Raw genomic sequence first — 121,896 nt, forward strand, 5'->3', positions numbered from 1 at the left:
TTTTAGCTCATATTTTTATTTGCCTATGTTAATTATAAAGGGGTCTCACTGTGATATTTCCACAGATTCACATAATGTTTTGGGATCAGATTCTCCCCTCAATGGTACGTCCTTATCTCCCAGCTCTTCCGCCTTTACAAGCAGCAGTATCCAGTGGGTTTTATTATGCTAGATTGAACATTATTGTAAGGGAGCCTTGATAAAAAAAACCAGAACCCAGCACAACACCCAGAGCTGCTCAGTGAGCTGCTTTGGAGAGGACCCCAGGCGTTGGTATCTAAAAAATCTGATTTAAAGTGAGTACAAGGGTCAGAATCTCTTATCTAGTCCAACTATTGTATTTCCCAGGTAGGTAAACTGGGACTCAAGAACAGAAAGGATGCACCCAAAGTGATGCCAAGTCTATGTCATGTTCAGATACATCCAGCCATTTGTTGTACTCCTGAGTCAGGCTGTATTACCTCCCGCTAACCACTCCCCTGTCCCCCATCAGTATCTCTGACATTCCATCATTTGCATTTGATCTTCATCCCAGTTTCCACAAGTGTATGCAACCCTATATGCTCACTGCTTGTTTTATTTTTTTTTGGGTCCGGTCGTGGGGCCTGAACTCTGGGCCTGGGCGCTGTCCCTTAGCTCTTCAGTTCAAGGCTAGCGCTCTACCATTTGAGCCACAGCACCACTTCCGGCTTTTTTCTTTTTGCTTATGTGGTGCTGAGAAATTGAACCCAGGGCCTCATGCATGCAAGGCAAGCACTCTACCACTGAGCCACCTTCCCAGCCCTCACTGCTTGTTTTAAACAAGGTGGTTCTTTTGAACATAAGACTACTTAAGATGCATCATTGGCAACAAAATCTGTGAAATGGATCTTAAAATGGACAACCTCTTAAAATGCAGCAAATCTTATAGTATGCCTCTCCCCCCAGGTTTGGTTGCATGTCACATTCTTGGCACAGGGCTGAGGTACAGAGAGCACTGGAAGCCTTGGGAAGGTCTAAGGCAGGAGTATAGACCTTTGCCAGGAGAGGCTCACCTAAGATACTGAAGGGGCTGCAGGGCATTGTGGGTACTAGGAAAGAGCTGACCTCACAGAGTGTCAGTCCTCTATAAAATCAATGGAGAGGACTGGTTAGAATGAAGAAGGAAGGGGCATGGTGAGGATGATTTATCTTACCTCTTCTGGACAGGCCACATGTCCACCATCACTGACAGCCTATTAAAAGACCTATCCATCACCTGGAGCCTGCTGATGCAAACACACTGTAATTGATCTGGAAGGAGAGAAAATAACATATAGGACACTCATAAAGTACCATCATAGACACAGCCTAGATTAGATGCCATGTTGGTTGTTTTTTTTTGCCTCTGGGTTCATAAAGATTCAGCATTTTAAATTCATTGCCCTACTTACCAAAATTTATTTTCTTTTTTTGAGTAAACTCATTAATCTTGCTATCTTGTTTAATGTGTTCTCAAATGACATGCAATCTTCTGAAAGGGGCGAAGTAATTTATTCACGGGTCTCTGCTTCAGTTCAGCTCAAGATGAGTTAGTTCTCTGAGTTCTGACCAACCAATTCTTCATAATTAGGATTTTCATGGAAAGCTGTCCCAGATTTCAAATGTGAAAGGAAAAGGATAAAAAGAAACTGAAGAACCACCATCCTAAAACGAAACAAAAAGTCTTGCTCTTTCTCTTAAATTCTATACCTGTCCAAAGGACTAAGTAATTCCACTCGTAGGAGTGGGATTGACTTATCCTAGATAATTCAAGTACACAATAAGGTACAAACCACAATATTCAATGTACTGAGTTTTATTATAATTCATCAATAAGAGAATGGATAGATACCTTTGATAAAGTTATAGGATAGAATGCTATACAGTGATGAAAATGAGTGAGACAGAACTGTGTGTATCTCAAGAGAAAAGAGTTCCTGGGATACATACAGAACCATCCTAGCCTAGTTTTCAAAGACAAAACATTAAGGCATACTGTCTATGTACATACGCATACATAATAAAAGGGTCAAAATCTGGACATGAATGTACCCAGTAATTTCAGGGTTGTAGATGGCCAGAAGTACTTGGGAAGAAAAACAGAAGATAATTATTACTATTTTAATATTGCAATTATTTAAAAAATAAAGATCTGAAGCAACTATGAAAACTGTTTATGAAATCAAAATGATGGCTCATAGATATTTATTAAAAACACATGGCAAAAGAAGTTCTCATACTTTTTCTTCCTTTCTTGGATTTACTTTAAAAGTGACAGAAGTACAATACAAATAAAAAGCAACTGACCATCTTCTACCTCTCCATCCCACGCACCACCCACAAGCTACCAAGGTTAACCATGTGACATGTTCCTTCTGTGGCTTTCTGTATAAAAACTTTTTAAATTGTTTCTGCAATTTTCTTTCAAACCAGTTTTAGTTGTTGCAATGACAAATCATTCAGTTTTATTGCTGCCAAATCAATCCACGGCCATTTTAGGAAAGCACATAAAGTTCAAATGAGCAAAAAAGCACGGTAAATTTAAAAAAACATGTAAATGGGTATGCATCTTTAATTCACTTTGAACAAACTTTATCCATGTTGAAATCCTGAAGCACAGACTTAGGACACACTTCACTTGGTGCGATTGCACATGCTCACATGCGTGCATGCATGGGGTGTGCTCACACACACACACACACACACACACACACACACACACACACACACACACACACACACAGAGCTATCTTCCTTTACAACAGTCCTGTGCTAAAGGGGGGATCTTGATGATCTTGAGGGAGTCAATAATTGCATGGGTAAATCACCAGCAGCAGCTTGGGATTCAAAGTGGAAACCCACCCTTGTCCCCCAAGGATCAGCAGGGAGCCAGGTTAGAGACAGAATGTTCCAGTCCTTTCTGCCAGCCCCTCCCCACCCCTCCACCCTCCTGTCCCTGTCCTTTCCTTCACCACCTCACTTGCTCCATTTCTTCCCTTCCTCCAACTGGCAAGAGAAAGAAGTGTCCTTGTCACTCACTTCTTGGGTAACTGGAGCTCTTCAGCTGTTTGGGTCCCTGTTTGGAAGGACATCCCAGCGTTGCCCTCAGCTTCCAGGACACCCAGAGAGCCTCATCATTCAAAGCAGGAGGCTGACTTAGACCACCTCATGAGAAATTTGCAAGAGCTCTTAAGATACATGATCTTAGGTGCTGCAAAACTGAAATAAAAGCTTTCCAGACTCAACCCAGTCCTTTCCTAAGTTATCAGTTCAAAATAATAAGTTCCCTCTCTATTTTGGGTAGGGGTGGCCATGTACCCCTGAAAGGTATGCAGGGAAAAAGCTACAAGGAAAGACTCAAAGGCCAGGTCATCTCTCTGAGAAGATGAAGGCATAGATACAGATCAGCAGCCTGAAGGAACAAGGGAATCATCTGGATGTTTTGGCCAAGAGCATCACTAACCTCCACCAGTAAAGATTCTGAGGGTGGGACTTGCCTGGGTGAGTGGGTGGCTCTTTTCTCTCTCTTGCCTCTGTTGTTTTTTTCTCTTCTGTTTCTACTCCATCTTAAACCCACTTCCAAAACCATGGTAGTTGGACATAGAATGGCATCAGCAGCTTTGTCCAAAGCAGGGTGGACATACCCTCCAGGGGACAAAGGCTGCTGGAAAATGTCAACCACAGTTACAGAATATACATTACCAGGAGTGAGCCCTAACATAAAGCAAGGAGGTGGGCTTGACAGAATGTGTCAGCATCGGGCAGCTCTGACCAACAAACCACTGCCAGTAAAGCTGGATATAGGAGTCTCTGTACTTTCCACTTGGCTCATTTACTTTACTCAGCTTACACAGTAAATTGAAAACTACTCTCAAAAAATAAAGTGCATTAAAACATTTTAAGTGTCAACAAACACTTCCAGAAGGCAAGAAGCACACACCATGTTCGCTCGTGCAACACAGCTAATAGATAAAGATGACTGGGAGAAAGACTTTGCAGACAGTCCTGAGGGTCTAATATCGGCAGGCACTTAGAAATTGTGTGGGGCAAGGAGCCTTGGACAGCGGCAGCTGCAGTCCCTCACTGGGTGCCAAGATCTCTTGGCATTATCATTTTACACAGGGAGACCCAAGAATGCCCTTATAATCCCAGGCTTGGGCTCCCCTTCCCCCTGGATCCTCATGCGGTAAGAAATCTGAGGAGAAATGAGCCTGCCAGACATGTCCTCCTGACACTTCGGATCTGGCTGAGAATTGAGGCTGAAGCTTAATTCCCATCAGGGCTCTTCTGAGAACCAAGCAATGAAATCAACTTGACCTCAACTGATCTAGCTGACCCTAGGTGTCTCTACGGACCCTGAGTTACAAAGCATGATTAACAATCACAGCGTTTTCACCAGATATTATTATTCAGGATGCATTGTTAATAAACTCACTTCCTGGGTGCCACAATACTGAGTCCTCCACACATTCTCCTGTTCCTTTTGTTCTTCCCTAGGAAGTAGTTGTTGTTGTCTTACCTGTTGTACAGCTAGCAAGTCTGAACTTTAGAGAGTAAACAATCTGCTGATACCACAAAGGCGTTAAGCTCTGAGGCTTAGAAAAGCACTTCAGTGTAGCTTGCACCAAAGCCCACGTTCTCCTAAATCCTATTCCTCTCATCTCAGGTGGTGGCTGGGTGTTCAGCTGAGTGGATGGGCATTTCAGATTTTAGGAGGGGTCACCTCTGTTTCTTAGCGTCCCAAACTGGACTAACAGAAGGTCTTTTTTTTTTTCTCCTACCTCTGTGTATCTCTCCAGAGTCTTCTGCTCTGCCTTGCCATTTATTTGGTGGACACTCTGGGTGACTGAAGTTACTCTAGGTAGCAAATGTGGCTCACCTGGTTCCACCTGCTAGTAATGCTCCTCCTTCATTCTCTGTTTAAGAACTAATTTTGCTGAGCGCTGTGACTCCCACTATAATCCCACTTACTGTGGAGGCAGAGATCCGGAGGATGGGCAGTTGGGGTAAAGACTAAGCAAAAAATTATCAACACTCAACCAATACAGCTTTGTAATCACAACCTCTCATTCCAACAATGTGGTAGTCTTAACTAGGAAAATCCAGGCTGGCCCGGACAAAAATGCAGGATTCTATTGTGGGGGAGGGACATACAAAGCGGCAAAGAAATCATCTGATAAATATGTTAGAAACAATTGCATGAAAAAAAATTTGAATAGTTATCTTGGGGTACATTTCCCTAACATCAACTTATTTGACCTTTTCTGCTTGACTCAGACATACACTGGTTATTGCAAATAAGGGAAACCATGGGACCTATGTTTCTTTGGGCCTGGCTTACTTCACTTAATATAATTTTTTCCTAATAAATGGGGCAGTGTCATTCTTTCTAATGGAGGCAATATCTCACATTTTCTTGATCCATTCATCTACTGAGGGGCATCTGGGTTGGTTCCATATCTTAGCTATGGTAAATAATGCTGCAATAAATATAGTTGTGCTGGTAGCTTTAGTGTGGTCTTGTTTGTGATCATTTGGGTAAATGCTCAAAAGTGGGATTGCTGGGTCATAAGGGAGCTCTATTCTGAAAAATAACTAAAGCAAAAGGGGCTGGCTCAAGTGGTAGAATACCTGCCTAGCAATTAGAGACCCTGAGTTCAAACGCTAGCATTGCCATAATAAAAAAATAAATAAAAGTAATGGATCGCATTTGTCCTCACATCAGGGAAGCTGTTCCTAGCCTTGGAAGAATTGCTTCTCCTCTCTAACCATGGTGGGAGATCCCCACACTCCTACATCTTTACTGCTTATTAGTTTTGTTCCTACATCTCTTTCCTAGTGAAGGCAGAAGTTGGACACTTTTTACCTTGTACTCATCTGCACAGCAAGCCTTAGCAACACTGTGCTAAGTGCATTCTGGGTACACAAAATATCTTTGTTTATTTTGTGAGTGGATAGAGCGAGTTTAAGTGGGAAAGTGTATTTAAGACTTTGGAGCTGGAAGGGATGGAAAGGGAAACAAAGGAGGAGGCAACAATGCTTGATAAGAAATGTACTCATTACCTTGCCCATGTAATCGTAACCCCTCTGTACAGTATTTTCACAATAAAAATAAATAAATAAATTTAAAAAAAGAGTTTAAGATTTAGTTTGAATTTTCAGACTCTATGGCTCACAATTATTGGGTAGGAGTGACATTATCTAAATCACAGTAGAATTAAAGGCCAAATCTAAGAACCAGTGTCATTCCATTGGATGAAGGCCTTAGCTTTCAATGATAACTTCCAAAGAGCCAGTTTTATTTTCACAAAAAGTGGCCCAAAAAGAAAAGTATGTTCATATGACGTTGTAATGGGAAGGTTCTTTATTTTTAAATTAAAAGAATCAAGGGTTCAAACATTCCATATCTCTTGATTCTCAGGGTCAAACATTCATTCTGAGACCACTTGAAAAAGGGGAGAAATTTGCTTCTTCTGGATATAGGTAAAAAGTAAACTAGAAATATGTTTTATTCTAACTGGCAAGCAATAGTCTTACTGGGTGTGCTGACATGCTGCTAAGAGGGTCTTTCTTTTCAGTTCATTTCAATCCAGCTCTTCATCATGCACAATAAGCACAGGGTGTGTTTATACCAGGATACATGAGTTGCCTGACCTAGAAGCCATCTGGTCTGTGGGATCTGGACATTATAGGCAGGACAATGCTTAGAGTGTATGAAGCATATGTTTGAGGGAATTCAGCCTCCAAACAGGTCCCCAACTCCACTGACAAAAGATAATTAAATGACTCGGTGTAGACCTAAGACCTATGGTCTAAGTTCAAACTTGACTCAGGTATTGCTCTATTAATAACTGGAACGTGGTATAAAGAGGCTCATTCTGTCCACTTTTGTCCTTTTCAATTGCATTGGCTAACATAGAATGCACAGTATGAAACTCGAATCACAACACCAGGTCATTAAGAAACCTGTTGTTTCAAGTTGATTGTTTAAATCAAGGTTATGCTGAAACAAAAATACACTAAAGTTTACACATGAATTTAGGTTGGCTTATGAGTCACATGACAGGTAGTTAGCACCTAGACATTGTCTGCATGGACATTCAGGTCTCCACTGTCACCACAGTGGCAATAGGAGTAGGGTTTGGAAATAAGTGAGGCTTGAGAGAATTCTTTATATGAACGTGATTCCTATAACATCTATTTCATTATATTAATCAGTGGGTGGTCACTGGAAGAAGAGCATCACATAGGTTTGTCTCTGGGTCTCAGTTTCTCTTTTTGAACAAAGTGGTCCCTATCTCCTTCATTTTTATAATAATATATAAGCTTTTTTTTTTTTGGTCAGTCATGGGGCCTGAACTCTGGGCCTGGGCACTGTCCCTCAGCTCTTCAGCTCAAGGCTAGTGCTCTACCATTTGAGCCACAGCACCACTTCCAGCTTTTTTTCTGCTAATGTGGTGCTGAGGAATAGAACCCAGGGCCTCATGAATGGTAGGCAAGCACTCTACCACTGAGCCACCTTCCCAGCCCAAGATGCAAAGTTTTATGCTTCTTTTATTTCCATTAAAACCAAGGTAGGATTATAGGTGTTTTTTGTTTGTTTGTTTGTTTCTTTTTGGTTGATAGTGGGGCTTGAACTCAGGGCCTGGGCACTGTCCCTGAGCTCTTTTTGCTCAAGGCTAGCTTTCTACCACTTTGAGCTATAGCACTACTTCCAATTTTTGAGTGGTTAATTGAAAATATGAGTCTCATGGGGACTTTTCTGCCCAGGGTGGCTTTGAGCCATGATCCTCAGATCTTAGTCTCTTTAGTAGCTGGGATGACAAGCGTGAACCACTGGCAACCTGATTTTCTTATTTTTGTAGAGGAAGAAAAGTTTCATGGAAGTTCATTATTTCAATAAATCTTCTGATTATATTAGTGTGTGTGTGTGTGTGTGTGTGTGTGTGTGTGTGTGTGTGTGTGTGTGTGTGTGAGCGCGCGCGCAGTATCAAGGATTGAACTCAAGGCCTCAGGCTGTTAACCTTTCTTGTTCATGGCTGGTACTTTGCCACCTGAACCATGATTCCAGTCTAGCATGTTGTTATCTAGTTGGAGACAGAACCTCAAAGACTAGTCTGCCCAGTCTGCCTTTAAATTTCAGTCTTACAGGTCTAAGCATCTTGAGTAGCAGGGATAACAGATGTGGCCACTGGAGCTAGGCTAGTTACACCTGATCATTTAAAAAGGTAATCTAAGCCAGTGCTGATGGCTCATGCCTGTAATCCTACCTATTCAGGAGGCTGAGATATAAAGGTTGTGGTTCAAAGCCAGCCTGAAAAGTAAAGTCCATGGAACTCTTATCTCCAATTAACTACCTTAAAAAAAGCTGGAAATGGAGCTGTGGCTCAAGTAGTGAAGTTCTAGCCTTGAGCAAAAAAGCTCAGGGACAGTGCCCAAATCCTGAGTTCAAGCTACAGGACTGGCACAGAAAGAAAGTACAGGAAGGGGTAGAGGGAGGGGCTTAGTGGAAGAAAACTTGCCTAATATATGTCATGCCCTAGGTTCTATCCCCAGCACAGCCAAGAAAGACATCAAAAGATGATTTCACTTCGGGTATCTAGCTATGAATGGAGATTTTCCTGCATATGCTGAAGACAGCATCTAACGGGGATTGCTTTGAATGACTGCAGGCAGACAGGCTTGTCCATGAGAGAATGTGAGAGAAAAGCTGGACAGGAACTCTGGAATTAGTACAACAATAAACCTAGTAGTAAGGAAAGTAACACCGTGTCCTGTTATCATGCAGAAAAACTTTATCCACATTCTGGAAGCTTAAGAGAGGTTCCAGCTCTGGAAATGCTCCTGGGGGGAGGGCAGCAGCTGCTCACATGGCAGTTCCCACTGTCTGTTGGGTAAACACTTAATGTACAGTGCTTCTGGCTTCCTATCTGCCCAGCCACACTCTGGAATTGTCTGAATTCCCCGAGCAGCTTCCAAAGGTTCCACAGATTTCCTCTGTGAGATTATTCATCGGTATACATTGCTCCAGAAAGGAAGTACCCTGCTCTTTCTCTCTTGAACAAATGGTGCTACTAAGGCACAGAGACAGAGACTTGAGAGGAATTCTGTTCTTTGCAGCTTGGTTGCAAAAGGCCAGACCTGTCAGACCAGAGATAAAGCCACTGGGCACTCAGTTAAAAACCCACTTACTTATTCATCAATATTGGTGCTAACACTGTGGATATCACAGGAAGGAAGACAGGCCTGGAATCTGTGATGTTTATATTCTAGCCATCAGTGGCCTTACTATGTTTTGTAGGAAACAGGTAGACATCTTAGAAACCTATAATCACCCATGTGCCATGCAGCCTAACTCACATAGGGCCTTTGGTCTTGCTGTTCCTTCAGAATAGAAGGCTCTTTCCACGGCTGTTAGAATGAATGGTACCTCCTTCTATTTTACAGATTTCAACTCAAAGTCTTTCTCTTCAAAGTGACCTTCACCAAGAACATCTTTTCTAATGCTTTCTCTCCTCTTAGTCACTTCACACATCACCTTGAGTCATTTCCTTTGCTTTTTGGAACTCTTGTGTTTAGTGGCCCACTTGTCATTCTTTTTTTTTTTTAATTTAATTTAATTTTATTTGTGAACATACTGTACAGAGGAGTTACAATTACATGGGCAGGATAATGCGTACATTTCTTACCAAGCATTGCAGCCTCCTCCTTTGTTTACCCTTCACATCCCTTCCCAGCCTCCCCCCCTCCCCCCCAATCCCAATCCTTCTCCTTCCCCCCCTTCCCTCCCCCACACCGACGTTGTAAAGCTCGTTTTGGACATGACAACTTGTACTTCTCATTGTTGCAACAGGTCCGCCTGTATCCTTAAACAACTGGTTTTTCCCCATCTCCTCCACAAGTTATACTGACATCAAATATAGTGAAAGCAGGGGTTATACTGTGGTGGAGGGACATACAAAGCAACAAAGAGATAATCTTATAAATGCATTAGAAACACATGCATGAAAGAAAAAAACATTAAAATACACATCTAAGGGTTCATTTTCCTGATATCACATTATCTGACCTTTTCCGCTTGACTCATACATATACTAGATATTACAAATAAGGGAAACCATGGGACCTATGTTTCTTTGGGCCTGGCTTACTTCACTTAATATAATTTTTTCCATAACAGGATGGAATAGGAGAAACCCTAGGTCTCCTTGGCTCAGGCCGAAATTTTCTGAATAGAGACCCGGAAGCACAACAAATCAAAGAAAGGTTGGACAAATGGGATTGCATAAAGTTGCAGAGCTTCTGCAGGGCAAATGACATAGCTAGCAAGATCAATAGAAAGCCCACGGATTGGGAGAAGATCTTTACTAGCCATACAACGGACAAGGGTCTCATATCTAAAATATACTTGGAACTCAAAAAATTAAACCCCCCAACAAGAAATCCTCAAAGAAACAACTGCCCAATAAATAAGTGGGCGAAAGACTTAAAGAGAAACTTCTCTGAAGAAGAAAGAAGGATGGCCAATAGACACATGAAGAAATGTTCAACATCCCTAGCCATAAAAGAAATGCAAATCAAAACAACATTGAGATATCACCTCACTCCAGTTAGAACGGCAAAAATCAAGAACTCTAACAACAACAGATGCTGGAGGGGATGTGGACAGAAAGGAACCTTACTTCATTGTTGGTGGGAATGTAAACTTGTTCAACCACTTTGGAAAGCAGTATGGAGGTTCCTCAAAAGACTTCACATAGAACTCCCCTATGACCCAGCAATCCCACTTTTGGGCATTTACCCAAATGTTTACAAACAAGACCACACTAAAGCTACCAGCACAACTATGTTTATTGCAGCATTATTTACCATAGCTAAGATATGGAACCAACCCAGATGCCCCTCAGTAGATGAATGGATCAAGAAAATGTGGTATATATACACAATGGAATTCTATGCCTCCATCAGAAAGAATGACATTGCCACTTGTCATTCTTGTATACTTGAATATAAACTCCATGGGGAGGGGGAAATCTTATTTTCATTCCCAGAATTGTGAGTGTCTGACACATTCAAAATGCTTCATAAGTATTTGTGGTAGGCAGGTACAGTCCAACCTTCTATAGAGAAGATCTTATAAGTGGAAGGGATAAGATTCTGCAAGTACTGAAAGGCAGCAGGTAGGGGCTGCGGTGTAGTTCAGTGGGAGCATGCTTGCCTAGAATAGGTGATGTTCCAGGTTACAATCCCTAGCACTACAAAAGATACGCTGGGGTTGGGAAGGTGGCTCAGTGGTAGAGTGCTTGCCTTGTATGCATGAGGCCCTGGGTTTGATTCCTCAGCACTTACAAGCAGAAAAAGCTGGAAGTGGTGCTGTGGCTCAAGTGGTAGAGCACTAGCCTTGAGCTGAAAAGCTGAGGGACAGTTCCCAGGCCCAGAGATCAGGCCCCATGACCGACAAAAAAGAAAAAAAGAAAAAAAAATGCTGAGTTAAAGGAAACTGATGCCAATGGTGGATATGCTCAATGAATGCTTGTTGAAAAATCTGCATTTGGATCTGAGCCATAATAAATTAAAGATGAACATGGCTGGGGAAGGTCAGAAGGGGATTTCAGAATGGAAAGGACAGCAGTATGGCTATGAGTGCAAATCCATAGGGGTTGGCATGAAGCAAGAAGCTACAAGGACCTGCTTGGGGTGAGGTTTCAATAGCCGCTGCAGAAATTAATTCTCTGAGGCACAAGACTTAAGAAGCAGTGACAACCCTATGGAACAAAATCCATCATGTTTTCAAAGGAATGCTGATCTACCATTTTGGATGACACGCTGTCATATTTAGGCCTCTCCTTTTCTTCCTAGGAATGTAGGTGCATCCATGGGAAGCTAGAGAAAGAACAAGTACATTTGATTGCAGCTAGCTTGCCCTAGGCTTTCTCGAACCTGCTCTGGGATGAATAAGGGGAACAGGAATGAGAAATGAGGTGTACAGTGCTCCCCGGGGGGACTCGAGTACGCAAGGTATTCAAGTGGGGGCAGGCACAGCACAGTGAAGCAGACTCAGTACATGTGTACAGTTGTTTCAGGCTAGCACAAGGAACTTCGCTTTTTATAAAGACCAACTTTGCCAGTTAAAACCGATTGAAGAAGTCTCAGAAAAGGCAGGTATACACCTGCATTCGGCAATAATTTTGGAATGGTAGAGGGAAGATGGACAGAAATTTAGGAGCAGAAGGATAACTCTTTGTGTGCCCCTTTCTTCTTTAAGAGGACATAATAAAAAAGCTAAGAACTCTGTGTGACTAGCCGAGTGGCTAACACCCAAAGGCCCCGTATGCCTGTGAAGGGAGAATGACGCTGCAGAACTTTATAAAAGGATCTGATGATGTCCAAACGCAAATGTGAAACACTTGAGGTTTCTTTGACACAGATCAGCTTCTGTTTGCAGCTCCACACACCATATGCTCTATTCACTCACTCCTCAAGGATTGCCTGCTCCCTTCCAAGTATTAAGATGTCAGCGAAAATCTACCTTCTGGGGAAATTTAATCTGTGGGAGAAGAGCTGCTGATGCCCATAAAAATAGCTGTCAGACATTATGACTCCTCCAGGACACGGAGGACCAGGAAAGGGTCATGGAGGCTGAGGGAAGAAAAGCAAAACTGTTTATAATCTATCAAGATGGTGCAGCTCAGATACTCTCAACCCAAGGCTGAGAAGCCAATGAGTGGGCTTCAGGGCTTCTAGAAGCTCTCTTAAATTGAACATACACGAACCCCCCCCCCACACACAACTTATGTCTTTGGAAAATTTGTGTGTGGGGGGGGGAAGGTTTTTCATCAGATTCTCAGATGTCCATGATCCACAAAAGATTAATAATCATTGCTTTGGCATTTGACTTGCAAGGAAAATTGCTATTAAAACTTTCCACTCTCGAAAATTGTTTTTTCACTCCCTAAGAAATAGTTAAATGCATCATTTTAAGAGAACATTTTAAATTATGGATAAGACTGAATACTTTTTGTCCATACCTCTATTCCAAATTCAGTTCCTTCATTTTGTTCTCATCAAGGGAAATAATCCTTACATCTTTGTATTTTTTGGTTGGTCATGGGGCTTGAACTCAGGGCCTGGGTACTTTTGCTCAATGCTAGTATTCCACCACTTTGAGCCACAGCTCCACTTCTGCTTTTTGAGTGGTTAATTGGAGGTAAGAGTCTCATGGGGACTTTTCTGCTTGGGTTGGCTTTGAACTGAGATCCTCAGATCTTAGCCTCCTGAGTAGCTAGGATTACTGGTGTGAACCAGTGCCTGGTTCCTTTACATGCATTTTAATAGTTATGTTCGTGTACACCATTTATAGAGTACTGGGTTATGTGTTATTAAACCTATAAGGTGCTGTGTGAGAGATTTAGATCTATCAACCTATGTATGTATGTATGTATGTATGTGTGTGTGTGTATGTATGTATATATGTATGTATGTATGTATCTATCTATCTATGTGTTTGCAACTTACTTTTTCAACCATAATGTGAGGGGTGGTAGTTGTACATGAGTATATATTGAGCTTCCTCATCCTTTTCAACTGATAAGCAATATTCTACAGAAAGGCTGTACCCAGTGTGCTTAGCCATTCTTCTATGGATGATCAAATGGTTGTTGCTGATTTTCCATAGTGCAATGAACATCTCTATATATTCTTTTTATGCTCTAGCACACAGTAAAAAGTTTTTCTAGCACAGAGGGATTGTTTTGTTATTGGATATGCATTTAAATTTTTTTTAAATCCAACTATCAAACTTCCTTCTAAAGTCATTATCTTTCTACCAGTAGGTAATCATGGGTTTCCCATTTCCTCCTATCACACTGGATATTATCAACCTTTATAACAATATGAAAGATAAAAGGTATACTACCATATGATTTTCATTTCTTTTTCCCTAATGGTAAGACTGAACATCTTTCCATGTGTTCATTGATCATTTGTATTTCTTTTCTTTTTATGTTGGTTGTGAGGCTTGAACTCAGCACCTCGGTGCTGTCCCTGAGCCTCTTTCTGCTCAAGGCTAATGCTCTACCACTTGAGCCACAGAACCACTTCCAATTTTTGAGTGATTAATTGGAGATAAGGGTCTCACAAGGACTTTTCTGCTGGCCTTGCACCTCGATCCTCAGATCTCAGCCTCTTGAGTAGCTAGGATTACAGGCATGAGCATGAACCACCAGCGCCCAGCTTATCATCTGTATTTCCTAGCAAAGTGACTGTTCTAACATTGGTTCTCATTCCTGACACATGTCATAATCATCCAGGGGGTTTAAGACATGGTTAATGATCCCACCCTCATACTTCAGAACAAGTGAATCTGCATTTCTGGGAACCAGACTTGAAAACTACCAAACCTGAGAAACCACCTGGTCCACTTGATTGTCAGAGGTTCTCAGTCCTGGTTGAAAATCAGCATCATAATAATTCTGGTAGCTGAGTCCCACCCTAGATGAACTATGTCAGGAACATTTCCTATCCCTACTTTTCAAGCTTTCCTGGAGAGTCTAACCTTCAGCCATGCTTGAGAATCATGGTACCAGATGCTTCGAGGGGTAAAGTCCTTCATTTGATTTCCTTCTCTCTTCAACATATTAGAGTTATACAGTGCTTTGCATGGGATCATCTGAAAACACTCCTGATCTGTGTTTTACCCAGAGGTACAATCCTGTGGGTGTACAGCAAAGCAACCCTAAAAGAAATGGAAAGAAAATGAAATCAGATTTGTTCAAAATGCTTACTTAGGTATCCTACTTGGGAACAATCTAACATGGCCAGCCTTCAGGCTTGGGTTTCTATCCACATCCTATGGGATCAGTGATGACAATGAGGATGGATAGGTGCCTTCTGACTGGACTTTAATCATGAGACTAAAGTGTTCCCTGATTAAATTACATATTTTCATTTTGTTATTTTCTTTTGTTTTTAAGTTTAAGATTAATTTTTAATCAATCCAATTGTGTGGCTCAGAAACACATAAACAGCAGCCAGGCACCAGTAGTTCATGTCAAGAATCCACTAGTGTATGTCTGAGTCAAGCAGAAAAGGTCAGATAAGTTGATGTTAGGGGAATGAACCCCAAGATAAGTATTCAAATGTTTTTTTGTTTTTTTCTTTCATGCAATTGTTTCTATCATATTTATAAGATGATTTCTATGTTGCTTTGTATGTTCCTCCCCCACAGTATAACCCATACTTCCACTGTATTTGATGTTGGTATAATTTGTGGAGAGGAAGGGAAAAAAACAAATCATTTAACTAGGGATACAGGTGGGCCCATTGCAACAATGAGATGTACAAGTCGTTATGTCGAAAAATGAACTTAACAACTTTGGTGGGGGTAGGGGGAGGATCGGGTGGGGGGAGAGGAGGAGTATGGGAAGGGATGAGAAAGGGAAACAGCAAGGAGGCAACAATGCTTGATAAGAAATGTACTCATTACCTTGCCTATGTAATTGTAACTCTTTTGTATGGTATTCTCACAATAAAAAAAAGAATCCTAGCTATTCATCAGGCTGAGATCTGAGGATCTTGGTTCAAAGGCCACCTGGCAGAAAAGTCCCCTGAGACTCTTTATAATTAACTATGGATAATGCTGGCTGGAGATGTGGCTCAAGTGGTAGAACAACAGCCATGTACAAGCCAGCTGAGTGACATGACAGCCATGAGTTCAATCCCCAAAGCAAGTAAATATATAAAAGGCATTGTTGTAAAAAGTCCTGTTCCTAAGCTACCCAATCTTGTTCTTTGAAGCAACTGGTGTTACCAGCTTTTTATTATTCTTCAAGGGGGCTCTCCCACATAAATACAGCCAATTACCTTTTTCTACAGCATAAAGTAGTTATACAAGTTGGAGGGGCATTCATTGTGACATTTAATATGGTCAAGATTTGTTACTTGCTGTATATAGTTAGGCTCTCTAAAGTCACTATGAGTGCTAATTCATAAATACTGAACAATTGTTCCTCAGGGAAATGAGGGTTTTGTTTCTAAGGGATTCTGGTTACAACATTTTTATTAATTAAGCAGTATAAAGCTTACTTTATGTGTGTTTATTTAAATACATCTAACTTCATATATATTACAGACTCAATAATACTGAACACATGGCTAACAGCACTGTTAGCAAGGTTAGGGGCAGTGAGGGGGATGGTGTCTCCTTCCTCTTCAAGAGGGATGGACTGGGGGGCAGAGGCCAAGCTGTCAGACTGAACAACACTTGCCTAACACATATACTTTCTCCATAAGGCATAGCCTTCTTACACTGGAACACTAGGCAACCCTTAGCAATAGTGTGGAACCATCTGAAGCAGCAAAAATCATCAGCAAAAAAATCCACAAAAATGGAAAAAGAAAAGGGAAGAAAGAAAGAGAAAGCAGCATTAATGAGAAGCAAAAAGGCTGAGGAAGACCAGTTGTCACCTGGTCCTAGCTCAGCTGAGCTTGGTAGAGCTCAGCAACTCAAATTTATCTCCACGCTATGCATGAGGATGACCACAGATACATCTGATTTTGATAGTTGGGCTATAAATACATTGTAACCACTGGATGAACCTGTAAATATGGAATCCATAAATGATGAGGTTAGATGTACTGACCATCAGAGGTTAAAATCCACCTCCACACTCCGCTTTATGAAATGATGGGGACTGGGACTGGCAAAGATGGTCATAAACAAAAGCAGAAGAAGATAAGGCAGAACACAGATGTGGTAGGCAGGACCTTAAGTAGAATTAATAAACTTAGGAGACTGGAGGTGGACCAAAGGGATGGGAAAGATGGTATTAAGGCTCCAAATAACACTTAAAGTTAGACATTATCAGTCTCTGAAAAAGGGGTTGAAGCTGGACCAGTAAGAAGATAGCAGAAGAAATTGTTGGAATTAATCCTATATGCTAAAATTCATTTTAAATGTAAATATATTTAAATTTAAACAAAATGTTTTAAGGAGTTTTAAGCTGTGTGCCAGTGGCTCTTGCCTGTAATCCTAACTACTCAGAAGGCTGAGATCTGAGGATCACAGTTCAAAGCCAGCCTAGGCAAGAAAGTACATGAGACTTTTGTTGTTGTTGTTGTTGTTGTTTTGGGTCCGGTCATGGGGCCTGAACTCTGGGCCTGGGCACTGTCCCTCACCTCTTCAGCTCAAGGATAGTGCTCTACCACTTGAGCCACAGCTCCACTTCTGGCTTTTTTCTTTTTGCTTATGTGGTGCTGAGGAATCGAACCCAGGACCTCATGCATGCAAGGCAAGCACTCTACCACTGAGCCACCTTCCCAGCCCCTACATGAGACTTTTATCTCCAATGAACCACCGAAAAGCCAGAAGTAGAGCTTTGGCTCAAGTAGTATAGTGCTAGTCTTCAGCAAAAATGTCCATGACACTTTTCTCCAATTAACTCCCTGAAAGCTGCCTCAAGTGGTAGAGCACTAGCCTTGAGCAAAAATCTCAGGGACAGTGCCCAGGCCCTGAGTTCAAGTCCCAGGACTGGCATTAAAAAAAGGAGTTTCAAGAGTCCCACTCCAGGGACTGTTGCTATTATTAGTCATTTTCACAGCTCCTTAGAAGACAGTATATTTAACTGGAAGCACAATCTCAGAGACTGGAAGGTTTTAGAGCTCTGAGTGGGTTCCATTTTAATTAGTCACTGTCTTCCTCCCAAAGCCTCATCCCTACCTAGGACAGAGGCTTTACTGAAGCTCAGCTGGTAAGAAGGACTTTGCTGTCTGCCTCTGTTTCCCTATAAGTCAGTGAGGATCTAGGGCTGTGGTCAAGCAGAAGTCACCATTTTGCTTTGGAGAAACGGTTGCTCTGTGTATCTAGACAGTGCTCTGGCCTGGTTTGTGGCTCTTTGTACTGAAATCCCCCAAGTGCAAAGGTGGTAGCAGCTCCCATGATCTGCTGTGAGAAATTGCTATATGAAAGTGTTAGAATCGAGTATTCATGGCCACTGAGGTATCAGACAGCAAGCTCACGTGCTGAGAGACACTATCCTCAAAATCAGTGCTCTGGATGATTTCCAGACTGTTCAGAGGCCCTGAATACAGGACGTGTGGCTATGATCTCAGTAAAGCTGCCAAGGAATAGACATAAATGTTTTTTAAATTGGCATGAGATAGTAATTCTCAACTTGGAGCAGAGTCTCTTCTCCAGCGGACATTTCACAGTGCATGAAGATTGTCTTGCTTGTCACCTCTCAGGGAAGGAGGGTGCCCCTGAAGAGAAAGGCCAGGGGCATGTTATGAACCATCTTCAAAGGCACAGGTCCACCTTCACAACAAGGGAGCACCATGTCAATAGTATCCTGGATGAGAAGCATGGAGGACAGAGATCAAAATGACATTGTTTACTCTGCTATGGCACTTAAAATATATTGGAATGTATTTCAGTTGTTACATCTAGACACTTCTAACAGGTCACTATCCTTGGGACTCATGATTTACAGGGCTGGGTTTGACGTGAATGGCAATCAAAACTTGATCCCTTGGAATTAATTTGGAGGATTCATACTTTGTTCGCACCATGGCATTTCATTTATCAGGCTTGTACCGCTGACTCAATATAGTTTCTTATTTTGTAACTGTGTCTCGAAAGCTGTCATTATCAAGGACACTGAATGAAGTTGACATGAACCCTTTTAATATCGTCTATAATTCAATAGGCTATTGTCCTCATCTCCCACAGTCCTACTGGTGAGAGATAAGACTAGTCTGCATAACAGGTGTTTACTTCAGAAGGTCTGCAAGTGTCTAAGAAGAGGGTAAAGCTATAGAGAGTAATGACTTAGCGTAAGAGCTGCATTGATTATGTGCATGTTGGAAACAGGCCGAGTGTTGACACATGCCTGTTATCCAAGCAATCAGGAGGCTAAGACAGGAGGATCTTCAGTTCAAGGCCAGTAATGTCTCAAGAATATTTTTTTTAAAGACAGTGTTATGAGATAAAAATCATTCTAGAAAATTCTATTCTTATTTTCTTATGAGGTTCTAGAATTTTGCCAATCATTTTCTCTACCAACTGTGAGTTGAAGATCTCAGACTAGGAAGCATGCTTTACTGGCATGTGGATCTCCAGGGATCTTGTTAAGTGCAGATTTGGATTCAGCAGTCTGAAGAAGGACCAGAGTTTCTGCGCTTCCCACAAACACCTCATCGTTGTCAGTGTTGTTGGCCTGTGAGCCATCCTGAGTATCAGCAGGTTATAGAGGTTTCTAAATAGCTCATTAGGAAAATTTGTCATGATTTGGATGTCCTAGGATTCTATCATGGTATTCCTTCACTTCTCTTAAGAGATAGAAACCTTTGGATCTTTTCCTCATTTTTATTAGCCCAAAATGTAAGATAATGGGTATAGACAATGATCACTAGGTATCTGCTTTGACTTGAAAGAGGATCTTGTTCAAAATGAATGTCTAAGGCCTGCTTTTGAAAGATATAATAGCATTTTATTGCCAAACAATGAAAAGCCCACTAAAACAGAAATCTGTAGAACCAGGCAGCAGTCCTGCTGCTGGGTTTCTGTGGAGAGACAGGTAGCCTCCACAAGTCCCAGTGAGAAGTGTCTGAGGCTCCTTGATTTCTGAAAGACATGATTATAATATGGGAAAACTGGGGAAGGATGTTGGGGAGAGCCTCCCAAGGGGCTCTGAAGAAATATACCTTTGCTAGGAATTTCTTAGGCTACCAGGAAGGAACAGATATTTGTTTTATTGTTAGTCTTGAAGGCATACTGATATCTTATTTATGCTCATTTGTACTACTATATCTCATTATGACGTGCTTTAAAAATCAAATGGAGACATTATTAAAAAATTGGGGAAGAGACATTCTGATTTGATATTAATATTTTCTTTAAGCAATAAATAGGCCCAGTGGCAATTTTCTGTAGAACAAGAATATTCCTACTTGTCAAACACATACTTGATGGCCCATACACCCAAAGGGGATTTTTGAATCCCTTATAAAAATAAGGTAATTTAGAAAATGATAATAATATAGATGAGTACAAATCACAATGTAAGAGTGATTTAGAATGGAGGTTTTCATTGTAAAATCCCAGATAGCTTTTCCTTAGTGGTTCTAGCTTCTTGCTGTTGAAAGTCCCAGGGTTGCCAGGAATGACATAGATGTAGTTTTGGAGAGCCTTTCTAACCATGTGGCATATGCGGATACCGTAGAATAGCAATGGATTTTTCAAGCACATGTTGAAGGGCACACTTCAACACAAGTTCATATAGGCGAAGACAAGCCAAACAGGTTGGATCCAGTCTCATCACCACAACAAACCATAGCTGTAACAAATATTACGAATAGTAGAAAAAGTAAAGGAGCACTTAGCTTATAAATGCAACCGCCACCGCCCCCCCCCCCAAGTTGGAAGTGCTGATCCTTGGATTTTTACATGGTGACTCTCTTCTTCCTGAATTCTTGTCATCTTGTTGTATGGGATTCCAGCTTCTTTGCATAGAGACAAGTCTTCAGATGGATCTGGTAGCCCTAGGTCTCATGTCTCCAGTACTGAGCATTAAGCAAATACCACAGTTCAACTAATGCTAAGAAATTTCGACCATCTCCCTGTTCCCACAAAATAGTCTATTTGTTAGAGGAAGCCATGGGTGTTGATATAGTGAAAACTCTTTCTAGGGACTGAAGGGACGGGGAGTACTGGAGAAGATGAGGTTGAAATGCTGGTAGGATCAGACCTCCACTACTTACACTGAGAGTTAGAATGGTCATTGCAACTCTAGTGGAGAACTCCTCAATTGCTTGCTGCAGATGGGTTTTGCTCAGGGAGGAGTAGAAAAGAACCAATCAAATAGATAGTATTGAAAACTACCCACTTACTACCATATACTGAATGTGTTATTAAAGCTGAGTGGCTGGCAGTGGGTGACACAGGTAAGAGTTGATAACAGCAACTCTAACAAGCTGGATAGAAACTAAGAGAATTATGAACCACTGGAGAGTGATTTTTCTCCTCCATCACTATCAGATTAAAAACATACTCACATCTTTCTCTGAGTTTCACGTCAAGAAGGAATTGATTTACTCAACTTAGTTGAAAACATGTCACCACAAAAGCCTCCACATGGAAGTTTAAAACAGCTTTCTGAAATCACCAAAAAACTAGAAGCAGCCAAGAGGCCCCTCAATAATTGAATAGATAAATTGTGCTGTACATATAATGGAATATAGAAGATCAATAAAAATGAATGAACTTCCAAACCATGAAAAGACATTGGGGAAGGTGAAATGTATATTGTGAGAGAAACTGGTTTGAAAAACTACATACTATATGGTTCTAATTACATGGAACTCTTTAAAGGATGAAAAATAGAGAAGAACTGAATTAAAAAAAAGTGTTTGGAGTAGTTCAAGGATAGAGGGTGGGTAGACCTGTGAAAAGAGGGTACTTTTTAGGTTATTGAAACTATATTGTATAATTACACTAAAGGTAAGTAATAGCAACATTATGCATTTGTCAAATCCCATATAACTTAAAGAACAAAGACAACTTTAATGAATACAGCTTTATTTATTTATTTATTGTGAGAATACCGTACAGAGGAGTTACAATTACATGGGCAAGATAATGAGTACATTTCTTATCAAGCATTGTTGCCTCCTCTTTGTTTCCCCTTCCCATCCCTTCCCATACTCCCCCCTCCCACTACCCGATCCTCCCCCCTCCCCCCACCAAAGATGCAAAGTTCATTTTTCGACATAATGACTTGTACATCTCATTGTTGCAATGGGTCCACCTGTATCTCTAGTTAAACAATTTGTTTTTCCCCTTCCCCTCCACAAATTATACCAACATCAAACACAGTGAAAGCAGGGGTTATGCAGTGGGGGAGAGATATACCAAGTTTAAAGAATCATAGGCTGGTATGCACACATATAGTCTTTGCTTTGTTGGCTGAAAAGTACTAAAAGAAATGAACACCAGGCTGAGAATGTGGCTTAGTGGTAGAGTGCTTGCCTAGCATGCATGAAGCCCTGGGTAAAATTCCTCAGTACCACATACACAGAAAAAGCTGGAAGTGGTGCTGTGGCCTTGACCACAGAGAGGTTCAGGCACAGTGCCCATGCCCTGAGTTCAAGCACCGGTACTGGCAAAAAAAGAAAAATGAAAACCAGCAACAATGAACATACTAGTATCAATATTATTTTCAAAAATCATTAACCAATAGAGGCAACCAGGGCTCCTTGGAGAAATAAATAGCTAATCAAGGACTGAAGAGGGAATAAACTAAGATGAACCTGAAGCACTCTGTTATATCAGGAGTAATGAAGCATGCACAAAGGTGTCAGTGACCTTTGATGATAATGAGAGGAGGTCGGATGGGCACCGAGATCACTGAAAGAACTCCAGTGGTCAAAGCAGGCATAATCTGAGCAACGAAACCAGCATGGTGATATTGGGTTACAACATGACCCTAAACTAACTATCCCTGATTCTGTCATATGAATAAACAATTGACTAAATGATGGAGAATTCCAAATAATTTAAGCAGATAATGTGACCTCAGGGACAGAAGCACGATTCTCTGCTCCTTCCAGTAGACTTTCTGCTAAAAAGTATAGCATGGAAAGAGAGAAAGAAAAGTCATGTTAGAGTGGACAATCTGACAGACACTAACTTAGCCAGGTGATTCAAATCAACATTCACCATCACAAATCAGAGCTGGAAGTGAAGCTCAGTGGGTAGGGGCTTGCCTACCATGTGTGAAGCCTTAGGTTCGACCCCAGAAAACAAACAAACAAACAAAAATGAAACGAAAACTAGACACAAATTATATGGATGGCACATAGCATGATGAAAATAGCACTCAACTTCCAAAATCTTTACCCCAAAGCCCAAAGCATTGCATATACGAAAACAGTCAACAGAGAGGCTTCTTGCAGAATGCTAAACCAGTGTTCCTCAAAAAAGGCTAAAGTGCCGAGCTCTGGTGGTTCATTCTGTACTCTTAGCTATGCAAGAGGCTGAGATATGAAGATTGTAGTTTGAAACCAGCTCTGGCAGAAAAAGCCACGAAACTTTTATGTCCAAGTAGCCAGCAAAAGGCTGGCAGTGGTAGTGTGGCTCAAGTGGCAGAGAACGATCCTTAAGTGAAAGAAAGAAAGGGAGAAAAAGAAAGAAGGAAAGAAAGAAGGAAAGAAGGAAAGAAAGAAAGAAAGAAAGAAAGAAAGAAAGAAAGAAAGAAAGAAAGAAAGAAAGAAAGAAAGAAAGAAAGAAAGAAAGAAAGAAAAAAGAAAGAAAGAAAGAAAGGAAGGAACGAAGGAAGGAAGGAAGGAAGGGAGAAAAGGAGAGAGGGAGGGAGGAGAGGGAGAGAGAGAAAGAGAAGAGAAAGACAGACAAAAAGAAAGAGAGGGGGGAGGGAGGAAAATGGAAGGGAAGGAGAAAAAAGGGAGTGAGGGAGGGAGAAAAAAGCCAGACAAGCAAAAAGCACAAGACCCTGAGTCCTGAGTTCATGTCCCAGTACCAACACACACACACACACACACACACACACACACACACACACACACACACACACACACACACACACACACACACACACACACAGAGCTAAAATTGTGGGAGCAACATGTCTGAGAAATTGCACAGCCAAGAGGAGCCCATAGACATATAATGAATGAGCACAATACAACATCTTGGAGGAAATCCTGGAACAGCAAATGAATATTAGACAAAAAACTAAGGAAAGAGAATACAGAACACACTACAGACTTCATTAATAATAATGAACCAATGTCCATTTCTAATTGTAGGTGATGAGCCACACGGCTGTAAGACGTTAATAAAAGAGAAAACTGAATACAGGGTACGTGGGAACTCTGTATTTCTTGCATCTCAATTGTTCTGAAAAGTCTAAAACTTTCAAACAATATAATTTATCAAAAATAAAATATATTTTTGGACATGACAACTTGTTCACAAATAAAATTAAATTAAATTAAAAAAAAATAAAATATACTAAATTGCAAAGCCTTTAAAAAGTCATAGACTAAGCCAGTCACTGATGGCTCATGTCTGTAATCCTAGCTACTCAGCAGGCTGAGATCTAAGGATCACGGTTCAAATCCAGCCTGGTCAGGAAAGTCCGAGAGATTCTTATCTCCAAATTAATCACAGAAAAAAGATCCAGAAATGGTGCTCAAGTGGTAGAGAATTAGCCTTGAGCAAAATGGAGCTCAGGGACAGGGCTCAGAGTTCAAACCCCAAGACCAGAAAAAAAAAAAAAGACATTAGAATTTGTGGGAAGACAATCGCATTTCCAGTATATTTCTTCCTATTCTCCCTTAGTCTGTCAAGAGGGCCGAGAGGAAAGCAGGATCCTACAAAGAGTGAGCAGTGGCAGGGCTAATCTCCTTCAACCCTGTGCCCTAATGACAGGTTACAGAGCATCAATGCAATGATCCCAACAACTATCTGTCAGAAGCTGCACTCCTGTGAGTTTCTAAGTGAGGCTGATCCACAGTCATAGGAGTTTCACAGCTGCCAGGACTTGGCTGATCCACAGTCATGACGGTGTTGAGGGAGTGTTCTCGGAAATTCAGTACCTAGCATCTCAGCAAGTTTGATGATGATGTCAACTTTCCACATTTTCAGCAGTTCCTTTGAAACAAATCCTCAAATGCTCCCAGGAACATGCAAAGGAAAATGAGCAACCGTTTTATTTTCTGTCTCTTTAACCAACAGGTGTGGTTATATTTATCAGGCCTTATCATTTCTCCAAAAAGGACTTGGGAAGGAGTGCAAGGCTATAAATTTTAAAAGCTTGTAATAAAGCATCTCTCCTAGGTGCTTTATTTAAACAATTAGAATGGAAAATTAAAAATAAACATAAGCACAAGTATACTTGTGAAGGGTAATGACATAGTGTTTCCAGCCTATAGAAACATAGGTAATAATTAGTGAATGATGGAACTTTTAAATCTCTTACATTACTAATTCATGAAAAGGACATTTAAAAATGGTTATTTTTTAAACCGAGTATCTATTTACACACCCTCCTGGTGATCATGATCATTATGATTATTGCACACACATATTCTTTGGAATGATTTCATCTCATTTAAGGAGTGAACTTTGCTGAGCTCAAGAGTTTATGTGAAAACTAACAAGGAATCCAAGAGAATGTTTTCCAGTGATACAGCTGGCAATTTCTCTCATATTCACTTTTCAAGTCTGCCTTGCAGTCATGAGGACTGTTTGTGGAATTCTTTAACAGAGAATAGTGTTGGCAGGGGGTTACTTCACAGCCCTTCCTTTACCTCCTTCTCTACAGTCCTAGGGGATGACATCAAGATTGGGGATGAAGCTTTCTTACTACTAACCAGATAGTTTATCTACAGGTACACTTTGACCAGGTATCATCAAGTATTCATAACTCCTTGCACCTACAACTGGTACAGACCCAGGATCGAACTCTGAAATGTCTTGAGACACAAGGTACATCTCTTTGGAAATGTATAATGGGTGTTTAAAAAAACATTTGCAATGGGACCAGGTAATGTGAGGGGGTAGTGGGGTTGGGAGAGATGGGAGAGAAGGACAGAAGGGGTGATACTGATCAAAGTGCACTGTACTCATAAACCGACATGTTGAATTAAAACCTCTTTGTACAACCACTTAATGATAATAAAGATAGAAAACTTAATGACGGCCAGATACCAAAATAAATGCAAGCATTTTCAAAACACTTCTGTCTAAAAGTGAGTTGGTAGCACCTACCTGTATGCTGCCAGGTTCTGTGTTAAATGCCAGAGGTTGGGGGAGACAAAAATATATGCGCCCACTCAGCTAAGAACACTTGTAGTTGAACATATATAGATCTATCTCATATTTTAAAACAGTGATTAGGATTTCTTTGAGTAGATGTCCCATTGATGATCTGTGGTATTTTTAAATTATATTAGTACACCTGTGCAAAGAGTTGCAACTTGGCAAGGCCACTAGATAAAATTTCTAGAAGCAGAGCAGCCCAAATGCTTTGTGCATTTTAACAGATGGTAGATATTTCCAACTTGTCCTCTTAAAGATGCGGTTTCCTTTATGCCTCTACCAAAATGATCTGAGAGCCCCCACTCTGCCACAGGCCTTTTTAAAAGGCCTAGGCCTGGGCGCCAATAGGTTAGAGTGATACTAGGCCAGAATGATCTAGTCCAACCCCCTCAGCAAATGAAAATCCTATTTCTGGGGGAGCAGCCACTCTGTTTACTTCAAGGTCGCTATGTGACAAATGTGTCCCCAGCTCAAATTTACAAGTTCCAGATGAAGGTAGTTTATCTTTCAGCACAGGCCATCTTTCACCAGGCAGATCTTGAGCCTCCAGTAGCAATATCCTTCTTAGCACTTTGTGCTCAGGACATGCCTGAGTAAGGAGAAGGGACACTTTAGAGCCCCACAAGAAAGGACATTTCACTTTCATGATCTGAAGATACCTTTCATTTCTTATATGGAAGCATTTCTCCTCCACAGGACCTATTTCATTCTTATAGGAAAGTAACAGTAGGACCACTTCAGCTGGAAGATCTTAAGACCTTGGCTAACACCCTTATAATTTGATAAACTGATTAATAAAACAATCTTTACAGGTGACATGTTTATTACTATTGAGATTGTTGTCTCATCTAATAATTGCTAGTTGATAGAAACATACAGAGATGGATATTCTCATGTAACCCCTCAGGAACACTTGACAAAGGAACATACCTCTTTAAATGATCAAACAAACAAACTCACTTTGGTCTGATGCAGGGCCACCCCCTCAGATCTCAGCCTGAGACCTAAGTGGATGAGCAAAGTCCCTTCATTTTTCTTTGCAGAGTAATTGTTTATTCACAATGCAGGAAATCATGCTCTTGCTTTTTCCGAGGCTCTGTACACTGACAGATGATGCTCTGTATCCAGTTACCTTCCTAGACCTGCTCATTTCCCCTGGGAGCAATTTGATGGTCAGAATTCTACAGGCAGATAGCTGGTTGGTGACTGGAAAATCATTTCTCTGTTCCCTCCCCACTTTCTGTGTGTCCTGCTGCCCTTGGCCTTCATGCTCCTTCCATCCTCCCTACAAACAGCCTCCTAAGGCCTCGTCTCCCTATTCCTGGGATCGCCTCCCAGCTCGGCCCCTGTCTGCTTTCTTCCTGCGTGTGTCTTCTTCCCTTTCCACTCTCCAAGTCTTACTGGCCACCACCAGTGTCCTCCCTCCTAAAATATGCCCCTTCCTCCCTGCCCACTGGCCTCCTCCCTCTCTCTTCTCCAGCCTGCGCTCTTAACTCCTCCCTGCATGATTTACTTGGCCTCCAATCACCAGCCACCCTCAAACTTTTCCACTCACAGAAGCACATTTGAGCTTTTTTTGACTTCCACACAGGAGGAATCTGCAAGTCTGAACGTCCAGATCTCTGTGTTTCTCCTTCACAGACTGCTGATATAATCCATCTACTGTTTTGGACACAGACTTTTTTCTTCTATGCTGTATTTTTGACAGGAGTGGCAGAGGGTAAAAGACCATGTATTACATTTCAATTACCCTAGAGAAAAATTTAGATGAAGGCAAAGTGATCAATCTGGGTCTGGGGTATACTCAGTGATAGGCCACTGGCCTAGCAGGCACAAGGCCCTGGGTCCTACCACTAAAACTCTAAGGGAAAAAAGGCAATAAATATAAAGTGCTTAATATAAGCCACATATGGAAGAGGGGAAATGCTGGATATAAACCATTTTTTAATAGAAACATACCAGTTTGAGAACCAAAGAACAAAATCCTCCCTTTATTCAAGGTCTTATTTTATATGGAAATTTCTTTCTTATCAGAAGTAAGCTTAAGCTATCATTGGCGCAGGAAGAGGTATATCGTGAAAAGTAGGAATTGTGATCTCAAAGACCATTGTTTACTCACAAGTGATGCAACCACTTGGAAAATAGGTGGTTTCCTAAAAAGCAAAGTAAGAAAATACATACCAGGACCACCCCCAAGATCTAGCATCTCTCATGTCTGAATTTCTTTTGTTTATGTTTTAGCCAGCATTGGGATTTGAATTCAGGGCCTTGTGCCCCCTGTAAGGGCTTTACCATTTGAGTCACACGCCTAGCTCTTTGTGCTTTAGTTTGTTTTTCAGCCCAGGGCTGGTCTTAAGAGAGTAATCCTTCTCTCCCTTGCCTCCTATGTAGCTGGGATCACAAACATAAACTACCATGCCCAGCATGGTGTTAGCAGTTTTGTCAACTTCTTTGTTTGGCTGGCCTTGAATAGGGATTGTCCCATCTCTACCTTCCTTCCTTCTCAAAATCTTGAAGAGATATTTGTACTCCCAGGTGCATTGCAGCATTATTCACAATAGCCAAGATACAGGGAAAAAAACCCCTAATGTCCATTGTTGAATAACTTGATGAAAATATATTACATATTCCATACAATGGAATCTTTTTCAGCTTAAAAAGTAAGCTCCTAGGACTAGAGAGTAGTAGTATAGATGTAAAGAGTAGAAATGGGCTGGAAGGAAGGGGAATAGGGATTGGCTCTTCAAAGGGTATCAAGTTCAGTAATACAAAATTATTAAGTCCTTGAGATAACATATTGTACATTCAAAAAAATAGATCTTACCTTAGATGTTCTTACCTGATCAAAAAAATAAAAAAAGATTGACATTCACTAGACTTCATTGGCTTCTGGAGATATTCAGTCAAGTCACATCATTGTTATATTTCCAATAAGAACAGTGTGTATTGGTAAGAGTATACCCTCATGCACACATAAAATCTGGCCTCAGGAGCCAATGTAGGATTGGAGAAAAGAGAACAGGAAAAAGTTGCATTACCCACAGGAGCAGGCCAACCAATGGTAACCAATCCTAGTCCTTTCACACTTGGTGGAGTTCAGGCACATACAAGAGAGCCAGGATACTGCAGGACCCTCCTCTCCCCTTCACTTCAGTTCTGCTGTCTGGTCTCAGGCTTAATAACTTCAGCAGAAGCCACTCTCAAAATTATTCTACATTCCCTCCTCTCCTCTCCCCCCCTCCCCCCGCACTGTGTCCTCCTGTTTCAAATGCTTCTTCTACTCAACCCTAGGGAAAAAAAGAATTATAACACGTATTGTGATGCTTTAAGACACATGCTCCTCCCAATTCTTACCTTAGAGTCCACTTGCATAAGTACCACATATATACTCATTGGACTGATACATACACATGTACACAGAGATAGTAGATTTGAATACACATACAAAAAAAGGGACCAATTAGAATAATGGATAGTGTTCACATTATGACTAGCATAAAAAAACGTGGCAAAATGATAGCTGGGAGCTGGTGTCTCACACTTGTAATCCGAGCTACTCAGGAGGTTGAGATTTGAGAATCATGGTTTGAAGCCAGCCCCAGCATCTCCAATTAACCACCCCACTTCCAAAAAGAAACTGGCAAAAGGAGATGAATTTCTTTCATAATGAAAATCTTAAAAAATTCTTTATGAAGACACCGTATAAAACTATAACAGATAAACTCCCCTTGTAGAATAAGTATCTAGTGTCCCGAATCAAATTACTAAGGTACGGTCCCTATTTTTCTGCTACCTGATATTTTGCTTCACTGCTTACTCACTGCTGCTTAATATTTACCACTTCTCACCATTTGCTGGTCCATTTATCACATTCTGCTGATGTGTCAAAAGAAGAATGTAATTGCAATGGGCAATTATGGTTTTTGCTTAAAGTTATGTTTTCAGAAGTAAAAAGTAGCTTTTCCCGATTGCCCTGAAATCAGAGACTACCACGAGTTAAAACACATAACTGAGTTAATGATATACTATCAACCTGCTACCATATTATTTTGAAGCTTTGGTAGCTTCATCCTAAAATGTATTAAGTTTGAATACAATCAGAGGAATAAATAAGAAAGCTGCCAGATATCAATAATCTTCTGGGCTGTGATCTGGTTGCTGGGTACTTGGGTATCAGTTAGCGAAAATTCATCCATATCATCTTTTGTTCACTTTTTTATATTTATATCACATTTTAATAAAGAAGGCTTAAACATTGGTCAGGCAGTGGCACATGCCTCTAAGCTCACCTACTCTGGAGGCAGAAATAAGATGATTGTTATTCAAGACCAGCCTGGGTAAAGAAGCTAAACAAAATAGAATGGAAGGAAGACAGCCTCTTCAGTAAATGATGCTCACAAAATTGGTTAAACACCTGTAGAAAACTCAAGTTAGATCCCCATATATCACCCTGCACCAGAATCAACTCCAGATGGATCAAAGACCTCAAAGTCAAAACAGACACCCTGAAAACATTACAGGAAGGAATAAGAGAAACTCTAGGGCTCCTAGGCACAGGCCAAAATTTTCTTAAGAAAGACTCAGAAACACAACAAATCAAAGAAAGGTTGGACAAATGGGATTGCATGTAACTGCAGAGCTTCTGCATGGCAAAGGACATAGCTAGCAAGATCAACAGAAAGCCCATGGATTGGGGGAAGATCTTCACTAGCCATACAATGGACAAGGGTCTTATATCTAAAATATACTTAGAACTAAAAACATTAAATTCCCCAACAACAAATCCTCAAAGAAACAACTGCCCAATAAATAAGTGGGCTAAAGACTTAAAGAGAAACTTCTCTAAAGAGGAAATAAGAATGGCCAATAGACACATGAAGAAATGCTCGACTTCTCTGGCCATAAAAGAAATTCAAATCAAATAAAGACAACCCTGAGATACCACCTTACCCCAGTCAGAATGGCCCACATCCTAGTCAGCCAATGACAAATGCTGGAGGGGATGCAGAAAAAGGGGAACCCTATTACACTGCTGATGGGAATGTAGACTAATACAACCACTTTGGAAAGCAGTCTGGAGGATCCTCAGAAAGCTAAATATCAACTTCCCTTATGACCCAGTCATACCACTTCTAGGCATCTATCCTGAACAACAAGAACCAGTATACAAGGACACATGCACCTCCATGTTTATTGAAGCACTGTTCACAATATCCAGGATATGGAAACAACCCAGATGTCCCACCACAGATGAATGGATGAAAAAATTGTGGTATCTATACACAATGGAATATTATGCAGCCATTAGAAAGGACAAAATAATGGCATTTGCAGGAAAATGGATAGCTCTAGAAGAAGTCATGTTGAGCGAGGTAAGCCAAGAGCAAAGAGACATACGGAACATGTTCTCTGATAAGTGGATGTTAAATCCAAAACATAAGGTGATATGACAAAATTAACAAGTCTTAAGAAACAAAGAACTTCCACTCATCTGGTAAGATCACTACTAAATAACCCCATGCTGCTGATCTCATATATGGTATATATGTGCACACCAGAGGGAAACCAGGAGGACAACACAGAACTAGAGGGAATCAGGGAAAAACATACAACAGCAGGACCCATCAGCTGCACTGGACATTGATCAAAATGAACTAAGCAACCCAATAGCAGTGATGGGAGGGAGGGAACAAGTGGGAAAAAGGGAACAGCTGATGCTATGCAAAACAAAAGAAATGTACATATCACCCAATGTGGAAGAAATAACTGTATTGCAAAGCTCACAGAACTCATAAATGTTATAGACATGATAGACAATTTGCCCCATGAAAGGTAGAATAGGTTTGTGACTTTGACTAAGCATCACTATCCCATGATATTATGAAATTTGGTACATTATGTAACCACTTAATCACAACAAAGAATTTGGAAAATAAATAAATAAGTAAAGTAAAAACCTCAAAAAAAAAAAAAAAAGAAACGCAAATCAAACCAACATTGAGATTTCACCTCACCCCAGTTACAATGGCTACAATCAAGAAATCTATTAACTACAGATGCAGGAGGGGATGTAGACAAAAGGGAACCCTATTACATTGTTGACAGGAGTGTAAACTTGTTGAACCATTTTGGAAAGTAGTATGGAGGTTCCTCAAAAGACTCCACATAGAGCTTCCCTATGACCTAGCAATCCCACTTTTGGGCATTTACCCAAACAGGCATAAACAAGGCTATACTAAAGCTACCAGCACAACTATATTTATTGCAGCATTATTTACCATAGCTAAGATATGGAACCAACCCAGATGCCCCTCAGTAGATGAATGGATCAAGAAAATGTGGTATATATACACAATGGAATCCTATGTCTCCATCAGAAAGAATGACATTGCCGCATTTGTTAGGAAATGGAAAGACTTGGAAAAAATTATATTAAGTGAAGTAAGCCAGGCCCAAAGAAACATAGGTCCCATGGTTTCTCTTATTTGCAATAACTAGTATAACAAGCAGAAAAGCTCAAAAGCTATGTACATATGACCATGATGCTAAGTGAAATGAACCCCAAGATAGGGACACAAGTGGTTTTATCCTTCTTGCTGTTGTTTTTAATGTATTTATAATGTACCATGTGATATTTTGTTTTTTTTTTTGTATGTTCTTCCCCCATGGTATAACCTCTGTTTTCATTCTGTTTGATTCTGGTACCCTGCAATTTGTATATACGTTTTTCTATTTGGGGGAGGGAAAGGAAATAACAAAATGCTGAAATAAGGATACAGGTTGACCCATTACAACAATGAGATGTACAAGACACTATGTTGAAAACAAACTTTACTACTTCTGGGGGGAGGAAGGAGGAGTTTGGGAGGTAGGGAGGGAAGGGATGGTAGGGGGAAAATGAAGGAGTAGGTAACAATGCTAGATAGGAGATGTACTCAGCAGGGTGCCGGTGGCTCTTTCCTGTAATCCTAGCTACTCAGGAGGCTGAGATCTGAGGATCACAGTTCAAAGCCAGCCTGGGCAGGAAAGTCTGTGAGACTCCTGTCCAGAAAACCGGAAGTGGCACTGTGGCTCAAGTGGTAGAGCGCTCACCTTGAGCTGAAGAGCACAGGGACAGCACCCAACCCCAGAGTTCAAGCCCCACGACTGACAAAAAAAAAAAAAAGGAAATGTACTCATTACCTTACTCATGTAATAACCCCTCTGTACAGTATTTTTACAATGCAAATATATACAAAAATAAGACCAGCCTGGGCAAAAGCACGAGACCTTATTTGACAAACTAAAAATCAAAAGACTTGGAACATGGTGAGGCTCTGAGTTTGATTCCCAGTACCACCCAAAAGAAAATAAGACTTTTAAAAGTATATAATCATCTTCATATAATGTGACACAGGACACAAAGAAATCTCCTCTGTGGATATATTTTATCAAGTAGTTAAGCAACTGGAATGCTTGTTGCTTGAAACAAATATACTCAGTCTAGGGACCCCATCTTGGACCCTGGAAGGTGCATTTGTAGTTATAGAAGCAGGTCGCAGTACAGTGAATAAGAGAATCCTTGTGGTAAAGCTACAGAAGGTCTAGTTTTCCTATGGCTGAGCGGGGAAGAGCTGACACTAGAACTTACAGCAAAAGCTGCTCTGAGACCACAGTAATCTCCAACAGATTTTACCCGGAGGACACCAGCTGTGCCTATCCATCTACTAGGTAGCTCAAGATGCCAAAGTCAGTTGCCACAGCCTACTTAGAAAGTCACACACCCACAGTCTGTCTCTAAATCCTTTCCCTTCCCCTCCTCCTCCAGGCTATCTCAAATGGTCTAGACTTTAATTCACCCAGGGCTTCTCTCTACTTGTCTCAGATACACACTCTTAAAAACAAACAACAAAACAAACAAAATTTTACCCCATTTCAGTGTTTCCTCCCCTTCTATAGGTTGATAGCTTGTCTTGGCAACAATCCATTCCTATTTCTACTTCCCCAGAGCCTCTGATTTTCCTTTGGATTTCTATGCAATCTCAGTGAAAATGATTCCCCACTTGCTGCTTCCAATGACAGAGTATTCAAGTTCTTTTCTCTGCTCTTTTACTCCAAAAAGATGGAGTGTATATCATACAGGGATGAGCAGAAAGACAAAACGATCTGAGTATTTGACAGAATTACCAAGGCTCCCGCTCAGGGCTTGCCTTAGGCTAATCTTCTCTTTGGTATTTCCAGGCTTATTTGCTGATTTATTTATTTTATCTCCTTAGAGTTATCATTGCTATTGTTGTTAAAAAATACATATACAATTGAAGATCTGCATATGTGTACACACATGTACACATGTGTGTATGAGTGTCTATGTGTGTGTCTGATGTTAGGGGTTGACCTAACTCTGCTCTGCTAGGTTAACTGTTCTATCACTGAGTCACACCTTAAATCCTGAAGAAGTTTCTTGTACAAATAATCAGTATGCATTAGTTCCATTTCTTTAACACTTTCTTTTGGCTTTTGGAAACCAGCTTCATCAAAGAAGTGCAGGTATGAACCAATGATGCTTCTGGGTATCACTTGTTCTTTATACAAGGATATTTGTTTTACTTAATCGCATATTGTCTAGGTCATCCATCATTTACTTGCAACTCTGAACTTCAAAATGCTCTGAAAGTCAAAGTTGTTGTTGTTGTGTGTGTGCTTTTTAATTTTGCACTGTGCCCACAAAACATGACTTAGGTGGGGATGGGGCAGAAAAACTGGGAGAGAGCAAGGGAAGGGGTGACACTGTCCAAAAAGAAATGTTCTCTTAACCTGACTTAGGTACATCATCCTTATGTAGATCACCTTTTTTTCTTCTTTTGTTGGTCATGGAGTTTGAATTCTGGGCCTTGGCACTGTCCCTCAGCTCTTCAGCTCAAGGTTGGCACTCTACCACTTGAGCCACAGTACCACTTCCACATTTGTCTGCTTATGAGGTGCTGAAACATCGGACCCAGGGCCTCATGCATACAAGGCAAACACTCTACCACTGATCCACCTACCCAACCCGTACATCACCTTTATAATAACAATTTTTAAAAAGTGGTCCATGGACCATTACTCCCATCTCTGTTCCTCCTCTCATCATATTTGACTCCTCTGTATTGATCCTAGTAGCACCTGAACTGTTACTTGTAATTATAATAGTTGTGTACTATGTAGCTATAATTAAATATATATTTGTATCAAAAAACTTGGCTTAAGAAGGTATTTATCTCTTTTTATCCAGTTTAGCCTGATCATTTATTTATTTATTTTGAATATTTATAACTTTTATTCACAGAGTAAAAGAAGAAATATGAACCTGGGTGATACATTAATCAGTTTCCTTCATCTTGTATACGAAAATGAAGACATTCAGTTTTAGTAAGACAAAACCTTTCCAGTTCACACTGCTGTCATGTGAGAAAAGTTACCAAGTAATTGTTCCATTAATTTTGTATTTGTCAAATAATTGTATGACGTATTGAGAACATTCCTAATTAATAATAGTTTAAATGTCTAAGAACAGAAATGAGAGCAGACGTCTCTTTTCATATAAAACGGTAACGAGGGACATTTGAGGAAACTGAAATAAAAAAACAGTAGAAAGCACTGAGCTCATAGCCTGAACATTTATGAACATGCAGAAATGAAAAGGTGTTGCTGCAGAGCCTCCTTGGTATGTGAGGAAGTATGAGACAACAGCATCTGGTTCCTAACCTCTAGGTCCAGCTATGGCTGGAACTCAGCATTTTTATGATTTCAGGAAGTCCCAGTGCACATGATATGTATTTCTCTGCTGGGAATATAATGAAATATTTAGTAGTTCCTCAGAGAGAAACCACTTCCAAAAGAACAAAGTCCCTCAAGGACTACCGTGTGTGTGGGGGGGCTTAGTGGTCAGTGGAAATTCCTTCAACAAGGTGTGAGACTGCACTGTTTGAACAAAAGAAATTAATGTCTATACCCTAAGATGGGTAGATGACATTATTTATTTGTTAAAACCCCTAGAACTGTATAATACAAAGTGCAAGCACTAATGCAAATTATGGACTTTAATAGTAAGAATGCAGTAGTATTGGTTCATCAGTTGTAATACATGTAATAAATACAGATGTCAGTCATGGGGAATCTGGGAGGAAGGGACTTAAAGAGACCTGTCACCTTCCATCCTCATCTGTACTGCACTCTGGACTCATTTCTTCAGCAGACCACATTCCTCTAGAACTTCAGTGGCTTCTTCTTTTGCTTCCAGAGCAACATTTGTAGTTCTCCTGGGAAGTTTGTCTTACTGAACTCCACCGAGTTGTCTGTACACATGAAAGGTTTTCATTTCACTCTTCTCCACAGGGCACTCTATTCAAAGAAAACACCACAGAAAATATTTGTAAAAGAAGTCTCAACTTCTTTTCTCTCATGTTCTACCCATCACTTACTATTGACTCAATTGAAATGGGGCCTTTAAATTATTTTTTGCCCTTAGCACCAAGTCACTCAATTCCCCTGCATTCATCTGTCTTTAGCTGCTCTTAAATGTTCTATCCTTTTAAAACTTTTTTTTCCATGATCATTCTACTTACCTAATTAGAGCTGTCTGAGGCTTTAAACATCATTTCCCAAGGCAGTCATGATGAGACATATCCTCTTTGAATATCTGATCTTTATAAAGAAGCTCTAAAGTGAGTTCCTCACATTTAAGAACTTGTATTATCACATTAATCAGAGGGAAGAATTAATTGTCCCACCTCCTTTAAGAGAAGATCAGGGAGAAAAAGGATCATTTTCTTGACTAATAAAAGAACCACTCAATCATGAGCAATTTTGTTAAAAGCAAAGAATTAACTTGGATTTGATAGATGCCATTTTCTCTCATTCCTGGAACATAGAAAAAGACTTTCTTCCCTGAGAGCAAAACTCAGAATGCTATTTTTCTTGATGTAGGTTTATTTTGTTTTGTTTGTTGGTTTTTTTTTGTTAAAGCATATACTCATAAATCAGTAGGAAATTTCAGGTTTCTCTATTACATCTAATCTACACATAAATCTAAGATTTCAAAGGGAAATGAGAGATTATACTCTCTTCTTGACACTTTTGACTTCCCTTCTTTAGCTGCCAAAGATAAGCTAGAGAAAAATTAGTAAGAAATTTCCTGTAAAGGTCAACTTGTGTTTTGAATGACCTGCTGTAAGAGAAGACATGGAGATTATTCAAATATAATAGCCTGAACAGGAAAAGTACTTTTCCATAAAATAGCCTAGTCTTTTAACAGCTGTCCCACAAGTTTATAAAGCAAGTAAACACAACTTGACAGCATCTTTGATGACACTGAAGGAATAGTTACCAATGATATAAATGGATATAACTAAACAAAATAACATCTTTTGAAAGTTCCTAGATGGGGTGAATAATTTTATATGTTCATTTGGCTAGATCATAGTTTCTGGCTTTTGTTCAAACATCAATATAGACACTGCTATAGATAGATGTTTAAACCAGTAGACTAAGGAAAAGTATAGACAGATGATATCAAGGAAGTGTTCAGTAAACTGATTCCATGTGGCATTGAAAAGATAAAAGGCTTCTCTTCATGGTAACTTCATTAAAAAGGGAATATGCTAAGGAAGTTCAAGTTTGAATTGGGAAAACTCATGGAATTTCTTGAGTCAGGGTTCTGGAAAAGCTACCAGGCATGAGATTGTGCTAAAGATAAGTGAGCTGAAGGACATGAACCACAAGTCCAAGAATCAATTTAAAATTCTAAGTTTTTATAGTGGCAAATAAAATGTCTCATGGGTTTGAGCCTGTATGTATGATGCTGGTACAGAGAAAAGCAGAGTTTAGAAATGAGGAAAAGAAGACACTACTAGAGGCATTATTTGAATCCCCAGATTGGGACCAGATCCATTCCTTTATGTTTCTCAGTAATATGGACTCTAACGCATGGGGACCAGATCCATTCCTTTATGTTTCTCAGTAATATAGACTCTAACACAATTTGTTTGTATTATACTGATTGGAATTTCTATCTTTTACTTGACAACCAAGAGTCCTAACAAAGCAGAGAGTAGGCAGTCAGAGCTGGGAAAGATTTTAAGTGATCCATGTTAAAGGATCTGTATCCCTATAACAAGTTCTTAAAGGAGTTCTTGGGTTTATGGCCTGGAATTGGTCTCATTTCCAAATGTTTACAGTTGTTCTATAGCAGGACAAACATGATCTCTTTTTGTCTTTTTGGATTTTTCAAGAATATTGCAATCATTTAATCTCTGCATGTTTCTCTACTCTGATTTTTATAACCCTGCTTTGTCTTCACCTCCAGCTGTTGAAAAAACCTGGCTTCTCATGTCTACCTTGGCTTTTACTTACTCTGCACCTTGACCTTCTGCTTCAGAACTCCATCCAAACTCTTTTCAACTTGATCTGGCATCTTCTTCCTCTTTTACCCTTGGCACTCCTTACCCTACATTAATGGTAGCTTTATAAAAACACGTCTTGCCTATACTCTCATTCAGGGAGCATATTAAGGTACTAGTTAAATCTTTTATTCAGAATTAAACAGCTTGCCACAATTTAGGGGTAGATTAAGATTCCTGACAAAAATGTCACCTCTCTTTCATTTAGAATAAAAAGATAAATAGAGGTCACTAACATAAGTATGTTTCTTTAAAGGAGAAAGAGTCACACAGAATTGACTGAATTCTAGCTTTGTCCCTTATAGACTAGCTGGCCCTAAGAAGTATTACTGATTCTCTCTGGGCTCCAGTCTCATTGAGAAAAAAGCCAGCACACAGTATCCTGTAGAATGAGAACTAGGAGAAATAAAGATGATGATAAACTGATGTATGTGTAGTTATTAAGTAGAAAGTATCAGTTTGACTTTGGTTTCATTGTTAGCTTCAGCTCTGATTTTTTTTTCATTCAGGCTTTGGCTCTGTGCACAAACAAAAAAATTCAGTATTGAACACAGATAAACAATGCCTACAATTCAGAAAGAGTTAAACAAGTGATGCAACTTTTAAAAATAGAAGTTTTGAAAAAGAATTCTTCAAGAGAAGGTGTATAAATGGCCAGTAACAGAATATGAAGTGCTCAGAATCCCAAGTCATCATGGAAATGCAAACTAAACCCACAGTGAGATGTCTCGCTAGCTTAACAGGTAAAGCTAAAGCTAAAATTAATAAGCCTGACAGTACTCGGTGTTGCCAAGAGAAGACATGGAGAAATGAAACCTCATATCTTTCAGGTAGGTATAAAAAATGGCAACATTCATTTGAAAAGCTTTTTGACTGTTTATGATAAAGTGAAATATAAATCCATTTTAAGATCCAGCAAATCTATTCTAGATGTTTACTTAAAAAAATTAAAGTAGCCAGGTGCTGGTGGCTCATGCCTATAATTGTAGCTACTCAGGAGGCTGAGATCTGAGGATGGTGGTTTGATCATGGTTTTCTGCCAGCCCAGTTAGAAAAATCCATGAGACTCTTATCTCCAATTAACCATACTAAAACTGGAAGTGGAGCTGTGGCTCAAAGTAGTAGAGCACTAGCCTTGAGCAAATAAAGCTCAGGGACAGTGTCCGAGCTTTGAGTTCAAGCCCCATGACCAACAACAACAACAACAAAAAAATTAAAGTGTAAGTCCATTCCAAGACCCTTATGTGTACGTTCAGAGAATATCTGCATTAGTAAAAGCTAGAAACAACTTAAGTGCCCTATCAGTAGGAGAATAGATGAACACATTATATGGTTACAGCAGAATAGTACTTAGGGGGTTTAAAAAAGAATTGATATTGTGATATAAGCCACAACATGCACAAATCTGAAAGCATTATGCTGAATTGAAGAGAGAAGACACAAAAGAAGATGTATTGAATGATTCCATCTATGTACACCACAGAACAAATCAAGTTAACTCATGAAAAATTCAGAAAGTTCTCTCCTTGGGAGGGTGGGAAATAAGTAAAAAGGGGCACAAGGAAACTTTCTAAAATAGTGAAATGCTTTGTGTTTTTAATTTTATTTTTTATTGTAAAAATACTGTACAGAGGGGTTACAGTTACATGAGCAAGGTAATGAGTACATTTCCTATCAAGCATTGTTGCCTTCTCCTTTGTTTTTCCCCTACCATCCCTTCCCTCCCACCTTCACAAACACCCCCCTACCTCCACCTCAACCCCCCCCCCCACATAGTTCATTTTTCAATATAGTGTCTTGTACATCTCATTGTTACAAATGGGTCAACCTGTATCCCTATTTCAGCATTTTGTTTTTCCCTTCCCCTCCCCAAATTAGAGAAGTGTATATAAAGATGAAGGGCAGTGACATCAAATACAGTGAAAACAGGGACTACACCTTGGGGGAGGAACATACAAAGAAACAAAAAAATCACATGGTACATTATAAATAAGTTAGAAACAATAGCAAGAAAGAAAAACCACTTATGTCCCTATCTTGGAGCTCATTTCGCTTAACATCATCTTATCTGACCTTTTCTGCTTGTCTCAAACATATCCTAGTTATTGCAAATAAGGGAAACCATGGGACCTATGTTTCTTTGTGCCTGGCTTACTTCACTTAATATAATTTTTTCAAGTCTTTCCATTTCCTAACAAATGTGGCAATGCCATTCTTTCTGATGGAGGCATAGAATTCCATATATATATATATATATATATATATATATATATACATACATACATACATACATACATACACAAACACACACACACACATATACACCACATTTTTTTGATCTATTCATCTACTGAAGGGCATCTGGGTTGGTTCCATTTCTTAGCTATGGTAAATAATACTGCAATAATGCTGCAATAAACATAGTTGTGCTAGTAGCTTTAGTATGATCTTGTTTGTGATCATTTGGGTAAATGCCCAAAAAGTGGGATTGTTGGGTCATAGGGGAGCTCTATGTGGAGTCTTTTGAGGAACCTCCATACTGCTTTCCAAAGTGGTTGAACAAGTTTACACTCCCACCAGCAATGCAGTAAGGTTCCCTTCTGTCCACATCCCTTCCAGCATCTGTTGTTGTTAGAGTTCTTGATTCTAGCCATTCTAACTGGGGTGAGGTGGAATCTCAATGTTGTTTTGATTTGCATTTCTTTTATGGCTAGAGAGGTTGAGCATTTCTTCATGTGTCTATTGGCCATTCTTATTTTCTCTTTAGAGAAGTTTCTCTTTAAGTCTTTAGCCCACTTATTTATTGGGAAGTTGCTTCTTTGAGAATTTGTTGTTGGGGGACTTAATTTTCTGAGTTCCAAGTATATTTTAGATATGGACCCTAATCTGTTGTATGGTTAGTGAAGATCTTCTCCCAATCCGTGGGCTTTCTATTGATCTTGCTAGCTATGTCCTTTGTCATGCAGAAGTGCTGCAGCTTCATGCAATCCCATTTGTCCAACCTTTCTTTGATTTGTTGTGTTTCTGGGTCTCTATTAAGAAAATTTCGGCCTGTGCCAAGGAGACCTAGGGTTTCTCCTATTCCTTGCTGTAATGTTTTCAGGGTGTCTGCTTTGACTCCGAGGTCTTTGATCCATTTGGAGTTGATTCTGGTGCAGGGTGATCTAGCTTTAGTTTTCTACAAATGATTAATCTATTTTGCCAGCACCATTTACTGAAGTGGCTGGCTTACTTCCATTCTATTTGTTTAGCTCCCTTATCAAAGATTAGGTGGCTATAGGTCATTTCTGGGTTTTCAGTTCTATTCCATTAGTTCTCAGATCAGTTCTTGTGCCAATGCCAAGCTGTTTTGATTACTATGACTTTGTAGTAGAGTTTAAAATTTGGTATTGATATTCCTCCAGCAATATTCTTTCAGTTAAGGATCATTTTTGCTACTTGGGGTCTTTTATTGTTCCATATGAATTTTTGGATTCCTTCTATTTGTTTGAAGAATGAGGTTGGAATATTGACAGGTATTTCATTGAATTTGTAGATAGCCTTGGGAAGTATTGTCATTTTCATGATGTTAATCCTGTCGATCCAGGAGCATGGAAGGTTTTTCCACTTTCTAAGTACTGCTTTGATTTCCTTTTTCAGGTTTTTAAAGTTTTCATCATAGAGGTCCTTTACTTCTTTAGTTAATTCCTAGGTATTTTATTTTTTGTGGGGGCAATTACACAAGGAGTTGCTTTCCTGATTTCAGCTGTGTTCTTCATATTGTTGACATTTAGAAAAGCCATTGATTTTTGAGAGTTAATTTTATACCCTGCTACTTTGCTAAAGTTTCAAATCAGCTTGAATAATTTGTGAGTGGAGTCTGTCCGTGGGATTCTTTAAATACAAGATCATGTCATCTGCAAAGAGGGAGAGTTTTACTTCAGCTTTCCCTGTTTGTTCCCCTTTATGTTTGCATCTTGTGTTATTGCTGTAGCTAGACATTCTAATACTAATTTGAAGAGAAGTGCAGAGGGTGGACACTCTTGTCTCATTCCTGAGTTTAGAGGAAATGGCTTTAATTTTTTGCCATTCAGTATAATGCAGGCTGTAGGTTTGTCATACTCAGCCTTTATTGTACTGAGGAATGTTCCATGGATTCCTAGTTTTTCCATAGCCTTCATCAAAAAGGGGTGTTGGATCTTGTCAAATGCTTTGTTTACATCTATTGAGATAACCATGTGGTTCTTATTCTTGCTCTAGTTGATGTGATGAATTATATTAATTATTCATGTATATTGAATCAGTTTTGCATCCCTGAAATGAATCCTGTTTGATCATGGTGTATGATTTTTTTGAATGAATTGTTGAAGTCGATTGGCCAAAATTTTGTTGAGAAGCTTTGCATCGATGTTCATCAAAGAAATGGGTCTATAGTTCTCTTTCTTTGATGAGTTCCTGCCTGGTTTTGGGATGAGGGTTACGATGGCATCCTAGAAAGAGCTCATAGTGAACTTTCTCTTCAATTTCATTGAAGAGTTGGAGGAGTATTGGTGTGAATTCTGCTTTGAAGCCTTGTAGAATTCTACTGCAAATCCATCTGGTCCTGGACTTTTCTGAGATGGGAGGTCTCTTATTGCTGTTTCTATTTCAATGCTTGATATGGGCCTGTTAAGTTGGTTTAACTCATCTTAGTTTAGTTTCAGCATGTCGATATTTGCTAGGAAATCATCCATTTCTTCCACATTTTCAAACTTATTAGCATAAAGGATTGAGATGTATTTCCTTATAATGTTCTGAGTCTTGGTTGTTTCTGTGGTGATGTTTCCATTCTCATCTCTGAGTTTGTTTATTTGGGTGTTTTCTCTTCTTTTTCTGATAAGATTTGCCAAGGGTCTGTCAATTTTGTTATTTTTTTCGAAGAACCAACTCTTTGCTTTATTAATTCTTTCTATAGTTTTTTTTAATTCTAATTCATTTAATTCTGATTTAATTTTAATGATTTGTTTCTATCGACTGGATTTGGGTTTAGCTTGCTGCTCTTTTTTGAAGAGGTTCAGATGTCTCATTAAATTGTTGGTTTCAGGTCTCTCCAATTTGTTGATGTAGGAACTCAGAGCTATAAACTTGCCCCTGAGTACTGCCTTTGCTGTGTCCCTGAGGAGCTGGTGATTTGTTTGATCATTTTTTTTGGGGGGGGGGGTCCAGTCTTGGAGCCTGAACTCTGGGCCTGGGTGCTGTCCCTCAGCTCTTCAGCTCAAGGCTAGCGCTCTACCACTTGAGCCACAGTGCCACTTCCGGCTTTTTTCTTTTTTCTTATGTGGTGCTGAGGAATCAAACCCAGAGCCTCAGGCATGCAAGACAAGTGCTCTACCACTGAGCCACCTTCCCAGCCCCTTGTTTGCTCATTTTTGTTGAATATCATGAACATTTGAATTTCCTTTCTAATCTCTTCCATGACCCACTGGTGATTCAACACTGTCTTGTGCAGCCTCCATGTGTTACAGGACTTTCTTTGGTGGCTTTTGGTGTTGAGTTTTAATTTTATTCCCTTGTGGTCTGAGAGAATGCAGGGCATAAATTCAATGTTTCTGAATTTGAAAAAGTTTGCTTTGTGACCTAAAATGTGGTCTATTTTTGATAATGTGCTGTGTGCTGCTGAGAAGAATGTGTATTCTGATGCTGCTGGGTGAAATATTTGGTAGACATCTGTTAAATCTAGTTGATCTATGCAGTTGTTTAGAGCTACAGTGTCTCTGTTGAGTTTTTGTCAAGTTGATCTATCTAGTGGGGATAGTGGTATGTTGAACTCTCCAGCATTCAATGTCTTTGGATCTATGTGAGATTTGAGGGAACGTGGTGTTTCTTGGATACATTTGGGTGCTCCATTGTTTGGTGAATAGATATTTAGCATTGTAATATCCTCCTGAAGGAGAGATCCCTTAATTAGTATGTAGCAACCTTTTTTATCTCTTCTCACTAATTTTAATTTGAAGTCTATTTATCTGATATTAGGATTGCAACTCCCGCCTGTTTACAGGGGCCATTTGCTTGTAGATTTTATTCCAGCCTTTCACTTACAGAATATGTTTGTTTTTATGGGCAAGGTGTGACTCTGGAAGGCAGCAGGATCTTGCTTTTTAATCCAACTAGACAATCTATGTCACTTAATTGGAGATTTAAGTCCATTAATATTGAGAATTAGGACTGAGAGGTGTTTGGTAGCTCCTGCCATGTTATCTACCTTCTTGGGGGCTGTGACAACTGGGTACTTCCTATGGTTCTTGGATTATCAATTTGGGTGTGGTTCCTTGGCCTTTATTGTGCTCTTGTTGGTTTTTTTATGTGTAGGACATCTTTAAGTATCTTTTGTAGGGCTGGTTTGGTGGAGATGTATTGTTTCAGTTTTTCTTTGCTATGGAAGGTTTTTATTTGACCTTCGGTTATGAAGGAGAGTTTAGCTGGGTACAATACTCTTGGTTGATAATTGTTTGTCTTTAAGTCATGGCATACATCATTCCAGGCTCTTCTTGCTTTAATTTGTTTCTGCTGAGAAATCTGAGGTTATTCTAATTGGTTTTCCTTTATAGGTGATTGATCTTTTCTCCTTGACAGCTTTAAGGATCCTTTCCTTGGTCTGAATTGATCCTGTGTCGATTATAATGTGACAGTGGGATGTCCTGTTCTGGTCTGGTCTATTTGGGATTCTAAAAGCTTCTTGTATCTGAATAGGCCTATCTTTTTGCATGTTTGGGAAGTTCTCTGCTAGGATCCTGTTAAATAAATTTCCTAGACCATTGACTTCTGTTTCTGGGTGCTCCTCTACACCCATTATCCTCAGATTAGGCTTTCTGATGGTGCCTTCTAAATGATGAATAGATCTATCATATTTCTTTGGATTTGTCTTGGATAGTTGTATGTTCTTTCTCTATTATACCTAGGCTGTTGTCAATCCCAGAGATTCGCTCTTCTGCATGGTCTAACCTACTGTCAAGACTTTCTACTTGATTTTTTATTTTCTTTCCTTCTAATTGGTCAGCTTTGATGGCTTCAAATTCTTTGTTGGAGCTTTGTTTTACATCTTATATGGATTTCTTTATTTCTTTAATTTGGTATTCAATGTTTATTCTCAAATCCCTTAGTTGATTGATTATAGTTTCATTGGCCTCCCTTTCCTTCTTATGGGCTCCATTCAGCATTCCCTTTGCGTTCTCCCTGCATTCCTTCAGCTGTCTGTTTATGGATTCCATGAATGACTCTATTGATCTTTGTCTATTCTCATCCAACTCACACAATTCCTGTATTACTCTTTGATTAGCTTCCTCACACTCATGCAATTCCTGTATTACTCTTTGACTGCTCTCAGCCTGCTCATGCAATTCCTGTATTAATCTTTGATTAGCTCTCTCATGCTCATAATATTCCTTTTTTAATTTTTGGTAGCCTCATGATGCTCCCAAAGTTCCTGTATTAGTCTTTGGTTAGCCTGGTCTCACTCCCTATCGAGCTCACTCTGAGTCCTTTGCAGGCTTTCAATCTTTTCATTCACTATGTTTACCAGTAGTGTTTGTAGAGGTTTATGAGAACTCTCCTCGGGATTATTCATTAACTGTTCTGTCACCTGATTATCAAGAATTGGAGTTGAGATACCTGGCATTGCCATTTTTCTTGTGTTTCTCTGGTTTGTTCTGCCCATTTGATATGAAAGTAACATCAATTTCATGCTAGAACACTATTTTAAGGCATTCATCAACCAGAGTCCTGTAGTTGCACAGTCAAAACGGCTGTAGATACAATCTAGTTCAACAGATACAATCTATTCAACATCAAACAACTCTGGATTAATGGGCTAAGAACATCAAAGAGGATTCAGCAGACTAGAAGTTAATATGTTTAGGGAGATTGTGGGGGGGGAAAATAGGATTAGAAGCAAGTATAGAGGTAAAAAGATAGAGTGAATTTAACCAAGTCCTAATCTCAGAGAGGAAATGGATAGAATGGAATGAAAGGAGAGAGATAAAGAAACAAGAAAAAAATTAAATTTAAAAAATATTGGGGCTGGGAAGGTGGCTCAGTGGTAGAGTGCTTGCCTTGCATGCATGAGGCCCTGGGTTCTATTCCTCAGCACCACATAAGCAGAAAAAGCCATAAGTATTGCTGTGGCTCAAGTGGTAGAGCACTAGTCTTGAGCTGAAGAGCTGAGGGACAACACCCAGGCCCAGAATTCAGGCCCATGACTGACAAAAACAAACAAACAAAAAAAACCCAAAACATTAAAAAATAAAACACTTAAAAATTATATAAGTATAAAGAAAAATACTGGTAGAAGAAAAGCATAGTATGAGAGGAGGAAAGAGATAAAAAGGAAAAAGGAAAAAAAAATGAAAAATGGAATACTTAACAATTATATAGGTATAAAGAAATAATAGTACTATTGAAGAAATTAGCCCTAAGAGGTTGTGAATTGAGTAATCAATTTCTGAATTAAATGTGTACACAATGAAGGATAAGGTCTAATAATCGATGACGGGTATATATTTGGGGATGAACAGAACAGCAATTAAGTCACGCTAAAATAAATAAATAAAGGACCAACAGGTTAAAAGAGATTTAACACACACACACACACACACACACACACACACACAGACCGACACACACACAGACACACACATACCTCAAATTAAAATTATGAAAGAAACAATAGAAAACAATTTTTGAATTAAAAAAATAAGTAGAAAAAAGTTCTTTGATTTATTTTTTTGGGGGGGAGGTGGATACTGTATCTCCGCTGTGACCGTAACCAGTGTCTTGGTGGAGTCTCTGGTTTGCTTGTGGTGTTTGGTTTTCCTTTAGCTTGATTGGTTTCTTAAGTCAGTTTGTTTGAGCAGGCAGAATAAAAGCTCTGCCTTACCAAGGACTTTATGATCCTCCTCCCAGGCTAGTTCAGTGGGAGGGAGAACTGCTGTGAGTATCACAAAAGTGGCATATGGCTGTTTCCTCTAGCTTGGAGTTGCTGTGATGAGGCTAGGTTCTGGGGTAGGGTTGAGGCCTTTCAGCAATCAGTATCTTTTCCCTGAGGGGCTAGCTCCTGAGACACTCACAGAGCCCAGACTGTAGCCATTCTTAGGATTTATGTTTACTGAGTTTCAATTGTTTATCTTTTATCCCTCCTGCTGCTGGGTGTCCTGCCTAGGCTGCAGTGGGGAGGGGCAGCTTCTAGCTCTGTTTACCCAGTGAAGAAAGTCACTCCTCTGGGGGTGGAGCTTACTCACTCTGCCTGGGAAGAGCGACTTTCCCCTGAGTGTAGCTGAGCCTGGCAGATCAGGTCAAGTTCCTGTGATCTGTTGAATGGCTCCTATTGTTTTCTTCCTAGGCCTGAGTTGGAGCTAGCTGCTTGGGCTGGGTCTTTGTCAGTATCAAAGATGGAGTTCTCTGGTGGTGGGGGAGGGGCTACCTTCCCACTGCTGCTCCTTGAGAAGAAGTGAGGATGTCTTGGGTATACTCATTCCGCCTCTTGATTTCTGTCTATGGTCTGTGATCAGCAGGATGAAGATTTTTGCTCCTTGTCAGTTCTTGCTGGTGGTGTGTAGAATCTGCTCGCAAACCATGTCTGGCGCCTTTGTCCCAGGTTCTCACTGTTGATGTGGTGGCTCAGCAGCAGCTGCTGCTGCCATAGCAGACACCAGCAAGTGCTCAGATCTGTCTCTTTGACCACGCTGCCTGGATTTTCCCTCTCTGGCCAAACTCTGTACTGTGATGGCACACTTGGTGTGATTCTCTAGCCTAGGACTGTTCACTGGAACACTAAAAGTGCTTTCCATGCAAGAGCTTGTTTAGCCTCCAGCTTCTCCTCTGTCATCTTCCTCTGGACTCCAATCCTGTGATCTGCTTTATGTTTTAATGTCGGTGGTGGTCATGTGGGTGTAAACATGTCATCTGACTGATAACACTGACTACAATTCATCAAGAAAAAATGTTTTAAAAAGTTTCAACATGGGATCTCAAATTACTTATATAATACAATTCCACATTTACTCATATAATATAATCATGATATACTACATTTAGTCAACACTAACACATTTCTTCCTGCATTTTAACATTTCTGAAGTCAAGATGTGTCTGAGAATCCTTGGTATGTCGAAACTTAACTGGCATTTTTTTCCTATTTTTTTAGAAGTATGAACAATCATGGAACAGTTTGGATTTATTGAATATCATTGGCTTCTTTGTAGACATTAAAAATAATCATGCTAAACTGATCAAAACTAAAGACTTCTCACAGAGTTCCTGGTTTTTCAGTGCATGAAGCACACATGTAGCCTACTGGGCAATCTAGGATTGTTCTAATGAATGTCAGATCTTATGAAATGACATTTTAAAATACTAAACCTTCAAATCATGGAGGACAAATTCACACATATGTCTGGCTCTAGCTACACACCTATACAGCTCACAGCTAGGGCTTCAGCTTCCAGCAATAAATTCAGCCAGGACCCATGTGAAGGGCTCATTTACCCAATGGCAAGAGAAAAGTGACTTTCTAGTTCAGTCATTCTTTCTGTCTCTGTGTGGAGGTTGAGAGGAGGGGGTACTAGAGTTTGAGCTCAGGTCTTTGATCTTGCTAGACAAACAATCTACCACTTGAATAACACCACAGACCTAACTCATTTATTCTTTTTGTCAGTCTCACTTGATCCCTGTCCAGTCCTAGTAAGTGGTTTTTCAGAATGGAGAGAAGTGTCAAGTTCAGTCTTTCTCTTCCCACAAATTAGGGTGAAAAGTGCTCTATATTAGCTCACTTAGCATCTTTTCCTAATCACACTATTTGACTTCATCCTCAACTAGGGTGGTTGGGAAGCCAAATGCTAGCTTTTCCCACTCCCTTTACTTGTGATCACCATGTGACAAAGTCTTAGCCAATGAAACCTATCTGGGAAGTGTGCTGGTGTGAGCCAAGGGAGGTAAATTTAGGAATACTTTTTGCTTCTTGCTATTGCCTCCCTGTATCCTACTTTGAAATTAGATATGATGTCTGAACCCAGACACACTCATCTTGCAGTGGACAAACAGCAAGGATGAAGAGTTACATGCCATGGAAAGCAAGAGTGGAAAAGAATTGAAACATTCTTAAAATGCTAACCTTATTTATTTATTTATTTATTATTTTTTTATTTTTTTGGGGTCCAGTTGAGGCCTTAACTCTGGGCCTCGGCACTGTCCGTCAGCTCTTCAGCTCAAGGCTAGCACTCTACCACTTGAGCCACAGTGCCACTTCCGGCTTTTTTCTTTTTGCTTATGTGGTACTGAGGAATTGAACCGAGGGCCTCTGGCATGCAAGGCAAGCGCTCTACCACTGAGCCACCTTCCCAGCCCTCCTAACCATATTTATGAGTAATAACAACATTGTGGCTATTTTTCTAGTTCTAATTATCTAATGATTCACATTGAAATATTTATAGGTCACACACGTTACAAAATAATTATTACAAAATAATGCAGTGGGAGCTGGTGGAAAAGTAGGTGGAAGTACAAAGAAAGTAAGACAAATAATGGTTAAAAATTGATATAGATATATAAAGTTAATAAATATTCTTTCTACTTTTCTCTGTGACTCCAATTCTTCATAACAACAGACTACAGATCTGGCAGATAGTACCATTATCAGTCAACTACACAGGTGAACATCACTTGTGATGAGTCATGTTGACAGAATGTACTCCTTGATATGATGCAATGAGGAGACCCTATGTCTGTGGTATTCCTCAATCCTCCAAAAAATATACAACTCTAGTTTAATTACAAGAAATCATCAGGGAAACCCACATTGAAGGACATTTTTTTATACAAAATATCTGCTCAGTTCTTTCCAAGAAGGGCCAAAGCCAAGAGAGATGCCTGAGAAGACATGAGAATGATAAGCACTGGAAATTCTGGGTTGGATTTGTTAAAATACATAAATGGCCCAAATGCAGCAGTGGATGAGGGATGCAATCCTAAGGAAACCCATAGTTAATAACAGCAATATAAATTTCTTCTTTTTTTTATAATTGTACCAAGAGGAGTAAAAAAAGTGAAGGACACTCTTTGTACTGTCTTTACAATTTTCCTATGAATCTAAATTCATTCCAAATAAGGAAGTACTTAAATAAAAAGAAAGAAAAGTAGTTTGCCTTCTCCATGGTGGTATTCAACCAAATTAGCAATGGCCCACACCTCCAGACTTCTTGTTATGTGAGAGAAATACAATAATATATTCTTCAAAGCAAATGTCACTTAGTCTCTTGCTTGTGGCTAAACATAATCTGACAACATGTGCTTATTGTTTGTCTGATGCAATTAGCTCTTAAAACCCATAGTTGAGACCAACAGCCCTAAGGACCTTGAAGCACAGGGGTCAGCTCTTGTGACCCCTGCCCCTCCCCCTACTGGTCATTACTAAAGGACTTGTACATCCAACCCCCATCATGCTCCCTCCCCCTGGTTCACATAAGGCAACACTGAGAGTTCACACTCTTGAAGACTTGTGTCTTCAAGAGCTTTGTTAAAGAAAACAAGTAGGAAGTCATTGTGATAATAAGGTAAAGAAAAAAAATAGCTTTCAATTTCAATTTTTTACCTTAAGTTCTTTACAACTTCAATTCTTCAACTGCAAATAGGTTGTTAAATATAACAGGAAATAAATCTCTTTTAATAGCACAAAGTACAAAACACCTACAAATAAAGTTATAAAAATGTGTGGAACATATATGAATGCAACAATCAAACTTTAAGGGACATTAAAGAAGACTCAAATAAATGAAAAGAGTACCATCATCTTCCTAGATATAAAGACACTCCATCATAAAGATGTCAGTTCTTTTTAAATTAATCTATAAGTTAAATATATTGCCAATCAAAAACTGAATATAAAACCTAAATCTCATAAGCCATAGAAAAATTAACTCAAAATGACACGTGTATCTTGCTGTAAAATAAAACTATAATATCTTTACAAGATAATGGAAGAGAGTCTCATGACCAGAGTTCCTGAACACATCTCTAAAAGCACAAGCTATCAAAGAGAAAATTGAGAATTTAGACTTCATTAAAATTTAAAACTTTGCTTTGGAAACAACACTGTTACAAGAATGCTGAGACAAGCCTAGCATTGGGGAAAATATTTTCAAATTACATATCTAACAAACAGGACAGGCTACCTCATTTATGGGGAGCAGGACAACATAAAAATATGGGGCCTCTTGCTGAAACATTTATTAAGAAATGCAAGATTGCAGGAATGAATGTTATACAAGACATTGGAGGATGCTGAGCGTCAAGTCCTAAGACATGTCACAGGTCAAACATGAAGATATCCCTGCAGCTTCCAAGGTAGGCTCACAATAACGTGTGCCTATGATCCTAGCTACACAGAAACTGGTATCTGGAGGAACATGGTTTGAGGACAGCCCAAGCAGAAAACTCTGTGAGACTCCATCTCCAAAACTGCCAGTTTAAAGCAAGGCTGGAGGTATGGCTCAAGTGAGCTATGAGCAACTGTGAAGTCATGGGTTCAGTCCCCAGTACTGACAAAAATGAGACAAAACAAAACAAAAGTAAGAAAATAAATTATGCTTTTGAAAAAAATGAGCAAATGGTTTGTACCTCATCCAAGAAAACAGAAAGATGATAATCACATCAACAGATAATAAAGCTATTAGCTATAAGAAAGGTCCACATAACCAACAGGTAGATCCTACCACGTGCTTATCAACAAATCCAACAAAACAATATGCTAACACTAAGTTCTGACAAAGGATATGAAAGGATGATGAAAATTTACAGATTGCTGGTAGGAATGCAAAATGGTAGAGCCATTCTGGAAAAATTTGGCAATCTTACAAAGTTCAATTCACATGCTCTTCATCCCAGCAATACTTACTTCTTGATTTCATATATTCCTCATTTTTATTATCAATTCATCAGTTATCAGGAACCAAGGCTGATCTGATATGCTGGTTATTATGAATACTACTGCAGTAAACATGTGTATGCAGGTATATGTTCAATGTTGACTTATACTTCTTCAGATATATGCCTGAGTTTCATAGGAAGGTCATATGGTAAACCTATTTTTAATTTTTAAGAGCAATATTCATTGGCCATTTGTGTTTCTTCTTTGGAAAACTGTTAATTTTTCCACTTATTATTTTTCCTTTGTTGTTTACTTTTGGACCTCTTTGTACATTCTGACTATTAATCCTTTATCTAATCATTAATTTGCAAAGATTTTATTCCATTCTATGGGGTTTTTCATTTCATTCTATCTTTTCCTGTGCAGCTTTCCAATTTGATATAATCCTATTATCCAATTCTTGCTCCTATTTTTTGAGCAACATGGAGTCCTATTCTGAAAATAGTTGCTTGTGCCTAAGGATTATGCCAAAGATTTCCTCTATGTTTTATTCTGGTGGTTTCAAAGTTTCAGCTCTTACATTATAATTTGTGATACATTTTGAAATTATATTGTACATGGTGAAAGATAGGGATCTAATGTCAGTGTTCTACTTGTGGATATAGTTTTCCCAATATCATTTGTTGAAAATGTTCTTTTATTCCCTCCAATGTATGTTTTTAGCACCCTTCTAAAAACAAAATCAGTGAACTTAAAGAAGTCTGGACAAGAGTAAGTCTGATAGGTGTCAAGGGCTAAGAACTGAGTGCTCATCACTGTGCTGGTTGTATTTTATGCGGACAGCTTCACAATAGCCAAAAGTCCATTCCTGCTCCAAGAAAGTTAGAGAAGGTGAAACTTTATGAACAACTTAAATGCCTTATTGGGTGCTACTGTCAGGACAGAAAGGCTTCAGAACAGTGAGCTTCTAAGAGAGATGGCAATGGGTAGAGAAATCTGCCTGTTCTTCTCAGTGGTCTTTGGACAAGTCATGAGAAAATAGGGAGTTATTCAGTAGAAATTAATGAGGAGTTCACTTCCTTCAACTATAGTATGGGCAGCCAGGATGGTGGCACATACCTATAATCCCAGTGCTTGGCAGGCCGAAGCAAGAGCAAGATGCTGTTTCAAAAAGCAAAGAAGCATTTCCCAAAAGTGTTCTGAGAAGGTAATAGTTTTGAGAGGAAATAGTTTAATATTATGTTTTAACCATATCAGCAAAAGAGGAAGAGGAAGTGTCTGGAAAGCTAGCTTTCAAAACAGCAAAGAAGAATTTTCACAGAACTCATGATAAATATCACCCTAAAAATTATGTACAAAATGGTGTATCCAACAACCTCAAGAAGTAGTAATAGTAGCAGTGTCTATGAGTCTGTCATTGTACCAGTTGAGGTTCTCCAGAAAAATGAAATTGGATAGACAGGTCATACACACAGAAACACAGATAGATGATAAACAAATAGATCATTGGTTTTAGCTGATAGATATACAGATACACAAACACTAGATAAATAGATCCTTGTTTTTATCCACAAATAAAGATTTTTTATTTGTAAGCCTTAGACCAGGGATCCTGAGATTTTCAGAAAACATTGTATGACTCATTTGCACACATTTCCTAGAAGGTTGATTCCTTTATTTCACAATAATTTTCTAAAGGCCACTTTAGGCCTTTAGAAAAGGCCTAAATAAACACCAGCCATCACATAATGAGCTTGAATTTTCCAAGAAAGAAAGATAGGTAGTTCTGCTATTCCAATGCTATTCTTCTAACTACACAGGGAACATCTTGTTAAACCCATGGCTGAGTGTGTGAGATGTGTGCTGGTGTGTGTCCAGTTACTGTAACAAATACCTGAGATAATCAAATGATGAAGAGATAAGGGTTTATTTTAGCTCTGTTTTAGAAGTTTCAGTCCATGACTGATTGGTCCCATTGCCATTGGGCCTGTGGCAAGGCATTCATTTCATGTCGATTACAAAAGAAAGAGTTCTACCACCTCCCAGTAGTACCAGGCTGGGGACTTGGCCTTTAACACATGGGTCCTTGAGAATACTTGAGATGAATACTACAGTAGTAGACATAAACACACCCTACACCCACATGTACACACACAGTTATTAGCTCTCCAGTCTATCAGTTAATCATAGTTTTTTCTACTTTGGGGACTCTTGGTCAGCTAACATTTTCCAACAAAGATGATATATTTTTCTTCTTATTGCTCAAAGGACAAAGAATAGACCCACAAGACACTCAAAATAGATCAAATGCCCATGTTCATGATGAGTTAGACAAGGAATGAGAAACTCCATGAAAACCTCTGCAAGATTTTCAGATAGACCAGAAGAATGACTGGGTCTTCAGCATTTGGCTTCTCCGTGTGTGCCTGTGCTCCTTTTCAAGTATGCTTCTCAAGGTTTGCCAAGGCTCAGGAACCAGTGCTTTGGATGACATTACCATCCTTTCCTTCAAATAAAAAAAGCCTTCTTCCTCAAGACCTAAAAATACTACTCAGCCTTGGAGGACAGCCTAGTTTTCATCAACTCTGCTCCATTGGACCAGTTGCTTGACCTAGGACAAGCTACAACCACAAAGTCCTTTTGAGGAAGCCAGTCCACACATGGGTTCTCTTGAAATTTCTAGTTCACAGAAATATAAAAAGAACTCTTCTCCCTCACCCATGAGCTCTCCACCCCCAACCCAACTTATATTTCTTTTTCTTTTGTAGGGAAGTGGAGATTTGGATTCTTTGAGGTTTTCATTTGTTTGTTTGTTTGTTTTGGCTTGCTTGTTTTTACTCTTACAATTGAAATAAGGAAAAAGAATTGGATTAAATGAAGATTTTCCTCAGTCCTAAATACTGACTTTGGAAATCTTATCAGAGTCAGGGAAACATAATTTCTCAAAAAATGTTGGGTAGATTTTATTCTGAAACATGAATGAAATTATTTTAGTGTTGAGTGGAGCTAACATTCTAAGTTCACAGCTAACAGCTCCATATTTAGGGACTAAATATTTTATTCAAGTGAAACATTCTTACCTAGCATTCGAGGCTCTTTGCTGTTACAAGCTGAGTGGTCTTGGAAGTATAACAGAAGAATAGGATGGAAGTTTCCAGTTTTCAGAAGCAGAAGGAGGGACCTTGGTTAAGAAAGAAGGTCAAAGATTAGAGGCTTTAACAGAATGATTGAGTGGCAAGAAGAGACCAAGGGCAAAAAAGAGTCTAATAGAGGGAAATCAGGGCAAAAATGTGCATATAGAGGCTTGAAAGCAAATCTGAGAGTATAAAACTGAATGAAAAACAAGGAAAGGGAGAAATATGGGAGAGTGAGGTTTGGTGACACATGCTTATGATCCTAGCACCAGGGAGTCAAAGGCAAGGGATGTCAAGCTCAAAGCCAGCTTTGATTACATAGCGAGACTGCATCACAAAACAAGCAATAAACAAAATAAAGACAGGGAGTTGATGGTCTGAGGACAAAGGCAAAAAGAAGATGCCCTGGTCAGCCGTGTGGAATGTGGAACAGGACATTTGCTCTTAATGAGTTAGTCACAGTTACAACTTCTGACGCATCTCATCCCAAGTGGTTTCCCTAGACTTCTCCCTTACACTTAGCTTAGACTTTATGTCAGACAAGACTGCTCTTTCCCCCACACCCCACATTTCATACTCTTTCTTCCCAACTCTATTCGTCCATTCTTCTATCTAAAATTGCTTTATTTTTGAAACTCCATCTGCCATATCTTATCCCTATAAAGCCTTCCCTGACCCTTCACCAGATGCTACCTTTTCATTAAAGAAATCTGTACACACTGATCCCACCATCAGTAGTGTGAAGAGGTTGAATGAACTAAGGTCTAAGGGGAGGTGGTTTTTCCATCCTCTGGACTCTATACTTAAATATTTCTGCATTGAGAACAACTACTGGTATACTTATAATCTAGCTTTCCCCACTCCCTGCAATAGTGTAAGATGCCTGGGTAAGGTTAGCAGTTTTCAACTTATACTCTAATAGTCAGCCTAAAGACTTGGAGAAATTCTGGAAGGAACACTACTCATCACACAGATTAGACATGAAAAGCAATGGAGAGTAGGGTAAGAATTCCCTGAATGCCACTACGATTAGGTAAATCATTTAATGCCCTTCTACCCATGTTTTCTACCAGGAAAAAGTATGGAGAGTTTATTAGCTCATCCATACCTCAGAGCTACTGAAAGAAAAAAGTGAGTCTTACTTGGCAAGATGGTTCACACCTGTAATCTTAGCTACTCAGGAGGGTGAGATCCGAGGATTGGGGTTTGAAGGCAGTTCAAACAAGTCAGTGTCCAAGGAACTACTCAGAAGCTGTGGCTCAAGTGGTAGAGCTCTATTCCTAAGCAAAAGAAGCTCAGGGACAGTAACCCGGCCCTGAGTTCAAAACCACAACCAGAACACACACACACACACACACACACACACACACACACACACACACACACACACACACACACGTGATTCTCATACAGTTTTGACAAGTTATATATGTCATGCAGATAGTGACATATCAAAGTGATATTCATTTTTTTCCTACCCAGCCAACAGGTCTTGGTTCTATTTGATAGAAATAAGGACAAGAGATAGTTTACACACTTACTGTTTCATATTATACCTCTGAACTGCATAATATTCAACAGATACTAGTTAGTAGGTGAATACTGAAATATGCAGAAGTGAAGGCATCTTTCCTACATTCACCATTAGGAAGTAACTTCTCAGGCTGTGTGAGGTGATACAGGCCTGGAATCTCAACACTTGGAAGAAAGAGGCAGGAGGGAGGATAAGGAATTTGGGGCCAGCAGGTAAGACATGCATAGTAAGATCCTGTTTCAAAACCAGAGGAAAAAAAACACCAAATAATTTTTGTTGTCCTTTTGCAAAATTTACTATAGCCCTATTACTTTTGTTGCCGTTGTTGTTGTTGTTTGCCAGTCCTGGGGCTTGAACTCAGGGCCTGTGCTTCTTTTGCTCAGGGCTAGCACTCTGCCACTTGAGTCATAGTACCACTTGCAGTGTTTTCTGCTTATGTGGTACTGAGGAATGGAACCCAGGGCTTCCTTCATGCATGCTAGGCAAGTACTGTACCAAGCCACATTCCCCACCCAGCCCTATTACTTTTATAATTATAAATGTAAGCAAAATTGGCTGAGGGTTGATGTTGAGTGAGTTATTTTTCTTCTCCCAGATTTTCCCACAAAGGATCATCTAACTCCCTTATTTAAGCATCTGATATGCTTTATGTTGATGGAACTGCTGTGTGTGGGCACCAGATGTGGTTGGTCTATGTTCTTCTCTCGAACACTTAACAGGAGTTAACATATGAGTTTTGGGATTTTTGTTGGATTTTAATACATCGTATCTCTAGCAATTTCCTGTACAGTTTAACTTTGAGTACCCACATCCATTTCAAATTAGGAATAAATAATGTATTCATTGAAAGCTAAAGTTGAAACTACTACAAAGTCATGTTTTATATACAAAGCCATAAAAATGGCTTTTGAGTGTTCATAATCTCTATCAAAAGCTAAGTGCTAAGATATGTGCATTACCTAGGCTTCTTTCTGGCTGCTCTTTTTTCTTAATATAGGAAATTGAATGAATGGATATTTGGTATTTTATACATGTAGATTGTTAGCACAATGTTGCCAAGTCTGAACCAGTAAACTAGAGCATTGTTTTCCACACGTAAGTTGATGGATCTGAGGTCTAGCCTATGGAAGAAAGATAAAAGGAGCATCAGGAAAGCCACATCCTGGGTCCGGGCTCCTCTAAAGTTTAGTCTTCTCTCTTCAATTCTGTGGCAATATTTCTTTCAATTTCAGGCTGGGAAGGTGGCTCAGTGGTAGAGTACTTGCCTTGCATGCATGGGACCCTGGGTTCGATTCCTCAGCACCACATAAGCAGAAAAACAAATAAAAAAAACATAAAAACAAAACAAAACAAAAAAAAGGGCTGGGAAGGTGGCTCAGTGGTAGAGCGCTTGCCTGGCATGCCTGAGGCCCTGGGTTTGATTCCTCAGCACCACATAAGCAAAAAGAATAAAAGCTGGAAGCGGCACTGTGGCTCAAGTGGTAGAGCGCTAGCCTTGAGCTGAAGAGCTGAGGGACAGCGCCCAGGCCCAGAGTTCAGGCCCCACGACCAGACCCCCCCCCCAAAAAAAATATTTCTTTCAATTCCATGTTTTTTTCTTTCCATTTAGTACTAAGATTCTCTTTTGACAAATCATCACTTCTTATCTTTAAAGCAATATGTATACACCCAGAATGAAACTCGAACGGATAGAAGGGTAAGTCTTCCTCCCAATAATAACCACGCATTTGGTTCTCCCCTCTAAAGATCACCAGCTAACAAATTTCTCCATCATCCATTCTTAGTTTTTTGTTTTGTTTTGTTTTGTTTTGTCGGTCATGGGGCTTGAACTCTGAGCCTGGGCATTGTCCCTCACCTCTTCAGCTCAAGGATAGTGCTCTATCACTTGAGCCACAGTGTCATTTCAGGTTTTCTGAGTGGTTTATTAGAGATAAGAGTCTCATAGACTTTTCCTGCCCAGGCTAGCTTTGAACTGTGATCCTCAGATCTCAGCCTCCTGAGTATCTAGGATTACAAGCATGAGCCACCAGCACTCTGCTCCATTCTTAGTTATTTTAACTCCAATTCTCTGGACCAAGCTCTCAGTTCTTTACTGTTATCTTAATGTTATAGCTCACACAAGTTTGTTTCCCTCTTGGGCCAAAATACCCTTTTCTCTGGCAGGGGGAATAACCAAGAAAATTGTCAGGGTTAGATCTGACCTGGACTTTGATGTACAGAGAAGATGACAGTCCATGACTTGCAGTGGAGAGCTTACCTGGAGCCTGGAATATTATAATGTTCTGTAATGCTGGGCAACTAAAATGATCAATAGATTAAACATGCCATGCTATGGGAATCAGAAAGGAAGCTAGCTGCATTACAGCAGAGTTAAAGATCAGAATTACAAAAATAGGGCCATGATAATTATGATTATTAATTTCAACTAAATAAGTCAAGGGTGACAGATATTGTTCTAGGCTTTGAAACACTTTTATGAATGGTTCCTCATAAACTCCAATGAGGCAGCACTTCCTTATCCCTGGTTAAACAGGAGGAAAATGAGTCTTGGGAAGGATTAGTTAATTCTCAAAGGTATTAAACTGATATGTAGGTTTCAAATTCAGACTTCAGGAACTTGAATGATTTGGGATAAAGAACTCTGGAGCATCCTGGAATTCATAAATGATCATTTTGAATAGCTTTCTCTGTTAGCATCATGCTAATTGAAGACCAAATAGATGGATGAAATATAATCCTTTCCTGCAAAGGATATATATATATATATATATATATATATATATATATATATATATATATTTGAAACTTTATATGTTATATCAAAAGTGACCTGAGCAACTTTATTTGATGTTTTCTTGATTTCTCAAGAGTGGAGCTCTTCTGAAGACAAGGTCAGTGGCCATTATTTCCTTTGAACTTTTTTGAACCCCATACACCAGAATTTATTCTTGACTGTCTTCTATTTTTAGTTTGCCAGGAGACTTAACTGGGATGGGTTTCTTGGAGATGTGTAATGGCAAGTATAAGTCTCTGACTTATCAGAGCAGCTGTAGAAATCAAGAAAAGAATAAAAAGGAAATGTACATCTTTGACGTGTGTGTAGAGTGGGAAAGTAGGTTATCCTGACTGATACAGCCCTATATCTCAGAGAATATTTACCAGTCACAGTCATGAGCCAAGGGCCATAGGGAACACTTGAAGAGCACCTCTCAGTACTATATTAGACAGCTTCCTATAGAATAGTGATTGTGAGGCAAAGGAAAAAATTCTTATGTTCTGAGATGAGTGAATATCTCATTTTAGTAAGGCATGAAGAAAATGTCTTATGAGCATCAGGGATGAAAGAAGAGGATATCAAAATACTGAACTAGGCACTAAAAATGTATTGTTTAGTGGAAAACAACAACACACTGTTAAAGCAGTGTCCCCTGGTAACAGAAAATTTACCAGTTCATGATGAACTATGATTCCTTTAAGACTCAGAATGGCTGGATGGGCAGGGATAGGAGACAGAACCTTGGGAAGGGGTCTGGAGCCATAAGAAGAATTCTCTGAAGACTGGCAGGTATTTCTTTGAAGATAGACCGGGCTATCTTAGTGTACCCTCTAATCCACAAAGGTGGCAAGCACAAGGGAGGGAAGCATTTGCCTTGGGTAAGTGGAACTAAGGAGGACTTCAGCAGCCAGCTGAGAGTATGATGGGGCCTGCCGTTGTCAAGAGACCCCAGAAGGTGCTAGAAAGCTGGTGTTCCAGGATGTCTGGGACAGGGCAGAGAGCCCAGACTACAGCCAGCCAGAGGAAAGGTGCTAGAAAGCGGGGGGTTGTATGGGTAGATAGCTCCTAACCTTGGACTTTAAATAAATCTGGTACTTCTGTATCACTCTGACTAATTTAGTAGCCAGGGGCTCTTTGAGCACACATATTTTTTAAAAATTGGTTTTAGCTTTATAAGTGTTTGATATTAAAAAAAAGAGTTCAAATGGGTTAAAATTTTATTCTCATTATCCTAGGAAATTCAACATTATGTTTCACTAAAGAAGGGAAAAGAACTGGCAAGATTCAGATATGACATCAATGATTTTAATAAACCTGCTTTTACATCTTTATCTCTTCTTGTGCAAAGAACCTCATAACAATAATTACCATTGTTAGTATAAAGCCAGATGTCAGTAGGTTTTGTTTGGAGCATCTCACTCATTTCTTTTTAAAAGTTTCCAAAAGATATTATTTGGAAGTTTCAGACATATACAATATTTAATATTTTCCTTAATATGGTATTATTGTATTTATCATATTATATAACGAAAAGTAAGGAAATGCAATGGCTATTTTCACCAAGTTGTATATTCATATATTTACACACACACATCCATGTCTCTTCCATGACCCTCTAGCATGCTACACTAATACTCTCATTTTTTACTTGAGGTGTTACGACATAAAAAACATCAGCAAGTCTTCCCTAAAAAAATCACCGTTTACTACTGGAACATATTCAACTTTTCTTGAATATGTTATGTCAAATGGGAGGGAGACAGGGGATGGAGGATGTGCTGCTATCTAGAGGAATTAGCTTAAGTAAGACAGTTGCAAAAAATAAAACAATTTTGTTTACAAGAGGAAATACCTACCGCTGTAAGGACGTTAGAAAAACAAAGAGAGCATTTTCTGAGCAAATTGTTGGAGGGTATCTTTAGCCTAATTTTTCTGGGTTGGAGAGAAAGGATTAGTAGGTAAGAATTAAGCCTGATAAAATGAGACTCAAGATTTGTGTTTTCTTTATATCATTTAACCTGTGAAATATAAATAATACTTAATATGTGATGCCAGGCAATCCTGACTGCTATGCTGAACAAAGCCAATAAGAAGTGGTAGAAGAAGCCAGGTATCTTGGCTGCCCAGCCACTGCCTTTATCCTTCAGCCTGAATCTTTCTTTCATATCATCTTCTCAAATTATCCATAGGAGATTTATCCACATACTCAATAAGAAAAATATTTCTAATTATATCCAACCATTCTTAATATGAATGAGAATTATGCGGGGCCACTAGATTGCCAAGAGGTTTTTTGCCAAACAATTCCTTTTGACTTAAGAAAGAAGAAGCAGCTGCATTGTTTCCATAACTATCCATATAAAAGAGCCCTGGAATGAGGCTGACTCGTTCTGCTTTAAAAAGCTCCAAGGTAAGAGGGAGCAGGACAGGCTTTTCAAGAGGGACACTGCGACCACATCAGCTGCATCTCTGGGTTGCAGCTGCTGCTTCTGGTACTGCTGCCGCTACCTGCTACTTTTTATTTCATGTCTTCAGATTCTGTTGCCTTCTGCTTACAGGAGCTAGTAATGCTGCAAACCGGGCTTCTTTTCTTCTCTTGGGGGAACTAATCAGGTGCTTTGCCCTTTTCTTTCACAGAGTCCTCTGGTCCCCAGGCTACATCTTCTTGCTTGCTAATAAGGTAAGGTTTAGACTAACTAGTCTCTGGAGGTGAACCTCAGAGTCTCTGGGATGGATCTATGTCACTTAGCAGCCTTTGAGAAAGTGTTGATCTCAGTAATACCCTCTAACAATGGTACTGCGGGTTGGGGAAGAAAGACTTTCACAGCCAGTTTAATATACAAAAGAATAATTTTGTAGTAGAAAATGATCTGTACAGGGAAAAAAATCCATATTCAGATTCCTATGTCAAAAAGCTCAGATTTGGTCAAGAAATTATACATATATTATTAAAATTCATTGAGTAAGCATAATTTCCAACAAGTAAGGAAGTAACTTCTTAAAGGCTTTGAAAAAGTCACCTGGCAATGCCAAGTGCTCTATCCAACGAATACAGTGCAGGGTGTTTGCTCCACACAATAGAAGTATTAGTCAGCCCTACCACTAAACTGTTTCTGAGGAGGGAGGCTGGCAGAGTGGACGAAGCTGAGTTTCAAGTAATTTGAGCGGGCAATTACTGCGAGAGCATTCTTTGCCAACTCTTGCATTCTTCTGATGCCATGAACGACCTGCAGATAACAGTGTGGAGCCCTCAAGGGAGCCTGCGTTAGGAGGAGGAGGATAACGTTGGCTATGGGTTTTATCCTTCATTAGTTTAAATGGGTTAAACTGAGTAACTAGATTTACTATGCAAAGAATTTCTGGTCGATTAACTCTACTAAGCACCTAACGAGAATGGAATACAAGGCAAACAAAATTATAAACGCTCCCAAATCCCTTGGGTTAGGTTTGGCTGAACATCCTAGAGAGGAAATAGAGTTCTCTTACTTGACATGGAATTGTGCGATGTGACAGTAAATGACATTTCACATTTAAATAGGAGCTTGGGTCTTTCCAAACTGACATTGTGTTGCCTTTATTTGAAATATCCTCACCCTATTTCAAGGGTTGGGGGTTTACCAAAGCAGAATTTTGATCATCCTTAGTCTAAAGATGGAGCTACCGAGGCTCAAAATCAAGTGACTTAGCCAAGGTCACAAGCTACCTGGCAGCAGCACTAAGTTTACACCTAGACTCCAGATACTGGATGCACAGCCCTGCATAGAGTATTGGTACACTGTCATCAGCTGACCCAGTTCAGCTCTTGTGACAATAGCTGGTATACAGTAGACCTGTCTGATGGAATTTCCAACTGAGCCCATAAACATTATCCATTATCCATACAAAGATCTGCTGGTATACCGGACAGTGAAGACTTCAGTGTGATGTTTTATCCCCTGTAGGTCCTTCGAGTACAGCAGCCATGAGTTCCGACTCAGAAATGGCTGTTTTTGGGGAGGCTGCTCCATACCTCCGAAAGTCTGAAAAGGAGCGCATTGAGGCCCAGAATAGGCCCTTTGATGCCAAAACATCTGTCTTTGTGGCGGAGCCCAAGGAATCTTTTGTCAAAGGAACTATTCAGAGCCGAGAATCAGGGAAGGTGACAGTAAAAACTGAAGCTGGCGCGGTGAGTAGAGACCCAGGAACCTGCCATGTTGTCCGGAACGAGGAAGGGGATCATTCAATGAACATCGGTGGTTCTCTTCCCACCTCCTGCTTTCTAGACCCTGACAGTGAAGGAAGACCAGATTTTCCCCATGAACCCTCCCAAATATGACAAGATCGAGGACATGGCCATGATGACTCACCTGCACGAGCCTGCTGTGCTGTACAACCTCAAAGAGCGTTATGCAGCCTGGATGATCTATGTGAGTGCTCCCCTGTCCACCCAGGAGTCTTTCTCATCATCGCTAAGTTCCCTGTCAATGTAGCCCTTCCCTGGGGCATAAATGAGTCCCATCCTGACCCATTTCACTCTCACCAGAAGCACAAATAATTAGCCCAAGGAGGGAAAAAGACAAATTAGATTTTAATACTTAAAAATCATTTTTTTAGGGACCAAATTTCGTTCACTTGTAATCCTCACCCCAAAGAACAGTTACTTGGTCATGTCCCTTCTCTATGGAAGGCCCCAAGTCTTCTGTGAACACTTTCCAACTTCTCCAAGCAGAGCTGGGTGTTCTTTTAGATTGTTTGTGTCTTTGCATTCCTGTAATCACATCTTTCCTGGGTTATTCATATATATATATATATATATATATATATATATATATACATATACATTCTGTGACAAACAAACCTCACTTGCATTTTATTCCTACTATCTTACAGGGGCTTAATATGTAAAATGCCCTCAATAAGTATTTTTGAAATAAATATATAATGTTACAGTCATACTTCTGCAGAGTTTAATCTTAAAAATCAGCTTAAGTCTGTCTAGGAATTCCATGCTTGTTTTCTTAAAACACTAAGAACATCTCACACTAAACATGTATAAACAAACAGCAAGCCTGACGTTGAAGCTCCCTGTGTAAAAGTCACCGGGACAAAGTCCTGTGGCAGCAATTAGGAATCTGAATCAGTTCCTTCCCTCAAAGGATACTCATCAGTATCTGCCAACTAGTTTTCATGTGGATGCCTAGAAAGAATGTTGAGTATAGCTTACTGTGCTACTTTTCAAATACAATTAAAATACATGACTTGAGTGAGTAGCAGGAAAGGCCTTTGGGCAATTCTTTCTTTCTTTCTTTCTTTGCGTAGACCTACTCTGGCCTCTTCTGTGTCACCGTCAACCCCTACAAGTGGCTGCCGGTGTACAACCCCGAGGTGGTGGCTGCCTACAGAGGCAAAAAGCGTCAGGAGGCCCCGCCCCACATCTTCTCCATCTCTGACAACGCCTATCAGTTCATGCTGACTGGTGAGTAAGCTAGATGCCTTGTGTGTGCAGAATCTTTTCAGAGAAGAATGATGGAAGGCAGTCTCTAACCAACTTCATTACACTCTTGGAAATGATCCCTTTCAGTTGAGGGTGAGGTATTTGTGATATATTACAAAATGGCTAATGACCTCTTAAAGGGCAACAGAGCTTCCCAGACTAACCTCTGGAATGACTCAACTGCAAATAAGTTTGAGCAAAATACAAACATATATATAGGAATGTGTATTTACATGTACACACAAACATGTAATCACACATATAAAATGGGTCTCCATTACTAAGAACCAAGAAACAGAAGTGTAAAGTTTGTGTCTCTGGTTTTATCTATAGTCTTATACATTGGACCAATGGGAAGCCTCTTTGAATTAAGGATGGATGCATGCTATTGCCTGTGTCCAGAATCAGCCCAAACATGCTTTAGATTTCCAAGTGTACTTGTCACTAAGACAGTTATGCCATGATTTTGCTTCTGCACATGTCATCTCAGCAAAACATACCTAAGGAAATTGTGTCACTTTCAAAAATGGCTTATAGAATTCTTGGTTAGAGTAAAATTTCAAACAAACAAACAAAAAAAACCCTTTACCTGAAACTATGATTAAAATCATGAGTACTGTCAAGGTACCACTTTCACTGAAAACATTTCCTAATACACTAAAAATACAATGTCCATTCTTCATTATGTCTTTCACCCACAACAAATATGTGACCAAGTTGTCATCAGAATCCAGTTGAAAAGCCGAGTCAGCCTCTTATCTTGATTTACTGGCAGGTCACTCAAATATCTCTTGCTTCAGAGAAACACAGTGATCTTCCCTCATGCTATGTTTCTCAAGCACTTTCCTTCATCCTAGAAGCTTTTCTTCAAGTGAAAAATACTCCATGAAGACTTGAAAGGAAAGCAGACAAGAGCAGTGGTGTTTCCTAAACACGGGCACATGTGTGTGGAAGTGATGGGGAAGGGAGAAGAGAAAGGCAGTAGACCTAGCAAGCCCTAAGGACTGCAAACCTCAGAAGAGAGAATACCAAGTGCATTCCTTGTTTTACTTGCCAATTGCAAACATGTAAGAAAACAGTACTAATTATCTCTAATTTCTCTTTTGTAGACCGGGAGAATCAGTCAATCCTGATCACGTAAGTAGATCCTATGCTTCTTTCTCATGGTTGTGAAAAGAGTTAACATGAGGACCGTTATCTGACTTTGTTTGGTCTTTACAGTGGAGAATCTGGTGCTGGGAAGACTGTGAACACCAAGCGTGTCATCCAGTACTTTGCAACAATTGCAGTTACTGGGGACAAGAAGAAGGAGGAAGCAACTTCTGGCAAAATGCAGGTGGGTCCATGGTCTGAATCCAGGTTCTCTTGGGGAGGGGGGGGGTCTCAGGCAAGACACGCCTGAGCCCTAGATGTGAGGATTGTTCTTACTTTTGCAGGGGACTCTGGAAGATCAAATCATCAGTGCCAACCCCCTGCTGGAGGCCTTTGGCAATGCCAAGACCGTGAGGAATGACAACTCCTCTCGCTTTGTAAGTCTCTTGGACATGGCGATGAGCACTGACCTCTGGTCAAAATTTATGGGATGTTTGTGAACACATTCTCAGGATTTTTTATTTGTATTACATTGCTATTTTCTTCACCTCAGAATGTGGATCAAAATCTTGTGCTAAAGAGTCTTTCCTTCTATTAGTCACATATTTAATTTTTTATCTTGAATTTCTGTTTATTGACATCTTTAATTGCATATGTTCATGGGATGCAATGTACGGTGTACACATGTATACAATATGGAATCACCAAACCATTTACATATCTAGCACCTCACCCACTTCTCATATTCACAGATGTTTAAATCAAAGATTAAATAGGAGATAGGACTTATTTTCCTGATGGAAATAAACCCCTGAATCTGATTTAGTGTTGAAGCAGTAGTATTTTCCAAGGGTTTTTAATTTTCAAAGATTCAATATTATTGAAAAACAAGGTCATAATATTAGTTTTTCTTTCAAGGGTAAATTCATCAGAATCCACTTTGGCACTACAGGAAAACTTGCTTCTGCAGATATTGAAACATGTAAGTGCTCAGATATCCTCTAACCATGTCTGTTCTTTGGATCTGTCACAACTGACCACAAATTCACATTGACACTGTGGCTCATGCCTGCAATCCTCATTACTCAGGAGGCTGAGATCTGAGGATCATGGTTCAAAGCCAGCCCAGGCAGGAAAGTTCATGAGACTCTTATCTTGAGCTGTCGTTCAAAGTGGTAGAGTGCTAGCCATGAGCAAAAGAGCTCAGGGAAAGCGTTCAGGCCCAATGGAAGCCCCACAACCAACAAAAACAAACAAACTTGTATGTCTCTTCCTGCAGAGGTGTCTTTGTTTCTTTCCAGATCTGTTAGAGAAGTCTAGAGTCACTTTCCAGCTTAAGGCTGAGAGAAGCTACCACATTTTTTATCAGATCACATCAAACAAGAAACCAGAATTGATTGGTAAGGAACATCTTCTTTTTTTTTTTTTTCAAAATTATTGTGCCAGCACCTATCCATGCATGGTCCAGACTAATACTTTATCTGAATTCTGTTTCATTTATATTATTTTATTTTCAAATACAGCTTTGTGGGGCTGAGGATGCAGCTTAGTGGTAGAATGCTTGCCTGGCATGCCCACGCCCTGGGTTCAATCCTAAGCACAGACACACACATACAAAAATAGGAGAAGCTTTGAATTTGGTAAAATTCATTTGTGTTTGTATAATTGACAAGAAAGCAAAAGGAAAACTGAAATGTCATTTCTAGTTCTATTTCTGTGAAATAACCATTGTGGACACTTGGACCAAATATCATTCTAGTCATTTTCTATATAGGTATTGTTATATGTGGATACATATATAGTTTGCATAATTGGTATACTCTTTTTTAATGTATTTATTCACTGAGTATTTCATGGTGTTCTTCATATCAAAGATATTGTTCCATATTACTATTTTTGATTGTTTCTTAGTTCTCCATTCTAGAGAGTCATAATTAATCATATTCTTTTATGTATATTTAGGTTGCTTCAAAGTCTGAATTTTAAATAGCCACTTCTTTAATGATTATATTCATAGATACAACGTTTCCCATGGAATTATCTTTATATGATGTTTAAAAAATAGTGAGTGATAAGGGAGACCATGACATCAGCTTCAAGGAGGTGCTATTAAGTGCTCCTAGAGTGCCCATCCATTATGTTTCAACTAAGTGCCAAATAATGGCCTTAGGATTTGTGTAGAAGTCTCCTGCCTTAGGGAAAAGGATGATTATGTTTATATCTGCCCTTTTTCATGTCTTTAGAAATGCTTCTGATTACTACAAACCCATATGACTACCCATTTGTCAGCCAGGGGGAGATCAGTGTGGCCAGCATTGATGATCAGGAAGAACTGATGGCCACAGATGTAAGTAGCACACCAACAACTGAAAGTTCTCTGTTGAATAATGGCATGGTCATTAGAATAAATATTCCGTGTTCAGTGAAAATCACAAAGGAAAGTTCAAGTGTCCCTATCTGAAGTCTGCTCCTTAACTCTTCAGAAGATACACACTTGTGATTCTACTACTTTGTGCTGGCCTTTGATCAACCATGCCTTTTCTATACCCTCCAACCATTAGTACTGGCAATTTTCTCAGCTAAACCAGCAAGTCATGAGTGGGAACATAAGCCATACATTGCAAGCACATGGATGATAACCTACAATGTATCCTACTGGTTCTATTGACAGAGTGCTATTGATATTTTGGGCTTTACTAATGATGAAAAAGTGTCCATCTATAAGCTCACGGGGGCTGTGATGCATTATGGGAACATGAAATTCAAGCAAAAACAGCGTGAGGAGCAAGCAGAGCCAGATGGCACTGAAGGTACCAAATGAACCTTTTACTGCATTTGAAAACCATATTCCTTGCTTGTTATCCCTGAGTTTTCAAAGGAAGACAAATTAATGCTTAGGAGTTAAGTTTTAAAGCCTACCTAAATAATTTATTATACAAAGTACTGACAGAGAGAGATACTTCCTATAATTTCTGAAATTCTTCAGAGTAACAAAGACCTTGAGCCTAGCTAAAAAAGAAAGAGCAAGACTTATTTAAAACTGCATGCAGCTTAACATTATTTTTCTTATAAGGAAGTGGTCTAGGGGCCCATCATCTGTAACCCTAACTAATCAGGAGTCTGAGATCAGGAATATAGCAGTTTAAAGCCATCCTAGGAAGAAAAGTCTGTGAAGTATCATCTCTAAAATAATGAACAAAAATAAGACTAAGAACGTAGTTCCAGTGGTAGAGCCTCAGCCAAGCAAAACAAGCATGCTCCAGGCTCTGAACAAAAATATTGAGAGAGTGACTGAGAGACACAGAGAGAGACAGAGACAGAGAGAGAAACAGAGAAACAGACAGAGAGAGACAGAGAGAAAGTGGGTTTCTTTAGGGCTAAAATAACATTGTATCCTTTCTTCAGTTGCTGACAAGGCGGCCTATCTTCAGGGTCTGAACTCTGCTGACCTGCTCAAGGCCCTCTGCTACCCCAGAGTCAAGGTTGGGAATGAGTATGTCACCAAAGGCCAGACTGTAGAGCAGGTAGGTGCATACTTTAACTTGACCATCAGGGACAAAAGCATTTAATGGTTCTCATGTAATTCCAAGAGTTGTATCTTTGTCTTTTAAGGTCATCAATGCAGTGGGTGCCCTGGCCAAAGCCATGTATGAGAAGATGTTCCTGTGGATGGTCACCCGCATCAACCAGCAGCTGGACACCAAGCAGCCCAGGCAATACTTCATTGGGGTCTTGGACATCGCTGGCTTTGAGATCTTTGATGTGAGTTGCTAGCTAGTGTGTATAGGATTTCTTTAGCAAAGTGGTAAAAAAAAAAAACTCCTAAGAAAGAACTGGTGAATATTAAAAAGGATTGATTGGGCTGCTACTAGTCATTTATTACAGTGGCAATTTCACTTCTAGAGAAACAATGTACTTAATGAAGCCTCTTAAACTTGCTATGTGATCCAAATGGAGTTAAGAATTAATCTGTAGTTGTGGACAGAGATGGGAGCACTAAAAATTCCCACTAGGAAAAATGAAGTTGACATGAACACACCACAGTAAACATTAAAAACATATAATCTCTGATTATATCTATAGTGGAGACTTCATTCAGAAATACTTAGGCAGATAATAAAGGCTTTGAAAAGCTTAATAATTTAGAATCAGCAATAATGAGTGCAGTTAACTTCTTATGCTCATTAAAGCGATAACATCAAACAAAAATTCATATTTGATTAGGGCATACATTTTTCCTGCTTACACTGTTCAAGAAATTTATCTTCCTTCTAATTACTAATGCAAAAGCAAGGGCATTACATGAAATATAGAAAAGCAAGAGGAAATCTTCCTCATAATTCTACTACTACCCATATCTAGTTAATGTTGACATTTTATGTGGTTTTAAATATATAAGTATGTGCTATTCAACAAATTTAAGTTCATATAATTTAGGTATCCTGATTTTTGTCCTTATTTCTCACTAAGAAGAACAAAAAGGTAGGGCTACCCATGATGGTAGAAACCTATAATTCTAGTATTTCGGAAGATGAAGTAGGAGCATCTTGGCCCAAGTCCAGCCCAGGAAAAAAACATCAGATCTATTTTAAAACAAACTCAAGCAAAAAATGGCTATAATGATGGCTCAAGTGGTAAAGCATTTGCCCCTGCAAGTATAAGGCCTAGTTCAACCCTTAGTACTGCCCAAAAGTGTGTGTGTGTGGGGAGGGGATAAAGAAAAACCGAGATGACAATTATTGCTCACTTGGAATCCTGACCACAATGACTTCCATCCTCACCATTTCTGATGCAACCAATGGGAACTTAATTCTTTTATTTTTTTCCCCTTCATCATTCTGAGTAAGAATAACTAACTCAAGAGTTGACCAGCAGAAGCAAACTGGCCCTTAAATGAGTCCACACAAAAACAACTATGAACGCTTTGGGAAATGTAGAAGATAATGAGAACAAACATAGGATGATTAAGTGGAAACAGCAAAATATCTGAATAAACTTAAGCAAATGCAAGGAGAGTATTCAAACTGACTTGAGATTTCCTTGGTAGCAGAAACAGCTTCCATCTTCCTTCAACCCTCCCAAACAGTCTGCTTATTTCTCTTCAGTTAAATGATTTTGACCTCTATTATTATGCCAAAAGGCTATTGGATATTTTAAATGCTCAATTTGCTAACCAGAGGAGTAAACATGTCTCTTTGTGCAGTTCAACAGCCTGGAGCAGCTATGCATCAACTTCACCAATGAGAAACTGCAACAGTTTTTCAACCACCACATGTTCGTGCTGGAGCAGGAGGAGTACAAGAAAGAAGGCATCGAGTGGACATTCATTGACTTCGGGATGGACCTGGCTGCCTGCATCGAGCTCATAGAGAAGGTATCTTACACATCACTCAGAACCCTCTTCCCATGCTGCAATGCGACTCATGTTTACCAATGCGACTCATGCTTACCAATGCCTTTGCCTCAAATCTAGCCAATGGGCATCTTCTCCATCCTGGAAGAGGAGTGCATGTTTCCCAAGGCAACAGACACCTCTTTCAAGAACAAACTCTATGAACAGCATCTTGGAAAGTCTGCCAACTTCCAGAAGCCCAAGGTGGTCAAAGGCAAGGCTGAGGCCCACTTCTCTCTGATCCACTACGCCGGTACCGTAGACTACAACATTACCGGCTGGCTGGACAAGAACAAGGACCCCCTGAATGAGACTGTAGTGGGGCTCTACCAGAAGTCTTCAATGAAAACTCTAGCTTACCTCTTCTCTGGGGCTCAAACTGCTGAAGCAGGTAATGCTTTAAGGTATTACCTTCATTTAGTCATTCAATAGTTTTTCTTTATTTGGTTTTGTGCTGGTACCAGGGCCTGAACTCAAGGCCTGTCCTCTCACTCAGCTACTTCTGCTTGTGGCTAGAACTCTACCACTTAAGCTAACACTTCAATTCTAACATTTTGCTGGTGAATTGAAGAATCAGACCTAAGATTTGTCTGTTTGAGCTGTCGTTGAACGGCAATCTTTACATCTTGCTGTGATGGTAGGTTTGAGACACAAGCTCCTGGCTACAAGTTTTGTATGGTATTAGATCAAGGATGTTGCTCTTAAAGCCCTGACAGAAGGACTGCAGGCCAAACATTTTGTTCCTCCAAGCTCTGGAGTAGGCTGCTCTGTAGTTATACATTTGTGGCTCACCTCACTGCTAACAGAGGCTACTACTGATAGTGGCTCACCTTGCTACTACTACAAGTGGTCCAAGATCATGATCTCAACCAATGAAAAAGCCTTAGCCTCTATGTTTCTCTCCTCTTTCTTCTACCATTGAACATTGAGTCTCTGTGGATAAATAAAGCACCATTGTGGCCAAGTTCTGCCTCTGAATAACGTTGGAAGTTAGTGCATCTGCAAATGTCTGAAGCTTGGGAAGTTCATCTCATGATAGACAAAGAATAGCAGAAAAGTAGATGCAAACCTAGTTGAAAAATAATATTCAAACTGGCTGCTGGTGGTTCATGCCCATAACCCTAGCAATTCAGGAGGCTGAGATCTGAGGATCATGGTTCAAAGACAGCCTGGGCAGGAAAGTCTATGAGACTCTTACCTCCAATTACCCACCAGAAAACTGGAACTGGCACTGTGGCTCAAGTGGGAGAGTACCAGCCTTGAGCTGAAGAGTTGAGGGACAGTGCCCAGGCCCAGAGTTTAAGCCCCATGATTGACCAAAAAAAAATTCAGACAGTGACACCAATCAAATAGAAAAATGCTATACTTGCACACAGAAAGCAAATAAATTATCAAGTTGACTCAAAACTATTTTTAATTTCATCTTTCCTTCTTTTCTTCAACAGAGGCGAGTGGTGGAGCTGCCAAGAAAGGTTCTAAGAAGAAAGGTTCCTCTTTCCAGACTGTATCTGCCCTTTTCAGAGTAAGGAAACATTGTTCTTTGGCATACCCTCGTTACTTTAGGAATTTGTCTTTAGAAGCACAAGATCTTTTTTTTCCAGACCTTAGTAAACAACTAACTGACATTTCTGGGCAATGGTGACTCGGGCCTATAATCCTAGCTACTCAAGAGGCTGAGATCCAAAGGATCAAGGTTTGAAACCAGCCTGAGCAGAAAAGTCATTGAAGCTCCATTACTACTTAACTAGTACAAAAGCAGGGCTTGAGATATAGCTCAAGTGGTAGAATGCCAGCCAAGCAACTGTAAGGCCCTGAATCCAAACCCTAGAACCATGAGAAAAGAAAAAGAAAAAGAACTGACTAATGACTGCTGTTGATCTGAATTTGGAGAGAAGGAATTTAAACTATTCAGAAATTACTGTATTATCTTTCATACAGAGTTAAATACTAGAGACTCTGCCATAGGAAAATTTCTAGAACTTAATGTTGAGCCATCTCTAGACCAGTTGAGTCATGACAATGAGCGGTGGCAGATGCAGGAAGACTAAGACACCAAGAATGGAAGTCTAGCAGTTAACCTTACAAACCTAATATCATATCCTGGCTGTTTATCCAAGCAGTTCTCAATTATAGTAGTAAGGTTGCTCCTTCATTGACAGAGCTTTAAAATAGGAGCTATGCTTAACGGTTCAAAGGTGGTACATGTTGCTTGCATTTCCTTATTGGAGAACTATAGATTTAGTAGAAGAGAGAATATCTACTATAGGAAGCAACAACCTGGGCTTGTGGATGTCATTGGGTAGCCAAGTGCCAGGATAGAAAGAAGAATGGTGCTGGCATAAATGGAAAAGAAGTACACAAAAAGCTGCTTTACATGTGTAAATTCTGCCAACTCAAGTGCAGGAAAGTGTAATGAGGAAGAAAGGGCATCTCAGAAGCAGCACTCAACTGTTCCCATAAATGAACAGCTCATCCTGGTCACTCAGCCAAGCTCAAGAGACTGATTGTCTAGCTCTACCAAGTGCTGATAATCTTGCCAATAGTCTGAGATGACAAGTTTTTCTGAATTTATAGGAGAATTTGAACAAGCTGATGACAAATCTCAGGAGTACTCATCCTCATTTTGTGAGATGCATCATCCCCAATGAAACGAAAACTCCTGGTAAGACACTTCCCAAATGAGTCTCCTGCGTGACTTTTTTTTTCCAGACTGTTATTTAGAAGACATTCTCTTTTCTTAGGGGCCATGGAGCACGAGCTCGTCCTGCACCAGCTGCGGTGTAACGGCGTGCTGGAAGGCATCCGTATCTGCAGGAAAGGGTTCCCAAGCCGGATTCTTTATGCAGACTTCAAGCAGAGGTCAGACTTTCCTAATTATGCAGTATCTTGCAGCTTTGTGTGACCAAACAATGCAAGCAAGAAAAATGTCTCTGTTTGTTGTTTGAATTTGCCACAAAACAGGTAAAAATGTTAAGTTTCAAAAGAGAGGAATATTAATTTAAACCACAGTGAAGAATTTTTACCAGACTTGCCAGCTCACCGAGGTGAACTCTAACTTCAATAATTTTAAGAGAAAGAGAAAAAGAGGGAGAAGAGAATGAAAACACAAAACAAAACCAGAACATATCTCTGAGCTAGGCCTGGCAGTGCAAACCTGTAATCAGAGCTAGTCAGGAGGTAAAGGAAGGATCATCAATTTAAGGTCAGCCCAGGAAAAATTGGTCTAGAGACCTCTTCCCAAAAACAAAATAGAAACAAAAGGGGTGATGGCATGGCTCATGTGATAAAGCAAATGTAAGCATTAGGTTCAATCCTTAGTACAGAATGAAAAATACTAGAGCAAAAAATTATGAATTATATTTCCACTGCTTACTAGGCTTATATTAACTCATTAACCTTCACAAAAAATACAGTAGCACTAAGTACTGTCATAACTTTTGGGGTTTTTTGTTTTTATTTTTGTGTGTGCTAGTTCTGGGGCTTGAACTCAGGGCCTAGGCATTGTCCCTGAGCATGTTTGCTCAAGGCTAGTGTCTCTATCACTTGAGCCACACCTCCGTTTCCAAGTTCTTGCTAATTAATTGGAGATCAGAGTCTCACAGACTTGCCAGCCTGGGCTGCGCTTCAAACCACAATCCTCAGATTTCAGCCTCCTGAGCAGTTAAGGTTAGAGGCATGAGCCACCAGCATCCAGCTCATGACCTTGGTTTATAGATGAATAAACAGAGGCTCAGATAGATTAAATTATTTGCCTAAAGTCACACAGTTTACAAGTGCTGAATTAGAAGCTGTCCCACACAGGGGGACATTTAGGGCCACTTTCTTAGATTTCATCGGTTTTTTTTCCTCTCACACATTAGCTTCCCAGTGTTTCTTAGAAATAGAAAGACATGCCGGGCGCTGGTGGCTCACGCCTGTAATCCTAGCTACTCAGGAGGCTGAGATCTGAGGATCGCGGTTCAAAGCCAGCCCAGGCAGGAGAGACTGTGAGACTCCTATCTCCAATAAACCACCAGAAAACTGGAAGTGGCACTGTAGTTCAAGTGGTAGAGCTCTCGCCTTGAGCTGAAGAGCTGAGGGACAGCGCTCAGGCCCAGAGTTCAAGCCCAACGACCAACCAAAAAAAAAAAAAAAAAAGAAATAGACATTTCACAATGACAGCTCCCTAGGTCCTTTTCTATTCCCTGATAAGCCCATCTTAAGAATCAGAAGAGGCCTGTTGGCAGCTGCAGGCAATCAGTCTCTCCTAAATCTAGGACTAGTGAAATTGAGAGAGAGTGGCATTGCCCAAGATGCAAGGTGGCCCAAGTCTGGTCTTGAGCAATTAGGACAATTCTTCATGTCAAAAGTATCTTCTACCATGTTTCTCAATAAAAAGCAGCTTTCTTGGACACAGGATCTTATTTAAACAGAAAATCCATCAAACAAGAACAACACATTACATTATTAGAGATTATCTGCACTTCAGTGTGAACATTATCTAACCCTTACTTAAGAACAGTATCTGGCAAAGCACAAAGGAAAATTGCAATTGTATGGGAGTGTAAAAATGAAGCAAAAAGTTGACCATCTATGCAAAAGAATACCTCCTTTAAAAAGAATGCATTTTTAAAAATTGATTTTTAAAAATTAACCAATGTTAGCACACCAAGTGTTAAAAATGTTTATTTACTTTAAAGATACAAGGTGTTAAATGCAAGTGCCATCCCTGAAGGCCAATACATTGATAGCAAGAAGGCTTCTGAGAAGCTCCTTGGGTCCATCGACATTGACCACACCCAGTATAAGTTTGGTCACACTAAGGTAATGACCTCTCATTGTAGCCTCTTGCTATTCCTGTCTCTTTGAATTTTGTGTCAGCTTTCTGATCTGCAATGTGCCCATGTACAGGTCTTTTTCAAAGCTGGTCTTCTGGGGCTTCTAGAGGAGATGAGAGATGACAAGCTAGCCCAACTGATTACTCGAACCCAGGCCATGTGCAGAGGGTACTTGGCAAGAGTGGAGTATCAGAAGATGGTGGAGAGAAGGTATTTAAAAACATATAGTTTATGCATAAACAGAAAACACACTTGAGGTGTCTTACCCTTCAGACTCAATTGCGGGTTCTTAAGAATAAATAACAAGAAGTAAGAGTTTTAAAAGGAACTGGGAGGGGCTGGGAAGGTGGCTCAGTGGTAGAGCGCTTGCCTTGCATGCTCAAGGCCCTGGGTTCGATTCCTCAGCACCACATAAGCAAAAAGAAAAAAGCCGGAAGTGGCACTGTGGCTCAAGTGGTAGAGCGCTAGCCTTGAGCTGAAGAGCTGAGGGACAGCACCCAGGCCCAGAGTTCAGGCCCCACAACCGGACCCAAAAAAAAAAAAAAAAAAAAAAAAGGAACTGGGAGAAAACTTGAGGATCATCATCATAGGATAGATTTGGTATTTGGGTAAAAAACTGAGACGTATAAAGTCTATAAAGTTCCTTATATAAGTAGAAAAATGTACCAGTATCAGAGAAAAATTAAATCCCTAACACTCTGTTCTAATATAAACTTATTGATGGATGATTAAATAAAGAAAATCAGAATTTACAGCATTTTCAAGAATTTTAATTATATAAAGCATTTTTTTCCATCTGATCATTATATTTTAACCTATTGTGATTGAAAGTGTTAAGGACATTTTTCTGCGAAAGACATTTTGCAATGAGTTAATTCAATGTCATCAGGGGATAGAGTCTTCTGGTGATCTTAACTGATTCACTGGCAGATTTGAGTCTACAGAGCCAGGCATCACAGATTGAAGGTTCTATCTGACCAGCACCTACACTGAGAAGTGCATTTTACGTTTATACCTGCCTGTCAGAACTTAAATGGATACGTGTGTAACTACATAAACAAATTTTATGAAACATCTTTTAATTATGCTAAAGTTTTCTATTATGTTCTATTTTATTAAAAATAGTAAATTTGGATCATGACTATTAAATATGTATTTGAGTCCCTGTCTATAATTGAGAGTAAATCATTGTTAAATAATCTAGATAAAGGCAAATGTAGTATTACAGAGAAGAATGAAAAATACACTCAATATTAACATATAAAGCTAGAGACTGTTGAATAAATTCTGACTTTTTGAATCTCATACCCCACATTATTCTTCAAGGGTTATGTTCTCCTTCCATTGCCTTTACAGTCTTCTAGTAAGAATGTCTGAGAAGCACTAATGCAACCTGTGCTTCTCAAAATGTGGTCTTTAATTTGTACCATCTCGTGCATTCTTGTTAAATTTTTTTAAAAAATCAGTCTCATCCCTAATCCTTTCAATCTGACCACTGGAGGTAAAGGAGTGTTTTAATGAGCTCTTTGGGTGATTCTTATTTATTGCCCAACTCTGACAAGCAAAGACGTAAACAAATAAATAATTAGAAAGTCCTTGACTAGCACCTCAAAAGATTTCATTAACCTACGTGTTTGAAAGTAGATGAGGAATAAGGGTGTGTGTGAGGGAGAACCATCCGTTCTCACTGCTATGGTTAAATCTCCTTTCATCAGCCACACAATGCCTATTTACACTCATTGAATTTCAGGGAGTCCATCTTCTGTATCCAGTACAACATCCGGGCCTTCATGAATGTCAAGCACTGGCCTTGGATGAAACTCTTCTTCAAGATCAAGCCTTTGCTAAAGAGTGCGGAGACTGAGAAGGAGATGGCCACCATGAAGGAAGAGTTCCAGAAAACCAAGGATGAGCTCGCCAAGTCAGAGGCGAAAAGGAAAGAACTGGAAGAAAAGATGGTGTCACTATTAAAAGAAAAAAATGACCTGCAGCTGCAGGTTCAAGCTGTAAGTTGGGGTACCTTCCTGAGTATTAGTAATTAGTAAGTGCTAGAGTTTTAGTCACTATGAGCTGTAAGCTGATTAGTCAGCATGGAGACGCTCATTCTGGAGAGGTTCAAACTCTTCCATGGCCTATACATTCCTCCACTGGCAAATAGCTAACTGGCTATGAGGAGGAAGATCTAGTCATTCTTTTCCATTCAACACAATTTCATCAAACTACAGGATATACGGCTTCTTTTCCCTTTGAGAAAGTCTTTAAAAGTAACCTAACATGAAATAATACCAAATAAAATAAATGAAAGGAAAGATAGCATGGAGAGACATTTGTTAAAACTTCCTTTGAGCCCATAGATCTTAACTTGCAGTATGGACAGTTGACAAATGGAAGTATTCTACATTAAATTTTATTGAATTAATTATTAATCTCAAAAACTCCTGGGTTTTCCAATCCATCTGTAGTCAGTGCCCTATCATATTGTACCCAGATTGCTGTAGCAACATCTTAATTGTTCTGCTTTGTCCCAACTTGTATCCATCCAACTACTCCCTGTCCACTCCTAGGCCAATCATCTTAGAGCAGCTTTCATCAACTTGGAAATGTAATTTATAGGACTGTCTTTCATTTTGATGGAATGGAATTGGTCTGGCATAATTTATTCATGACACAATCATTTTTTTTTCTGTGAAGATTAGTCTCTGCTGTCATTTGGGCAGTATAATAACTCCTTCAAGTTTACAGATGGAAAAGGAGCCACTTTTTTCCTGCCTACATCTCCCGCAAATCTGCCCCACCCTCTTCTATTCTCTTCAGAATTTGTCCTTCAACACTATATTTACCACATGCTACAGGGAACAACATATATGGAAAGACAGCCAAGTCATTTATGCACTCGAAGATTGATATGTATTCCAAGTGTCTCTTATTTCCTGCCTGCCCTGTTCCTCTTAATTAGAAACAGCATGTTACCAGGAATTTTTTGATTACTCTATGCCTCAATGTGAATATACAGCATCTTATCCATTATCACTCTCTAGAACTACAAAGAAAATATTTCTCTAGCAGCTGCATCTTGAATTTCTCCTATAATTCTGTTTTATCCCTTCCGTCCCCAAATTAGAAAAATATATATACAAGATGCAGGGCACCAGAATCAAATGCAGTGAAAACAGGGGTTATACCGTGGGGGAATTACATACCACAGAAACAAAAAAATCACATAGTACATTATAAATATGTTAAAAACAGCAGTAAGAAAGAAGAAAACCACTTGTGTCCCTATCTTGGGGTTCATTTCGCTTAACATCATCATATATGGTCATATGTACATAACTTTTGACCTTTTATGCTTGTCCTAAAAGGCTTAAATAGGGATACCGGTGGACCCATTGTAACAATGAGATGTACAAGATACTATGTTGAAAACAAACTTTACAACTTTGGGTGTGGGGGGGAAGGAGTTGGGGAGGTGGGGAAAGAAGGAGGGTAGGGGATAAACAAAGGAGGAGGTAACAATTCTCAATAGGAAATGTGCTCATTACCTTACTCATGTAACTGTAACCCCTCTGTACAGTATCTTTACAATAAAAAGCATATATATTTTTAAAAAGGAATTTCTCCTGCAAGAATGTTTCTCCATTCCCCTACTTCTTCTTTCCCTGATAAGGTGATTTCTACAAACCTAAAGCCTATGCATTTCTCAAGGCCCCATCTGAATATTGCTTCTTTGATGAAACCATCCTGTATCAAATTCTTTCATCTCTGATGTCACAAATTGTTTTCTACATTAATGATTGTGTTTGAGATGCAGTTTTGCTAATCTACTGTCAAATATATTCTTCTAAAGTAATAGGAAAACAATGGATATATTCTGGCTTCCCACATAATGAAGATACACATACAGTAGGTGGATCAGGAAAAAAAAAATTGCAAAGACATAAATCAGTGAAGACAGGAATCTGAAGGACAACCAAAGAAATTTAGACTTTTACTGTTGTAAAGTACTGCACTCTTTCAATTTTGATTTTGTTCCCAATTCCAGGAAGCTGAAGGCTTGGCTGATGCAGAGGAGAGATGTGATCAGCTGATCAAGACCAAAATCCAGCTGGAGGCCAAAATCAAAGAGGTAACAGAGAGAGCTGAGGATGAGGAAGAGATCAATGCTGAGCTGACAGCCAAGAAGAGGAAGCTGGAGGATGAGTGCTCAGAACTGAAGAAAGACATCGATGACCTTGAGCTGACCTTGGCCAAGGTCGAAAAGGAAAAGCATGCCACAGAAAACAAGGTATGAAACACATTCAGCTACATGTTCTACACTGAGGTTCTGCCACCCAATGTAGTCATTTTCTAACAGAGAGCTTTCATTCTTCACCTTTGTAGGTGAAAAACCTTACAGAAGAGATGGCAGGCCTGGATGAGACCATTGCTAAGCTGACCAAGGAGAAGAAGGCCCTCCAAGAGGCCCACCAGCAGACCCTGGATGACCTTCAGGCAGAGGAGGACAAAGTCAACACTCTGACCAAAGCTAAAATCAAGCTAGAGCAGCAAGTGGATGATGTAAGTTAGCATAACCAAGAAGCTATTTTCTTTTAAAGAAAATGAAACATTCCTTGCATCTCAACATTATTTATATTTAGCTTGAAGGGTCGTTGGAGCAAGAAAAGAAACTTCGCATGGATCTAGAAAGGGCAAAGAGGAAACTTGAGGGTGACTTGAAGTTGGCCCAAGAGTCCATAATGGACATTGAAAATGAGAAACAGCAACTTGATGAAAAACTCAAAAAGTAAGTTTGAAAGATTTGCTTATGGATTTGCCTCTCATGTTTCATATGAACTAAATTGGTATCCTCCACTACGTTTCTAAAAGGAAAGAGTTTGAAATGAGCAATCTGCAAAGCAAGATTGAAGACGAGCAGGCACTCGGTATTCAATTGCAGAAGAAGATCAAGGAATTGCAAGTAAATACATGGTTTCCATCTCTCTAATTTAACAGGAAAAAAATGATCAGCACCAGAAGCTGAGTCTGTGCTTTCTACCATATCTAGGCCCGCATTGAGGAGCTGGAGGAGGAAATCGAGGCAGAGAGGGCCTCCAGGGCCAAAGCAGAGAAGCAGCGCTCTGACCTCTCCCGGGAACTGGAGGAGATCAGCGAGAGGTTGGAAGAGGCTGGTGGAGCCACTTCTGCCCAGATCGAGATGAACAAGAAGCGGGAGGCTGAGTTCCAGAAAATGCGCAGAGACCTGGAGGAGGCCACCCTGCAGCACGAAGCCACAGCTGCCACCCTGAGGAAGAAGCATGCAGACAGTGTGGCTGAGCTTGGGGAGCAGATCGACAATCTGCAGAGGGTCAAGCAGAAGCTGGAGAAGGAGAAGAGTGAGATGAAGATGGAGATTGATGACCTTGCTAGTAACGTTGACACAATCTCTAAAGCTAAGGTACTACAGAGGAAATTAATATTAATTTCACTAATGTGTTTGCACAGATCACTTTACATACACCAAGGCATTTGTTATTTTCAGTGATACTAGGAAAGTAAACAGGGGTGATAGTAGTGTTTTCATTATTTTGGTACTTGAGGACATAGAAATTCAGACATCAAGCGCATCCATTATATTGTGACGTGAGACAGTACCAGCTTTCAAACATAAGCCATCTGTGTTCTCTAGGTCTCCAGTTGGAAAATACAAGTATGTAGTAGCGCATTTTAGGTATTTATAAAGGCAAACAAGCTCCTTTTTGAATTTGCTTCTAGAACATGTAATTCTTACGGGATCAATAAAGTAGAATATAACCTTTCACTTCTCATGTTAATACTTAATGGAGTTAGATGATCAGTTTTCTTAATAAAAAAGTGAGAAAAATTTCCTTCTATATTATATTATAATATATTATATTATATTATTATATTATATACAAGATGATTGAGTTATTTTGTGTACCAAAACAAATATTTGCCCTTTTTCACTTGGAGAGAGGTCATAACTACCACAAAGCAGATGAAAAGGGCCTTCCTCATTTCTTTCCTTCACTTTTTCTCTTACAGGGGAACCTAGAGAAGATGTGCCGCACTCTAGAGGACCAAGTGAGTGAGCTGAAATCAAAGGAAGAAGAGCAGCAGCGCCTCATCAATGACCTGACGACCCAGCGGGGACGTCTGCAGACAGAATCTGGTAAGTCCCCCCTTTTCTACGGTGCCTAAGAGTAGAGATGATGTAGTTAAGGACAAATGATTTGGTGATGTCACAGCCTAATAAAAGCAAATGAGACCATTTGTTATTCACTGAAAGGCTCCGATTCAAAGTCTACATGCAAGGTCATTTTAGGACAACACTGGGGACAAAGATTTCTATCTACTAGTTCAAGCACTGTTCCAGAAACACCTTGAGTATTTGTTTATACAGGGTATACTAGGGTCAGTGGTCACTCCACCATGGGTGGGCATCTGCTTCAGGATACTTTCTGTTGTTACTGTTTTGCAGAGGATTGAACCCAAGGACTCACACAGTCTAGGCAGGTGCTCTACTATTGAATTATACTCCCTACTTGGATTTCTTTTGTATTTTTTTATTATTGTGAACTGAATTTGTAGATGGGGATATGGACAGACTCATTTCTTAAAAGTCTCTGGAACTAGAACTGTTCAATATTGGACATTTCAGCTTCCTTCAATGACAGCCATTGTAAGATTTTGCACAAGAGCATATCAGCCTAAAAGAATTGGTTACAAAAAAAAGAAAAATAATAGGCTTTGTGTATGAATCTAAGCTGGGCTGTATTCATTCATTTGGATTAATATGTTCATTTCAACTCAGAAAAGAGAAATTTAGCATTCAGCTTGAAGATTTCAATAGAAAATTCAGTTGTCTGTGTTGATTAACTTGGAAGGAAAAGAGCCAAACATATTTCTAACTTGGGCATGCAGAATTCTTTTCTTAGAAAGCAACGGTGCCATTTGTTTTGTCTACCAGGTGAATTCTCACGCCAGCTTGATGAAAAAGAAGCTCTAGTGTCCCAATTATCAAGGGGTAAACAAGCATTTACTCAACAGATTGAGGAACTAAAGAGGCAACTTGAAGAGGAAGTAAAGGTGACTATTATTCCAAGACTGATTTCTATTGCTATTTTGGCCCATGAGTTGACTGTCAATGAAGCCACTTATGCCAACTTTAACTTTTGAAACTCAATTAAATGTTTAGATATCTTATAAGATGAAGGTATAACTATCTTTGTAGGCCAAGAACGCCCTGGCCCACGCCCTACAGTCCTCCCGCCATGACTGTGATCTGCTTCGGGAGCAGTATGAGGAGGAGCAGGAATCCAAGGCAGAGCTGCAGAGGGCGCTGTCCAAGGCCAACAGTGAGGTTGCCCAGTGGAGGACCAAATATGAGACGGACGCCATCCAGCGCACCGAGGAGCTGGAAGAAGCCAAGTATGTACATAGATACAACAGACTACCTAGACAACTCTGCATATCAAGTGAATGAGTCCACCAGTGCTCACTAAATAACTTCTGTTCCAGTCACTATCCAGCAATGAGAAACATTCCTGAATGAGAACAAACATGACTCCTGTCCTACTTGCCTAAAATCAAGGAAACAATAACACATGATTACAAATTGCAAATCTTAGGTTGCTCAAAAGCTCACCAAGCCAATCAGTGTTGCGTTGGACTTCTCCACTTACTCTTCCTTCTACCTGGAATACTGTCCTTCAAAGTCTTATTCTAGCTTACACTGACTTCTTTCACATGTTGACTCAAATGTTATCTCCTTAGAGAGGCTTTCCTGAAATACCTACAGGAATTACCCACTACTTACTAGTTGCCCACTATTTATTATTTTAAAACATTTTTGTCTCATTTACTTCTGCAAGGTGTTATTGCTCACTTGTTTTAATCTTCATGAAGCAGGAAAATTTTTGTCTGGTTCAAGGCTTTGCTGGAAGAAATGAATAGCATTAATATGAAGTTTCTAATACTCTTCAGTGATGTAATAGTTTGTAACTCCTACTATAGTTCCTTCTTCCTGAAAAACTCCTGTGATCTCCAGGAAGAAGCTGGCCCAGCGTCTGCAGGCTGCTGAGGAACACGTAGAAGCTGTGAACGCCAAATGTGCTTCCCTGGAGAAGACGAAGCAGCGGTTGCAGAATGAGGTGGAGGACCTCATGCTTGACGTGGAAAGAACCAACGCAGCTTGTGCAGCCTTGGACAAAAAGCAAAGGAACTTTGATAAGGTGATTCTTGCAGCATTCTCTCCCCTCCACAGACCTTCCCAGTGTCCTTTACAGTCGATAACTGCTCCTGGCTTTTCAGATCCTGGCAGAATGGAAGCAGAAATATGAGGAAACACATGCTGAGCTTGAGGCCTCTCAGAAAGAGGCCCGCTCCCTGGGCACTGAGCTGTTCAAGATGAAGAATGCCTATGAAGAATCCTTGGATCACCTAGAAACTCTGAAGCGAGAGAACAAAAACTTACAGCGTAAGTCCCCTTTACTTTCAACAATAATCATGACTTAGAGGGATCTATCTTTTCTGATATGGATTTAATCCAATCCTTGCCTATCTTTACTCAAACAATAGAGGAGATTTCAGACCTCACGGAACAAATTGCTGAAGGAGGGAAACGTATCCATGAACTGGAGAAAATAAAGAAACAAGTAGAACAAGAGAAGTGTGAACTTCAGGCTGCTTTAGAAGAAGCTGAGGTAGAGATCAAACTGTATATTTTAAACCAAAGCATTCAGAAAGAATTTAAGTCCATCTGCAGATTGAGACAAAAGATATGCAGTACAAAATTGTCAGTGGGCAGAAAACCTGTAGTATTTTCTTGCTCATGTTGTCTCTTGCTGTCCTTAGGCATCCCTTGAACATGAAGAAGGAAAGATCCTGCGCATCCAGCTCGAGCTGAACCAAGTCAAGTCTGAAATCGACAGGAAAATTGCTGAGAAGGATGAGGAAATTGACCAGCTGAAGAGAAACCATATCAGAGTGGTAGAATCCATGCAGAGCACACTGGATGCTGAGATCCGGAGCAGGAATGATGCCATCAGGATCAAGAAGAAGATGGAGGGAGACCTCAATGAAATGGAAATCCAGCTCAACCACTCCAACCGCATGGCTGCTGAGGCCCTGAGGAACTACAGGAACACACAAGGCATCCTCAAGGTAAATGGCTCCCAGAGATGATGGTCCCAGGAAGACTGGGCTGACTCAGGCTGAGAGCTGGGTGTCTCAATGGTCTTTTCCTTCCTCAGGACACGCAGCTGCACCTGGATGATGCTCTCCGGGGCCAGGAGGATCTGAAGGAGCAGCTGGCCATGGTGGAGCGCAGAGCCAACCTGCTGCAGGCTGAGATTGAGGAGCTACGGGCCACGCTAGAGCAGACAGAGAGGAGCAGGAAAATTGCAGAGCAAGAGCTCCTGGATGCCAGCGAGCGTGTCCAACTCCTCCACACCCAGGTGAGCAGAGTCATAAGAGATACAGAGGAATCAAGACAAAATTCTTGAGCATATTTAGTGATATTTGGAAATGTTGTGTTTTGTAGAGTTTTGATTAAAATATTGATTGTTTAGATTAACACTATTTTTGTTCATCTGAACTATAACATCTGGGTTTGACTTAAAAAGTATTTTACCAACTCAGATTATTTATGTAACAAAGAGGGATGGTAGTAATTGTATGTGGTGGGGTGTGGGTATGCATACACTTGCAGGACAGTACTGGGGCTTGAACTCAGGGCATCTCAATCTTGTTTATGTTTTTCTCACAAGGCTGACACTCTACCCCTTGAAACAGTCCTCCATTATTGGCTTTTTGCTTGTTAACTGGATATCAGAATCTCTCAGATTTGGCTGCCAGAGCTAGGTTCAAACCTCAATCCTTAGATCTCAGCCTCTTAAATAGCTAGGATTACAAGCATGAGGGATGCTGGTAATTTAATTAATTTATAAGTTCATTAGAACATTGGGAACCTTAATTTGTCTACTGTCCACTTGATATTGTTAAAATTGGTATTTTACCCAGAACACCAGCCTGATCAACACCAAGAAGAAGCTGGAGACTGACATCTCCCAAATCCAGGGAGAGATGGAGGACATTGTGCAGGAAGCCCGCAATGCAGAGGAGAAGGCCAAGAAGGCCATCACCGATGTGAGCAGAGGGCAACAGGGTGGTAGGTGAACTTCAATCGCGCTGTGCTCTCTCGGCTCTTAATTTTTTTGTCTTACTGCTCACTAGGCTGCCATGATGGCTGAGGAGCTGAAGAAGGAGCAGGACACCAGCGCCCACCTGGAGCGGATGAAGAAGAACATGGAACAGACAGTGAAGGACCTGCAGCTTCGTCTGGATGAGGCTGAGCAGCTGGCACTGAAGGGCGGCAAGAAGCAGATCCAGAAACTGGAGGCCAGGGTAGGTGTTTATTGTCTATTTCCATATGCTTCCAATGCCAGATTGGATCAAAGTTCTTAAGGGCTTACCTGTTTGCAGGTGCGTGAACTGGAAGGCGAAGTTGAGAGTGAGCAAAAACGCAATGTTGAGGCTGTCAAAGGTCTTCGCAAACATGAGAGGCGAGTAAAGGAACTCACTTACCAGGTATGCCCATAGTTCTTATCAGTTAAGCATCCTTACAAATGTATGTGAACTCCTGGTAGTCATGTGCTTCAGCAGTAAAGCTCTGTGGTTTATATGATGTTTCAGACTGAAGAAGATAGGAAAAATATCCTCAGGCTTCAGGATTTGGTGGATAAACTTCAAGCCAAAGTGAAATCTTACAAGAGACAAGCTGAAGAAGCTGTAAGTATCCTTAAGGACAAGGAACAAAAAATCTTTAGATTAAAAAAAGACTAATAATAGGGCTGGGAAGGTGGCTCAGTCATAGAGCGCTTGCCTTACATGCATGAGGCACTGGGTTCGATTCCTCAGCACCACATAAGCAAAAAGAAAAAAGCTGGAAGTGGTGCTGTGGCTCAAGTGGTAGAGCACTAGCCTTGAGCTGAAGAGCTGAGGGACAGCGCCTAGGCCCAGAGTTCAGGCCCCATGACGGGACCTTCCCCCCACCCCAAAAAAAGACTAAATTAAATTTACTGTCTATTTTAGTAAAAAAAAACTTTTATGAAGACAGTACCTTTTTATACTTATTTCTTGTCATTTGTTAATAGCATGATTTTAAAAGTAAACTGTCAGTCCACAAAAAAAAATCTCAAAAAATTTAACATCAGAAATAACACAGAAAAAAAAAAGAAATAACACACGTCCAATTCTCTGATTATAGTGAGATCAAATGGTAATGAGATAGGAAAATATAGAGAAAAATCTTTAGGTACTTAAATGTGAAAAAAAGCTTTTGTAAACTCTTGGTCTAAATTGAAGTTGAAAAGTATAATGATAATTAGTAATCAGTATTAATTGTAAATACAATTACAAGGAAGCTGCTACTTTTATATGACCGTAGGTGGTAATCAAAACTATTCTTAGAGGCTTTTTTGCTTTCACTATGAATTAAGATAAAATAAATGAATAATAGCCCAACTCAGAAGTTATAAACAAAGGAACACTGGAAGAAGCAGTGTTAAAAATAAAAGTAGAAATGGATCAAGGAGTTAGTATATCATACCTGTAATCCCAGCTATTCAGGAAGCTGAGAGCAGGACTAAGATTTGAGGCCAGCCAGGTAAGAAGAGTTCAAGAGACTCCATTTCTAAAGTAACCAGCAAAAAACCAGGCTAGAAGCATGACTCAATGGTAAAGTGTAAACTGAGTGAGTGTGAGTTCCTGAGTTCAAACCAGTAATATAAAAATAAGAAAAAAAGGTAGAAATGATTAGAATATATTTTCTCATTTGACTAGTTCAGTATTAAATAATATGTTCTGGAGCAATAAAATAAATATAACTAGTTTGCTTTTAAATGAGAAAATAGATTAACTGAGTTTTTTTCCCCTTTTTTCTTTTTGTGCCAGTAACTGGGGCTTGAACTCAGAACCTGAGCACTTTTAACTTTTTGCTTAAGACAAGCACTCTACCACTTGAGCCACAGCTCCACTTTCTGAAACAAAAATTAGGAATGAAAGAGAATATATCACATAGAGTACTTTTCATGTGCCATATAAACCTATTCAAAAAAAGTTGGAGGGCTGGGAAGGTGGCTCAGTGGTAGCGTGCTTGTCTTGCATGCATGAGGCCCTGGGTTCGATTCCTCAGCACTACATAAGCAGGAAAAAAAAAGCTGGAAGTGCCACTGTGGCTCAAGAGGTAGAGCGCTAGCCTTGGGGGTGAGAGCTGAGGGATAGCGCCCAGGCCCAGAATTCAGGCCCCACGACAGGACCCCCACACCCTCCTCAAAAAAAAAGTTGGAATCTTGAAAAAAATGGCTGGTGTTTTTATGAGAATATGAATAGCAAGTTGGATAAATAAGTTATTTCAGAATTACTTTTGAAAATGGAGCAGGTCCAGTTGGGTCTTTCAAAGTTTCAAGGAACAGATAATCCTCTAGCTATGTAAGCTGTTCTCAAGCATGGGAGAAGATGGGGAGCTTTCCAAATCATGTAAAAAGCTGGCATAACCCTCCTACCAAAACCTGTCCAAGGGAGTACAGAGGGAAGGGAATAAAGGCAGCCCTATTCATGAGTGTAGTTACAGCATGGAGAAATTAAAGTGGTAAAACAATTACTTTATTAAAACAATTGTCTATCAGTAATTAAATAAGCTCAAGTCCTACGACAAGGATTACTTTTCTATCAGGGAATCTATCACTACAATCATTACACCTAAAGCAGTAAGAAGCAAGTGGCCATGATAAGTAATAAAATTCAGCATTTATTTCAACTTTTATTTATTTTTAAAAAATAGTTCTTGATTTTAATCACTGCTCATATCATGACTTAGGGTTTTTTTTTAAATCATTTTATTAGTATTTTTTGTTTATGTAGTACTGAGGACTTGAACCCAGGGCCTCATACACGGTAGGCAAGCGCTCTACCCCTAAGCCATATTCCCATCCCTTATTTCAACTTTTAAAAGATATTGTTAAACTTATCATAACTACAGAAGAAGTCATTTAACAGGGAGCATCAACAACCCCAACTTCAATAGTCTTGCCATCTCCTCAGACTTCATATATTTTCTTGCTTTATCATGGCACATATCCTTAAGGTATATTAGATTCAAAAATAAGAATGATGATGCTCCAATTAAACTTAATTTCAATGAACAACATTTAGGAGATAGTAAGATCTGGCTTATCTGTAGATGCCAATTCCAGTTTTCTCACAGGTCTACAGAGCCAAGAAAGATGTATAGCATGGTTTTATAAAATTCCATTTTAATTTTCAGGAGGAACAGTCCAACACAAATCTATCCAAATTCCGCAAGATTCAGCATGAACTGGAGGAAGCCGAGGAGAGGGCTGACATTGCAGAGTCCCAAGTTAACAAACTGCGGGTAAAGAGCCGGGAAGTTCACACAAAAATCATAAGTGAAGAGTGATCAATTATGGATGCTATGGAATGACTGAAGAGAGACACAAAATGTGAAGTCTTTGGTCATTTCCCTCTGTAACTTTGTGTCTTCTACCCTATTCTTGCACAGGAAATAAAGAACACACAGTTCTTACCAAATAATGTTCATAGGCTGGTCGAGTCTTTTCTCTTTCCTAAAGCAATGTTTGACATTGCTTGAATAACCTTGACTAATCTCAAGGTTGTTAAACAATCATATTCAACCTGCCATTAAGCTGTATCTGGGTCCACATTTATCTTAGGTCTACTGCAATACTTTAAAATACTTTAAAAATGTCACTCATCAGAGAAACTTGTTCTGAGGAACAGGAATGTGGAAGTCATTTTTATTTCTTTCTAACCTTCACTAATATGTGGATTCAGTGAAATCCTAGAAAGTGTCTCCATCCTTTTACATGAACATAATTTTCCAGGGCTGTGTAAAAGATGGCACTAGCTACATTTTCACACATATAATCCAGACTGACTCAGGTCATGAATTCTCCTTGCTCCAAAACTGTTCTCCAGAAAACAAATAGCCAGGTGCTGGTGGCGCATGCCCATAATCCTTAGCTACTCAGGAGGCTAATATCTGAGAGTCATGGTTCAAAACCAACTCAGGCCGGAAAGTCCATGAAACTCTCTCTTTTTTTTTTTTTTGGTCATGGGGCTTGAATTCTGGGCCTGGGTGCTGTCCCTCAGCTCTTCAGCTCAAGGCTAGTGCTCTACCACTTGAGCCACAGAGCCACTTCTGGCTTTTCCTGCTTCTATGGTGCTGAAGAATCGAACCCAGGGCCTCATGCATGCAAGGCAAGCAGTTTACCACTGAGCCACCTTCCCAGCCCCTGCCCTCCCACACTGTGAAACTCTTATCTTCAATTAACCATTGGAAACCCAAAAGTGGAGAGCTGGCTCAAAGTGGTAGAGTGCTAACCTTGAGTAGAAAAACTCAAGAACAGCAACTATGTCTGAGTTCAATTCCCTATGACCAACCAAAACACAAAACAACAACAAAAAAGTAAAGAAATATATTCTTCACTGACCCATGAAGATTTTTTTCAATAGGCATACTAGCACAGCATACCTTGTACCCATTGATGACATGTGAATTGGGTAATAGATTTGAGCAAAATGTGACCCTGTTCCCTATAAAAGTTACAAAATGCCTGCCAAGCCTGGAGACATAGAAGATATTATTTTATATATTATAATGGAACAGCAATGGTCTATTGTGTTATATTTCCAGACTTTACGGACTTTTGTATAATCATGTGAAGAGCCAAAAACCAATGGCTAAGAATATCAATCAAATGCAAATCTCAAAGCAAACAATTCCAGTATGTACAAACAGAATGATGACTTTGGTGTAAAATATCAGTACGGTAGCTCTCTAGGTTACTCAGAGAAGTTTCTTAGAACATGAAGATTTTAAACTGGATGAAACTGATATGCGCAGCCAAAAAGTATAATCTTCCTGAAGAGTATCAAGGAAAAGCTAAATGCTAACTTCCCATCTGAACAGAGAGAAAGAATATCTTGGTCTAAACAGCCCAATGAGAATGATTTAAATAACACAGGCAATTTAACAGGTGAGTTGGATTTCCAACCTTGGGAAGGGTAAGGAATCACTCTTTGCACTGTATTATCTTATCTTTTATTTTGTTTACCTATCATTTGTTAATGTGTAAGGTCTTGTAATTTGATCATTATTATGACAAAAAACTAAGGTCTTACTTTCTATTTATTGAAAAGTGTATCTGGAGAAAAACAAGTCTCTCTAGAAAATCTCATTAAACTCTATTATTCAGGTCTCTTCCTGAGACTCATTACCAGCATTTTCCAGATGCCCAATAAAGAAGCAGACATGCAAGAAAGCAAGATGATGTATATCCATGGTAGCCAAGGAGGCTAACAGTGGGCTAGGCAAAACCCCTTTGCAAGACCCTTCTCGATAGCATGGACCAATGAGCAGTGAGCATGCTCGATTGCAAGTCAGGGACCAGAATCTAGACTGCTGTGTGATTTGTGGAAAGACTCCTCTATTCTTTAGCTCTCAGTTGTTTATCAGTAAAGTGAGTAATAAAATCAGCAAACCATTACAACCAGTATCTCCAGATACCTGCTTTCACAAGGCAACTTATTTCTACCATTTGGAATATAAGAACAGAAGCAGAGATATGGGTGCAAAACAGTCCATTGAGTTCTAGTCCCAGTCAAACATGGATAACAGAACAGCGATGCAAGGTAATAGACGTAATAACACAACTGTTTTAAAATTATGTTAGAATAGGAAGTATTGTTTGGGTACTGTTTGCAAGCAAAATGTTGACTATATCTCATTGGGGGGCTAATGGAAGTCAAGTCACACATGATGATAGGTACAGAGAAACTTCCTGTTTAGAAATTTTAGTTTAGTTTCATAAAGCAAAGGGGATTTTCCCAGCAACTTAATATCTTTAAAGAAAATAAAAGAAGCAGGACATCCCCACTTGGCAACACAATTTTGGAACAAGTCAGAAGTCAGAAGGGAATGATCGGACAATGAATCAGAAGCAACTGACAGGAGGAAACAAAAGAAGCTATCTATCTTTGGCTTCTCCTCTTGAGGCAACTTTTAAAATTAAGTTTTGAAGCATCCTTGAAGAGAAGAGCAATAAACTGCAAAGAAAAAAATATTGTCTTCTCGGGAGGAACCAAAAATAATTTTATAATACTCAGCTAGAGAGCAGCAGAATCCTTCCTCCCTCGCTTAACACTGCAATTGTGCAGGCAGTTGAAATGACTTCATACTCAGTGAAACACAAGAGCAGCAGGCAACAAAGTCCAGGGATTCCAGAACTTAGCGGTCTTTGAAACAACACCTTACATTATTCCAAGGACAGATCATCTTCAGATTGCCAACAACTCAAATTATTTATAGGAGATTGATTCATATACTTAACCCAATGTGAGAGGAAATATTTCTAATTATATCCAAACATCTTTAATATGAAGGGAATTAGGCTTGGAAACCTTCAATGCCAAAAACAAGTTTTGCCAAATATGTTTTAAGAAGGAGGAGGAGGTTACATGTTTTCCATATTTGATCCTATAAAAGTACCCTTGGAATGAGAATGACTTGTCTTTCCTCATAAAGCTTCAAGGTAAGAGTGTGTGAGGACAGGCTCTGTCTGGAGGACAAGAAGGGATGCTGGCGGCCTGTGTGCATGCCACACATCCTGGCTCCCGCTGTGGTTGGCAGTCCTGCTAGTGAAGCACCATTCTACTCTGTAGCAATTTTAATTAGATGTTGTGGTCTTCCCTGTCATTTCCTGGTTCTCAGATAAGAGTTGTACTATTATCAGGACTTGTTAGCATTTAATCAGAAGACATTTGCTCTTTTCCTTACAGCTCTGATTCTCATCAAGGTTACATCTGTAGAGGTAAGGTCCTGATGTTTTTCTCCTTCCTGAGTGCAAGGACTCTTCTTGGAAAGTGGGGTTGAACTATAAAAGCATTTCAATTTCACAGGCTGGTCATGCTTGTCTTGAAAAATCTCTGAGGGAGATTTTAAAAACTGGGTCTCATTAACTCAGATCCTTTGCAATACCTGAAAATGCTTTCTCAAGGTCTTTGAGAGTTTTGGGCAACTTTTTTTTCTATTGCTAGTATTGCAGTTTGTCTTTTATATGATTATGTTACAAAATGCAATATTAACAGTGTTATTCATTTATAAAGATAATGTAAGCCTTTTATGCTTTAGCATTTCATCAGCAATATATAATCTAAAAAAATTATGAGATGATGTCTAAGTAGATAAAACAAATGTTTTAACCCTTGCTTGAATCTGATTTAACATCTCTAGAATAAAAAGTTAAATGGTGGTAGGGGGCGGGGGGAGGATGGGAAGGGATGGGAAGGGGAAACAAAGGAGAAGGCTACAATGCTTGATAAGAAATGTACTCATTATCTTGCCCATATAATTGTAACTCCTCTGTACAGTATTTTCACAAAAAATAATAATAAATAATAATAAAAAAGTTAAATGGTATGAAAAATGACTTTTAGCATACTTTTTTCATTGTATTATCTCAGTCATTGTAGTTTGAATGGAAAAAGTTTACCCAAGTGAGTGTTCCCAGAAAAGGAATCTTTTACAATTATAAAATAGAATATATGATGATCACTCACAGGATTCATTCATGCTCATTAAAGCAGTGAGAAACAGACTTGAAAAGAAAAAATGGGGGAAGTTTTTATGAGACTATTGGTAATAGAGCAAGAAGACATAAGTAATAACATTTTATGACAAATCTTTGAGAAATACTGAAACATAATGAAGCCGAGTTTGTCAAAATTCTGATGCAGGGACAAGATAAACTGATGCGCCATAAAAATTTTAAACAGTATGAAATAAAACTCCCCAAATTTATATTACCTTTTCAAGTAGATAATCTTTTATAACTAACTACCAAGTATATAATGAAAAAAGAATTCCCAGGTACAAAATAGTTATTAAAACTTGAACAACATCTTGGTGATTTTCCTTCACAAAGCCAGCTCTGAGCCATGTCTATATCTTCCTTTGTTCTTAACAGTGTAAAGGATGCCCTTCAGAGACCTGTGCTCCTAAATGCAAGGTGTTTGCCATCCAATGGGGAAGACTAAAAATCATAAATGGACCCATCTCACCCTCACCTTAAGTTGGTGTGCTGAATATAGGCAATGACAAACTTTAGAAAGATTAGGATATGTAACAGGTGAAATACAAAAGGCAGCTATGACATGAAAGTAGGTGAGCCAGAAACAACTATTTCTTTCCAAATGGCTGATTAAGTACCTGTCAGCACTGGCATAGAACAAGGAGACTGAATTTCATCCACAGCGAAAGCCAAGGAAGCGGTTATACCCAATGCAATACTAAGCACCCAGCCAGTCGGGAAAATTTAAAAAAAAAAAGAATTTTAAAGTGAATCTAATTGTCTAGTATGTAATTGTCTATCACTGCTCTTCCTCTGCTAGGCAGGGTCCCTAACAGGGCTGCCACCAATAACGTGCAGCCATGAGTTCAGACGCTGAGATGGCCATTTTTGGGGAGGCTGCCCCTTACCTCCGAAAGTCTGAAAAGGAGCGAATTGAAGCTCAGAATAAGCCTTTTGATGCCAAGTCATCAGTCTTTGTGGTGGATGCTAAGGAGTCCTTTGTGAAAGCAACCGTGCAAAGCAGGGAATCGGGGAAGGTGACAGTCAAGACCGAAGGTGGAACTGTAAGTCAAACATCTGGAGCTGAGGAGTCTGTACCTGATGTTGGGGGTAGTTTAGGTGACACTTAGCTTCTTACCTGGTCTCTCTGCTTCATTGGACAGACCGTAACTGTGAAAGATGACCAAGTCTATCCCATGAATCCTCCCAAATATGACAAGATCGAGGACATGGCCATGATGACTCACCTGCACGAGCCTGCTGTGCTGTACAACCTCAAAGAGCGTTATGCAGCCTGGATGATCTACGTGAGTTCTTTCTCATGGCCTTCTATCCACATGGGTAGTTAATGGTTGTTTTATTGTTGTTTGTTGTTGTTGTTTTTAACAGTAAGCAATGTTCCTCATCACACAATTATACTCATATCTATTCATTTTTGGTGTAGACCTACTCAGGCCTATTCTGCGTCACTGTCAACCCCTACAAGTGGCTGCCAGTGTACAATGCAGAGGTGGTGACGGCTTACCGAGGCAAAAAACGTCAGGAGGCCCCACCCCACATCTTCTCCATCTCTGACAACGCCTATCAGTTCATGCTGACAGGTGAGTGGCTATATGGCTTTTATGTGAGCTATTGTACTACCCATAATCACCAAATGTGAAAAGCCCCAAAGACTTGTAGAAATACCAGAATCCCATCCTCTGGTTGTTTGGAAGAGGTGACCAAAGCAGGGAGAAATAAATTCTATTAATGCTAGAATAAAAACTCAGCTGTCTTAATTCTACCCCACCCCCCATGAGTCTGCTAGACTTTTCTACTGCTTTGTCCCCATAAACGCATGTTATTTTGTGAATGGAAGTAATAAGTAACAACTGAATCCATGAATTGTGTGAATATAAGTTGTATGTGTTCAAACCTTTCGGTTTCTTGTTGGCTGTAAAACTGATACCTTCAAAAGTAAAAGTCATCAGACACCAAATTGGATAATGGCCTCTTTTCCAAAGAGGATGATATTTGAAGATCACATATATAAACAGAAGTTGTTGTTCCCTCTGTCATCTAAGATGTTATTCTCATTGAGATATCCCCTCTTAACCAATCTCCCTTTAACACAATGGCATATGTTTGTTAAGGCCAATTATAGAGTTGTGGTTGGTGGCCATAAGATAAAGGTATTTTTTTTCTTTGTGAGGTCAATTAACCATTTAGAAACTAAGTCTCAATATAAGCTTGAGTAACATTATTCTAATCTGTTAAACCAAAGTCCAAACCCTTAGTATTCTTTTTGCTTTTCAGTAATATGCATTAATGAATACAGTCAGCAAGCAACAAAGATCTACATATGGCAAAGAGGGAGGTGTTACTGGCTTTAGAGCATAGTGTTTTTTATATTAACCAACAGGAGACATTTCCTGTGATGATTTAAGTGATGTTTCCCTTCCTCAAGTTGAGAGTCTTAAGAATAACACCATATATAACTTTGCAATAATATCTTGAAAAGCTCCAATAAAAATATGACACAGACTAAAATGTTGTAATTGTTTCTTGATAGAAAATTTTGTTTATGTTAGTACCTGTGCTGATTACATTTTTTTTTCTTCTAGATCGGGAGAATCAGTCTATCTTAATCACGTATGTATTCTTGTTCTGAGACTTATTAGTATTTTATTCTCATGAGAAAATGGAAAACCAAAAGAACAAATTAGTTAATAGTACCATAAAAAATAAATGGCATAATAAGAAATAAATGGCATAATAAGCCAAGAGTTCGATAATGTTTTAGCTTTATTGTAGGGTGTATATTGAGTTTGAGTGTAAAATAACAAGACACTCAACTATCTTGTCTGTTAGTTTGGCCTTGAAAGTTTCACAAAGCTTACTTGGAAGGGAATGTAAAAATGCCTTCTCTGAGCTTGACTAGAGCTCAGTACATGGCACAGAGCAACACATGCCCTTCTGAAGGTATCACATTGGAGACTATTGCCAATGATACATTTTTATGGCCTATTTAGGGTATGTCTTATCCATTCAGAAACGTAACTGGACTCTCTAATCTAAAAATGCTTAAGAACACAAGCACATTTTGTAGCTTCCTACTAATTGTTCATTTTCTACATAGTTTGCCAAGTGGCTGCTTTGTAGACTTTCCCAAGCCCAGGCCTGAGTACCTAGAGAAGATTCCAGAACATCTTAAGCATCCAATAAATACTTTAGATGAATAACAACAGAATTTCTCTACTTACTGTCAGTGCAAAGCAAGACAAATAATACAAATAATTTCATCTTATGTCTCTGAAAAATATATGGGCAGATGTGTGACAGTAAATGCTGGTGGCAGAATTAGTTCCATTTGCTACAACATTTAATGTCTCGCATGTTTGGTGTTGGTTTGACAGTGGAGAATCTGGTGCTGGGAAGACTGTCAACACGAAGCGTGTCATCCAGTACTTTGCAACAATTGCAGTTACTGGTGAGAAGAAAAAGGAGGAAGCAACTTCTGGCAAAATGCAGGTGGGTCTTATGGCCATGGTCTATTGAGGGGAGGGGCATCTCAAGCAAGAAACTCCTGAGCCCTAGATGTGAAGATGGTTCTTGCTTTTGCAGGGGACTCTGGAAGATCAAATCATCAGTGCCAACCCTCTACTGGAGGCCTTTGGCAATGCCAAGACCGTGAGGAATGACAACTCCTCTCGCTTTGTAAGTCTCTAAATCACAAAAAGCTCTTTTAGTCCTGAAATGCTAGAGCAGTTATATCTGAACTATTTCCAATTTGTGTGCTCCAACTTTTGTATATAACATCATCTTTTTTTTTTGATTGCAAGGGTAAATTCATCAGGATCCACTTTGGTACCACAGGGAAACTGGCTTCTGCTGATATTGAGACATGTGAGTAACAGGACCTCCCAAATAGAATCCAAGAATGACAGATGATGGTTTGATGGGCCAATCTGCAGCGCCTGCTGAGAGGGAACTTATAAAACACCAATCTGTTGCCAAACATGCCTGTGGCTAGTGCCAGTCCTATCCAGAATTCACAGTGCATCTTATCCACTCCAGGCATGAGAAACTACCAAAATTGTCTGGTGCTTTTCTGGACTCAGAAAAATGTCAAGAAAATCTTAACTCTAGAAGAGATAAGTTACCTGTGGATTAGGGCTATCTGATTTCTTTTACTTATCATAATAGCCTTCCTGTTATAGAATGACAGGACTCTTAAAGAGAGCAGTATGAAGACTTAGTTATATTCAAAATGTCAAGATTCTTGAGAAGTAAATATAAGTGGTATATACCTGTAATCTCAGGTACCTGTGAGGAGTATGGTTTGAAGTTAGCACAATCATACATTAGGGAGACCTTAGCTCAAAAAGAAGCCAGGCAGGGGCTGGGAAGGTGGCTCAGTGGTAGAGTGCTTGCCTTGCATGTATGAGGCCCTGGGTTCGATTCCTCAGCACCACATAAGCAAGAAGAAAAAAGCTGGAAGTGGCACTGTGGTTCAAGTGGTACAGTGCTCGCCTTGAGCTGAAGGACAGCATCTAGGCCCAGAGTTCAGGCCCCACAACTGGACCACCCCCCCAAAAAAAGAAGCCAGGCATATTGGTGCAGGCCAGCTACATGGGAGCTGGAGATAGGGGGATCACAGTTCAAGGCCATCAGTAAGATCAAGGCCCTGAGTTCAATCCCCAGTACCTCAAAACAATCCCAGTACCTCAAAACAAATTTTAAAGAGTATGTCATCAGTCAAATGTGTTTTACTTTCTTTCTAGAAAGAGTAAGAGAAACTGAAATGCTATTTGCAGAGATGGAGTGTGCCACCTCATGGAAACATTCAGCTACAATTTCAAGAGATCAATAGACCAATTAGATTTAGCTAATAACTTCAAGTTTTAAAATAATTACAGAGCACTGTATCAATTTTTTCTCAATCCAATGTTAATTACTCATTGCAGATCTTCTGGAGAAGTCCAGAGTCACTTTCCAGCTGAAGGCAGAGAGAAGCTACCATATCTTCTATCAGATCATGTCTAACAAGAAGCCAGATCTGATTGGTAAGAACAACTTAAAGTCAAAAACTTGAAATTAACTGTTGTATAATATATTTGTACAATAGTAACAATCTTGTACAATGTCAATAATATACTTCTAATATAACATGTATGCCCTGAATTCTATCTACTCAGAAATGCTGCTGATCACCACCAACCCATATGACTATGCCTTCGTCAGTCAGGGGGAGATCACAGTCCCTAGCATTGATGACCAAGAGGAGCTGATGGCCACTGATGTAAGTGACAAATCATTTATAGGAAGGACAACAGTTCACTGTAGATGTCATTAAGGACAAAGTACAAATTCTTCTAAATATGTTAGTGTCTTTTTCTCTAACATTTTCCCTCTCCTGTCTCTTGGTAGAGTGCCATTGACATTCTAGGTTTCACTTCTGATGAAAGAGTGTCCATCTATAAACTCACAGGGGCTGTGATGCATTATGGGAACATGAAATTCAAGCAAAAGCAGCGTGAGGAGCAAGCTGAGCCAGATGGCACCGAAGGTACTAAACTTTAGGCTTACTGGAAGGAACACATGCCTCAAAAGCCCATTTCAAACTCACTCTTTTACATCTGAGCTTGTAATGGACATATACAAATGTATCCCCACACAGACTTTGTATAACGCAATCTACTCAATATTCTTGCCATATGAGTTGTGGGGCCCAGAGCAGGTCATGATGGGAACTTGAATTATGTTTCTGTAGTTGCTGACAAGGCAGCCTATCTCCAGAGTTTGAACTCTGCTGACCTGCTCAAAGCCCTCTGCTACCCCAGGGTCAAGGTCGGCAATGAGTATGTCACCAAAGGCCAGACTGTGCAGCAGGTAAGTGAGTGACCCGATAAATTATGCACATCCCAGGCAATGATGACATCTTTAATAACATCAACAACTATATTTGTGAAGGTGTACAATTCAGTGGGTGCCCTGGCCAAGGCCGTCTACGAGAAGATGTTCCTGTGGATGGTCACCCGCATCAACCAGCAGCTGGACACCAAGCAACCCAGGCAGTACTTCATTGGGGTCTTGGACATCGCCGGCTTTGAGATCTTTGATGTGAGTTATCAGAAAAGTTTGTGAATCTTGCTGCTGCAGACATACATAGAAGGCATCTATGAAAAACAACTGTACTATAAATACAAGCAACACATGAAGGAGGGCAAAAAGACAAGAAATAAGCTTTGGAAAGAGACAGGCATGAGTTTAAATTCCAGGTCTGTCAATTCTTAGCTATTTAATCACGAAAATGGTACCGTAGAGATAAATTGCACAATTTCAACAAGCATCCGCATGTAAAGAGTCCAACGTTTCAGGTAACATTCTATCTCTGAGAGATCTTGTAGTCAATTATGAGATTATTGAATTTCAACCCCTTGCCACAGTACCCATTACACAGCCAGACCTCAGTAATGAAGAAGATAAACAATGATGGGCATAGGAAAGACAAGGGAAAAACTCAAAGGAAGGCTTAAAGATTCCTATCTAAATCAAGGGAAATAAAGTGTGCTTAAATGTTAGAAGAAACCGTCATACTCAGAGAGAACAGGGAAATGACAATGTAAATACAACCCAAATTTGCTTTCCTAAGAAAGAATCCTACAAAGTTTAGGAGCTAAGAGAATAAGGTACTACTCCAACACCAAGACTTCTGAATCCTCTCATCCAGAGACCATACATCTGAACATTTTTCTGTGTGTCATAGAGAACTTGAAATTTGTGTAAGGGGCTTGCTACATCTGCATACAGGACTAGCCATGATCCACAAGGAATGCTTTTCCAAAGAGAAATGTTCATTATAAATGTAACATCAATTTTTATTTCCACTTATTTAGTTCAACAGCCTGGAGCAGCTGTGTATCAACTTCACCAATGAGAAACTGCAACAGTTTTTCAACCACCACATGTTCGTGCTGGAGCAGGAGGAATACAAGAAGGAAGGCATTGAGTGGGAGTTCATTGACTTTGGGATGGACCTGGCTGCCTGCATTGAGCTCATTGAAAAGGTATGCTCACCTTTTCTAGACTATAGTAATGCTGCTCTACAGTATGTAAAAGAATATCATGAAACCTTAGTACACTCTGTGATAAAAGATTTCTACTAGCAACATAATAAGGAACATTCCTTGCTTTTAAACAACTTTATGTAGGTATTCTGAGAAAATGCATCTGAATGATTTCTGTAGAGCATAGAACTCTATGCCCACCCTTATGAAAATATAGCACTTACTAATGTTTTTATTTCCTTGACCTTCTTAGTCTTACTGACATTTGAAATATGATTTTCTAGTATCTCAAAGCAGAGGCATTTGAATTTCAGTTGTGTCAAGACTCATTAAGACTAAGACCTAGAAGATTTCCCTAATCTCACTCCTAGGAGTAATGTTTGGAAAATACGGATGAAAATGTGGAATGAATTTTTAGCAGGCAATTCTGATGTAACTGGTTTTTAAGTGTGACTTAGAAAAATATTACTTCAAGTCCTTTTGGTAAAGACACAATCTCCATAAAAGCACAACTCTCATTTGTCTTATTCCGTCATATTCAAAAGTCTTGTTAGCCAGGCGCTGGTGGCTCACGCCTGTAATCCTACCAACTCAGGAGGCTGAGATCTGAGGATTGTGGTTCAAAACCATCCTGGGCAGCAAAGTCTGTGAGACTCTTATCTCCAATAAACCACTAGAAAACCAGAAGTGGTACTTGGCTCAAGTGGTAGAACGCTAGCCCTGAGCTGAAGAGCTAAGTGTCTAGGCCCAGAGCTCAAGCCCCACGACCAAACAAACAAACAAAACTGTCTTGTCAAATTAAAAACTTGTAACCAAAGTAATGAGTTTGCCTTAACTATGACACCAAGGATTCAATTTTAATTAAGTAAGACCATTACTTTTACCTATTATTTCTGTTAACAGAATGCATTGTTTTTCTTTTCCTCCTTCCAGCCAATGGGCATCTTCTCCATCCTGGAAGAGGAGTGCATGTTTCCCAAGGCAACAGACACTTCCTTCAAGAACAAGCTCTATGAACAGCACCTGGGCAAATCCAACAACTTCCAGAAGCCCAAGCCTGCCAAAGGCAAGGTTGAGGCTCACTTCTCGCTGGTGCACTATGCGGGCACTGTAGACTACAACATTGCCGGCTGGCTGGACAAGAACAAGGACCCCCTGAATGAGACGGTGGTGGGGCTCTACCAGAAGTCTTCAATGAAAACTCTAGCTTACCTCTTCTCTGGTGCAGCTGCTGCTGCGGAAGCAGGTAATTTCGAACAAATTAATATTTCACTTGGCATATAAAACCTAACAGAAAAGGTCTGTCTTACGAATGCTTTTGTGTTCTTTGCGTCCTCAGAGTCCGGTGGCGGTGGTGGAAAGAAAGGTGCTAAGAAGAAGGGTTCCTCTTTCCAGACTGTGTCAGCTCTTTTCAGGGTATAAACTCACTTTCTCTCTAACTGGATTTAGAGCATTAAGATTTACTCCATTTGGTGGAGAAAGGGAAATCATGTTGTAAAGATTCTAGACTTGGATGTGACTCAGGAAGATAGGTCAGCCGACAGTGGAAGATTGGAATCTTAGCATCAGAATACTTTGGAAGAGATGCCTCAGTAAATCTTCGCATCAGAATACTTTGGAAGAGATGCCTCAGTAAATAATACCTAGGAGTCAGAAGGAATATGAATGAATTGCAAAAGTATCAGATGGTAACATTTAATTTAGAAGCTTAGGAACAAGGCCATTTGTCACTTAAATGGATAGAATTAAGTATGAGTTTTTATTTATTTATTTTCAGCTTTTTTAAGCCTCTTAAGTGATTTAGGTGTTTAAGTATAGCTTAGTAGACACACGAAATGAGTAGATTTTGAGAATTGAAGACGAATAGTGGTAAAAATTGGAGGGTGAGTTTCAAGAAATACTACATACAAATGGGCTGGGAAGGTGGCTCGGTGGTAGGGAGCTTGCCTTGCAAGCATGAGGCTCTGGGTTCAATTCAGCACCACATAAGGAGAAAAAAACCCGGAAGTGGCGCTGTGGCTCAAGTGGTAGAGCACTAGCCTTGAGCTGAAGATCTGAGGGATAGAGCCCAGGCCCAGAGTTCAGGACCCATGACCAGACACCCCCACCCAAAAAAAGAAATACTACAAATATAAGAAACCAGATGTGATAAGGAATAGTTCTTCAAGGAAAGTTTTTCACAAATAACAATTTTATTTTGGTTTATTTTTGCTAGTACTGAGGCTAGTACTGAGTGCCTGGGCACTCTCCCTTAGCTTTTGTAAAGCTCAAGGTTGGTAATCTACCACTTGAGCCTCAACTCCAATTTACTTTTTTTCTAAGATTATTGCTCCAGAAGGTATTTGTTCATTTATTATCATCAGAGGCAATGAGCATAATGCTAAAAATAAACCTGCATCAAGTATACAATGTATACTCAGAAAAATCTGTCCTATATTTGTAAATGCAAACAGATCTTCCATCCACCTTTTGTGTTGTATTTTTTTCACAACTTAAACAGGAAACGAAAACAGTGAATTTAATGCTATTTAACATCTTTTTAAAAGTCAATAGACAACATCTCCATATAATAGGAATATTTGCACCTGTAACGCCAAACAGAAAATTTACTTTATTCTTCAACCCTGATTCATTCTATCATGAACAATGAATGCTTTGGTTACAAAAGGTCACCACCACCACCAAAAAAAATTTCTCTGTAAGATGATAAACTTTTTACTCTTGATAATGTGGCTGTCTTTTGCCACCTCTCAGAAAAAAAGTAGCATTAAGGGCCACTTTTTATTGAGCCAAAAGAAGGATACAACTCTGCATCTACAATAAGGAATGGTATGACACAGGCAGATACAATTGAAAGTTGGGTAAAGAAATAAATAGGAGTTTTGGAGGAAGAATTATTGAATTATTAGTAAAATCAGGTAATTTTCATGTTTATAGTATCATAATAAATTTACATCATATGTAAATTCAACAGCAGTAAACAACCACTTAATGGCTAGTAAAAAGATACGCTTATGTTGTACAAATAGGAAGAGGTAGTCTGGGATTAGTGGAAATTCTAAAGATGACTTTTTCAAAAATTCAAATCTGGATATTATTCAATAAGATTGAACTGATATCTCAGGCAATGATCTGCTTATGTCTGTAAACCTCAGTGAACAAAAGAGCACATTTTAAGAACAATATTCATGACTCCACAGGAAAATTTAAATAAACTGATGACCAATTTGAGGAGCACTCACCCCCACTTTGTACGGTGCATCATCCCCAATGAAACTAAGACTCCTGGTAAGACACTTCTAACATCCATCCAGACAACTTGCACAGTGTTTGATATAGGCCAAGAAATATGGCACGTGCATTCTCTCTTTTAGGTGCCATGGAGCACGAGCTTGTCTTGCACCAGCTGCGGTGTAACGGCGTGCTGGAAGGCATCCGCATCTGCAGGAAAGGGTTCCCAAGCAGAATCATTTATGCAGACTTCAAGCAGAGGTCAGATCCTTTCACTGTAAATTATTTTTTAAGAAGCTCTTGAATATCTTAATGAATGGAAGTCAAGCTTAGACTGCTTATGCACCTAGGAAACGTATGAACTACTTTGAATAGACAAAGAGAAGTGGCTAAAAGGAAAGACATGATTTCATGTTTATATTAGATTACTGAATGTCTGTGTTGTTTCTATGGAAGAAGATTTCTTTAGTGACAATTCCTTCATTTGTTTGTTTGGTTTAAACAGATACAAGGTGTTAAATGCAAGTGCCATCCCCGAAGGACAGTTCATTGATAGCAAGAAGGCTTCTGAGAAGCTCCTTGGATCCATCGACATTGACCACACCCAGTACAAGTTTGGTCACACTAAGGTAATGACCTCTCATTGTAGCCTCTTGCTATTCCTGTCTCTTTGAATTTTGTGTCAGCTTTCTGATCTGCAATGTGCCCATGTACAGGTCTTTTTCAAAGCTGGTCTTCTGGGGCTTCTAGAGGAGATGAGAGATGACAAGCTAGCCCAACTGATTACTCGAACCCAGGCCATGTGCAGAGGGTATTTGGCAAGAGTGGAGTATCAGAAGATGGTGGAGAGAAGGTATCAATAAGGATACTATCCTAAGTGATCATTCCAGTCCTTTTATGTCTGTTTCCAGTTAGAATATTAATTTGAGTATTTCTGTTTCTATCATAGAGAATCCATCTTCTGTATCCAGTACAATGTCCGTGCCTTCATGAATGTGAAGCACTGGCCCTGGATGAAGCTGTATTTCAAGATCAAACCCCTCCTCAAGAGTGCAGAGACAGAGAAGGAGATGGCCAACATGAAGGAAGAGTTCGAAAAAACTAAAGAAAACCTTGCAAAGGCTGAGGCCAAAAGGAAAGAACTGGAAGAAAAGATGGTAGCTCTGATGCAAGAGAAAAACGACCTGCAACTCCAGGTTCAATCTGTGAGTATCAGTCATTAGCACCACTTTTTTTTCTGCAATCTGATAATAAAATTTCATCTCAATGATCACTATGAAAGTTCTAGAATCCATATAAACAAATGACTGGTTGTCAATATTTCCAATTCACAGCTCCTTTAACTGTTCTGTAACATTCCACATACATCAACACTAAAAATCAGTGTGATAGAACTCTTTGGTGTGCGGAAGAAAAAAACACAATATGTTTCCTATCTTCTAGTTTTTCTTCTGGGTAGAATGTGGGAAGCTTTTCTCTCTAAGATTCTCTCTACTGAAAAATGCAAATGAGATGGGAAAAAAGAACAATATTGTCAATGAAAGAGAAGAGACTTGGTAATAAGAACATATCAATTTCAATTGAATATTCAGAAATTTCACATCTGCAATTTCCTAGAAATGTTTTGCTCAATTTTTGTTTTAAAAACTTTCAATTACCCAAAAGAACTGTACTATAAAAGAGATAATGGCAAGTTTTTCTATAGAGAATGCCAATTTTTGTATAAGCCTTGAGAGATAGGGCTGATACTCATTTTGAAGCTCTAACAAATATTCAGAAGCTTAGGGAATAACATATAATCAAGAGCTTCTGTCTACCCCATTTTTGTTACCCAAAACTGCTATCAAAATCAACCATAAACCACTAAATTACCCTGCAATTCTCTAAATTCAGAAGGGGAATTAATTGGTCCTATTGGGACTATAATTTTTGATAAATAGAAATTTTTAAAAGACAAATTACCAATACCTAGAGTGGCTCTGTGTTTGTATTTTGTATAGACTAAGATTTTCCAAATGAGAAAAGGTTTAAAACTAAAAACTAAACTGGGTTATACAAGTATGCTCTTTTCCTTTGGATATAGAAGATTTCTTTCCAATAGTATTATATCAACTACCAATTTAATAAATATTTGGCAAATTTCACGTCCTAGAGATACAGCTTTCAGTAGGCAAACAAAAATGGCCATTTCTTCTCATGAAAAATACATTTGTTACTTCTCTCCTGGGACCACTTTTTGACATGGCCCATTCACCTTAATTCTTCCAGTATTCCACTAATTCTAAACTTCCTAGATACATAATGCTTTTGTTTATTGGGTTTTTTGCACTAAACTTTTCTAAAAATAAACATCAAAAATTAAAACCTATCTAAAATATTATACCAACATATTAAATATAAGTTATAGCAAACACAATGGTATCATAATTTCCACAGAAGCCATGATTTATATTTCCTTTTTAAACTCTAAGTTCATATTCTCAGTATTGGCTTGTTTGTGGGAAACTAATAAAAATAAGTTTAATACATATAATTAACTTGTTTTGATTTCAAAATATTAACAAAGGTTGAAACCATCCAGGGAACTAAAATCTGAATGTGTTTATTTCCTCTCCACAGGAAGCAGATAGCCTGGCTGATGCAGAGGAGAGATGTGATCAGCTGATCAAGACCAAAATCCAGCTGGAGGCCAAAATCAAAGAGGTGACAGAGAGAGCTGAGGATGAGGAAGAGATCAATGCTGAGCTGACAGCCAAGAAGAGGAAGCTGGAGGATGAGTGCTCAGAACTGAAGAAAGACATCGATGACCTTGAGCTGACCCTGGCCAAGGTCGAAAAGGAGAAGCATGCCACAGAGAACAAGGTATGAAACACATTCAGCTACATGTTCTACACTGAGGTTCTGCCACCCAATGTAGTCATTTTCTAACAGAGAGCTTTCATTCTTCACCTTTGTAGGTGAAAAATCTTACAGAAGAGATGGCAGGCCTGGATGAGACCATTGCTAAGCTGACCAAGGAGAAGAAAGCCCTCCAAGAGGCCCACCAGCAGACCCTGGATGACCTTCAGGCAGAGGAGGACAAAGTCAACACTCTGACCAAAGCTAAAATCAAGCTAGAGCAGCAAGTGGATGATGTAAGTCTAATATTATATAAAATAATTTTATTAGTTATAGTTATAGTTCTTTAGGCTTTGTATTCTTATAATGAAATGAGTACTTATAAACTGTGTTATAAGAACACAATGACTACTACAAAGACCAAAATCTTTGCACAAGAAAAATTTTAAAGTCAATTGAAAGTTGGCTATGAATTATAGACAGGTAATATGGACTAAAAAAGGAGGCAAAAAATAGTCACCAAAAAAAGCCTTACAAGAAAACAATCTGTAGCTGAGCTTGAAAAGCTATAGCAAGAGGGGTAAAGATGAGTCTCAGAGACACAGTATCTGACCAGCATGTTTGAAAGCCTGAGTTTTTGAACTCCAACACCACCAAACAGCAAAGAAAGCTATAGGAAAGCAAAGGAACAAGGGCGTATTCTAAGAAGGAAAGCACAAGAACATCATAGTAACAGCAATAGTCAATAAGGCTGAGTCAGAGGAACAAAGAAGACCTACAATAAGGTATGTGGAAGATGAAGTTAGCTGTAGACATGACTTGATTCTAGTTGAGCATCCAATGGAAATAGCAAAGGTTACAGCTTGGAAATATTCCCATGGGACCCACCCATGTGGCCACATACTGCTGATAATTTCAGTGGCAACATATAGAAAGCATGACATCCCACTAGTAGTTTGTTGTATAGTTTAGCATACTTCACCTTTTGAATGATGAATCCTTAGAGGAGCATGAACCAATCTGTCCAATTCAGTAAGAAAATCACAATAGTTTTCTTAATGAGGATGCAGTAATGTTTAAAAGTTGAACCTGAGATAAAACATGGTGGCATTCTAGGAACTGCTTTCATGTATTATTAATGTTTAGCTTGAAGGCTCTTTGGAACAAGAAAAGAAAATTCGAATGGATCTAGAAAGAGCAAAGAGGAAGCTGGAGGGAGACCTAAAATTGGCCCAAGAATCCACAATGGATGTAGAAAATGACAAGCAACAACTTGATGAAAAGCTTAAAAAGTAAGTAGTAAGAACAAGGAGTAATTAATATAGAGTAATTACAAGGAGTAATTACTATGATTATTTCTGTAACTGATATAAAGCACTTTTCCAATAGGAAAGAGTTTGAAATGAGCAATCTGCAAAGCAAGATTGAAGATGAACAAGCCCTTGGAATGCAACTGCAGAAGAAGATTAAGGAGCTACAAGTGAGTCCATGATGTCCACTGGACAAATTCAACATGAGAAAATGACTTCCCCAAGAAGCTGAGTCTGTGCTTTCTACCATATCTAGGCCCGCATTGAGGAGCTGGAGGAGGAAATCGAGGCAGAGCGGGCCTCCAGAGCCAAAGCAGAGAAGCAGCGCTCTGACCTCTCCCGGGAACTGGAGGAGATCAGCGAGAGGCTGGAAGAGGCTGGTGGAGCCACTTCTGCCCAGATCGAGTTGAACAAGAAGCGGGAGGCTGAGTTCCAGAAAATGCGCAGGGACCTGGAGGAGGCCACCCTGCAGCACGAAGCCACAGCCGCCACCCTGAGGAAGAAGCATGCAGACAGTGTGGCTGAGCTTGGGGAGCAGATCGACAACCTGCAGAGGGTCAAGCAGAAGCTGGAGAAGGAGAAGAGTGAGATGAAGATGGAGATTGATGACCTTGCTAGTAACATGGACACAGTCTCCAAAGCCAAGGTATGACTATGATTTATGTCTCAAAATGATTTCTGCAGGATATACGTGAACCTTTAAATAATTGTTACAGACTGGCAGGAAGAGTATCAGACAATAAAACATGGAACTTGGAAGAAAGGGAATGAGCCAGGTTTATTCACAGTTTATGCGAGAATAATCACATCCAAATAATATGGAGGGTAAAAAAATTTACCTTTTCAAATAAAAAATTTAAACTCTTTCAAAAAATACAATCATACACTTTGAGATTTTTCTAAATCCTTCACATTGATTACTGGGCTTTTTGTTTTTCCATTAAGCAAAACTAAAATTTGCTTCTTACCAGCTGAATGAGGTATCATTATGCCATATTATACTAAAATAATAAATAAAAACATTAAATTCACAAATTAGTTTGGTGGCAGTAATAATAGACTATATATTTTAATATTTTTGCTACAGTCTAAGGCCCCTGTGGTTTTTCTTTTGTTTGTAAAGATAATTTATCTTCAAAATAAATGAGTACTGTAGTTATAGAATACCTAGATTACTAAAACTTGAGATGCTTTCTGCCACTTTTTAAATTCAGGGAAACCTGGAGAAGATGTGCCGGACACTGGAAGATCAAGTGAGTGAACTGAAGACCAAGGAAGAGGAGCAGCAGCGGCTGATCAATGAACTGACAGCGCAGAGAGGGCGTCTACAGACCGAGTCCGGTAGGTCATTTACCAATATTTACCTCTAATAACAAATGTGCATGGACACTTAATGTGCTGAAAATCTCTACATTTGAGTTACTTGAGATAATGTATTATCTCTCTGGGAAGTACCCATTCACATGAATTCGTTATTGGTCAATGTCATGGAGCTGTTTTATTATAATATAAATGTAGATAGATAGATAGCTTATACATAGCTATCTAAGGATAGATAGATAGATAGATAGATAGATAGATAGATAGATAGATAGATAGATAGATAGATAGAGATAGATAGATAGATAGATAGATAGATAGATAGATAGATAGATAGATAGATAGATAGATAAGATAGATAGATAGATAGATAGATAGATAGATAGATAGATAGATAGATAGATAGATAGATAGATAAGATAGATAGATAGATAGATAGATAGATAGATAGATAGATAGATAGATAGATAGATGCATACATACATACATACATACATACATACGTACGTACATACATAGATACATAGGTAGATACATAGATACATAATACACGTACATAGATACATAGGTAGATACATAGATACATAATACATAGATAGATACATTGATACATAGATAGACCAACCCAGATATCTTTGTTTTTGACAGTGTTAAAGCAGTTTTTTTATAAATAAAATATAATTATGAGCACATATGGCAATACAGACCTGCAATCTCAGCTCTCAGGAAACGGAGGCAGGAGGATTGCAAGTTCAAAGCCAGATGAGGCTGCATAGTAAGTCCCAGACCAGTCTGGACTACTTTATGATGCCCTGTTTCAAAAAAGCAGAAAAAGAATGTCGCATCCCACGTGTACCCTCACCTTTTCAAAAGACTTTGACAACTTGTTATTTATTTTATTCATTAACGGGTACAATGTTATTCCCATTTTCAAACATTTTTATCTATGAAAATGACCGAGTAACTTGTTTCAAGGATACTCATTCCAATCTTTGCACCTAAGTCTTGCCATTTGCTGGCAATGAACAGTGACCCTGCTCCACGTTATATTTTAGAGCTTCAATTTCCAAAGTCGGAAATTGAGTTTTTCTGGCTCTTGGTCTTTACAGGTGAATACTCACGCCAGCTAGATGAAAAGGATTCCTTAGTATCTCAGCTCTCCAGGGGTAAGCAAGCATTTACACAACAGATTGAGGAACTGAAAAGACAGCTTGAAGAAGAGGTAAAGGTAAGCAGTCGTCACTGTTGCTGCTTTGCAGTGTTTTGCTCTTCACTTACTTACAACGAGTCTTTTAACAGTCTATAAGCACAAAAGGAATGCATACCACTTTAAATGTATAATTTTCCAATCTCTGATTTTTCAGGCTAAGAGTGCCCTGGCCCATGCCCTGCAGTCCTCACGCCATGACTGTGACCTGCTAAGGGAACAATATGAAGAGGAGCAGGAAGCCAAGGCTGAGCTGCAAAGGGCCATGTCCAAGGCTAACAGTGAGGTTGCCCAGTGGAGGACCAAATATGAGACTGATGCCATTCAGCGCACAGAGGAGCTGGAGGAGGCCAAGTATGTGCTACTCTTAGTGATGATGGAAATATCCTTGTCAATGAACTATATCTGATTTAATCTGCTTTAAGTTCTATCTAAGCAAAGAGAATCCTTACCTGTGAGCGTCTTAAAACTCTAAGGAAAACATCTATGAGTAAACATAAATCTAAACAAGGAATACAAATGCCCTAGACGGAAGCTCAATTTTAAGAAATATATAGCAGAGTAGGAAGAAAATGGACACAAAGCAAAAGGGTGTGGAAAAAAATTTAAAAGAAAACTTCATTCCTTCTATAGAGGTACACATAGAGTAAGAATTAACTGTACTCTCTTGACCTTTTGTTAATGGCTGAGAACCACTAATGGAATAAGTGGGCTTGAGTGATTGGCACAAAGGAGAAAAATAATCAGGCTTTGAAACATCTCTTTCTTGTTAGATGCAGAACTATGAATGATTGTAGGGAAAGAATGAAAATACATGTTGTTAAAGACCAAAAAGTGTACATAAAATGCCACAGTAAGAAAGAGAAAACATTGCTTTATAAAGAACCTCAATATTCAATGTAATTCAGAACTTCAAAACTATTGAAGAAGAAGAATTTAAACAAGAAAGGACCTACTTGCTCAACATAAGGTTTAACGTGATATCAAAACATTCATCCTATAAATATTGTACAACATATATTGCTGGTGTTAATATTTGAGTGGATACTTACAAGAGAGTCTGAGACAAACCCTCATAACAAAATTTGTATTGATTTAGAAAATCTTCTTTTTATTAAGGGATTAATGAAAAGCTGGCAAAAATAAGGATACAGTTAAACAGACAAAATCAAATATGTTTAATTTGAACTTAGTATAGCTAGCTTTTGAATCCTTAATATGTGTGACAACCTCTAAGAACAAAAGATTAGTAAGATAACTCTATCCTCTTATGATTAAAATTCATTGGAGAAATAATAGTCATTCAGAGTAGAGAATAATATTCCACAGTTGAAGAATAGATCGGGATAAAGTGTTGGGTCAGGCCTGTCATTCATGCCCTTGTATAACATAGAAATACTGAAATTCAGTTTTGTTTTGTTTTGTTTAGTATTTGGTAATGGGAGAGTGATGCATTAAAATAGAACTGCATATACAAAGCAAGCCTGAGAAACAATGTACTGAATGATTGAATGTGGAAACTTCTCACTTGCACTCACTTGTAGACTCCATTATTATGGTAACTATTTAATTCTATTAACTCTATTTTGTTTTTCAGGAAGAAGCTGGCCCAGCGTCTGCAGGACGCTGAGGAACACGTAGAAGCTGTGAACGCCAAATGTGCTTCCCTGGAGAAGACAAAGCAGCGACTCCAGAATGAAGTGGAGGATCTCATGATTGATGTGGAGAGAACTAATGCTGCTTGTGCCGCTCTGGATAAAAAGCAAAGGAACTTTGATAAGGTATCCTTCCAGTGTCTGCTTCAGTGTTCACAGTATGATCAATCTTGGCCTACATTCAATGTGGCTCCCTCTAACTATCTGAATGCTAAGCTCAGCAACTTTTGCTCCATCAGTAGGTAACTAGGAGAATGTCAGAGGGATATTCCTGTGCTTAGTTTGTTATCTTATCAAAATGTTTCCACTAAACAGCTTTAAACCTATCCTTTCCCTTCAGATCCTGGCAGAATGGAAACAAAAGTATGAAGAAACTCATGCTGAACTTGAAGCTTCTCAAAAGGAGTCCCGCTCGCTCAGCACAGAACTGTTCAAAATTAAGAATGCTTATGAGGAATCCTTAGACCACCTGGAAACCTTAAAGAGGGAAAATAAGAACTTGCAACGTGAGTACATTTACTTATTCTTGAGCAAAATACTTGAACGGATGCTTTTCTTGTCTGAACAAATCTCTGTGTTCTTTTTTCACGAACAGAGGAGATTTCTGATCTCACTGAACAGATTGCAGAAGGAGGGAAACGTATCCATGAACTGGAGAAAATAAAGAAGCAAATTGAGCAAGAAAAATCTGAGCTTCAGGCTGCTTTAGAAGAGGCAGAGGTAGACGGTTTATTGTATACTCTAAAACAATTATGAAAGAAATAACGATCTACTCAATGCAAAGATAGATGAATTGGGAATTGAGAACTGAAAACAAAGATGAGTACATTCAGGCCCTTTCTTAAAGAGTATGATCTGGCTGGGGAGACAAATGTACATAAAACATTGTAGAACTTTTTTAACTATGGGATAAAGAGATATTATGATAGGACAAATATAGGAAACAATTTTAATTTCTAAAATACTACACACTTCCATTCCCCTGCTCATGACCCTTCTAACTGTCATTAAGGCATCCCTTGAACATGAAGAAGGAAAGATCCTGCGCATCCAGCTCGAGCTGAACCAAGTCAAGTCTGAAATCGACAGGAAAATTGCTGAGAAGGATGAGGAAATTGACCAGCTGAAGAGAAACCATATCCGAGTGGTAGAATCCATGCAGAGCACACTGGATGCTGAGATCCGGAGCAGGAATGATGCCATCAGGATCAAGAAGAAGATGGAGGGAGACCTCAATGAAATGGAAATCCAGCTCAACCACTCCAACCGCATGGCTGCCGAGGCCCTGAGGAACTACAGGAACACACAAGGCATCCTCAAGGTAAATGGCTCCCAGAGATGATGGTCCCAGGAAGACTGGGCTGACTCAGGCTGAGAGCTGGGTGTCTCAATGGTCTTTCCTTCCTCAGGACACGCAGCTGCACCTGGATGATGCTCTCCGGGGCCAGGAGGATCTGAAGGAGCAGCTGGCCATGGTGGAGCGCAGAGCCAACCTGCTGCAGGCTGAGATCGAGGAGCTGCGGGCCACGCTAGAGCAGACAGAGAGGAGCAGGAAAATTGCAGAGCAAGAGCTCCTGGATGCCAGCGAGCGTGTCCAACTCCTCCACACCCAGGTGAGCAGAATCATAAGAGATACAGAGGAATCAAGACAAAATTCTTGAGCATATCTTAGTGATATTTGGGAATTTTGTTGTGTTTTGTAGATTTATGTTTAAAACATTTGTATTTTTAGATGAATGTTTTTGTTCATCTGAACTATAGCATCTAATTTTAACATTAAATGTATGTTGCTAACTCAGAGTATTTATATGAACTAAGAGGGATACTAGTTAATTTAATTAATTGAGTTATAATTTCATTCAAATATCAGGGACCCTAATTTTTAGTACTGTGTACTTAATATTTCTAAATTTGATATTTTACCCAGAACACCAGCCTGATCAACACCAAGAAGAAGCTGGAGACTGACATCTCCCAAATCCAGGGAGAGATGGAGGACATTGTGCAGGAAGCACGCAATGCAGAGGAGAAGGCCAAGAAGGCCATCACCGATGTGAGCAGAGGGCAACAGGGTGGTGGGCAAACTTCAATCCCACTGTGCTCTCTTGGCTCTTAACTTTTTCTGTCTTACTGCTCACTAGGCTGCCATGATGGCCGAGGAGCTGAAGAAGGAGCAGGACACCAGCGCCCACCTGGAGAGGATGAAGAAGAACCTGGAACAGACAGTGAAGGACCTGCAGCACCGTCTGGATGAGGCTGAGCAGCTGGCACTGAAGGGTGGCAAGAAGCAGATCCAGAAACTGGAGGCCAGGGTGAGTCTTCCAATCAACAAATATTTCTATCTCATACCTGTCCAATGCATGACTTGGCATAGCTATAACTGCTAGTCCATGTGAAACATATTGACATAAGGGAGGTATCTGTCCTCTGAGAGCTTGTAATGGGACCATTTGATTAGGGCATCAAAAACTACGTATGAACAGAAGAAGAATACGAGTCCTTTGAAGGAGTAGAAACTCAATGAGTGAAGGAATAATAACAACTGTTAAAATGTCTGTCCTTTGCAGGTACGTGAACTTGAAGGAGAAGTTGAAAGCGAACAGAAGCGCAATGCTGAGGCTATCAAAGGCCTGCGTAAACATGAGAGGAGAGTGAAGGAACTCACTTACCAGGTGAGGAAAATGGCCTATCTTGGCTCTTACCTCAGTCTTCAAGAGATTAAAATACATGAATAAACATGGGATGAGAGGTTTTTTTTTTACTTCTGAGAAACTCACTGTAAAATATTTCAGACTGAGGAAGACCGCAAGAATGTTCTCAGGCTCCAGGACCTTGTGGACAAGCTACAATCGAAGGTGAAAGCGTACAAGAGACAAGCCGAAGAAGCGGTGAGTAGAGAGACCATGGGGTGACGGGGAAGCCTACAGATCTGAAATGACAAGGGCAACTTAGTCAAAGTGACAGGAAACCATGGAATAAAATGGGGAAGGATGGAAGGAAAACCACCGAGGGAAAGTCTGGGAAAGAGATGAAGCCAACCACTTGATTATTCTGGGAAACATCCTCCCTGGAGGATGAGACTAGGGGTACCCTCAGTGGTGAAGGAGGGATTAGCATCTGTGGGATGCTGGAGTCAAGACAAAGCACCTCAAAGATTATGTGGAGGGCTTGAAATAAATGAAAAGCTATCAAGTATAAAAGGGTCTGCTTCAAGAAGCACAAAGATTATGAAACCAAGCAGCCTAGGCAGGGCTGAAAAACAAGGCAGAAGGAAGATTATAGCGTTTTCTAGGCCCTGGAAGAAGTCTGGATCATATATAAGTATAAATGGGGCCCTAGAAGAAACAAGAGAATTTTTATCAGGGTCAGTCATCATCTGATTTCCATTTTTTTTTTTTGCCAGTCCTGGGTCTTGAACTCAGGGTCTGGGCACTGTCCCTGAGCTTCTTTTGCTCAAAGCTAACACTCTACTTGAGCCACAGTGCCACTTCCAGATTTTTCTGTGTATGTGGTGCTGAGGAATTGAACCCCAGGCTTCATGCATGCGAGGCAAGCACTCTACCAATAAGCCACATCCCCAGTCCAATTTCCTTTTTTTTTTTTTTTAAAGAGGAGTCTCGGTTCTATGGAGTGAAAGGACTTTGGGTAACCAGGTTGCTGCAGAGAAATTTATGAGAAAGCTTCTCAGGTGGTTCTGTGGCTTGGATTAGCATTGTAATAGAGCAAAGAGAAGAAGAAAGATTCAGATAATATTTTGAAGCAGATGAGTACAAGATGTGCCAATAGGCATAAAAGTAAATCAAGCATAATTCATCACGTTCATGGTTTGTGGAACCAGGTGGATGGAACAACAGTTACAAATAGTAAACTAAGGGAAAGTCATCTTATCAGTACAAAAAGAAACAGAAATTCTGTTTGATTTATAATAAATATGCAATATCACTATATGACACATGTGAAGATACCAAGTAAATAGCTGAGCTTTAAGAGTCTGGAGCTAAGATCTCAGTGAAGTTCAAACCAGTAGCGTCTTGTTACCCTATCCTATCTTATTTCCCCAACCCATGATTCATCTAAACAATAACAAAGTAATACATATTTTCTAAGTACAGATAAACACATATCAACAGATCACAAATAAGTTCCTTTGTTCATTGATTAGTTTCATTCCCCGTACTTCTAATAGAAAAGAAAAGCAAAAAAGAGCATGAACAAGGCAAGAGAGAAGAGAGACCAGACAAGCACACACGTTTACACTCATACCCATTCTTTAGATAAATCCCTTTAACTTCTTTACCTCCTAATTTGTTCTTCTGTAAGAAAAAGGTTTGAAGGCATTTGCAAACTATACTTTTTAGTGATCTTAAGCTTTATGAATGTCCTTAATTTTGATGCCACATTTTGGGAAGGTTTTTAATGAGACATTTTTAAAAATAATTATTCATAAGGACTAAACTTCTATATCGCATTGCTATATCCCCAAGTGTAATCACAGAAAACTCAGACTACTTTAGGAAGTAACAAACTTGTTTAACTCCTACTCCTTCATTAAGTGGCAATAACTTGGATTGAAGTGAAAATTATTTATATTCAAATTAATTAGTTTGATATAGACAACCTCTCTGCATTTTTCAATGGTTTGGTTCTAGTCTCAAGATTCTGAAAAAAAAAAACCTGTAAACCTGTCATGTTCAGTAGAAGCTCTAGAATTTTAGCTTTTCTGAAAGTCTAGAAACAAATGTCATTGACATTACCTATGAATTCAGTAAACGTAAGAGTCAAGAGCATTTCTTGTGATTACTTTAAGTTTTTTTTAACCAATATGAGTAATTTTTAAGTAACAACAAATTTAAAAGACACTGACATAAGAATCTGGAAAACTGGGGCTGGGAAGGTGGCTCAGTGGTAGAGCACTTGCTTTGCATGCCTGAGGCCCTGGGCTCGATTCCTCAGCACCACATAAGCAAAAAGAAAAAAGCCAGAAATGGCGCTGTGGCTCAAGTGGTAGAGCGTTAGCCTTGAGCTGAAGAGCTGAGGGACAGTGCCCAGGCCCAGAGTTCAGGCCCCACGACTGGACAAAAAAAAAAAAAAAAAAAGAATCTGGAAAACTGGGCATTTTTCCTTATACATGTAAACATATGTTCCCATTCTCAGGAGGAACAATCCAATGTGAACCTTGCCAAGTTCCGCAAGATCCAGCACGAACTGGAGGAAGCCGAGGAACGGGCTGACATTGCGGAGTCTCAGGTCAACAAACTCCGGGTGAAGAGCCGGGAAGTTCACACCAAAATCATAAGTGAAGAGTAATTCATTCTTCTGCCAAAAGTGACCAAAGAGATGCACAAAATGTGAACATCTTTGTCACTCTATTTTATACTAACAATTTTTGGAGATAAAAAATTTATCTGCCAAGAATTTGTGAGTCTGTTATTCTTTCATGTCAACGTATCTTTTTTCTTGATCAAGAAAAGGAACAATTTGCTGGTATTTTATGGGAAAAGTGCTTAGCCAGCATGATGAACGGATGATTGAGTATAGTGAAGCCAATCCTAGGGGTACCATATAGATGGTGGTAGGAATCAGGTGAAGCCTCAGAGGCATAAAAGAGGCAGTTGGAAACATAGCTGTGCCTTCACTATGGCACAAATATTAGCTAGCTCCATTAAAGCAGTTACCAATTTTCTTCATAAAATTATAGGACATCTTTCATCCTTAAATAGAATAACATAAATTAAAACCCTGAATTGTTATCTGAGATAAGAGAATTAAAAGTGAGTATTAAATATGGCCAAAATAGTTAAAATGTAAACTCTTCAACTGTTAAGTTGGGGTAAAGATTCTTTGAGAAGGGACATACTCTGTGTATTGGTGTTCCTTTCTTCTACAGAGGCTTATTTGCTCTGTCTGTGCACCTTTTCCCTAGCTGTCACATTGAGTGGTAAAGAGGAAAAAGAATGAATGCTTCTAAATGGCTATTACTTAAAGCAATCTAGATTCAATGCAATGTTATTCTTCATAGAACAGAAAAAATGTTCTAAAATTCATATATAAGTACAAAGACCCCTAATAGCCAAAGAAGTCTTGAGAATAAAAAGAACAATGCTGGAGGTATAAAGCACTTGACTCTAAGTTTTGCACTACAGATCCACAATTTCAAAAGCAGCATGGTACTGGCATAAAAAGAGATGTATAGAAAAACGAAATAAAACAGAAGACTCAGAAATAAACCCACAACAGGTATGAGTATCTGATTTTTGACAAAGGTGCCAAAAATATGTTGGAGAAATTATAGCTTCTTCAACAAAAAATGTGGGGAAATTGGATATCCATAAGTATGAAGATTCAAACTAGAATCTTGTCTCTTACCCTGTATAAAAATCAATTTAAAATGGATCAAAGACCTTAATATAATTCTTGAAAATTTGAAACTATTCCAGGAAACCATGGAAAAAAGATATAGGCAGAGAAGATGTAGACACAGGCAATGAAATGACTTTCTAAACTAGACTCTACTAGCTCAAGAAATAAGCAAGAACTGACTAATGGAATTGCATCAGATTAAAAGCAAAGGAAACAATTCCAGGAAAGACCTACCGAGAAAAAAGGATAGATAAGTGGACAGATGTTAAGCAAAGAGGCATAAAAAGAAGAAAAGGACTGATTGTGGAAACAAATCTTACCTGAATCTATATCTTCACTTAATATTGCCCCTCCTGTAAAACACAAGTTGTCTGTGTCCCTTGGATATTACCCTACCCACTTGGCTTAAACTGAAATCTTCCTCCCTCTGATATCACTTGCCTGGTGGCCCTCTAGGAAAAGGAGCATTATTATCTCATGTTTCAATAATTCCATTGTATTTAGGCAAAAGTAATATTTTTCTTAACCCTCGCTGCTTCATTCATTAAGGTGTTTGGCACCTTCCTTCCCTTTTTACCTAATTCTCAGCACAGTCCTAGAGGATTTCATCATCTACACGCATGAATTCTCCAATACTTTGACTTCCACTGCCACTACCTTTTTCCATTCTGCTTCTATCATAGTCTCCCTTGAGAAAACATCACCGCCCAATCTTCAAGTCACTAAATCCAACATATGTCCCTTGAATTTCCAGCATGCTTATTGGACTATTTCTAACCTAACAGTTCTTCAACTCCATTGTCATTTCCAGGATTTGGACTTTGTTACTTTTCCAAATCCATCAACCCCTTTATCTTTCTCTTTCTAATTAAGTAAAAATGCATACCCCTATTCATGTCCACTTTGCTAACCAATTCCAAAAGATTTTTGTCACTCTCTATCCTCTATCATACATAAGTAGAAAGACAGTTACTCTGAAGGAATTCATCAGACTACTCCATATTTAAGAGAAAATGGTATCATAAATTTGCACTTGGTAACCTCACTTCAGTGCTAGAGAGACATAAGCAACTTGCTCAATAACCCTATTTCTCTCTATTTTAAATCTCCTCTATTCTCTTTAAACACTTTCCCTCTTTGACCTCAGTGAATTATCTCACTTTCTGTTTAAAAGAAAAAAATTGGTTGGTAAATTTGTGGGATAGCAAGTATCCTAGTCTTATCTCCTCACAGCAACAATAATTCTTCAGTCATCCGTGGACGAAGTGTTTCTGTGGGCAGTGTGGGACTCAGATAAAAGGGAGTAAAAAAGCTAGCAGAACCCAAGTCTTGGGAGGGATGTTTCAAGTGACAGATTCACTAACCACAGTCCTGGCTCCAGAGCCAGAAACATCTCTATTTCTCTGTAAGATGGACTACAACCTAATTTGGCTTTAGTCCCATGACTGGGACCACTGCAAAGAGTCTTAGGAGAGACAGATTCTATGGACTCCTAAATAGCACTGAAATTCAACTCTAGCACCTCTCCATGTAAGAGAGTTGCTTGCCTATTCAAAGACTCAAAACCAGCCATGTCCATCTATCCTAGAAGAGTAGATCTCAACCTCTAGTATGACTCAAAATGCTTCCCTATGTTTCAGTTCTAGCTCTTCTCAGCCACTACTCAGCCAGTATTGCATGTTCAGGGGAACCACCTAGTGAACCTGCAGGAGCTCTTGAAGGTACTAAAAGGAACCCATACTAGTCCATGTACTTGATAGCAGGCCTCGTTACCTGTGTTCTCTGAAGCAGACCACACTCAACAGTATTTTTACAATAAAAACATATAAAAAACAAAGAATCAAGCTTGAACAGAAAAATAACTAGAGCAGAAAAAAAATAATCCTGAAAGTTAACATGACTTTTAACCTAAGAGTCTACTAAGAGTGAGATACTAAGCATGTCTTGCTTTCTAACTAGAACCAAGAGACCTCAACTATAATTAAATTCCTCCACTGATTTATTTTTTATTACAGTTCATTAATACATGGGAAATTAGGTTCTTAAAACATTAATTGCTAATGTTACTGAGTAGAGGGGACAGCACATGATTTCTCAAATCTTGGAGCTGAAATGTCAGATAATAATTAGGAAGGAAAATAAAAATAAGCTGTACAAATAAATAATCAACCCTCAGGAATCTGAGAAGCCCTGAAGAATAAACTGAATTACCATAAAGAGTTGAAATGTTCTATTTCCCATCCCTTTATCATTTAGACTTCTTTCCCCCAAGGATCTGAGTGCCCCTGTGTTAATGATAGCAATTAACAGGTGCTTCCCTGCTCACATAATGGAAAGACAAGAAAGGTAAAGAAAGCTAACAGGGGAAAAGGCTGAATGAATAAAAACTGCTTCATGTGTTAGGGGCCAAATGATGGATATGTCACCAACATAGGATTCCTGAAAGACACGCTCAAGGTTACACAATGAAGAAAACGTAAGTTCCTATGTGTTTCTATCTTTTCAGCATCATGTACTTGCCATAATTCCTTGTGTCAAGGTTGCTCATTTATTTGTGGCATTCTTATTGAATATGCTAGCTTCTGCTTGGTGGTCACTAGAATATATTCAACTGGATCCCATAACACTACATGGAATTCCCATGTAAGTTTTCATAAAGTGTAAATGATCTGATAGGAGGTACCTCACTTATTATTGTTAGCCTTTTATTTATTTCTGGAACTTCCTTTATTGTGTCAGGAAAACAAACACATTCGTCCTATCAAGAGAACGGCAAGAGACTTCACAGGCTTATGTTGGTGATGAAGCAGTGGTCTCTGGGTAAGTTTGCCTTGAGCTGAGACCTGATTCACACATCAGCTCTGTAGGCCTGGGGTACTTACTTCTAAGCACATGACAGCAATAAAACTTGCTGTG

The 121,896-nt window shown here is 39.4% G+C and overlaps 2 protein-coding genes across 2 annotated transcripts; both read left to right on the top strand.

Moving 5' to 3' along the window:
* Positions 1-62,017: 62,017 nt before the first annotated feature.
* LOC138830570 (myosin-2) lies at positions 62,018-89,924 on the top strand. Its single transcript, XM_070026959.1, has 40 exons — positions 62,018-62,059; positions 62,205-62,247; positions 63,509-63,732; positions 63,830-63,973; positions 64,866-65,022; positions 66,150-66,177; positions 66,262-66,376; positions 66,477-66,569; positions 67,051-67,114; positions 67,434-67,532; positions 68,376-68,479; positions 68,804-68,942; positions 69,538-69,656; positions 69,745-69,894; positions 71,336-71,506; positions 71,606-71,915; positions 72,970-73,046; positions 74,099-74,186; positions 74,266-74,383; positions 76,204-76,327; positions 76,415-76,551; positions 78,092-78,347; positions 80,384-80,626; positions 80,722-80,898; positions 80,979-81,124; positions 81,208-81,298; positions 81,386-81,775; positions 82,384-82,510; positions 83,309-83,427; positions 83,573-83,769; positions 84,389-84,572; positions 84,652-84,817; positions 84,919-85,043; positions 85,195-85,503; positions 85,593-85,796; positions 86,362-86,487; positions 86,575-86,745; positions 86,824-86,928; positions 87,034-87,129; positions 89,666-89,924. The coding sequence occupies exons 3-40, from the start codon at positions 63,529-63,531 to the stop codon at positions 89,816-89,818; spliced, it is 5,826 nt and encodes a 1,941-aa protein (XP_069883060.1). The 5' UTR covers positions 62,018-62,059; positions 62,205-62,247; positions 63,509-63,528; the 3' UTR covers positions 89,819-89,924.
* Positions 89,925-93,156: 3,232 nt separating this feature from the next.
* Positions 93,157-118,030, top strand: Myh1 (myosin heavy chain 1). The gene is made up of 39 exons (XM_070026960.1): positions 93,157-93,251; positions 94,831-95,074; positions 95,174-95,317; positions 95,455-95,611; positions 96,614-96,641; positions 97,406-97,520; positions 97,614-97,706; positions 97,832-97,895; positions 98,957-99,055; positions 99,188-99,291; positions 99,420-99,558; positions 99,763-99,881; positions 99,963-100,112; positions 100,889-101,059; positions 101,993-102,305; positions 102,399-102,475; positions 104,260-104,347; positions 104,434-104,551; positions 104,796-104,919; positions 105,007-105,143; positions 105,240-105,495; positions 106,910-107,152; positions 107,248-107,424; positions 108,275-108,420; positions 108,518-108,608; positions 108,695-109,084; positions 109,653-109,779; positions 110,868-110,986; positions 111,123-111,319; positions 112,563-112,746; positions 112,961-113,126; positions 113,216-113,340; positions 113,633-113,941; positions 114,030-114,233; positions 114,548-114,673; positions 114,762-114,932; positions 115,188-115,292; positions 115,413-115,508; positions 117,775-118,030. The coding sequence occupies exons 2-39, from the start codon at positions 94,871-94,873 to the stop codon at positions 117,925-117,927; spliced, it is 5,829 nt and encodes a 1,942-aa protein (XP_069883061.1). The 5' UTR covers positions 93,157-93,251; positions 94,831-94,870; the 3' UTR covers positions 117,928-118,030.
* Positions 118,031-121,896: the final 3,866 nt, after the last annotated feature.

The sequence above is a fragment of the Dipodomys merriami genome, unplaced genomic scaffold (assembly GCF_024711535.1).
Source record: "Dipodomys merriami isolate MVZ:Mamm:240054 unplaced genomic scaffold, mDipMer1.0.p SCAF_19, whole genome shotgun sequence".
Taxonomy (NCBI): domain Eukaryota; kingdom Metazoa; phylum Chordata; class Mammalia; order Rodentia; family Heteromyidae; genus Dipodomys; species Dipodomys merriami.

Excerpts from the sequence above, each read along its gene's own strand:
- LOC138830570 (XM_070026959.1), top strand. The coding sequence starts at position 63,529 with ATGAGTTCCGACTCAGAAATGGCTGTTTTTGGGGAGGCTGCTCCATAC. Across the intron at positions 68,943-69,537 it reads AGAGCCAGATGGCACTGAAG|TTGCTGACAAGGCGGCCTAT; the intron begins GTACCAAATGAA and ends TCCTTTCTTCAG. Across the intron at positions 86,929-87,033 it reads TAAAGGAACTCACTTACCAG|ACTGAAGAAGATAGGAAAAA; the intron begins GTATGCCCATAG and ends ATGATGTTTCAG.
- Myh1 (XM_070026960.1), top strand. The coding sequence starts at position 94,871 with ATGAGTTCAGACGCTGAGATGGCCATTTTTGGGGAGGCTGCCCCTTAC. Across the intron at positions 99,882-99,962 it reads AAGGCCAGACTGTGCAGCAG|GTGTACAATTCAGTGGGTGC; the intron begins GTAAGTGAGTGA and ends ATATTTGTGAAG. Across the intron at positions 115,293-115,412 it reads TGAAGGAACTCACTTACCAG|ACTGAGGAAGACCGCAAGAA; the intron begins GTGAGGAAAATG and ends AAAATATTTCAG.